The 144,179-nt window shown below is 38.6% G+C and overlaps 1 protein-coding gene across 1 annotated transcript; it reads left to right on the top strand.

The window, feature by feature from the left end:
- The first annotated feature begins 584 nt into the window (after positions 1-584).
- Positions 585-66,348, top strand: ca8 (carbonic anhydrase 8). Its single transcript, XM_003219582.4, has 9 exons — positions 585-876; positions 2,952-3,143; positions 11,915-12,039; positions 40,808-40,903; positions 46,070-46,132; positions 48,096-48,144; positions 50,695-50,807; positions 52,551-52,718; positions 60,351-66,348. Exons 1-8 carry the CDS (start codon positions 801-803, stop codon positions 52,683-52,685), a joined length of 849 nt encoding a protein of 282 aa, XP_003219630.1. The 5' UTR covers positions 585-800; the 3' UTR covers positions 52,686-52,718; positions 60,351-66,348.
- The last annotated feature ends 77,831 nt before the right edge of the window (positions 66,349-144,179 follow it).

Below are 144,179 nucleotides of genomic sequence, written 5' to 3' on the forward strand. Positions count from 1 at the left end.
TCTAAGGGGGCATCCACACTGTAGAATTAATGCAGTTTAACACTATTTTAACTGCCATGGCTCAGTGTTATAGGATTTGTGGTTTGGTGAGGCACCAGCATCTTTGATAGAGAAGGCTAAAGAAGGCTAAATGAAAACTCCCATGATTCGATAGCACCGAGCCATGGCAGTTAAAGTGTTATCCAATTACATTAATTCTACTGTGTAGATGCACCCTGAAAGACAAGAAAGATATCTGAGACACCAAAAAGATCTCCGATGAGTTCACTTAAGTCAGGCAATACTTTAGGACAATCATTGTGATGACTTCACAGCATAGCTTTTGCATTATACTATATTGTTCTTTACATAGCTGGGACAGTTTCTATCATAATGTTATCAACCTAGCCTCAGAGATCACCACACATAGACCTCCCAAGGTGTTTAACTGCTCTCCCACCTCTCTATTTCAGTGCGAAGACATACACATCTCACAACCTATGGAACATTTCTCTCTCTCTGATTTGTGTGTCTCCCATTGCTTTCTGTAAGGGTACATTAGTCATGCCCTCTTCAACCCAAGATGATCTAGAAACGGTATAGAAAAGTGTCAGGATTTCCAGCTTAATCTAGACTGCCTGATTCTGCCATGTGCTTGTCACTAAGTCACAGACTAGTCAGTCTATGAAGTCAGCCTCTAGCTCTGGCTTGCACACACAGGCACACACCCCTCCCTCCGCTGTCTGAGGAGAACAGACTTCCGCGAGACAGTTTCACACAGAGACACCCTGAGTGCCCAAAGGAGCTGGGAGCGCTTGCTCATGGCTGACAGCTACATTGAAGAATCAGAGCCCTTCCCTGAAAAGGGGGAGACTGTGGAATGGGGCTATGAAGAAGGTAAGGAGTCTGGGGGTTTCAGGTTGTGAGCTGAAGTAAGGTGGCATTTTCATCATGTGTGAGTGAGGAAGCTTAACAAGTACATATTGATCCTGAAAACATTTGGATAGTGCTCTCCTGGGATCAGGTGTCATTTCAACAGGCTTTCATGCTTAAAAGCAGAATACTTTTCCCAAAAGGAGACACCATTAGATTAATTTTTACCAGTGAATCTTTTAAGTGGATGATTTCTGCTTAGTTTTAAAGGAGGAGGAGGTAATCCTTCTAACCAAATGATTTGTTTCTACAACAAGCCCCCCCTTTTTTTGGAAAGGCAAAGAAGCAATATAGTTGCCTCTCCTCAAATAAATTCTACAATCCTTCTCTGTGTTTGAAACTCAAACATCGTAACTCTGACAGCAGCTACGGACTATACACAAAGAAGATGGATTACTTTTCTTGTTGTTTTACTATATAGTGAACACAGACTGTGGCAAGTGAAAGGGATTACTAATTCCTTCTCACTTTTGATTACCAAAGCTATATTTAATAAGGTGGGCACATAAACACTTACGGATAGAAAACAGGATGCTTAAGAAGACTGCACTGTTTAAATGAAGTACAGAATTACACTTTTTCGCAGGGTATGATGTGTTTGGTGTAGTACTAGGGAACTAAGAAAACAAAGTTTACAGGTGGTTTTGTGTTGATCCATTGCAAAAGAATACACACACACACACCTATAAATGAAAAGTTGAATTATGGCCAAATTAACCTTCAGAAGATAATGTGCAAGTTCACAAGTATATTAGTATTCTCCTTCTCTTTTTACTTAATGTTGAATAAAAGTATTGTGTGTGGAGCTTCGATATAGAGAAAGAGCATTAGGACCAACCTCCCAAAGCAGCAAGCAAGCTTTGGAGTTTACCAGAGTTCTTCAATTTGAAAGAGAGAATATTTGCTCACACTTGCCAACTACTCTCCTGTTTTCACGTAGCATAATCTCATCTCAATCTGGCATAACATTTCCTTCCCTCCATCTTGGAGTTTGTCACCACTGCATCATGAAAAGAGCAAAGTTTTTCATTTTCCAAAATAGGGCTATGGAGATGATAATGGTAAATCAGCAGGTTAATTGTAAAGGCATGAATAATAACTTGTTTTTATCAGATTGAAGAATTTTGGTGAACAGAAAAAATACTCAGTACTTTCTTGTGTTTCATTTGGTCTAGTGATGGGCTTAGCCATGTTTATCTTTATTAGAATCAGGACATTACACCTTTATGGTTGAGAAGGCATTTTCTCTCCAGGTTAGATTAGTGTTTAGAAATGCTAATTTCTAATAGAGAACTGAAGTCCTTTCATTAAAAATATTCCTTTTCTCTAGTGAAATATCTGGTATGGCCCGAATTGGAAGTGATATCAAAAGTGTGTCTGCATTTAATGTGGATGTTTTACAAAATACAAGTAGCACCTGCTAGTGTATGTGCTTATTAATTGGGGAGCTACAGCAATATTAAAAATGCCCGGGAGAAATAGTAGTTCAATCACTTCCTGTAATCTGGAAAAAATGTTCTTTCAAGTTACTATTTTCATGGGAAGGAAATCCATCACTTGGGACATACAAAAATGCATTTAATGTCACAGCTCATTACATCTGTAATTTGTCTCTGTTCTGTGTTTGGGACATATTAGATGTACAAGGAAAATGTGGACTAATTTCTTGAGTTTTAAGAAATTTGTACCAGTTCAAGAATAATTTAGACTCCCCTATTGACAAAAATATTTTCACTAATTGAATGCAAGGAGGGATGAATTCTCTTTCCTCTGCAGGGATCCTTTGAAACAGCACTATGTTACACTTCAAATGTCATGGCAACATCCTGTGGAATCCTGGGTTTTGTAGTTTCATGAAAAACCTGAATACTCTGACTGAGAGTTCCATGTTATTTTGCCATGGCAGTTAAACATAGCACTATAATTGTGTGATGTGAAAGGGCCCCAGGTTGCCTGGATTGCCCTGAAGCTCAGAAGCTACAATTTAGGAACATCTGAAAATACTGAAATATTTCATTTGTGTTTAATTTTATTTTCAGGAGTAGAGTGGGGATTAATTTTTCCAGATGCTAATGGAGAATATCAATCTCCCATTAATTTGAATTCAAGAGAAGCCAAATACGATCCTTTGCTCCTGGAAGTAAGTTTATCACCAAACTACGTTGTATGCCGTGATTGTGAGGTCATCAATGATGGGCATTCGGTTCAGATCCTCTTAAAGTCTAAATCAGGTATGTGTTCCTACTATTTACTGTTTGGTTTAGGTTATCTCCAGATTTGGCATTCTAAATTAAACTGATGATGAATTGTGAAAATTGTCACATAGGCAGAGCACATAGGCCATCTAGTCCAACCCCCTGCCATGCAGGAATTTGCTCAATAAATCATAAGCATCCAATAAAGTCACAGTTAATATAGATGTCAAGTGTGAAGTTGAGAGAGAGGGGTTTGCTTTGTCCACATAATGGCTAAAGTCTGATTTGAACAAGGAATTGCCTGGCTCAAAGCTCATTGCCTCTCATTGAGCAGAACACACACCTGTATTTCCTTGGACAACTCTCTAAGGACCTCTTCACACAGGGCATCTTTGCCCTGTTTTGCCGCTTTTATATGCAGCAGGGACGGGGCCTGCCGTGCGCCATCACACAACTCCCACATTCCTCCCAAAGTGGAGGCGAATCTCCAAAAGGCCTTTTTTCTCCACTACAGGGAGGAAAATGTAGTTTGGGTTACTCAGATGGAGCTACCCACACTTTCCTCCCCCTTTTGCCATGTGATGGCAGAAAGGGCAGCAGGGCAACATATATTGCTGCCCTTTCTGCCATGTGATGGGGGAGGGAAAGGGTACCAAAGCACCGTCTCCCATCCCCACTGTGTGATGAATGGAGGAGAGAGGGCACATGGGGTGCCACAAGCCACTTCACACGCCTTCCCTTTCATTGGTGATTGTTGGTGCATCCTTAGAAACTTCAGGGTACAGAACTGTAGTCAGATACAAGTTATCAGACCAAAACAAACATTCTCAAAGCTTTCAAGATAGGAGTGATTGCCTTTGATCTTTCAAGCATTACAGAAATGCTACTGTGTGTCTGATTCCTTTCTTATGTTTTCAACATGTTAATTAGGGAAATGCAAGATTAAACTTGGTCCGCAGCCAACGGAATTGTTGTAATTTGTAGTGCTGAAAGAAATTGGCTGCAGAAGATGGGTAACACACTTACTTACTCTCCGGCTTTCATGCATACAACCAACTTCCAAAAATGTTCTGGCTTTATGTTTTTAGACTTTTTGAAGAAGAGAATTGCACAGTTTATTTCTGCATAGTGACATGTGACACTAGTTTTCAGAATTAACAATATGCAGAATGTTTTGTCCTTTACATATTCTTGGCAATTCTTTAAATGCTATGAAGCAGCTGGGGGACAACAAGTAAGCATCACCAATGTATGTGGCCAGCTGGTCAGCAGGAAACATTTGTCAGTGGACCTTGCAGTGGAAACTTGCTTCCTGGAGTTGGGAAGAAAAAATGATGTATTTCTTAATGCTGCTTCATACATAATCCAGAAGCGACTCTTTTGGAAGGAGATAGCCATTTCAAAATCAGTATTAAAAAGGGAAGGAAAAGTGTCAGCCTTGCAGCATATTTCTGACTAACCCATTGATTTTGTCACAAGCTTTTCTGAGTACAGCCCACTTTTTCAGATGTTGTAGCACACAAATGCTTATGATGAAATAAATGGTTTGCTCTTAAAGCTAAGGCAAGAAGCCACTATAACTAGAAATGTAATCCAATAATCTATATATATAAAAGAGTGATGGCATCACGGTGACCCACAAAACAACAAAACTACAGGCTCCCCAACCTCGAAATTTGACAACATAACCCATCATCCATGCCTCTAGGTTGATACAACAAAAAGAAAAGAAAAATAAAGTCCTAATTAGAGAGAGAGGAATAATTGCTTTTATCCAATTGCTGCCAGTTAGAAGGCTAAGCTCCTCCAACTTGGTCTCCTAGCAACCCAATAAAAAATAATAAAAAACACTAAAAAATAATACAATAAAATACTATAATAACTGAAAATAACTAAAAATAATACAAGAAAATAATAAAATATAATAAATAAAAATATAACTTATAATAAAATTAATAAAAAATTGCAAATAACGTCAAATAAAAATTACACAACAATTTTTAACCAATACCACCACCACTTTGCCACAGCAACGCGTGGCCGGGCACAGCTAGTATAAACTATAAAACAGTAATTTCTATATATGCTATTGTCATAGAACATTCAATGTACAGCCAAGTATGAAAAAGATTCAAAATATACTAAATGCTTCAAAAATATGTCTCTAAACCAAAATATAATCAATGTGTTACCAACACACATACAAACATAGAAAGTAGAACTCTATATTCAGAGTTTGTGAGTCCAATGACCACCAGAATTCATATTCCACATGGAGGACTGTATAAATCATTAATTGTGAGTCTATTTTTTCTTTTTTATACTGAAACAGATGAATACAGCTAGTTTGTTGACCATTTCAAAATCAGGGCTTAGCCCCCTGACTCCCTGCCCCAGCTGTGGAATGTGCTAATTATGTCTGTGTGAAGAAAGAAAGCAGCTTGGACTAGAGCCAAGGCAGCCCAAGGAAAGGTCGAGGCTGGGAGATTTCTCAGGAGCCCTAGACATCGGAGAGAAGAGCAGGTGTTGGCTAGAATGGGTTGTAGTCTCTTTCTCTTAATGTCTTATCTATCGATCTCAATACACACATTTTAATTATAAAGGCTACAATCAGGGTTTAAGAAAACAAACAAAAAAGCAAAAGCAAAAATATAATATAACAACATAGAACATTAAACATACTATATTCTATAGGTAAAGGTAAAGGTTTTCCCCTGACATTAAGTCTAGTTATGTCCAACTCTGGGGGTTGGTGTTCATCTCCATTTCTAAGCCGAAGAGCTGGCGTTGTTCTTAGATGTCTTTAAGATAATGTGACCAGCATGACTGCATGGAGCAGTCCCACAGGAGCTGTACCTATTGATCTACTCACATTTGCATGTTTTCAAATGGCTTGGTTGGCAGAAGCTGGGGCTAACAGCAGGAGCTCACCCTGCTCCCCAGATTCAAACTGCTGACCTTTCAGTCAGCAAGTTCAGCAGCTCAGCGGTTTAATCTGCTGTGCCACCGGGGACTTAGGTATATTCTATACCTAAAACTAAACTAAAGAAAGGAGTTATATATCTTTTCTAACTAGCCAGATCACACTTATAGGGAATAAAATAATTCTTTCTCGCCAACAACTATCTTATAAAGGAATTATCCTATTACACCCATATTAAAATCACTCCACTGCCTGCCAATTAATGTCAGGGACAGAAGAGTTGGTACCTACCTTTATTGTACCTAATTTGGGCCTAGTTTCCTTAAAGATTCACTTATACATTCAGGTCTCTCTCCTGGAGAACATTTACTTCAAGCAGCTAGGGCTAAGTTGGCAGCTATTAACCAGAGGACTTTTTCATCAGCTGCCTCCAAATTGTGGAATGACCGGCCAGAAAAGATTTGACAGCTATATACATAGTCTGTATTTAAAATAGCATTAAAAACCAATCTAGATAGTTTTTAAATTATGAATCTCTTAATATATATGCTTTTTAAATTGATGTTGCATTATATAAATTGATTCTGTATTTTGAATTGGTATATGTGCATTTTAACTGTAGCCCTGTCTACACTGCCGTATATTTTAGAATGCAGTTATAATAATAATAATAATAATAATAATAATAATAATAATAATAATAATAATAGAAGTCATTGATATTTGTGGCTACTGCTACAGCAAAATACATTATTAATACAGGCTTAGTTATCAATTTTAAAAACTGTATATCAGCGTTTCACAGCTAAGAATGGTGCACAGTATAATGTAGGTAGAAATATGCGCATTCTGAAGATTATTCTCTATCTGAAATTGTAGCATGATTATAATAATACAGTGAGGGGTTTTATAGAATCTCAAGGACTATCAGAATAGCCTTGGGACATTAGGATCTGATGAATTAAGCTATGGCTAATGGAAAGTTTTGTTGTGATAAATTGTGTATGTATATGTGCCTTCAAGACACTTATCTACATATAATGAGCAAATGAATTGCATAAGATTTTCTTAGGTAAGGAGTAGTCAGAATTTGGTTGCTGTTGCCTTCATTTGAAATATAGCCTACAGTTCCTGGTATTTTCTGGTAGTTCCCCTTCTAAGTACTAGCCAGATCTTGCCAAGGTTAGCTTCCAAAATCATGTAAGATCTGGTTCCTTTATAGTGTTTAGACACTTTGTGTTAGTTCTGTGAATCTTTAAAATCTTCTTTCTTTGCTGGTTTGGTGTTTTGCCCTGAACTATCAAAGAGGAGAAAGTGCTATTAACTGTCTGCTTTAAGAACAATGATTTTACAAAGGAATCAAGGAAAACTAGTATTTTGCCAAGGACAATGAAATATCTCTTCAGTAGAAAGTAACAAGGACTTAAAACTTCAACACTTTCTCTCCCAATTTTTCAAACCAGTTTCCCCATTAAACAAACTGTATTATTAATTAAGGTCCAGAATGAAATGCATGAACCTCTAGAACAGGGGTCCGCAAACTAAGGCCCGTGGGCTGGATGCGGCCCTCCAAGGTCATCTACCTGGCCCCTGTCCTAAACTTTAGATTTAGGATTGACCTAAGCCTGAAATGACTTGAAGACACACAACAGCAACAATCCTAATTTGGGACTATTTCATCATAGTCCGGCCCCCCAACAGCCTGAGGGACCATGAACTCCACTTAAAAAGTTTGAGGACCCCTGCTCTAAAAGCTGAACATAAACATGATATTGAGATATCCCCACCACACACAAATCAGATTTTCATGATTTGCCCCCTTTCTTTCCATTAGATCACCCCTCCCTTTATTTCTAATCAGTATAGCAATTACCAAAGCCAATTTAGATTTTGTTCCTGAACATTTTGTTGGTAACTGCATTACAAAATTTTTAAGTTAGGAAAACTTCAACTTTGTGGAAGTGACTCTATTTCCATGGTGATGAAATACAGTAGTTGGTATGGATAAGGTAGCTTGTCATCCTTTCTGAATCAAATAATAAAGCAGTTAAAAGGATCATAGAGCAGATGATGAGAAAGGTCTGTAGCAGAGGTCCTGGAAGAATTCTATCAATCAGAGTAAACATTACTGAGCTAAAAGGAACTTTTGTTAATCCAAAGATCCTACTTCAGTTGTACATGGGGAAGATGAAGTACAAGCCTTCTACAACTTTTTCTTCATAGTAAACCTGTCCTCTGGTGTAAAGGAAAATCTTAAAATCTAAGATGAAATGTGTTTCTGTTGTTCCACTTGCAACAATTTCCATTACGACCCCCCCACCTTTTCCAGGATATCTTCTAGATCACAAGAGAAGACCTATGGACATTGGAGTACATATGCCTCTTGACATGGTTTGATACACTCTAAAAGCAGAGCTGTTTTTTTGTGTCAGGAACAACTTGAGAAACTCCAAGTCATTCTGGTGTGAGAGAATTGGCTGTCGGCAAGGGGACGCCAGGATGTTTGAAGTTTTACCATCCTGTGGGAGGCTTTTCTTATGTCCTCACATGGGGAGCTGGAGTTGACAAAGGGAGCTCATCCCGCTCTCTTCGGATTCAAACCACTGACCTGTCAGTCAGCAATCCTGCCGGCACAAGGGTTTAATCCATTGTGCCATTGGAGGCTTTAGTAGAGTTTTTAAGAAGGATTCATAAAATGGTATAATGAAGCTATCAATAACTGAATAGTGGAGGAACGATGCTCTGAGACTATTCAGTGAGAGGTGATTTCAACATGTCATCTTTCTTAAAAGTAACTTCATAAGCTGTGCTGCAGAAGTAGAATGGTACAGTGAAAGGGAGAGATGATGTGGCATTAGAGTTGGAGAGAAATATAATTCAGCAACATTGAAGCCCACCCTACCCCCTCCCGACCACATCATACTGACCCCTGGAATCACCACAAATTATAGTGAATCTGTCAAGGCACAGCATGGGGAGTGGGGAACCTGTCCCCCATGCCCACATCCCCTGGCTTCCCTCCTACCTCATCCACGGGGGGGGGGGGGGGAAGAACCAGCCGCCTGGCTTCTCCCCATTAATCTCTATAGTAACACGGGAAGCCTCCAGTGTTGCTGCAGTGGAAAATACAGGACTGCTAATTGTTTGTTTAATGCTTTGACGACATAGACTGGATAACTAATTATTTGAGTCTCACATCTAAACTTGCTAGAAGTTGTCCTTTATCGTATTCTAGGGATTCTAGATGATGTAGTTCTAACCTGAAGATAATAAAATACCCATTACGAATAAAAGAATCCCATAACCCACCTCTACTAAGTGTTCAGACATCTGACAGAGATCTAACAAAAGAATGAGATGATAAATGCCTCTGGAAAAATCAGCCAACTGTCTCTAAACTATTGTGTTTACATTCTCTGTTCTGTCCATTCAGTAGTATATCTCATTACAATCTATTTCACCTGGACCCAGGTCACAATACTGCTTTGATGCAAACCCATGAAAGTACCTATCGTCCATGGGATTGTTAAGCTTCTCTCCACATTTATAATATTGCATTGTTATATGTACCTTGTAGATCAGGTTATATAGTTGTCCTTCACTCAGTATTCGTTCTTGTAGAACATAAAAATATAAGACTGATCCTTCTGGATCAGACCACAGACCTATCTCTTGCAGTATAAACATATCACAGGGCCACATGCTGGAGACTAATGCAACCATACCCTTCACAGCAACTATGGATATTGAGAGGCATCTTGTCTTTGATACTGGATGGAATGTAATAATCATAATGACCTGTAGCCTTTGATAGTCTCTTACTATTGCATATAAGTTATCATTAGGTATATGATTAACTCTTTCATTCTAAATTCTCTGTATTTGAGATTTTTGAATATGTTGCTTTTTAACCTAAGTAATTGTATAATGTGAAAACTAAGGCCACTGAATGAGAAACTTATTTTTATATAGCAACTAGCTGTGCCCAGCCACGCGTTGCTGTGGCATTTTCTGGTGGTGTTGGTGAGAAATTGTTGAGGTAGTGGTGGTATTGAATGTCTGTTGTATGGTAGTCTTTATGTTTAGTATGCACACTGACGTGGATTATATGGCAGTGTGGAGTCAAGATAATCCAGTTCAAAGCAGATAATATAAGATTCTAAATGGGTTATATAGCTGTGTGGAAGGGCCTTGAGTCCACTGCCATATAATCCAGTTAAAATCTGATAATCTGTGGAAGAGGCCTAAGTGAGGCCTAACTGTGCCTGTCCCCTGGGCTGAGTAGGTTGCTAGGAGACCAAGTGGGCGGAACTTAGCCTTGTAACTGGCAGCAATTGGATAAAAACTATTATTCCTCTCCCTGTAATTAGGACTTTATTTTTCTTTTCTTTTTGTTGTATCAACCTAGAGCCGTGGATGATGGGTTGTGTTGTCGAATTTAGAGGTTGGGGGGCCTGTAGTTTTGTTGTTTTGTCCGCTGCCCTGATGCCATCACTCTTTTATATATAAAGATGACTAGCTTACTCAGAAGGATGTTATTGCAGGGTTTCAAGCATATATATCTGTCACATATAATTGATGACAAGCTTTTAGAAAGAGAAACATAGTGGGCACATTTGAGATGAACATTGATGTGCTTTCAAGAAAACAGATACAGCGCAAGTTTTAAGAAATATAAATGTATGAGGACTCCCATAGGGTTCAACAGAGCCATGGTTCTTCTGCCACAAACTAGAAAAAAGGTGACCGGGCAGTGCAAGAGAACTCTGCAAATATATCTATATATACATCTATCTCTATCTATAACTCTGCTAAGCTATATGTCACATGTCAGCAGAATCCTGTTTTCATTTAACCAACTCTGCTTCCATGTGTCATATGGGAGAGGCAGAGTAGCTTTTCTACTTTGAGGTGCCTTTGTGTTGGATAATGTTAAGTAACTAAAACAGGTTATTATGCCCTCTGCAGCAAATTAATTTAGACGAATTCTTAGTTGGATTTTGTTTGTGTTGATTGTTAAATCTAATGAGCCCTTTTCTTGTTTCGCACTACTGCGACCTGTTGCTAAAAAGGTGACTTGGGATGCATTTGCACTGTAGTATTAATGCAGTTTGACACCACTTTAACTACCATGACTCAATGACAGTAATACCATGAAAATTGTAGTTTTTCTTTCCAACATGCTTTTAGCAATTGACTGGAATAGGCAAAGGTGTATTGTCTGCCTTTTATCAGATTTTAGAATGATTTTAATTTTATGGATCAACTGCTATTTAAAATAGCATTTAAAGATTTTACTCATATTTTGCATGTCTTTTAATTGTCTGCAGACCATTGTATTATTTATAAATGTGTATGCCACCTTGAGTCCCAGTGTCATAGCAATAGTAGTAATAGTATTTGTCACAGTATCAGGGTCCCAATGACACTTTTTCATCTAGGAGCAGGCTAGGATAGTTCTTGGCTTGAGACCAAGGAAAGCAAGCCAATGCTATTGAATGGATCAGGGGTTGGCATCTTCCCAAGACTCAGAGGCCACATTTGTATATGTAGAAATTCTTTAGGTAGTAAAAGGACAGGCCTCATCAATAGTTAGTTATGTATAAACTATACCTGGGAGTGATAAAGGAAGTGCAACATTTATCTTTGATTAAGAAAATTTGTCATAAAACAGAACGGAATGGCATATCATTTGCCAAGCTTATTATATGAGGTGTGAAGCCATGGAGCAAATCAACAAAGTTTGTGAATTGTGACTGCATCCCTTTAGCGCCTCACTTTCGCAATAAAAGGAACACTTTCCCTACTGTTAGTTGAGAAAGCCCTCTGTGAATTGTCAGCTATGAATGTCATTGGTTATAATTTGTGTTGTTTTCTCTTGCAGTGTTGGTTGGAGGGCCGTTGCCTCGGGGGCATGAATTTGAACTGCACGATGTTCGATTTCACTGGGGCAGAGAAAATCAGCGCGGCTCAGAACATACTGTTAATTTCAAAGCTTTTCCCATGGAGGTAAGAATGGCCTCACCTTGCATAGCCTTAGGTTTTCTCCTCAAAATATTAAACCACGGCCTGAAAACCTGTTGGTTTCATTTTAACCCAGTGGCTTGTTGATTTATAGTAATACTTAAAGGCTGTCACTTGCACAGGGAATTCATATGTAGAGTATTCTGCCTCTGGTACAAATTCTACTGCATGATGAATTGGTCTTAAAGTTAACCCACAGTACTATTAACTCCAGCATTAATAATATTTTAACAAGATCTCCTATTTCCAGTGTCACCTTGACTAATACCTGGAATAAACAGGCTCTACATTCTTTGCTTGCTTTGCTAAGTAAGGGAAAATCAAGTCAAAATCATCAATGGCTTTTTAAGTATTTAAAAATGAGCACAACCGTATAGATGATTTCCAGTTTTTAGTGAAATGCAGGTTTTAAAAACAGTCCGAGATATTATCAGTTTGCAGCACTACAGTTGTGTCTATCCATCTATTATACTGGCTCATAATATTCAAGTATTTATTCATGGTAGGCAATTATTTTTTATATCATAGTGCATTTTTGTTTGACTTTAAATCTATTTTCATGCTATTTATCTTAATCCCTTTAGAAGCCTGAAAACAAATTTCCTTTCTATTTTAATTCTTTGTAGGGTTTGTTATTAAGCACTGAGCTGCTGTGATAAAGACTTGTTTTCAGTACATTGCCAAAAGACTTTTGGGTCCACTTCAGTCACACAAAATTTGCTTGGCTGCCTCACTAAAAAGAAACCATGAAAAAGTTGCAAATCCGCACAAAACCTTGAGGGTTTAAAAAAAGAAAAGAAAATTAGAACAGGCAGTGTTTTTACATTCCCTGTTCACATAGTCCTCTGTGCTATGATAGAAGAAATGTGGAAGTTATTCTGAAAGTGGACATAAATCAGTATATGAAATCTTACACAAGTATAGATTTAGAACTTCCATACTAGAATGAAAGAAGTTAAGCAGGGTTTTACTTTTTCTGTGTGATTATAGAGTATGATCCCCATTTCTGCAGGGTATACATTCTCAGACTTTGTATGGATATGCACAACCATGAATTATACGAACCCTGTTGAAACGAAGGACTCTTGGCCCAAGAATACCACAGAGACACATGGGAAGAGTTAGAAAATGTGAGATGTGGGTAAATGAAACTAGAGATCAGTCCCACAGATAACGGATCATATTGTGTTGCAACAAATTTGATAGTAGAAGTGAGGCATTTTATTAGGATAGCTCTCTCTGACTTGCTGATATATGTAACTACATTTCCCATCACCCACAGTGCTATGGTTATGGAATAATGGGAGCTGTATTGGTGAGGCACCAGCACTCTTTGGCAGAGAAGACTAAACACCTTGTAAAACTCCAGCTCTCATAGTTCCATGGCATTGAGCCATGGTAGATCAAGTGTAGTCAAACTGTGTTAAATCTACAATGTGGATGCGCCTGAAGTTCATAAAAGTTTTTCTTTGCTCTCTTTAGCCCTAGTGGGCCATATACTGCAGTGAGTCCAAACAATGATTTTAGTCTGTACAACCTCCTGTTTTTTTTAAGCGAGGCAATATTTACTATTTTCCCTGAACATCTGGGAAATGTATCCTCAAGGTTAGGACATTCTGGTTCATGGTCAAGCAGATTACCTAAGTAGAGGTTTTCCAGTGATGCTCTTGAAATAAATTACTAAATTGATTTGATAACATCTCTGCATGAGATAATATCTGAGTTCTTTGCTGTTTTTTGTTGACTAACATTCAGTAAAGACTAGGGAGGAAGAAATCTGTCAGTGTCATTAGAAGTATAGGAACCTTGGAAGTTGCATGATATTGAGTCAGAACTCTGACTGATCTAGCTAAGTAGTGTCAATGTCTGCTCTGATATGCAGCAGTAACCTTACAGAGTTTTGAGAAAAGAATTTCCTAGCCCTCCACAAAAATGATTTGGAATATTCTACATCAAAACATTACTTTTACCACTGAGCATTCTTTGACACTGAAAGAAGCGTAGTTGTCCATTGGTGCAGACCACCTGCATAGTTATGGAAAAGGTTTCATGTTCAATCCCTGGCATCACATTGATATCAGTCCTGATCTTAGAGGGTCCATAATCTCAAGCTGAATTAGCCTGACTCATACCTACAATTCGTTCTATGAGAAAACCTTCTATTTAATGGAAACCTACTTTCTGGAAAATTAGCGAGAATCACATTTCCAGTTTGGACCAAAACTAATACAAAGGGGTGAAACTCATCTTTTCAGGCCACAATCCCCTGATCCTTTCACACCATAGGCAGCTGCTATTTTGCACACACAAACACACATTCCTACAAGGATTAGTGGCGTGCTTTTCATCTCATCCTGCTTGACTCTTATATTGGGCACTGTTGTTGCATGAGAACTGGAGCGCAAATAGTTCACAGCGTGACTTAGATATTGTCAAACACATTCAGTATTTTCCCCATAGCTGATTAGTAGATTGGAAGGTTTGTTTTATAAAATTGAAGTCTTACCTTTAACCCTCCAACAGAGAATAACAAGAAAAAAACAGAGAAAGTGCTTGATATTATCTTTAAATACAAAGGAGAGGCATGAAAGCTCAGTGATTACATTATTATCCAATGCTAAGGTCTGTTGAATATCGGGTTTACTTTGTCTTCTTTTATTTAATTCAAGTGGTGAATTCACAGGGTCTGAAATAGAATTTGGTTTCAGGTAATTTAGCAACAGGAATATTGAATGGTAGAGCTCTTAATTAGTGAAGAACAATGCAGACTACTTGAAAATAAAGCACCCAAGTCCTTTTTGTTGAGCTGCTATAAGCAGCTGCTTTGGATCAAGTTAACAACCTTACCTTTTCCCTTGAAACCTTGATGATGTTCTCACAAAATTCCATGAACAAACTGTGGCTCCACTGCTAAGTTTGGTGGCAGAGTATTTCTCAAGTAGGGGGTGTAAATCTTGTGTCTTCACTGTCTGTTGGATTCCTGAATACTAGTAATTATTGAGGGTTATTATAATTATTTTAGATCCTACCTCTAGAGATTTTTAAACCCAGTCATGCTGTCCATACTGTGTCCAAATTGTGGAGCTGCTCTAGGGCTTCGGCCAAGCTCTGGCATATTCTCTGGCATACAGTAAGCATATCTCGACTTCAGTAAGGCCTTTGACAAGGTCCCCCATGATCTTCTTCCAAACAAACTAGTAATGCTACTGTTAGGTGGATTTTTAATTGGTTTAGTGACCGTACCCAAAGGGTGCTCACCAACTGTTTATTTTCATCCTGGAAAGAAGTGACTAGTGGAGTGCTGCAGAGTTCTCTTCCTGGGTCAGTGCTGTTCAACATATTTATTAGTGACTTGGTTGAGGGTTAGAAGGCATGTTTATCAAGTCTGCAGATGACACCAAATTGGAAGAGAGAAAGACCACCAGCATTGAAGCAATGATCCTGTGCCATCAACTTCACTGTACCGGCCACGTTGTCCGAATGCCCGATCACCATCTCCCAAAGCAGTTACTTTATTCCCAGCTCAAGTACAGAAAATGGAGTGTTGGTAGACAGCAAAAGAGATTTAAAGGTGGGTTAAAATGTGGAATAAACACTGAGAACTGGGAAGCCCTGCTCCTTGAGCATTCTCACTGGAGGTCAGCAGTGACCAACGATGCCATAATAATAATAATAATAAACTTTATTTTTATATCCCGCCCCATCTCCCCGAAGGGACTCAGGACGGCTCACAACAGGGACAAGCCCAAAACAACAACACAACATATTTGACAGAAACTTAAAACATTCTTAAAACATTCCAACGATACACAAAATAAAATAATGGACAATACATTAAAATGCCAAAAATAATGGACAATACATTAAAATTTTGAAGAGGCTTTAATAGAGAGCAAAAGGGAGAAACATGCCAAGAGGAAGACATATCAAGTAAATCCCTGTCTGCACCACCTTCCATCTGGAAATCTATGCCCTCAATGTGACAGACCACGCAGTTCCAGAATAGATCTCCACAGTCACTTATGAACCCAGTGCCAAAACTCCACCCTTGGAAGACAATTAGACTTGGCCACGAGTGATCACCTATGACTTCAGAAGACAAGATCAGAATGCAAAACAGTCTTAACAAATTAGAGAGCTGGGCCAAAATGAACAAAATGAATTTTAACAAGGAGAAATGTAGGATAATAGACTCAGGCATTAAAAATAAAATGTTCAAATACAAGATGGGCAATGCCTGGCTCAACAACAATATATTTGAAAGAGATCTTGGAATCTTAGTAGACCACAAGTTGAAAATGAGCCAACAATGTGATGAAGAAGCTGAAAAAGCCAATGAGATTTTGGGCTGCATCAAAAGGAGTATAGTGTCTAGCAGGCCCGGCCCAACACGGCACGCTGACCACGCCCCCGCGTTGGGCGCCAGCTTCCCAGGGGCGCTATTGAACCCCTGGGAGGCAGGGCCACGCGATGCGGGAGGCGTGGCCAGGTCTGGAAGGAGGAGAGGGGCTGTTGAAGCGGCCTCCCGTCTTCCTCCTCCCCTTCGGGCGGGCGCAAGGGAAGCAGAGCAGGAGGAGGAGGGTGCCACCTGGCTCCTCAGCCGGGGATGGGGAACGCGGAGAGCGGCGGGGATCCCGTTGTGGGCCCCGGCGGAGGCCCGGGGATGCTGCCGCCCCTGCTGCCCCTGGGGAAGGTGCCCATGCCAGACCAGGGAGAGCTGGAGGAGCGCTTTGCCATGGTCCTGGTAAGGGAGAGGGAGAGGCCCCTCCGTGCAGCCCCTTCCTCCGTGCCTCCCTTCCCCACTCCCCGCCCCTCTCTCTCCTCCCCAGCCCTGCATCCCTTTCTTCCCATTTTGTCCCTCTTGGGCTCCTTTTTTCTCACTCTCAGTCACTTCTCCTGCTTGCCCGCTGAGGAAGGGATCTCGGCTGCCCTCCTCCTCGGTCCTCTCTGCCTTTGATCCACGCGAGTTGTTGTTATTGTTGTACTTATGTGCTGCTCTTATCATGGAGTCAAAATGCCTCCCTGCACCACTGGACTGATGCAGTTGGATCATTCACTGCCATGGGATCCTCAATGGATTATTAGCAGCGCTCTTTGGCAGAGAAGGCGGAAAACTACAGCTCCCAGGATTATCCCACAGCATTGAACCAAGTGATGTCAAACTATTGGTGTAGTAAAGGCATGGGCAAATTTTGGCCCTCCAGGTGTTTTGGACTTCATAGAATCATAGAGTTGGAAGAAACCTCATGTTTAAGAAGTTTAAGAACTCCCGCCGCAGCGTGGCTGAGCCAGGGCGCGCGCTGCGGGCGGCGGGGCCACGTCTGGCCCCGCCTCCCTCGCTGCCCGCGCCACAGGAGGCGTGGCCACCCAGCATGGGAGGCGGGGTTAGGGCGTGGGAGGTGGGGCCAGTCCAGCCCATGCCTCCCACGGCGCGGGGAGGGGGCGCAAAAAAACTTTTTGCGTACCCCTTTAAATTTCCTCGGGCCGGTCCTGGTGTCTAGATCGAGGAAAGTCATGGTGCCTTTGTATTTTGCTTTGGTTAGACCTCACTTGGAATACTGTGTTCAATTCTGGGCAACACAGTTCAAAAGAGATATTGACAAGCTGGAATGGTGACTAAAATAATCAAAGATCTGGAAACCATGCCCTACGAGGAGTGGCTTAAAGAGCTGGGTATGTTTAGTCTGCAGGAGAGAAGGTTGAGAGGAGACATGATTGCCATGTAGAAATATTTGAAAGGATGTCACCAGGATGAGGGAACAGGCTTGTTCTCTAGAGCCCTGGAGACTAGGACTCAAAGTAATGTGTTTAAATTACAGGAAAGAAGATTTTACTGAACATTAGGAAGCACATCCTGACCATAAGAGCTGTTCAACAATGGAACTCTCTGCCTTGGAGTGTGGTGGAAGGTCCTTCCTTGGACCGGGCTATGGCGTAGCTGGTTAGTAGCCAGCTGCAATAAATCACTACTGACTGAGAGGTCATGAGTTCGAAGCCTGGGTCAGGGTAAGCTCCTGACCATAAATAGTCCAGCTGCTGTTGACCTATGCAGCCAAAAGACAGTTGCATCTGTCAAGTAGGAATTTAGGTACCGCTTATGCAAGGAGGCTAATTTAACTAATTTACCACGCCATAAAATCTCCAGCAGTATGTGGACAGAGGAGGAAGTTTCCATCAAAGGACTTGGTGTCGCAGTGGATGATGAAGCAGCCGCTCCCCCTGTGGCCGGAATCGAGCATATCCTCACAAAGGCAAAAGCTGGAGTGTTAAATTGCCTCTGTGTGTCTGTCTATATATGTCGTTTGTCCAATGGCATTGAATGTTTGCCATTATATGTGCGTTGTGATCCGCCCTGAGTCCCCTTTGGGGTGAGAAGGGCAGAATATAAATACTGTAAATAAATAAATAAATACTTAAATAAATAAATTTAAGCAGAAGCTGGATGGCCATATGTCACGGGTGCTTTGATAGTGTTCTTCCTGCATGGCAGGGGGTTGGGCTGGATGGCCCATGTGGTCTCTTCTAACTCTGTGATTCTTAGCATGGGCTAAGCCATTTTAAGATTGTTCACCTAGCAATAAAGACTGGAAGTTCCTGGAAGAATGACTTTGCAGTCAGTCTGGGCTTTTGAGTCAGCTTAGACAAGCTCTTAGGGCTTCCTGCACAAACTGCACCCTTTTCTTGGTACCTTTGTTGAAAATAATAGGATATGTTATTTTTTGAAGTTTCACATAGTCATATGAGGTCATATTAGTTCCTTTTCCCATTGTCTATTGGTGAGTAGCAAAAAACAAAAACAAAAACAGGGCTTGAGGGTACCTAAAACGTAATGACACCTTGGTCCTAGATGCATGGGGACGGCTTTATTGGCACACGGGATCAGAAGGTAAATGTGTTTCTTACATAATCACCTGCAGAAAGAGTTGCACCAATACACATTCCACACATACGGTGGAACCATTTAAATGTTAAGGCAGCTGTGTGCTGTCATTAATAAATAGAGTCATTGATAGAGTCCCAGAAGAACTATGGACAGAAGTCCACAACATTGTTCAGGAGGCAGCAACAAAGTACGTCCCAAAGAAAAAGAAAACCAAGAAGGCAAAATGGTTGTCTGCTGAGACACTGGAAGTAGCCCAAGAAAGAAGGAAGGTGAAAGGAAACAGCGATAGGGGGAGATATGCCTGACTAAATGTACAATTCCAGAGGTTAGCCAGGAGAGACAAGGAACTATTTTTAAACAAGCAATGCATGGAAGTGGAAGAAGACAATAGGATAGGAAGGACAAAGAGACCTCTTCCAGAAAAATCAGAAACATCAGAGGCAAATTTCAGGCAAAAATGGGCATGATCAAAAACAAAGATGGCAAGGACCTAACAGAAGCTGAAGAAATCAAGAAAAGGTGGCGGGAATATACAGAAGATCTGTATAGGAGGGATAAAAATATAGAAGATAGCTTTGACGGTGTGGTGAGTGAATTAGAACCAGACATCCTGAGGAGTGAGGTTGAATGGGCCTTAAGAAGCACTGCTAACAACAAGGCAGCAGGAGACGATGGGATCCCAGCTGAACTGTTTAAAATCTTGAAAGATGATGCTGTAAAGGTGATGCATGCCATATGCCAGCAAATATGGAAAACACAAGAATGGCCATCAGATTGGAAAAAATCAATTTACATCCCCATACCAAAAAGGGAAATGCTAAAGAATGTTCAAACTTCTGTACAGTGGCACGTATTTCACATGCCAGTAAGGTTATGCTCAAGATCCTGCAAGGCAGACTTCAGCAATACATGGAGCGAGAGCTGCCAGATGTCCAAGCTGGGTTTAGAAAAGGCAGAGGAACAAGAGACCAAATTGTCAATATCCGCTGGATAATGGAGGAAGCCAGGGAGTTTCAGAAAACATCTACTTCTGCTTTATTGACTAATCTAAAGCCTTCGACTGTGTGGACTATAACAAACTGTGGCATGTGCTTGGTGGTATGGGGATACTAAGTCACCTTGTCTGTCTCCTGAGAAATCTGTATAAAGACCAAGTAGCCACAGTAAGAACAGATCACGGAACAACAGACTGGTTCAAGATTGGGAAAGGAGTATGGCAGGGCTGTATACTATCGCCCTACCTATTAAACTTGTACGCAGAACACATCATGCGACGTGCGGGGCTTGACGAATCCCAGGCTGGAGTTAAAATTTCTGGAAGAAACATTAACAACCTTAGGTATGCAGATGATACCACTCTGATGGCTGAAAGTGAGGAAGAGCTGAGGAGCCTTATCACCAAGGTGAAAGAAGAAAGTGCAAAAGCTGGGCTGCAGTTAAACATCAAGAAAACCAAGATCATGGCAACCAGACCGATTGACAACTGGCAAATAGAGGGAGAAAACATGCAGGCAGTGACAGACTTTATATTTCTAGGTGTGAAGATCACTGCAGATGCAGACTGCAACCAGGAAATCAGAAGACGTCTACTTCTTGGGAGGAGAGCAATGGCCAACCTCAATAAAATACTGAAAAGCAGAGACATCACACTGGCAACGAAGGTCCGCATAGTGAAAGCAATGGTATTCCCCATAGTAACCTATGGCTGCGAGAGCTAGACCATAAGGAAGGCTGAGTGAAGGAAGATAGACGCTTTTGAACTCTGGTGCTGGAGGAAAATCCTGAGAGTGCCTTGGACCGCAAGAAGATCCAACCAGTCCATCCTCCAGGAAATAATGCCCGACTGCTCACTGGAGGGAAGGATATTAGAGGCAAAGCTGAAGTATTTTGGCCACATCATGAGGAGACAGGAAAGCTTGGAGAAGATCATGATGCTGGGGAAAATGGAAGGAAAAAGGAAGAGAGGACGACCAAGGGCGAGATGGATGGATGGTATCCTTGAAGTGACTGGCTCATCCTTGAAGGAACTGGGGGCGGTGAGGCCGACAGGGAGCTCTGGCGTGGACTGGTCCATGAGGTCACGAAGAGTCGAAAACAACTGAACGAGTGAGACGATGACGTTCGTGCTGTCATTAGCAATAAGCAGCTCTTTCCAAGAAAAACCCACTGCGTCCTAATCTCCGGTTGTTTCATGAACAGTGCATGTTCTTTCTGCTGAGAAGGACATTTCATGAACCACTGTGGGGTTTTTTTTTTTTTGCAAGTGCAGGTAATAGTAGTAAGTATGTGAGAAACAAAAAGCTATTATTTGAGATGAATGTGCTAGTGAAAATATAACTTAGGAGTGGGAATCATGCAGCCTTCAGATATTGTGGGACTGCAATTCCCAGCAGATTGTCAATCTGATCTTAATAGTTAATATGATGCTATCAACTATTCAACTGTATCAGTTATTCAAGTATGCTTTCTTCTGTCTTAAGTCTAAAGCTGAAGGAGTTCTTATAATATGTCATCTTAGCTTTTGCCATGTTTTGCTGGGTGGAACTGACAGTTCCTCCTTGTAGTTTCTCATTCACTTTTTGAATTGACTTACAGTAAGATATTAGTATGAGTTCTTGCAATCATTCTTGTCAAATGATAACTCCAGAACTTGGATGGACACATTTCAAAAAAGCAAAAATCTTTTGGTTTGTTTTCTTTATCAGTTTAAATGTAGGCAACAAGAGAAAGGGGAAAGAGCTGTCACTAGAATCCAGCATTAAAACTGGCTAGTCTGTTGAAATGGTATAGACAGCAGTGATCTATGATTCTCACACTGCCTTTCCTTTTTTCTGCCCCCATCTTTCAATGGGATTTAAGATTCCTAAGAAAATGCGAATAAAGGGGTTTGTGTGTAGGAATGAAAAAGAGTTTGTGGAAGAATGAGTCATCTAACCTTCCTTCCTTCCTCTCTCTCTCTTCATCAAATCAGGGCAGCAAGCCTAAGAGAATATGTGAAAGAAGCTATTGAAGAGTGGAGTCTGACATAAAAATATTGCCCCTGTCTTCAAAAAGAGGGGACAATATTCAAAAAGAAATTCTTCAGTGGTAGGCTGTCATTTTACAAGACTGACATTTTATAAGCTTTTGTATCATACAACAGTTCTCAGCATCATTACTTTTATATTAGTTGTGACGCAGTGATGGTCTAAACTTAATAGGAGGTGGAATGGAATGTGGTTTCTCATGAGAAGGCAAGTAATTTTTATTACCTTCTGCTAAGAAGGCGACATGAATCATGTAGTGCTTTACTGAAAATTAACAATGTGATACAACCAAAGTAAATACAGACAATGACTTTTCAAACATCGCTCTCTATGTCCTACTCCTAGAATCAAAAACCCCAGATCTCATATTTTGAACAATAATGATAGGTGGAAGGCATTGTCTTTGGGTTTTATTGCATTAGGCAGCAAATGCACATTGCAACTGGATCATCACTAGTGATGACCCCTATTTTACAATGTCTTACACATCCTGCTGACAGCTTGCCTCCTCTCTATGATTATTCTATCGCTAACTATTAATGCAGGATGTTGAATGTGAATTTTTCACATCTTATTGTCCTGCAGTTTTTACAAACAGGCTCGGCTACATATTATTAACCCACTACCGAGAAGAGAAACCTTCCTGGTAGATCAGCCCAATTCCAAGTAAAGTTTTTACTAGTTGAAAATTTCCATCGGGTGACCTTGGCGAATGCCAAGTTTCTCTCTGAGGTAGCCATGATAAGACAACTTCCTGTATTAGACACTGCTTGAAACTTGCCTTGTAGATATTTCCAGTGTTTTTACCCATGTTCATATGCATCTAGAATTGCACCAGTTTATGAATCTGTTGTGTACTTTTTCTGCTGAGCAATTTGGGTCTTTGGATCGTAATAAAGATTGTCAGTTGTAATTATTAATGCATGAACCCTATCAAGAGTTCCCAAACCCGTAACATTCCTGTCACTTACCTTGGTGTGATGGATATTTTCTTCTATGCTGGCTTGACAATAGTAGGTGACATTGAGAAGTGGGAGTTTCTTCCACTTTCCTTTCTCCCTCACTATACTTAAACTGTCCATTTTCTGTTTATTTTATAGTTAATAGTTGCTTTTCTGTTTTTCAGTTCTGAAAATAAAAATATAATAATACAGAACAGTAATAGTGCAAAAAGGCAGAATTTCAAGGGTATGCAGGAATACAGTTGCGGGATCATGAATTGCTGATTCAGTGCAATAGCAGGAATTAATAAAACTGTGATATCAAAAGTATTTAATAAACTGTACAACTGTAGTGGAATAAAGAGTTCGCCTGATGAAGTCTTTTCTTCATATCTCCACAATTTGGTTGTTTCTCTTTCAAGTCTTCCTCTGCATTTTCTTGTTCAAGAACCACAACCTTTATTTATTTCAAAATTTACCGATAAGGAACATGAAAATTTTCAATGAATGGAAAAAGGAAATAATGAAATTTGTATGGAATGATAAAAAGCCTAGAATTAAATTTGCCATAATGACTGACTCAAAAAAGAGGGGTGGCTTCAGCCTCCCAGATCTGAAATTATATTACGAATCCTGTGTGTTACTGTGGGTCAAAAGATTGGGCAGATCTTATGAATGTTAAAATACTATCACTGGAAGATTTTGATTTGCATAAAGGATGGCATTCGTACTTGTGGTACGGTAGGACCAAATTGGAGAAAAACTTTGGCAACCATTTTATTCGATCACCACTCATTAAAGTCTGGGAGAAATATAAAAGAAACTTATACACTAAAACATCAATGTGGGTCTCCCCTCTGGAGGCAAATCAAAGGAGGTTGTTAGGTTGGATTAAATGGCCAACTTATAAAGATATATTAGTAAAAAGAGATGGAGTATTCCAGATTAAAACACAAGAGGAAATATCACAGCAATTTAGAAATGTATCATGGTTTTAGTTTAGGCAAATCAAGGAATATTTCAATATAGATTTTAAAAAATGGTTTCTCGGAGAAAAAGGAGTTCTGGGACACAGTTTTGTCAATGGAGAGAAAAGTCATAACAAAAATTTATGGGAAGTTGAATGAATGGGCAACAGAAACAGAGGAGATTAAAAGTACAATGATTAGTTGAGCAAGAAACATTGGAAGACCTATTAATTTGAGTGAATGGGAACAAATTTGGAACAAATGATTAAAATATACATATGCAACAGATCTGAAAGAAAATTGGCTTAAGATGCTTCATCGTTGATATATTACGCCCAAAACATTAGGAATAATGTTAATCAAAAATGTTGGAAATGTAAATCACATGAGGGCTCATATTACCACATTTATTTATTTATTTATTTATTTATTTACAGCATTTATATTCTGCCCTTCCCACCCCGAAGGGGACTCAGGGCGGATCACATTGCACACATAAAGGCAAACATTCAGTGTTATAACATAGAACAGAGACAGAGACAAGACGCAGGCACGGGCTGGCCTCGAACTCATGACCTCTTGGTCAGAGTGATTTGTTGCAGCTGGCTTGCTATCCAGCCTGCGCCACAGCCTGTGCCACACATGTGGTGGTCATGCGAAAAAACAGCTGAATTTTGGAAATTAATATATAATGAATGTAAAAAAATACTAAAAAGAGACTTCCCAATGAAATCTGAAATTTATCTTTTAGGCATGTTTAATGTTGACTTTTTTGGGGACTTAAACAAAGATAAGTTATTCACTTTTTTATGACAGCAGCTAGAATGGTGTTTGCCAGACTTTGGAAACAAGACTCAATCCCTACTAAGACATAATGGATAGAGAAAATTATAGAGATAAAAGACATGGACAAACTGACATATATGCTGAAACAGAGTAATGGAAAGGGAATTAAAATGACAGATTGGACAACGTTGGAGAGTTATATAAAGGTGGATGAAAAATAAAATAAATAACAGAATGAAGGTTGGACTTTAGAGAAACAGGAAAATCTTTGCTATGATTTTCTTTTTAATGATACATAAAGGTTAGATAACTATGGAGAAAAGAAAGATGAATGGAAGTCAACAACATTTTTTCTACTTTTATTTTTTTTACTTTTTTTGAGACTTTTCTATAGGGTAGGTAGGCAATGGGGAGCTGGTTATTCTTCTTTCTTGATTTTCTTCACTTTTCTGTATCTTTCTAAAACTTGTTCTCACTCTTTCGCTGTATATTCTCAAAAAAACACAATAAAATTATAAATATATATATAAAAGAACCACAACCTGTAAATCCAGAGTAATTTCGATCATGAACAAATGTTCTAGTCTGGTGTCAGCCAGTATCCTATATTCTGTTTAAAATTACTGTTCTAAAGGAATATTCTCTTTTATTGATGTTAGTATGACATTAATTTTTGTTTAATGCTTAGCATGTTCCCCAGCTAGCTTATTATAAGAAATTATAATAAAATGTTTTTCTTAACCTTGAACTATCATAGGACATACTTTGTTTGCTCCATTGGGGCTAACTGAACAGTTGGATAAGAGGTTGGTTCCTAGGTTGTCAGTGGTCTCCCTCTTTGACTACTTGAAACAGCAAGGGGCTGCATTATAAACTTCAAATTAGACTAGATACTCTTTCCTTCCTTCTTTTCTTTTTTGTACTGTCTTATCTGAGTGTTGATTGCTTCTAGAGTTGCAAGTCAGGACTATCCCAGGGCCTGAGATTTTAGAGTTAAAACCCAAGATCTAGGAATAATTCCTTGTGACAACACAGCAGGCAGGTCCTGATGATGACATTGAACATGATACATTAAGCACCAACCATAATTGCATAGAGTATGCAATTCAAATAAAAAACATCAAATGTAATACACAACTCTTTTCAAGAGAAAAGGGTCACCTTGAGATTTTGTCCTCTTGCCTTGAATGGAGGCCAGACCCTGAAATCTGCGTATATCACACATTTGTGATAGCTAACTATCCCCACATTTATTTTTTAAAAAAACTCTTACTGATTTTTCTTTTATCGCAAGATATTTATTTTGCATACTGGGTATTGTTTTCCCTGAAAGTATATATAGATGATGTAAAGTTTATTCCTTAATTATCTTTTAATTCCCAAGATAGATTTTGTATGCATAATCATCTTCTTTCCAGACTAACAGTAAACCTGATAATGATGATCATGGTGACTTTTCAATAGCCCTGTGGACAGAGATAATAGAATATCAGAACTCTACAAGGTACTTAACTGTTCACGCTACAAGATTTAATTATATTATGTATACATGGAATTTCCATATAATTCAGTATCAATGATTTTCCAGAAACCAGATTTGCCACTATCTTGCCAACAAGTGCATTCCCTAGAACTGCCCTCTTTCTCCTGTTAAGTGCTTTCCAGTTTATAGTCACTTAATAATTTAAGACATACAATCAGTTCTATCTCATTTAGTGACTGCTATGTTTACTGCAAAAAATTATAACTGTTTGAGGCCAGTTTGTTGTATTATTATTTCCCGTTATAAGTTTAGTTATGCATGGTATTTCTGGATGTGTGCTGGCATTCATAACGGGGCATTTTGTTTGTACAGGTAATTGTATGGTACCACTGCATTAGCTGTCATGAATGAGAATTTCTTTTTAAAATGCATTTGGGGAATTCTGGATGCATTTTCTGGCCCAGTGAGAATTCCAATGTGTTGAGTGTTTAGGGAAGAAAGGAGCAACTGCCAGGAGTTTGAGGGTAACACTGGTCCCGCAGCATACCTTGGATGACTGCAGCCCACTTGCCTGACCCTCTAACATTTCACAAAGGAAAACCGTGATGTATGTCTCCAAGCAACATCAGTGTGTAGTTATGAAGTAAATGTTATTAATGAGAAAGAGCTGATAAACTAGAAAAAGCTCCACCAGAGGCTAACGGAAAGGGGAAGACCCCCCCCCCCCCCGCACCTTAGCAACTGAAGAAAGTTGAGGACAAAGGGGAAAAGGAGCAAGAAGAGAAAAAATGTAAATTTTAAAAGTAACTTACCTGCTGGGGGGATGCCTTGTTATGCACCCTTTACAAAGGAATTTCATATAAAGGGAGTTCCTAAGTTACGAATAAGATAGGTTCCTGGATTCTGAGGAACTAATGTGATCTGTCATGTTGCATGAGGATTCATAAGGACATATCCGTATTTACTCAAGTCTAATGCGCATCTCAATTTTCAAAATCCTGAAACCAGAAAAAGTATTTATCATATTGCACAAATCTAATGTGCATCGTAATTTTGTGAAGGTAGTTTAGGAAAAAAAGTGTTTGTGTCAACTTCTATATTAAGCTGGGCCAGTAATTTTAACTTGAGTGCCAATTTTTCCTGTTTTATCTCAGTAAAGTGACTTGAAGACATCATAAGCCGCCCATCACCTGCTCTCAGAAGTCTCAAGGAATGAGATGGGGATTATTTATCTAATGCAAGATGTGGAGACTTTCTCCCTTACACTGAATCTGAATGCCATGTAAGAGAATATTTCAAGACTGACTGTTTAGCTCATTGCTTGATCAGCCCCCAATCTCAGCAGTTTCAGCTAGTGTTGTGCATTCAGGGTAAACCCTGACCTGTTTTGTGTCTCGGCTTTTGGTGTGGGCCCTGATCCGTTTATTGGGAACCTCTAAAAATCGAGAAGGCAGATATCTGTTTTTGCTCTCCAGTTTCGCTGAAAGATTAGTTTTCTATGGGCCCATTATGGGAGGGTTTTCCCAACCAGGCTTTCCAATGTGCACTTTAAGGAGGCTTCTTCTTACCTGCTGCTTCTACTCTAGAGGAGGCACTTGGCTGCAGGACATGGCAGGCACAGGCACTTCTGCATGCCACACACACACACTCCTTTCCAAGGAGAGTGTGTGTGTGGCATGCAGGCCCAGAGCACCCATGCCTGCCAGGGCCTGCAGCTGAGTGCCTCTTACTCTAGAGTGGTTGCAGGTCCTGGGAGGCGTGGGTGCTCCTGCACACTCTTTCCAAGGGGAGTGTGTGTTTGGCATGCAGGAATCACACATGCCAAGGCCTGCAGCCAAGTGCCTCCTACTCTGTGAGGCCAAAAAGCAGGCCAGGAGCCAGGACCTGCTCCTATTTGCTTTTGTGTCAAGCTGATTTCCATAGCAGAAGGGGCCTTCCTGTTCTGTGCTCCTAAAAAAATGAAAGACATGAAAGAAACGAAGAAAATAGGAGAAACGAATTTCGTATACAACTCTAGTAAAAGCTGAGATGAGTTGAGTGCTAAACTGATGTGATATAGGAAACCTGTTTGGAATTTCAATGGAGCATACTGAAAGCAAACAGTGTGCAGCCCTGAACTTATAGTACAGCTTTATTCAATATGCAATCCCCATTAGAAGGGTTTGGGGGATGTGTTTCCCTTTTCAGCATTATCTATTTCTTCATAACTTTGAAATGTATTAAATATTTGTCTGTTGGTAGGTAACCTACTGCACTACTCTTCTGGTTGGCAAACTGTCACCAAATATAGTGTTAGGCAGATTATAGGCAATATAGGGAGTATTGTCCCTCTGCCTCTCTATAAGCCCTTTTATCCTCTGCCTTCATGCATATAGTCAATAATGGAAAGGTGAGTTTCAGGGCTATACCTGCCAGTCACATTTCCTAGCCAGGTTTTCATTGAAAGGGAGATACATGACTGGGGACAGGAAATAATAGCACACAGACACACAGAACTGACTTATATTGACTTGTATGTTCTGTTTAGAGTTGTAAAATGTTTTATTTTTCCAAATTTTGGGAAATAATAATTGATATTTTGTGGAAAATGGAAATGTTACATTAATACCCTTTTGTTTGTATATACAGTACAGCCCCTGTTATCTGAGATAAAGGGGCGGGCTCCATCTCGGATAACTGAATGGCTCGGATAGGGTGAAGTCTTGCAGAGGGACATCCCTGGGCAAGACTTCGCCCCTTGGGAAGCCTCTCGCCATCGCTCCTGTATAGTCAGGAGCGATGGCGAGAGGCTTGCCTGGGCCGAAGTCTCGCCCAGGGACATCCCTGGGTGAGGCCTCGCCCCTTGGGAAGCGCCTCGCCATCACTGCTAGGCAGCAGCGATCATCGGGTGCTTCCTCCTCCCTCTCCCTCTCCTTCTCTCGAACTCAAGAGAAGGAGAGGGAGGGGCCCCCCTGGTGGCTCCTCGGATAACCCAGAGCCTTGGTTAACCGTAGCTCGGTTAACTGGGGCTCTACTGTACCTTCAAACTGCTTGTAAACTTATGATGAACCAATGAATTCCTTAGGCAAGGGATTCTAGAGGTGGTTTTGCCAATTCCTTTCCCTGAAATATATCCTACAGCACCTGTATTTGTATGCAGCTTCTTGTCCAAGTACTAACCAGGTCTGAACCTGCTTAGCTTCTAAGATCAGAGGGATCTCAGACATTTAGAATACTTAAGCCTCTTAGTGCCCTTTACAGTTGGAAAAGCACTCTATTACTTTAGGAACAAAAATTGTGATCTATAAATAATATAATACAAATATACACTGATGCATTGAAGGATGTGTGAAGAGGTGTTTTGAAGGCTTATTTCCACCAGTTGCACTGTCCCTTTACTATTCACATCTTTGGAATTTATCTAAAGAGGCTTTAGAATAGATGCATAGAGTTTTGTCCAATCACTCTACTTCCATAAAGAATCCTCTATCCATGAAAAGTGTTTTCTGAATGAAGAATGCATAAGGCATGGTAACTGGTAGCACTTGAAGCAGCAAGCAGAGCTTGAGAAAACTACTTTTTGGAACTCCAACTCACAGAATCCCCCAGCTAGCATTGTTGTTTTGGGAATTCTACTCACATCCTTCCAAACTCTGCCATTTAGCATAGGCATTATGGAGAGTGAGTGATACTTATTTTCTCAAATATTTACTTGACTTGATTGGATTTCACTTTTAAAACACTTTTTTCACTTCAGCCCTTGTGAACCCGTCTGCCTTGTCATTCTTCTTTTGCTTTGCTATTTGATGCAAAATGTCTTTGTGATATGATGAAGCTGTTTTCATAAGTAGGCCACATACTGATTTGGTGCATTTTAATTTCCTTTGTTTCTTTCTTTTAGACTGTTTATGGGAAACATATATTATTTTAAATCACCCACTTTGAAATTGAAAACCTTAGTATCACCCCTTAGAATGACTCCCCATGAAGATATGGCACTTAATGAGCACATTCACTGTTCTTAGTGGCTCAGTTGCACTCTCTTCATTGACTCAAGTTAAGTTCTCTATTTTGTATTTATGTAGATCCCTGTGGTTATTAGATAGCATTGTTATTTGAGATTGCTTTCAACCTATAGTTTGCTAAAATGATGTTACAAGGTAGTTAGGTGATTTGAGATACAAATGCTGGCATTAAAACCAAAATAAGACAGCACTCCTGTATTTGAGATCTTCTCACATATTCTGTTGAATATGGTCATTGGATCTACTCCTCCTTCTCTCTCCATATTTCATCCATCCATCCGTCCGTCCATCCATCCATCTACAATCTACTGGGAGACATCTGCGATCTACTGGGAAGGCCTTCTCTCGGTCCCACCACCCATTCAAACATGCTTGGTGGGAATAAGGGAGAGGGCCTTTTCGGTGCCTGCTCCCAGGTTGTGGAACTCCCTCCCAAGAGAAACTAGAATAGCTCCATTCCTGCTGGCCTTCCTCAAACAGGTCAAGACCTTCCTCTGCCAACAGGTTTTTGAGGATGGGGAATGGGAGGTGGATGGGATTGGGGGGGGGGATATGGTTTTAAAGGCCATTTTAATGTATTTGCTTTATTTTAATTCTGTTTGTACCACACTGTTATTATTTAATTGTCTTTTAAACTTTTGTACATATGCTTTTTAAAAACTGTTTACGGTGGATAGATGTTAGCCGTCTTAAGTCCGCATGGAGAGAAAGGCGGGATATAAATAAAGATGATGATGATGATGATGATGATGATTATTATTATTATTATTATTATTATTATTATTATTATTATTATTATAATCTATATGTTCTATTCACTCCCTTGGCATTTCTCATCACATCCATTTACTCAAACACCACCAAACAACAATTTTCCTTTTCTTTCTATTCTCTCTCATGAATATACATAAATTTCCATCCATCAAAAACACACACACAAAAAGTACATGTACTCATAGTGATTTTCCAGTCCTGATAGACAGATGTGTCATCAATTCCATTATATGTACCCCAGCCCAGCTAGCAGCTAAGATGTAGACTTCTGAAAGTTTGATTTGCTTGAAAAGTATGACCATATTTAGTGGTGGCAACTTAGGTATCATCTACATAGGCTATAAGGTTTTGGGTAGTTATCGGCAATCTGTAGTCCACAGACAGTCTGTATGCCTACTACATAAACATATCTGAGCCAGCACTTTTAATGGAATTGAAAAATGAAAGCAAGAAAAAATGTAAGAAATTATTACAGCATATAACTGGTTTTACAGTAGTTGACTTCACTTTAGAGGACCTTTACCTGGACTAGTCAGATCAGATTACTTACTCAATTAAGTCCAGATGACCCTAACCTTACATCTCAAAAGCAGTGGCCAATTGAAACGATGAAGGCTATTTTTAAAATATAGCTTTAGGCTAGGATTCAAAGAGAAAGCACAGGATAAACTTAGGATGTATCCTTAGTTTATTCAGGTCAGTATACGACTTTACTGTGAAATATGAGTTGTTGTTATGTGCCTCCATGTTGACGCCAACATATTAACTCAATCAAGATTTATTCAGAGAACGATCAATATTGACTTTTTCCTTTTTCAAAGGTTGAGAGCGCTCAAAGGCACCCAATACCTATCTATGGTTAAGCAGGGATTCAGGCCCATGTCTCCTGGTGTCTTCGGGCCCTTCCACACAGCCATATAACCCAGAATATCAAGACAGATAATCCACAATATCTGCTTTGAACTGGATTATCTTAGTCCACACTGCCATATAATCCATATAATCAGTGTGGATTTTATACAGCTGTGTGGAAGGGGCCTTAGTCCCCAATATACAAGCCACTAGACCACTACTCCATGCACTGTAGTACCACACTCAACATAGTAAAAAAATCACTTGGTTGTAATGCTATCATAGAATCATAGAATTGAAAGACACCTCATGGGCCATCCAGTCCAACCCCCTGCTGAGATATCTTCTGGTATAGTGTAACTCACCAGAAATCACTATTATTATCCAGAAACATTTTTTTTACAGAAGAGAATATAAGGATGCACATCACAAAAACATTACATGGAATGTATATAAAAGAATTTTGTACATCTAGAACTTCATCATCCTGCTTTCTTAATTTTTAAGATGAGCCTTCTTTCCCTTTAAACATAAATTGAGTTCAATGAGGCATAGTCTAAAAAACATAAGCCACACTCAAGTCAGGGATCGAGAAAAGCTGGCAAAACATCTTGAATTTGCTTCTGAAATACTTGAACTCCAAAGACATGTAATGTTTGCCTTAAAGAGTAGCTAGCTAGCAGTAAGACTGTTTGGAGAAGAATTTCCAGTTTTCCTGCTATTCACATGTAATGTTTGCCTGAAGGAGTAGGCTAGCAGTAAGACTGTTTGGAACAGAATTTCCAGTTTCCCTGCTATTCACACAAGTGGCAAACTGAGCATAATCCAGACAAAATTGGTGTTTTTTTTCTTTATTTGTGGATTAAGGGATTGGGATTCAGTTCTATTCAGGACCCCATTTTTACAGAATTATAGGGCAATTATTTCACGTTAACTGCTATGATTCCATCCTACAGGATTTGGGGTGGAGGGAGAAGCATTTGGAATTCTGAATCAGAGTGCCTCAGTGCCCACCAAATTATAAATCTCAGGTTTGCATAGGATGGAAACATGGCATTGTATTGGAACAATGATAGTATAGTTGTATTGTGGGAATGGGACCCTGAAGACAACAGGTTGCAGCTTGGGTGTACTAGAGTTTGCTTTGCACCACCTATAGACCAAAATTTCTATAATAGGCCAGGAGTGTTGAGAACACTTCAAGGTGGTGTGCCAGTTCCACTTATTCATACAGATCCAGCCATGGTATCACATGCCTCAATTATATCCCATTTAGATTACTGTAATGTACTATTGGATCCCCCAGTGACACAGCGGGTTAAACTGCTGAGCTGCTGAACTTGCTGACTGAAAGGTTGGTGGTTTGAATCCGGGGAGCAGAGTGAGCGCCCACTATTAGCCACAACTTCTGCCTACCTAACAGTTCAAAAACATGCAAATGTGAGTAGATCAATAGGTACTGCTTCTGTGGGAACGGCACTCCATGCAATCATACTGGCCACATGATATAGGAAGAGCTGGAGGGAGATGGTTAACTGGGATAGAATATAGGGCCATACATCTCCTTTGCTACAACACTTCCATTGGCTACTGGTCTGTTTCCAAGCACAATTAAAACAGAAACCCTATATAGTTTAGGCCTAGCCTATTTCATATACTATACCCATCATTCTGTTTGTGACATGTACAAACGTGACATGCCATGGAGGAGTTTGGTTTTCTCTTCCATACTTTCTGATAACCAAATCCCCAGTCCCTGGACTCACAAGTTTATCTAGAGTGGACATTCCATGGTTCACAGAGTTGCAAGAGCAGAGAATTATCTGGCTCTGCCGACAGTTGATGTAATCTTTTGAGACTTTGTTGGATCACATGGAAAATGCCAATAATTTTCTCTTTAGAAGGGCTATCAAAACAGAACAATGTGTCCTGGGGATGATGAGTAGGGAGCTGTAGTTGAACACTGCCTGAGTATTTAATACCTTTATATAACTCTGGGCAATGTAGGCTCTCAGCTTGTATCTCCCCATCTGAGTTTTTCTGAGACCCTTTTCTTAGTTTCACCACAAGACACAGATGGTGGTGAAGCAAGACAAGGGACTTGTGCAATCTCCTTATTAGCAAGGCTGAAGCTGATCCTGCCTTACTCTCCTTTTGTTAGCAGGACAAGGTCTTCCAATTTAAACAGTCTTTTGAGAATGGAACATTTTAAGAAGGAGGGCTTTTAACTGGATACTGAACTGTTTTTGTTTTATATACCATGTTATTATTTGTAATTATATGTTTTAGATGGTTTAGAAACATTATTAATCATTGCATTGTATTTAAATATTGATGTTGTGTGAGATTTAACTATATTGCAAATATTTGTTTTAATTTGTAAGCTGTCTTGAGTCATGGCTGGGGGGGAAAGATGAAATAGTTTTATTATATTTTTTCTTAATCATGTGCAAGGAGAAAGGTGGGATATAAATTCAATAAATAATGGCAACAATGATACTTTCCAACTTTCTTTCCCTCCCCCCAATGAACTTTCCTTTCATAGGATGTTCCCACTAGCAGATTCTACAGAAAGGAGCATTAGAGTTTTGAAAGAATAAAGTAATTTGCTTATTGATTGGTTTTTTGTGTTGTGAACTGGCTTGGTTATAATTGAAAATCACTGTATATCCTGATGGCTCCCCTTGTCTAGTTATAATTCCTACTCAGAGCACTACCTAACAAAGTTCTTGCCTTAATTAACTTAAAAAGTAATAATTCATATATGCTAATAATCAGTTCAATTTCTCAAGAACTGGTCTTTGATATAGGCAGAGCTGTACCTTCCATCCATTTCTCAGCTTGATCTGTTTCATAGCATGGGTTATAAATGAAGTTGGGATGTCAGCTTATGTTTGCTTGAGCCTATTTGGAAAAATGAAGGGACAGGAATATGCTCAATAAATTATAAATAGAGTATGCTCCTTGGGCATAGAATGCTAACTGACTCAGGTTGGGGGAATTAAATCAAAACTTGGGAAGGGATGGAACAGACTGAAGGAGATCCTAAATTGGGAACCCTCTGTCCTGTAGCATTTTTTTGCATGTCAAACTTTTCTCTTCCTTCTTATTCAGAAATGCCCTAAGAGGAAATGAGCTGTCTCTTTTTCTTGTGTGCTATACTATGTATAGACTTGTCACAAATGAAATAATGTTCAAGAATGACAGAAGGAAATGAGAAAGGTGGAGTTCTTATTGACCCCTTAGCCCTCAAGAAGGTGTGGTCAGTAAGGCATCAGTGAAAAGAGCAAGAGGGTTACATTTCAATCTGAGGTTTGTATTCCTGGATATCTAGGTTCAAGCTCCTAATAGAGCATAGCACTTCCTGGCTGGATCTCTTGCTATGTGTGTTAGAAACAGAGGTAGAAAGGCCAAACTTTGTGATTAAAGTAATATTTCTGTTCTGTGAACTCATAACCTTAGCAAGTTCTGTAGAAAAATAGTAACTTTCGCAGACAAAAGAAAAGTCTTTTTGCTTGTAAGAGTTTTCCGGCTTTGTATTTTCATTTTACAAAAACTTACTCCCAAAGACTACCAAACTCATCAAAAGACTGAGAGAAGAATCTATCTTCTGAAAGGCTATTTCATTTAGATATAAAAGAAGTTGCTCTGTTAGTCAGGAAAATAAAAGGCACAGTTTCTAACTTTAACATACTCTTTCTAGTCTTGGGCCTTTCAGTAAGATAGGGGCTTCATCTTTTTTTGTCGTCTTCTTACTAAGCAGTGCTTCCCGTCAGAGTTGGTGCTTTACCACACAATAAAGAGTTCATGTATGTGATGACTCATGGGCCATGTAGTCCCGTTCCTAGCACTGTTGTGACAGATGAAGAGGAAAACTTAGGTTTCCCACCGTTTCAGCCAGAATTGGAGCTTTTTCAGCCAGAATTGGAGCCCTTGCACCTGCAGGAGATTTGCCTTCCAGAAGTCTGCCAAACAAGCCTTGAGCCGAAATCTCCCCCATTTTCTCACCGTGATTATTATAAACAACAGAAAGGCACTCAGGAGGCGTCTCGCAGGAGCGCTAGGATCGCTGCCAGGCATTCAGCTGATTAAGCCTGCTTCCCATGAGAAACTTTAGGGAGTCATGCATCTGGACACAGAGAATGGCTTTCGGTTCTGGTTCCCCAGAGAATTGTTCTTTGGCGGGAAAACGAGACCCTATTTAGGTGTTTTGCCCACGTAGGAATCTTGCGGAGTCAATTCGTCAGCTTCGGGAGTAGGTTGTGTGTGGACTACGCTATTCCCGCGTCCAAGCCCTTGTTCCCGTTTCCAGCCTTGCCTTGCTTCCCAGGACCTTGCCTTGCTCCACGGACCTTGCCTTGCTTCCCGGACCTCGCCACGAATTTACCACGGATCCTGTTCTTGCTCCTCGTTTCTTGTTGCCTTGAATTAAGCCTAGTGTTCCAAGAATCAAGTTTACTTCCTAGCCTTGCTTAAGTTTCATGGACTAAAGGACCTTGTCATCTCCCCTCACTTTGCTTGGCAAAGTGAGTGTTTCGGTTACTGGATTACAACTTTGGACCTTAATATTTCATATTGGACATTGTTTCTTTGGACTAATTTTGACCTTTCCTGGAAGGTCTACTTCTGGACTATTTTCTACACTTGTTTTTATTAACTTTATATACTCCTACAATAAAGATATTAGATAGATTCTGGCCTCTGTGTATGGTTATTGGTGCTCTGCAGCCTGGGTCCTGACAATGTAGTACTAACCTGTTGTACACAACGGGTATGATTTCCTCAAGATATGAAGTAGAAGAAACTGGGTTTTTTTAGAGTGCAATGTGCTCAAGTGAATATCCACAAGACAGCACTTCCGTTGTGAGCTAATTGTAAATTGGCAAAGACAACTGATCTACTCCCGGCACAGTTAGCAAGACACTCCCTTCCTCAGGTCCATGCATTTCTATGACCTTCCACTTGAACATGATTCACAATTTGGAAAAATAAATCTAATGCTAGAAAATTACAACTGAGTTTGTGAGAAGATATTCACTTATATAGGAATAATTGCCATTGGAACTGATGGCTCTTATGTCAAATGAATAGGAGCTGAGACATCATATTTCTCCAAACACATACATGTGGAGATCGTGTAAGATTGCCATGTGTGAATTATCCTCCTATAGTTCAAGCTTCGCTTTTTCTTGCTGTAATAGAAGTCGATTCCATATAAGGACATGTAGTAATAATTCGTATATGAAAGCCACATCTTCCTAAATAGAAAATACTCATTTCTGTCCTGCACTTCCTGTGTATTTCTGTGAAAGTGCTAAATGGAGGGCATATTTGGATGCCTATATGATAGAATTGATGCTATTTGGCACCGCTTTAACTGCCATGGCTCAATGCTATGGAATATGGGGAGTTGCCATTTAGAAAGACACCAGAATTATTTGGTAGAGAAGGCTAAAGCCATTATAAACCTGTAATTCCCATGATGACATAGCATTATGTCATGCCAGTTAAAGTGATGTCAAACTGTAAATGCACTCTTTGACATGCTGTGATACAATCAGTCAGAACTGGGATCTTTTGATGTTCAATATTTTATATATTTCTTTTAAGCATACCCTCCCTTTAATGTCTAATTTCTAAAAGTTTTTGGAAGATTCAACTCTCTGTGTGTGTGTGTGTGTGTATACTGTGTGTGTGTGTGTGTGTGTGTGTGTGTATATATATATATATATATATCTGTATCAAACTCTTCCTTATACATACATTTTCTTATAGTCAGGTAACATAATAGTGATATAATTCTGTGTGCATGTTTTTATTCTCTTTTTGGTTACATGAACTATCTTTAAAGTAATGCTTTTAATTATATCCTTTGTTCCATCCCAACATGGCTTGTTTTTGTTTCCAAAATATAGTGTGCACGCCTTTTTTACATGTGTTTAAGATGCATTGCCTTATGGTTTGCTGGCTGTAATAAAGGCATACTGAACATAATGCAAGTAATTGTAGCTCTACCCAAAATGTCGTCTAGTGACTCTGACAAGTGGTCATAGTAAACTGGACTATTGTATCTTGTGGCATTGTTACAGCTCTTTGCAGCAAAGTATATGTTGACATTAACAAGATAACAACAGGAGTGGTATTGAGTATTGTTTTCGCAACAGGGTCATTGCTAGAATCATAACCTTTAGTACAAGGAGTTTCTTTCTGTTGATCTTTGTATTGCAAGCTCTCTTCCTTTGCTTGCATATATTATGCTCTTTGGACATCATGAGTACCCTCTGGTGGAGATTGAGAGAAAAAGCAAGCAATATATAGAGAAATGATGCATCAAGGCACTGTGGCATCAATATGAGCTTGCACTCTATTTGGATAAAGCCATTTCATTTTGTTGCCTTTTCTTTATAAGAGCCTGGAACTGAAATGTCAACGTATTATTTTGTATTTAAATGAATCGTTTAACACAAGAGGCGGCTAGAATTGTGCATGCTTGTGACAAATAACTAAAAAATAGCATGACCAATAACTGAAAGAAAATGAAACGATATAATTTACTTGTTTATATTCCCTTGACACATAACATTCTCTGAATACCAGACTGAGCAACGAGTGCCTTCTGTCTAATTGTGATGTGCTGAATATTAATATTGTTCTTTTCTTTTAAACATAGTTTTTCATACAAAAGGTAAGCATGCAATAATTGTAGCTGAAATTTTCAGAATATACTTAACAAGTTGGAGGAGATGAGAGTGCTTTTGAATTAAGTATTAAAGTTTGAAAGCCTAGATTTCGCTGTTCATTTTTCCTCTTTTGACCTATATTTAATTAAGCCCTTCTGTGACATTATTATATGTGTTAAATTGATAGGCAAACATTTGCTTTAATTCGGAGTAGACATATATGTCTGCTTCACATTTAGGCAATGAACAATGTGGTACTCAAAAGTCCCATTGAGTTGAGAAGGTATATGACTGTAGAACTATATCCCATTGATTTTGATAGGATTTCAAGCAGGAGCAGATTATGTGTGTGTGTGTGTGGGGGGGGGAGCGACCCTTAGCCTAGTTTAATGCAGTTCTCATTTCATGAGACACACACACACACACACACACACATATATATCTTTAATTCCGCTGTTATAGAAACTCCACATTTAGCTCTGGTCTCATTTCCTTTTGATGGATCCTGTCCACCAGCATGTTACCATATAACCCATAACATATTATCCCTACTAGTATTATGATCCAAAACATGAAACGTTTCCCACCCACTGTGGTAGAGCAGGCCTGGAGAGTGTGTAGTATTAAGGAATTGTCCCAGTGGGTATGTCCTGCTCCTTTTACCATTCATTGCCACCCATGCAGCTCATAGACCAACCAGAGGTCATTCCTGCCCCCACCAATTTAACATGAAGTCATTCGACTCACCTCATTCTGCTCATCCCTCTCAGCAGAGGTGGAGGTGCAGATGAGAAAGGAAAGGAAGTGTCTTTGTACATGTCTTTTAAACATCGAAGGCTTTTATGGCCGGAATCACTGAGTTGCTGTGAGTTTTCCAGGCTGTATGGCCATATTCCAGAAGCATTTTCTCCTGACTTTTGCCCACATCTATGACAGGCATCCTCAGAAGTTGTGAGGTTTGTTGGAAACTAGGCAAGTGGAGTTTATATATCTGTGGAAATGTCCAGGGTGGGAGAAAGAACTCTTGTCTGCTAGAGGTAAGTGTGAATGTTGTAACTGGCCACCTTGATTAGCACTGGATGGCTTTGCAGCTTCAAACCTTTGGTACTTCCTGCCTGGGAAAATCCTTTGTTGGGAAGTGTTAGCTGGCCCTGATTGTTTCATGTCTGGAATTCTTCAGTTTTCTTAGTGTTGTTTTCAATGGCTTCTCTGTATAGTCTGACAATGCACCAGTATTTCTGTTCTCAAATAATATACTGTGTCCAGGCTGGTTCATCAAGTGCTCTGCTGTGGTTGACTTCTCTGGTTGAATTAGTCTGCAATGCCTTTCATGTTCCATGATTCATGTTTTGGATGCTGTGTTAATGTTTGCATGACTCAGGACTATGTTGGCATCCATTTAGCACAGTGGTTCTCAACCTGTGGGTCCCCAGGTGTTTTGGACTACAACTCCCAGAAATCCCAGCCAGTTTACCAGCTGTTAGGATTTCGTTGAGTTGAAGGCCAAAACATCTGGGGGCCCAGAGGTTGAGAACCACTGCTCTAGCACCTTTTCTCATGTTCCTGTGTTCCTGCTCTATCATTGCTCTCCCCTGGAGTTATGCTGTTAACATAGTTATGAAATATCAGCAAACATTTCCCCACTATTGCAGCCAACCTAGAGAAGTGTGCGCATGTACTTTATGTGTGTAACAATAGCTTCATTATAACAGAACAGACAAATATTTAAATTACTCATTGTACTGAGGGAAATGGTTTCAGTTAAGTACTTTCTATATATTATGTGTGTGCGTGCACCATCAAGTCACCTATTGATATGATGACCCCATGCATTTCATAGGGGTCTTCTATATGAGTATTAAAACCTGGACTTGTCCAGTGCTATAAGATCTTTATCTAGCAATTTAATTTTTGTTTTCAAATAGGGAAATGAACAGTAATTTTACATCACATGACTGAAGAATCACTTGTGGCTTCTAGAACATGTATTTTCCATTTCTGGTTTTCTGTCTTTGGAGCACTTTCCCCAAGAAAGTAAATCTACTGCTTTTTTAAAGGTATCAGATGAAGGGATTATCCCGGGACTTGGGTTGTTCATTGTACATTTTGGTGCCTGCTTTTATTTATCCACTTCTTTTAATGAGTGATATTTTAATAATTCTTGTTGTCTGACTGTCATTTTTAAAATGGTGGATTTATATATGGCAAAGGAAGATAAAAATGCTGAAAATAAATGAGAACAGATAGTGTTTGGTTGCACAGATCTCTAATGCTCACTTCTTGAGAGATTATTTCCTGAAGAGCATATTTTTCAATAAGTGATGTCCTGTATGTCCTTCTGTTCCTTTTTCTCTAGCTTCATCTAGTCCACTGGAACTCCACAATGTACCACAATATTGATGAAGCAATTGGGAAGAAGAATGGCATAGCCATTATTGCTTTATTTGTACAGGTATGTTTTTCTTGGCTGTGACATTACAATGTATTATGTTGTATAGTGTGTTTGGTATGATTTATTGTGGGTGATAATTATGCTAAATAAATATAAATAAATAGGTCTTTTCATCACAATACTACAACGATGGGAAATGTAATGTTGCAAATGTCTTTCATGCACAGCCATTACAAGACGAGAAGTAGTAGCCATACTGCAGTTACTGTAATAAGAAACCTATGCCTTTAATCTAAATCTTCTTAAATTATAAGGAAAGTTTATATAAGTTGATACAGACACATAACTACTAGGAAAAGAGTGCAGTTTGGAAATGTACACATAGATATACATTTAGATCCCATCTACACTGATCATATAATCCAGCTTCTGAATACATATTATCTGATTTAAACTGGGGCCATAGAGAAGGCAAACTGAGTGTCTAAAGTCTTCCTTAAATATCTACATGGCAGTTTTCATAAGGCAATCTCAATGAAAACGATCTCCCTAGATATGGAGAGATAAGAAGTTTGGCAACAAAGATTTAATGAGGCATCAAGAATGACTTGTGAACTACAGTAGTGGTTCCCAACCTTTTTTTGACCAGTGCCCACTTTGACCAGGGACCACTTGAACAGGGGCCACTCATCAACATGAGTACCAAAAGGGTTACGAGTCAGATTTGGTCAACTTTAGATTCAATTTGGTTATTTGGAGTGCTGATTCAGAAAATTACATTGGATAGACCATATCAGCTCTAGTTTCTGAAACAGAACATATGCCATCCAGTAGTCGCCATCTGCTCGCCCACAGAAAACCATATTTAATCATCTAGAGCTGATGTGGTTTATCCAATACAATGGTCAGCTCTGTGGAATGAAGCGGAAATAAAATTAATTAAATAAACAAAGAAGGTGGTTCGTGGACTGGATTTTTGTTCTCACAGCCCACTGCTGGGCCGCAGCCCACAGGTTGAGAACCACTGAACTAGAGTGTCATTGTGTTGGAATTTAGATCAGGGGTTCTCAAACGGAGTCCTTTTTGAAGGTTTCTCGTGGAGCTCCAATAAATGTTTATATATATATATATGTGTGTGTGTGTGTGTGTGTGTGTGTGTGTGTGTGTGTGTGTGTGTCAGGAATGATCAAACTTTTTGACATTTGACAGACGGGCTAGAACAGTGGCAGATGGATTTAGAATGTTTGTGTGAACTAAATGAAAAAAATGAGTAAATTCCTATACACACTGCACATATCTTTGTAGTACAAATAAACAAAAGAAAGAACAATATAATATTTAAAATGAAGAACAATGTTAACCAAGATAAACTTAACAGTATTTTAGTGGAAGACCCCAGGGGCCATCCAGTCCAACCCCCTTCTGCCATCCAGTAAAAGCACAATCAAAGCAGCCCCGATAAATGGACATACAGCCTTTGTAATAATAACAATAACAGTAATAGGAGTGGTGGGAGGAAAATAGGGTTTTGGAATCAAAGGGGGGAGGGGTCTGCACAGTGGGAGAGAGGGTCTAGGCAGGAAGTAAAAGAGTCTTGTTGGTGAGGGAGGCAGTGGAGAAAGGGTCTGTGCCCCAAGAGGCTGCTGTTTCGGCAGCTCCAAAATTTAATTTCCCAACATTTCTCAGGAGGAGGAGGAAAGAGGAGCAGACAGGAAACAATATAACACTGCAGAGTCGCTCACTATCACTCGCTGAGCCCCAGGGGCTCCATGGAGCACAGTTTGAGAACCCCTGCCATGGATTATCCTTTTAGTTAATGAATTAAGGCACATTCATAAATGAAATGTTTACATACAGCAAAGAAGAGATACTAATTCCTTTGGCAAAATGACCATGGATATAGGCATCAGCAAGGAACAAACCATGCTGTGTGTTTATTTGGCTTTTCTAGCATGGTGATTTGTGCAGTTGGGACATTTGCTGTTAGGGACAAAATTCATAAATCAGTTGTTTCAGAACAACATGTAAAAGCATGTCCATGAATTTATCAGTACACCTTTCCAAGAATAAGTAAGAAAAGGAGACAATGTGCCTTTAGTTTCTTCTATAGGATCAGAACACTGGTCAATTACATAATGTATACATTTGGAGAGTCTCCTTAAGAGGAGTACTGAAAGCCTTGCTTCTGTTTATGTACTGTCTGTCTTTGTCAATTGTATAAGGGCATTGAATGTTTGCCATATATGTACCTGTAATTCGTTCTGAGTCCCCTCGGGGAGACAGAGCAGAATATAAATAAATAAATAAATAAATAAATAAATAAATAAATAGAGAGGTGTCAGTCAAGGGCTGCAGAAATCTGCACTTTAATGTCTTGGACATGGGATGGTGACATATTTTCAGGAGCCCCTTGACTTCTCAGATATTGAAGAGAGCTGTATCTTGCTCACTAAACTCAGAAGTTGCATTATGGGATATTTAAATAACAGATTTAAAAGAAAAAATAATTTTAGAGCAGATTTGAAACACAATTCAAAACATGTTATAACATTGTCTAGTTCAAAAAATCTTGGAACTTGTATTACAAGGGGCTTTCTTTTTAAAATAGTCGATTTAAAAGTGGAAAGATTTTAGAGGATTATTCAGAACACAATGTTATGTTATAGATTGATCCTGAAAGAAAAAATAATCTTTTTGGGAATATTAACAGACCATTCTTACTAATGATCCTTTCATGTGATATTGTGGTAGGTATAAGAGCTTATGTCCATAGACATGGGGAAGATCAAAGCACACAAGAGATAATGACTTGGTTAAAGAAGCTTTAAGATCTTGTACTAATGGAGGAGACTATTTGTAATTTAAATCAGGACAAATGTGAGCAGACTTTTTCATGAGATGGCAGCCCTTTATTGCTTTGTAGAAGGGTATCAATATTCAAAAATGGATGTGAAATTCGAAATTGAGATCTTTTTATTTAAAAAGACATATAAAAAAGACTAATTTAGGTTTTCAGATGTAAATAAACAGTAGTGATGGTGTTGTTTTGTGTTAGGAAAAATATATTATTTTTCTCTTCACTTTGAAATTATTATTTTTTTAAATTATTTAAAATGTGTCAATAACTAATGGAGCAAGTACAGTTCCCAGATCTCAAGACCTGGCCCTGAGACTCTAGTCTTCATAGGTCATCTTTAGATAGGTGAGGGTCCACATTTTCCAGTTTTGGGGATTTCAGTTCCAGGCAAGAGCAAAGGGCTGTGTACAGTGCTCCACTCAGCTAAGAGAGCAACAGTTTAATAGTTTGTAACATGTAATTGATTTGTTGCTGCAACTTGCAAAATCTCTCCAGGGGGGTCTGTGTATTTACTTAGTTCGGTTCTTCCTCCCTCCCAGTCTCAGTTGTGCCAGGATTCACCTTCTGCATCCAGGAAGTAGGCTAGATTACATGTTTCATATCCCATCTCACTGAAGAAGTGCCTACATAGCTCACATATTCTGAAATAGGCCAGAAGTTACTCCTGGGTGTCTGGATGATGTGTGCTCAGGGACTTCTGGATCCTGATGGGAGTAGAACCAGCAAAGAGATTTTATCTCTAGGTACAGCACTTTTTTGGGGGGAGGGGGGGGAGGGTGAACAGCAGGGCTGATTCTGATCAGAACCAAGGCCACTGTTCACATGGGTCAGTGCTGTCATTTCACTTTCCCCACTGCGCAGCTTGGGGAATAGGACATGGCACTTATCTTTGTCATTGTTTGTCACCACAGCAAATATTAGTTCTCTGCTGTCACCAGGTCCTTCTACAAACTCCATAGTTAAAATTGTTTGGAGTATGAAATCATTATAATGAACTTGTGATAAACTCTTTAAATAGTTTGGGAAATAAGAAAGTTTGATTTCAAATGTGTATTGAGAAAGAATTGTTAAAAATATGGAAATACTGTAGCTTTAGTTTTTTTTCTCAGTTCTGTGTCAAGAGCATATTCTCTAATTATTTTGTAAGCTGACCTCCAATTTCAGCAAAGCTAACCTTGGAGTTAATCAGAAAGTTTCACAGGATTGTTAAATAAATCTCATCATTTCTCAATGCAGTTTACTTATGTGATTACTGCATTGCTTGCTATTTTTGTTTTAATTAAAATGTCTCTTCACCACAACCTTAAGCCTGAGGAACTATGATATGTCTATTGGAAGAAAACCAGCTTCAACCAATGGGTTTGATCCAATTTTGGGGTGTCTAGGTGTGTATAACATAATGGAGTCCAGATTTTGATATATATTCTCATTTGTTTGAAAGTTGAGATAATTACCTCAGGCAGTAGATTTGTTTTTGTATTAGGGAAAGACAGTGGGTCGTAATAAAGAACCAATTTATTATTTTGGTACTGTAATATTTTATTCTATGTAGTTTTGGACCCCAGATGTCAGAATTGCTAGGATATTATGCTTCTAGAATTGGGGATGAAGCTGACACCAGTCGTCTCAGGAAGCAAAATATCTTTGACTTCTAGTGGAATTTGTCCAACCAGTTTACTAGGTTTCAGAGTAGTGTAATGGAAATCTGCACCTGTGTTTTCATGAAATATTTAAAACTAGATTTCTTTTCAAGATACTGAATTTCACAGACATTGATCAATCTAGAGGGGAAAAAAATAGAATTGCTTCTGATATATCCAAACAAACATATTCTTAAGAGTTGTGCCCTTGTTTACATTGGTAATAGCTTCGGCTATGATAATCCTAATTATATAAGGTGCTTGTGAGGATAAAATAAATGCTTTTTGAGATGTCTGGAAGAACCGCAGTATATACAGGCAATGTCTAAAATTATTTACTCTCAATTTAATGTACAAAACCACACAGCACAAGAATAGCCAAAGATCCAGACAAAACAATATTTTTCTGTCTGATTTTCAGATATGATGAAATGGCAACCTTGGCGTTTTTACTATGCAGCGATGCCTGAGTTTGACATAAGATAGAGTAATTAATGAAACATTAAGACATAAAGGGGCAATTAACTTCTTCAGCAGCATGATACCCCGGTACTCTCCTACCAGCTGCTTCAATCTTGAACTTCATACAAAAGGTCATACAATTGAGACAAAATGAACACAGCATTGACTTCATTTGTTGACAGTTTTGTCATTGCATAGGTTTTGAGTTAAGAAATGCCATTGGCACTGTATGTCAGTCTTTCTTTATATTTGTGAATTATTTTTCAGATAGGAAAGGAACATTCGGGCTTAAAGACTGTGACTGAAATTTTGCAAGATATCCAGTACAAGGTAAAATATGGTTTAAGGGAAGAAGTATTTGTTTCAAAGAATAATTTGGTCATATATATGATGGTGTATAAATATATTTTAAAATTATAGTGGCTGCTTTGGGCCAGCCCCAGATTCTGTGGAGGTATTTGCATGCTCTGTCTCCAAAGTGCGGCAGAGGTGGGAACAAAGGCCTGACTGTGTCAAACTCAAGCCAAACCTGGTCTGGCCCTGGATGGTCACCCTTACTTTTTCTGTTGTTTGTTGCCAAAACAGCAGCCACAGGACTCAGGAGAACGCCTGGCCATTTCCGGGTGCCTTTGGTGATATCGGCAAATGTGCCCAATCAACCTGGGGAAAGGAGGGAATGACCCCTCTCCTTTACCCAGGTTGTACAGGCACCTTTGCTGATATCAGCAAAGGCACCTGCCATTGGCCAGGGCAACCAGGAACTCTCTGGATATTTTTTGTGCCAGCTGCTGCAGTAATGAATGCCAGGAAAGGTAATAGCCATTCCCTTTTCCCTGCACTATGGATTGCAGGAAAAATGGATGGCAGCAGTAGACCATGTGAACAGCTTGAATGGCCTAACTGATTGCACCAACTTTGAGGTACAAGGCTGCTCCTAAGTTTCAGGGAAGCTCTGAAACATTTCCAACTTTTGCTAATGTGAGTAAAATCAAGTTAACCAGTATTACCTCTTGTTAGGGGCAGGGTGTCCCCTGAATGTTGTGTGGTCATCCAGGACTCACTTCTGGCCCAATTTGGGGTATGTGGCCCATGTAGACATGCTCTGGGAGATGGGATTCAAGTCTAAACTCATAATTCATTTATGTTTTATATAAACTTTATACATGAAGGCAATTTTATACCTTTATACCTATGCTCACACTGATTTTAGACTAGTACAGTGATCCCCAGACTCTAGTCCTCTGGGTGTTTGGAACTTCAGCTCCCAGAAACCTCCAGGTGTTTTGAACTTTAGCTCCCAGAAATCATTGTTTTGACCAGTGGTTAGAGATTTTGTGGTCCAAATTAGGGAAACACTAGACAAGAACATTTTTTCTATATAAATATCCAAAGGTATGCATTTCATGATGTCACCTTATCTGTAGCAACTAAAAACAGCCAGAATCTATTAAAAAAAGGTTCCGAAAAGTGTTTGGGATTTGAGTTGTGTACTAATGAACTAGATTTGTTAACTAATAAAAAACCATGCTAAGGGTTCTGATGGGAAGTTGATTATTTCTGTGGGGAAATTATTAGTAGAAATTCCAAGGAGGAGAATAAATGAATTATTAAGGTTTCAAGCTTTTGAAACCTTGCAATGAAAGTAAAAACAAAGTTTTGCTTTTTATCCTATTTCCGTTTCTTCAGGAGTAAGCCCCACTGAGCCAGAACAACTTACTTTTGAGCAGCATATATTGTCAGTTGTAGAAAATAAGGATAGAAAGATTACTCTCAGGTTTTCTCATCCTAGACAAGAAAGTCTGTCTTCACATATTGAAGCATCCCATTGGAAAAAAGAGATCAACCACTGTGATATTTTTTGCACTATGTTAATTTTCCTTTCCAGACAGTTCATTCAGCATAGAACAAAATAATACCTTTCATAACTTTTGTATAGAACACATTGTTTGCAGCATTAAATATTTTCATAAAAATGTTCACAAAAAATCCTGGAATTTGAAAAAAATGTGCAAAAGCTCTCATGATCTCATTTTCCAAGTAGAAAGCTCCTGAAATTCTTTATTATTGCCTGCAATAACAAAATTAATGAAGATTTATGTCATAACTAGATAAGTTTGATAAGATGGTTTTCTCTGTTGGGATTTTACTTTTTCCTATTCACTCAAGCTGCATGCTTTTTATTTAATGTGGCATATTAGAGTCAGTTTTCCATGAGCCATAAAACCCTTAAATTACTCCTGTTTTGTCTTAAAACAGAAGGCAAAGGCAATTCTTGTTTCTGTCAAATTTACAGGGGAAGTCAAAGACAATACCATGTTTTAATCCCAACTCACTATTACCAGGTAAGTGTTTATTGCTTTGCCACAAAAACTCTATTGCAAAAGGTGTATGTACAGTTAACTTTCATTGCAACCTTCCACTTCTCTATAAATCCTTTGGGAGTATTTCAGTGAAAACAAATAGTTTTAACTTACTGGTGTCCTAGCAAATGTAGCTCTGAAAATGGTGTGTCCCATATAAATAGCATGGTGATGAATGGTCTCTTGCTAGGACAGTACATATTGAGTATCCACTAGGTAACGTCTATAGAAATGAGTCACAGTTTGCTAAACACTGTCTCTAAACTGTAATTCTAATGGAATTCAGGCAACCAGCATATATATTCACCAGCAACTATAAATTGGCACAGGTAAGTTGTATAGTATTTTTACTGTGCAGGATGCTTTTGTAAAACGGATCATGTTTGTTTTGGATAGAAATATGTTTCTGTTATTACCATTGTATGAGGTCTTGCTTTTTGCTCCATGCCTGTATGCTACTTAGCGCAATATGTTTTATTGGGCTAGTAAGTATCCACTCAGTGGTACCAATGAGGACCAAGAAAGAGGGGTTGAGTCCAATGTTTTGTTGCCTTAGGTTTATTTTGCTGTGAAGTTACACTGTGCTACATATTCTCTGCAAAAAGCTGTTTACTGTGGGAACTGGAGAAATGTGTAACCATATTTGCACAAAAAACTATGTTCCTCTAGGGGACAACAACCCCCCCCCCCCCACAAAAGTTTTGTGATTTGTTCCTTTTTGTGTTGTCCCCGTTTCTTCTTCAGCCATAGACTCTGAGGCTTGACTTCAGTTCTCCTGACACACAACTTCATCTTCATTTCTTACTCCTATTTACAGTAGTTACAGGCTCTAAATTTTCTCTTTCCCTATAGTGGAGTTTTCTAACAGATGTTTGCTGAAGAAAGTCTTTTGTTGAGGGTTTCAAATACAGTAGAGTCTCACTTATCCAACACTCACTTATCCAACGTTCTGGATTATCCAACGCATTTTTGTAGTCAATGCTTTCAATACATCATGATATTTTGGTGCTAAATTTGTAAATACAGTAATTACTACATGGCATTACTGTGTATTGAACTACTTTTTCTGTCAAATTTGTTGTATAACATGATGTTCTGGTGCTTAATTTATAAAATCATAACCTAATTTAATGTTTAATAGGCTTTTCCTTAATCTCTCCTTATTATCCAACATATTCACTTATCCAACGTTCTGCCGGCCCGTTTACATTGGATAAGTGAGATTCTACTGTAACAGCTTCCATACATTAACATGGCAATATAATGGTCCTTGCATAGTACTGCCACCAAGTGGCAAGCACAGTGTGGACTTCACGTTTATTCGTGTATTGCTTGGTGAGGGCTGAATAAGTGCTGAACTAGGGGAGGTCTTTGTTGTAATTACACAAGTATACATCAGAAGTGGGGAGTATATTCTGGAAAAAAATCCCATGGCTGATTAGAGCCTTACATGGAAGATGATTCCTGATGCCAGATCAAATAGCAGACTTTAGCACTAATTATTATTATGTATGCTGGAACTCAATTGACAGACCCAGTCTTTTAGACTCGGAACATGCCCATCTGTATTTGATAAGTGTTTTTATGAATGTCTGATGTAATTTAATAATTTCTTAATTGATTCATAATGTATTGTACAATTTTATATATGTGTTTTATTGTAAGGCGCCCTGAGTCCCCTATTGGGTGAGAAGGGCGGGATATAAATATTGTAATAAATAAATAAATAAATAAATAAATAAATAAATAAATGTATTTGGCTCTTCCTGGAAAGATGCTGCACACACTTTTTGATACAGTTCTATAGCCAATAGTGTCATTTATCTGATATTTTCTAAGCTGGGGTATAGTTTGAGGATGAAGTACCTTTATCTGATGTTGTCCTTGGGCTCTAGCTGGAAGATTATTTAGACCAGTGGTTCTCAACCTGGGGTCCCCAGATGTTTTGGCCTTCAACTCCCAGAAATCCTAACAGCTGGTTAACTAGCTGGGATTTCTGAGAGTTGTAGACCAAAACACCTGGGTACCCACAGGTTGAGAACCACTAATTTAGACTAAGAATAGAATACTGGATCATGGCAAGAACTGTAACGTTCCCAGAAATTCCAAGGCCATACATCATCATGGCTTCAGAAATATATGCAATATTTATTTTAATATTAAACCTAAACTTATAACTGTTCCAGCCATATATGATATATTCGAAATGTCAAATGTTTCACTCATAAACATCCCCATAATCAGAACATATTGCAAATTGCTGGGTTCTATGCACACATATCCTTGTTTTTACTGAATGAGATGTCTTAAAAGTCATTTCATTCAATCGAAACAAGAAAGAAAAATCTCATTTCCCTACATTCTCCAAAGTTTTGATCAGAAAAACCAAACTGTTGTTCTTTTATTCCCAAAATTGTTCTTTTTTGTTGCTGAGTCTTCATATCTCTAATCAGTCCCTTCATCTTGAAAGTGGAAATAATTGTACAAAAGTGGCTTTCATTGCTGTTTTCAAAGTAGACTGTCTAATTCCAGATCCACTACTACGAGATTATTGGGTGTATGAAGGCTCCCTCACTGTTCCACCGTGCAGTGAAGGTGTGACGTGGATCTTATTTAGATACCCTTTAACTGTATCCCAACTCCAGGTAAGGGCAGTGCTTATAATGATCTTAGAACATAATTTGCAGTGAAAGGTTATAGCGTGCAAATATTTTACAGGGCATTACATTTGCTTTACCCTGAAGATCTCATTAGATCAGTTGGTACATGGATTTTAAAATAAAGGTTAAATCTTTTGTGTCACTGAGAGCAAAAGAAAGGTCAGAAATGGGATGTGATTGTTACCAGTTATCGCATGCATTACAATATACAGGAAATAAGACAAAAATGTCACTGAACAAAATAGATTTCCAACAATTAAAGAAATAAATATACAACACATACATAAGGCCATCATGTAAAATTTGCTTTTAAGTAATTACAACTACATGTTCGACTAGAGACATGGATGAACTCTGTTCATGTATTCAGTACCCAAGAAAAAGAAAGTGCCAGCTGGTTTCTCCATAGGCCCAGTGGCTGTTTCAATCATGGACTCTGGCTAATGTCTGATTGGGTTTCTGGCCATGTGGAAGGAGACATCCTTTCAAATTGATGGCGATTGAACCTCAGCATAAGAGAGAGGGAGGAATAACTAGTTTATATGCTGTAATTTAGCAAAGCTTGTAAAAATTACTGTAGGAATCTACATTTCCCAGACTCCATGTGAGTGTAACACAACAGTAACATTTTTACATTGTGTGGTTAATCTAGTCAGAGGATTCTTAACAGCCCCTTGATCTGGTCTATATCCATGGGAACTGACAACCTAAGGTTGCTGAGACTCACAGTTTTGACAGTGATAAATTACTCTTGCTACAATCCAGATAAAAGACGGAACCAAAGTATATACATCAGAGAAAGAGATTATGGACCAATTTAGCAAATATTTTGGAAACCTATATAAAACCGATCATATAAATAGAGAAGAAGTTATGCTATACTTAGGGAGACAAAAGATACAAAGACTAACAGATGATCAAAGAGAGATGCTAAACAAGGACATATCACAGAAAGAAATCGATATTGCTATAAGGAAATTAGATCCCAATAAAGCACCGGGCCCAGATGGCCTAACACCAATTTACTATAAAAGATTGAAAGATGATCTCTTAATTTAAGTGGCCATTGTCATCTAATATTTGATCCAAAATGTATATTGAATTTGATGGAAACACAGAACTTTGAATTACATGTCCTCTTCAGATGTAGGGGATTCTAGAAGATGAGGGCTGGTTTATATAGGCATTGGCATCATTTAATTTCTCTACATTTGATTTTGTTGATGTGAGCCTTCAAGTCATTTGTGATTTTATCACAACCCTGAGGTTCATGTAGTTTTCTTGGCAAGATTTGTTCAGGGGGATTTGCATTTGTCTTCTTCTGAGTCTAAGAGAGTGTCATTTGTCCAAGTTCGCCCAGTGGGTTTACATGGTTGACTGGGATTCAAACACTGGTCTCCTGAGTTCTAGTCCAATGCTCAAACCATTGCATTACACTAGTTCTATAAGTAAGCCTTCCTCATGCAACTGACATGAAGGATACTGTCCCATAGACAATAAAGGAACATTCAATTACCAGTCCAGTCAAATATTATAAATGAAATGAAGATGAAACCATCTTGTTCTTTACCTAAAGCAACAAATTGTTAAGAGGGTCTCACCTCCAGCGGCATCAGGTATACATATGTATACATGTGACTTCAAGTTGCCTAGTACTTAGTAAAATTGTTTTCTGACAATAAGAGCATTGGCTAATGTGTTCAAATAATTATTTCCTTGACTTATTAGATAGAAGAGTTTCGAAGACTGAGGACGCATGTTAAAGGGACAGAACTCCTAGACAGCTGTGATGGAATATTAGGAGATAACTTTAGACCAACACAACCACTTAGTGACAGAATCATAAGGGCTGCCTTCCAGTAGCAGAGAAAGATAATGGAAGTAATCATAACCTAGGTAAGTTTTAAAAACTGAATACTGTAAAATGGAAATTCTGTGCTGACTTTAGTTTAATGTGCATAGAGATACAGTGGCTTCTTTGGGGGGGGGGGGGGTTTGCAATGGAAAGCTATGATATTTCAGTTAAAAACTAATATGAGGATTGTATCGAACTCCTGGTCTCAAATGAAATAGTCATTATATCAAAGAAATCAATAGAACTAGAGTAAATCCACTGAATCCAACTGCAAAACTCAATTAAAACAGATTCATTAAGTCAATGAAACTTACATAAGTGTTAATTAACCCAATCTCCATTGATTTACTGAGTCTACTTTAGTTGGGATGAAAGTAGGTTTTATGCTATTATATGTAGATTTGTAGTTTGATGAAGAATGTTTACTTTTATTTCTCGTTTGCCTTAATGAAGGTAATAAGAAATTTGACTTCCTTTAACCTTATTCTTTCAGCAGCTATGAATAAGATTTGACACTATATAGGGGATTAATAACCATATTACATATGTAATTCATTTAAAATACAGCTGCAGTTATGTTGTGTCAAGCACACAAGGAATAAGAGTGTTTGCTCTGTTGCATGGTAATCATTAGGGGTATGCAAAACTTCGTTTGTAATTCATTTGTCATATCTGATTTATAAGATTTATATATATGAAATGGGGGGGGGAGGACCCACGCAAAAACCTAAAAATCAAACACTCATCCAATACTTTTCATTTGAATTCTGTAAACCTTGGAAGCCTCCCAAAGTCAGTTTCATTTTCAGCACAAGCAAGTGAGGCAAAGCCAAAAAGGTTGCCATTCCTGTTTAAAGGAGCTGAGTGAGCTCTGAAGGACACTGAGAGAACACAGAATTCTGTGAAATGTAGTTTGGGAAGGCAATGGCCTCTGTAGCAGAGAATTCAAAAGGCCCTGCCCTAAACTACATTTCCCAGAATTCTGCTCGCATCCCCAATGTCCATCTGTAGCCAGAGTTTCAATTAATTATTGAATCTGCAAAGAGGACTGACTGATACTAGTAAGCAAATCTGTCCTGGATTGGGAGGAAATCCCTGAATATGAAGTTCTGGGGTTTATGTTGTGTTGTGTGTCAAGGAGATAGGTGTGGCTTTTGAAAAAACCTTAAAAAATTCCCAAAAATATGCAAATCATTCTGAAACTTATGTATTGTATAGAAAATTCAAGGATGTAGCTCTTGTAGTTTAAAAAAAATGTTGTTTGTAAAAACTTCAAAATTTTCCCCAAAATCAGTCGATGAGTGAAATATTCTGAAATTTGATAGGCAACAGTGGTAAATTTGTTCTATAATTGTAGAAAGTTTCATGCCAATAGCTCTATCAACAAGGGAGAAAGGAGCCCCTGAATTTTAGCCTCTGGCACAATTACTTAACAAAAAAGTAGTTACTTTGTTATAGTTACAATATGGTCCCTGCCCAATTTTGGAAATACTGTATAAACAATTCCTTTCCCCTCACCTAATTTAGTAATGAATATTGAAACATTTTTTTCATTGATAGCACAGGCCTAGTAATCATACAATATTTACAAAACTGTGTTCAGTTCTGGCCATCATACTTCAAGAAGATAGTTGCCAAATTTGAGATTGTCCATAGAAGATTTCAAATTGGCTAAGGATCTGGAAACTCGGTTCTATATAGAATTATTGAAAGAGCTAGGCAGTTTAGTTTAGAAAAGATAAGATTATGGAGATCTGATCAGAATGACTGTTATGTAGACCCATTGTTTCCTCAGAATGGGCAGGATCAGTACCAATGAGCAGAAACTGCAACTAAGTGGATTTCAGCTGAACCAGACATAAGCAACTTAATGTTCTTCAGATGCTTTTAACTACCCCCATCATACCTAGTAGATATGGTCAGAAATTACATATTATGAGAGTTATATACGATTATCTGGAGGACACCAGGATGCTTACCTGGTGAAACATTTGGAGAAACTTTATTTGGTGAAAGCTGTTTGCTCATAGAAAGAATTGCCTTTGCAGATAGTTATTGCTTATAGATGCCAGTTAACTTATTCTGCACTGACAAAGGAATCAATAGTTGTCTGCCTATTAATTCTATGAGCCTATAGTTAAGCAATTATATAAACAACTATATTCTATAATGTGTGTCATTATCATTTCCATAACAGGTAAAATAGTCCCTGATTTAGTAATTTTATACATTCCATACAACAATTAGCAATATCCAGGACATTATTTTAGTGGGATAGGCATTGTATAGTCGATCATCAAATGCCCGTCTAAACAGAAAAGTCTTTACCAAAAAAAGTAGAGACACAAGAAGACACTCAGTCCATTCCATCATCACTGTTGATCTCATTGCTGCTACCCAGTTTTTACTCTGAGACATAGCATAGGTTCCAAACCATATTTCAGACCAGAGTGTTATTCCAATCTATCTCATTCAGGTGGAACTGGGGGGCATGATAGTGCTTCCCTAAACATATTCACTAGATACTTTGGGATTTATTTATGAATAGCCTCTTGGTTTCCTTTTGTGGGCTGATCTAAAATAGAACAAAGTACTTCCATATAGACCTTCAAACCATTTGTCTTAAGTAGTATCTGGCACTGAGTAGCTCCTCAGTTTTCTCGGTTTTCACAGAAATAGCTGGGTTTTTCAGCTAGTGACTTCATTAATTCATGGATATGAATTAGGGGCCGGGCTGTGGCGCAGCTGTTGAGCAGCTGCCTTAAATCACTCTGACCATGAGGTCATGAGTTCGAGGCCAGCCCGTGGCGGGGTGAGCACCCATCAATTAAAAAATAAATAAAAAATAGCCCCTGCTCGTTGCTGACCTAGCAACCCGAAAGATAGTTGCATCTATCAAGTAGGAGATAAGGTACCACTTATAAAGTGGGGAGGCAAGATTAACTAATTTACGACCTGGAATGAGGAAGTGCCGTCAGTGTGGATGATGAAGCAGCTGCTCCCCCCTGTGGCCAGAATCGAACATCCCCTCAGAAGAACGTTAACTTGCCTCTGCGTGTGTCTCTCAGTCTCTGTTTGATGTGTTTATGGGCATTGAATGTTTGCCCTATGTGTGTTATAATGTGATCCGCCCTGAGTCCCCTTTGGGGTGAGAAGGGCGGAATATAAATACTGTAAATAAGTAAATAAATACATAATGGATATGCCTGATAACCTTGAGCCAACACTTAAGTAAATTAGGCTGATCCAAATCACATGGACCATGACTATTTTTGTATTCTTCATATATTATTTTTGTTCAAAAGATTTGAGATGCATGCATAGTTTTCACCCTTTCCTGTTTATGTACACAAGCAATTCATTATGGTAGGTTAGATGAGTTTACTATAACTGATTCAGTGTCTTTAACAGATGAGTGACAATGTTAATTTAGATTGTCCCAATCCTAATCCAAATGAATAAATACTATATTAAAATGTATCCATGGAATAATATGGCATATAATACTATACATACATAATCAGATGTAAATGAGAGTCACAATTTTATTACAATGATTTAATTGTTTATGTGGAGTGAGGTATTAATATAGATAATTAATGAACAACTAGTTCTTGGGATACATTATCTGAATTTTTTAAATGATGAAAGGCTTACCATTTGCTAAAATATTAGTTTTAAATTGGTATGTAAACATTTAACTTTAAGAAAGATGACATATTTATCATGCACTCAATTCAATGGGTTTACTCCAGCTGGAACTAGAAATTGGATTTGGGCCTATATCATCTCATGCTCAATAAACCTATAACAAATACTCTGAACATATTTTAAAACATTTTATAGTTATATTTTATATATATTTTTTAATACAGCATATGTGTGTTTGCCAGGATAACCTATTTTCATTTAGGTTTTTTCCCCCAAACAAGTAGTCACTTGAACAAATATATAATGTGTAAATTCAATTACAGAGTAATTAGCTACTCAATCACTCTTACATCACACTTGGGACTAGCAAAAAAAAAAGAAAGGAGTTACTGTTCACAAATATACTGAAGATCAGTGTTAATTAGTTTAGTGCTAATTGTGGATGAGAAGGTACGTGCTTGCCCTAAGAAAGATTTTGGCAAATGCTGTTATAACAGCAATGTTTCAGGGTGTTTGCTTTTAACATGAAACTTGCATTCATAGCCCAAATTAATTGACATATTTCTGTTTTCTTAGGGCGTACTTGGCTTTGCATATTTTCTAAGAACTTGGTATCATGCTGTTTCTGAAATCAGCACTAACTTTCTTTGGCAGCATTACCTGGTCAATTGCCTAGCCATGATACAAATAATCCTGTCATTGTATGAAGAATACTATTAAGGGTCCTTTAGTTTCCAACTCCAATAGGGTGATGTCTTCATGGAATGTAGCTTATATTCTGATGAAGGATGCAACTTATATCCATTATAATCATTACCATTGCAGAATCCTCTAGTTCATGATTTGATAATAAATGTTTATGACAGCCACCAGTTTGTCTGAATTAAGCCAAATACCCATGTTGAACAATGCCTTGTGATGCCAACTGTCTGCTGTATGACAGGGCAGAAGATTGAATCCACCACATCTTGGGCATTGATATCTGTTGCTATCAAACCCTCATCAGCCTTTCATCCCCCAAAATAGGGGACATTTTATGCATTTTGGGTCAGTACTTTAGTTAAGTATAGCATGAGTTAATGCCTGAAAGAGGTAATGGGCTGGATGAGGAAAAAACAAATTGAAACCAAATCCAGACAAAACAGAGGTGCTTGCCATCAAAGGTACTAACCTCGGCATGGAAGTGTATCATTCAGTTTTGGATAGGGTTATACTCCCCCTGAAAGATTGTGTTTGCAGCTTGAGAGTACTCGAGGATCCATCTCTTGTAAGGTCATCCCTGGTGGATGCAATGGTCAGGAATATTTACTACCAGCTTCAATTGATACATCAGCTGCGCCCCTTCCTAAAACTGGAGGGTGGTAGTGCTTATGCTGGTAACCTTCTGCAATGCATTTTACATTGGGCTACCTTTGTACCAAGTTTGAAAACTCCAATTAGTTCAAAACCCAGCAGCCAGACTCATTACAAAAACATCTAGGAGTGAGCATATCACCCCTATACTAAAGTCACTCCACTGGTTGCCAATTAGTTTTTGTGCAAAGTACGAAGTGTTGTTTTTGACCTTTAAAGCCCTACATGGTTTGGGCCCAGGCTACCTACAGGATCACTTTCTCCTCCACAATCCTCCCTTTAGGACACTCGGGGGGGGGGGGGACTTTCTTCAATCAGCCAGAACCTGACTGGCAACCATCACCCAGAGGACATTGTCATCGGTTGCCATAAGACTGCGGAATGAATTCCTAGAAGAGAATCAACAGCTAAATGAGCTGTCAGAATTTAGTACACAACTGAAGACCTATCTTTTCTGGCAGGCCAACCCAGTCTATGACTTTTAAATCATGTTCTGTGTTTATCACATTCTGTGTTTATTGTGTTTTAACTTTTGTCTTCAGTATTTTAATATGTGTAGGTTTTAATATATGCTTTTATGGTTGCATTTCAACTATTTTAATATGTGATTTTGTAGATGTGTTTAACTATGTTGTGTCCTGCTTTGAGCCCAAAAAATGATGTTGTTATTGTTGAATGTGTTGACGAAGGTTTTCATGGCCGGATTCACTGGGTTGCTCTGAGTTTGGCCATTCAGCCTGGAAAACTCACAGCAACTCATTATTGTTGTTGCTGTTGTTGCTTTTTCTACTGCTATACAGGGACAGCAAATAGGATTCTCTCCACTCCCCTTGCTGTTGTTATCAAATTGTTTTTCATAAAGATCTAGATAAAAACGTGGGGTCTAGATACGCCCAATATTCCAAACAAGCATTGCAGCATCATTCAGGGAGAAGCAGTGGGACAGTGCAAGTCTGAAAAACTCTTGAATTCCCAGATGCCTCATTGTGAGGATCCTGGACTCTGTAGTCTTTTTGCAATCTTTACTATTCTTTTGGGTATCATGCAGCAGAAATGAATACTTGATTAAGCATATTCTAATAAAGATATTTGAAGCAAATTAAAAAAAAAACATTGGTTCTGAAAGCAAAAATCAAGATAGCACCTGAAAATGCTTTCAAGTTTTTTTTAAAGGAATAATACCCGCATTTCTAAATAGAAAGATAATCAGTTTTAGCTCATTGTGCTTCTGTCCCATCTGGAAGAACTCAAGACTCTAAATAGTTAATTAAATTAATACATTGTTAGATGTCATCTTGATTGGATTAATATGTCATAAACTATTTTTGATGTATACAAGAAGCCTAGAATAAACAGGGAAGAAATGCTATCTTGATAATGTCAAGAAATGTAAAGACTCACTCCTTGAGAACCAGCTTCTCCTGGCTAGCAAAATTACGCACAAAATAAAGGCAAAGCAATGAGCCCCTATAGGAGCAGTACTCATATTATTGTGGAAACTGATTAAAGGAATTTTCAACATGAAGTGTATCAGGTGTTCAAAGAAAAGAGAGGAAAGCAGAATATCTATCTATCTATCTATCTATTGGATTTCTACCCTGCCTTTTTTGCAGACTGGGATACAAGGCACTCCTCTAGGGAAGATAGGACTGAATAAAGTCTTATTATTATTACCATTAGGCAAAACTGAAATTGTATAAACTTGTATCATGTTGGATACCTTTCAGTGTTTATTAATGTCAATTTAACAGCAACAGGAATATCAATAATAAAAAATAATTCAGCTATATTTCCTCATTCCATTTTCATGCAGTTCTATTCAGAAATAAGTCAATCCGAGTTTAAGATTGCAGATAGGTGTGTGAAGGGCAGACACAGTATCTAAGAAGGCCACACATAGTACAGTGTGTATTTGTTATTATGTGATTATATACCAAGCTACAATATTCTTGGCAGTCAAATAATATCAGGAAAGGAAGTGATTAGTAAAACAGACTGATGTAATCTATAGCACCTAATGTTGACATGGCACATTGCCAAGGGTGTCTGGGTGTCTATTTTTTCACCTCTTGGGAGTTATTGCTCATTTCCTTAAGGAGGCATGGGGCCTGCATAGAAGGAAGGAACTGAGGGCTTGGTATTCAGTGGGAACATTGCAGAGCTGGGCTCATGTTTTTGTTAGCTCTTTTCTTTTTTGTCCAGAAGGGAAACTGAGTGGTGTACTTTTAAACAGTGGATCCCTTCAATAACATAGTTGCGGAAATGTCTACAGATCTATATCCCATTGAAAATGTTAGTGCTTCACTTTTCTGTTTTTCTATGAAAGTAGACTTTGGATTTACTCTTGGAAAGAGGACACACAAATTGATGGAAGGTAATAAAAACCCACAGTCCATAGAATGGAGCAATTCTACAAAAATGTCAGGCATAACAGAGAGTTGTACCTACGAGTTCCACCCCATTACCGTTTGTGGATTTTTCTTCTGATTTACGCCACCACGAGAGGGAAGAGTCAGATCCATCATACCATTGGAGAATATATCCTGAAACTTCTACCCCTGCTGTCATGAAACTCCTTTCAGTTTTCACTGTCTCCCTGCCTGGACATAAACAGTCTTTCAGACTCACTGTGGAATTTCAGTAACATAATTGTTCCATTCTCTTTTCAGAAAGCAGAAGACAATGCGCCCACAGTGCCCTTGGATGAGAAATGGAAATGTTTGAGGCTGCTGCTTCAGTTTCCCCACAAAGCCTGCTTTGTCTGCTTCCATCTAATTCAAACTTGATAGACAGCTGTGACAGTTGGTCTGTCCACATGGTCCAGTGAAATTCTGGGAATGAACTTTATATTACAAGAAGAAAACACATTAAAACTTTCAACTTGCTACTCCTAACTTTTTATTGCTTATGACATTCAGGTTTTGCACAGCACTGCTCTGTAGCTGTAGTCAGCTCATAGTATGTTTGGTGAGATGATGATTACTATGAACACACTACACATTAGGTTTACCCAGTTTTTTCCATGGCAACGTTTGAATGCTCTTGTCTTCTTTTTGTCCCTGAAATATTGTAAGTAAAAATGTATAAATTAATGGTGTGTTGTACAATATTAATCATTTACTCACAAATGATAATATATTATTAGAGAAATAATTCTATTCTTTCTCAATAAATTAAAAAGTACTATCTTTGCTGATCTTAAAATAATAATATCTTGAAATATTTTTCTTCACAATAATGAAAAAGGTATTTGGCCAAATTCAACTGATTTCTGTACACTTCTGGTTAAATTTCTGATTTCTGGTTAAATATACTAACTATGAATGGAAGAAAAGTTGTGAGAGTAGCTTATTTTTCTAAGAATAAAGCTTGTTCCAGCAGTGGAGCAACAAGATACAAATTCTAATTTTTTAAATAGCCATTGTAAAGAGGTGTTTCAAAAGTTAAGTCCCATGACTATTACCCATATTTACTTGAGTCTAATGCACCATTGAATCTAATGCACACCTCAATTTTCAAAACCCTAAAACCCAAAATGTATTTACCATATTATGTGCATCTAATGTGCCCCCTAATTTTGGGAAGATAATTTAGTTTAAAAGGGTGAGCATTAGATTCGAGTAAATACCATATATTACATTCAATGGCATAATGGAATGTATGTGTTGACTTATTATTCAGTTACTGTAACTGTGCTCTAGTTGAGACTTGCAACTAGATTTAGGCTAAGACATTAAACATATGTAATATTTAGAACATTAAAACCCTAGAGCAAAACAATATATTTTGTTGAGGCTATGACTGATTAAGAATTTTGGGGGTTTTTTGTGTGAAGAATTTAACAAAAGTTTAGAATGTCTTCATTTATAGAATAGAAAAAAGTGAATTTTAGAAAATTGAGATGTGGAAGTCAAAAAACTGACATACTTCTTTGTTCCTATAAAATACCTGATAGTATTTATATTACATCTGAAAGTGGCCTCCTTTGGCTGGAACCCCTTCAAAGCCAATCCATTTTGACTTGAGTCCTAATCCTGAATAGTCCTGGTTGCATATTCCTAAGGTTCATACTATCATTGGAAATCTTAAAATATAGCTGTAATTTTGTTTTCATTTTGGCCCTGTCAAATGAAAATGATAGAATCATAGAACTGGAAGAGATTACAAGGGCCATCCAGTCTAACCCCTGCAATATGTCAATCAAAGTACTTTGGACAAATGGCCATCGAGCTTTTGCTTGAAAATGTCCGTAGAAAGAAACTTCTCCACACTCCATGGCAACATATTCCACTAGAGAAGCTCTTCCATTTGGAGGGTATCCAAATAAAGGCATGTTTATTGTCTTAGATAAGTCGGTGTTATTATAATATTTATTTTTGCCCCACTTTTTTCTCAGAATTCAGACATAAAGAAACTCACCTTTAAAAAGCAATAGAAGTAAAATGCATAAAAGAAAAATATTACAATGAAATTGAATTTATACAGTATTAAAACAAAAAGTAAAATGCTATATAAATAAATAAGTAGCTATTAAAAACAACTTTACTAGATCAAGGCAAGACACCATAGCATGTCCTTCAAAAAATTCTGTTTTAAAAGTTTGAATAACAAGTTTTTAGCCTGCCACTGGAAGGACAACAGAGCAGGGGCACTTCTGGCCTCCTTGGGCCAGACCGTGCTTGTAATCATGTTGGGACTAAGAGAAGTACCATGATTCTGAAAATTATGACAGACAGCCTTAAATGATAAACCTGAAAAAATTTGGACGCTTCCAGACAGCACCAAAATCCATGAAAAGCAGGTTAAAACCCCCCGCTTTAGCATGGATTCCCTTCCCTACTCCCCCCCCCCCAAATCCTGAGTTTTCCTGTGTGTGTGGCTTCATGCCATCCTGATGGCATACAGCCACTCAAAGCCCCCCAATTTTTCAATAACAATTAAATAAAACATACCTGGTGGCCATAAGTTTGCTCCTCATGCCCTCCTGGTGCAAGGAAATGACGCACCAGGAGATGTGGAAGGGGGCAAGGAGGGATTTTTCTACTTGTCCTCCCTCTCCTAGTGCATCATTTCCTTGTGCCAGAAGGGAACAAGTAGCAAAGTTATGGTAGCCATGTACATTTTATTTAATTTTGGGGGGAAATTTGGGGGTTTGGGGGAGGGGTGTGTGTCTTCTCATTATTTCAGGTTCCAGGAGCCCAAAGAATTGAGATGGCTGTGTGGATTGGGTTCGGGAATCGCGTAATGCAGTCCCTGGGTCCAAGCCACACAGGGTTCAGACCTGGTAAGTCCTGGATCTTACCTCAAGATCTGGATCTTACCAGGTATTTAATTAATTTGGAACAAACCATGAAAACCCTGGTTTGTTCCGAATTACTTCGTTTTTATGCGAGGCATCGTTTGGATGCTTCCAGAAAAACCCAGACAGGTCCCGGGATATAGGCCTGTCTGGATGGGCCCCCTGAAAGAGGAATTTCTAGATATGATAAGAAAAGAATCTCTTCCCTTCTCTTTCCAATTATTTGGGAGTGGGTGGGGGTTGATAGGGAAAAGACACACATACAATTGCTCATAAGTATGGGGTAGGTCAAGGCTTCTTAAATACTGAATTTGGGAGGTATTGAAAATACAATCATCTCATAGTCCTGTTCTTGATTGATTTCACACTTCAACACATGTGTACTTCTCATGTTGCTTTATACATCCTATACCAGTCCACACTGTGCCAGTCTATGAAGGGAGAATAAATTACAAGTTATTATGTAGCTGTTTTTTAAAAAAGGTTTTATTTAAATTAGAATTCACAAAGGATTTTTCTTCACATCCTGCTTCCTGGATGCTAACTGCTAATGGGCCATTTTGAAGTCCTTGCTATCTCTTATTTAAGCTGGACACAAAGGAAGGAGTCAGCTTTCGGACAAAAAACTGTAACCTGCAAAATAGGCCACTTGGCCATCCTAACTTGGATATATATTTGTTAACATAATTAGATTTTGATAAATGTATATTTATCTAAATGTGAATTTATCACAAATCTAGAGGAACATTTGATTTCCCTTTGTCATTGTATGTGGAGGAAAACTGGAGGATTGTTTTATAATAGAATTTTAAATATGCCATTGTAATTGAATCTTGAATGTTACTCAAATATTTTCATTTGCAAGATGTAATATAAAAAATGACTATCAATATGCCAGTAAGTTAGTTTGGTGAATCCTTTCATCTAAATGTGGGTAGAGCGCCTTGTTCAGAAGCTGGGGGACATTGTTCCACATGGCTGAAGCTGGAGCCAATGCGTTCAACACTAATGTTTGAGTAATGATGATCAGTGGTGAAAGGGAAGAGTATATTCGAGTCCTTTCTCTCTCGCAGATGCTCAAATATTGATGCTAAAGAAGTTGAATCAGGGGCCTTTTCTTCACTGCCCAACTTTGAACATTGGAGATTACAATGTTAAGGCAGTACCAGAAACTGTAATAAACACAGGAAAGGAGCACAGGAAAGGGAAATGATAGTTTCTTTAAAAGAGAGACACTACGTCATTTGCTCTGCAATCCATTCTCCATTTCATAGCTAAGATAGTATAGAACAGAACTAGATAAGAAACTTGTTTTATTTGGAGATTAAATATAACTCAGGATCTAGTAGAATCTATAATATTTTTCTGTTTGTGTCCAGTTTCTTGGCCTAAGGGGACAATTTTCAGTTTGGATGTGGGATGGTTATTTTATTGAAATTTAAGATTTCATTCCTAGACAGAGCATGTATGAAGGAGAAGGGTCCATATCTTGAGTAATTTAGAGTAAAGGTCCAGAGTTCTGTGGTAGATTACTTGCTTTGCTTGCAAAAGACTTGACGTTCAATCCTGGGCATCTTTAGGCAGGGATATGGAAAATGTCTGGCTGAAAATACCAAAAATTCCTATGCAGAATATGTACCCACTTCAAAGCTTGGTGTCGCTTGGTAAAGGCAGTTTCCCATGTTAGCTGTATTACAACTTTCTCCATTAATGGTTAGGTGTTAATATGTTAGATGTAATTGAAAAACTCTTGACCACTTCAAAGCCAGCCTTCAGTGGGTTCAAAAGTCCTTCAACACACATGTAGGCAACTCATGGGCTTCCAGGTGTTGGCTTGCAATGCCCATCAGCCCTACCTAGTACAGACAATGGCAAGAGATCATGGGAATTGCAGTCCATCAACATCTAGAGGGCCACTCACTGCTTCTGGGAAGATGAATTTCCAGTTGGAATAGTTATTAAGGCTTCACATAAACAGTCTAAATTTTTATAACTGTTGAAGAATTGGGTTTTGGAGTAGAGAACAGTGCAACTGCCACAAGACAGACACATACAATATAATGTAGATATGCATATCAAGATAGATAAAGATATTCAGCACACAAAAACAATTCAAGTGCATTTTATCATGCTATGCTGCCATTTTTTAAGCTTGGGGATGGTAAGGTAGGTGTTGTCTCCTTGGCAATGGAGACTGCCATTTGAAGAGGAAGACATACATGTGTGCATTGTGGGCATTTATACCGCCCTAGATTCTGTTTTTAATAATCAGCTGATTTTCCCCAGTTCCTGTATTAATACTAATCGTTTGAAGTTTTTTATTTTCTTTGGAACAGCCTAAAGCAAAAACAAGACCTGGAAACTGAGGAATATATTACATGAGAATAGAAAATGTATCCTGGAATATGTTTTTGTTTTGTTTTAAGACAGCAAAATAATTAAAAAAAACCAGCAGATAAAACCAGTAATGAAATGTAGTATGCCAGTTTTTTTACATAATGCTTAATAATAGCCAAGATGTTTCCAATATTCCTGAAGTTAGATTTTTTATTGAAAAATACAATATTTCATTTTTACTCTTTGTCTAATTCTACATGCCAAACTTAAGAGGAGCACACTAATCCATAGAATTCTTATCAACTTCAAGCTTATTTCAATTCTTACTCCACTCTGATTGTAAAGGAGATGAATGACCTGTCTTGTGATCGTTTTAGTTTATACTATTGTTTATACCTCTCCCCCAATAATACAGAATAATAAATATTAAACTATAGAAATATATTTAATTAGATTGGTAACTTTTTTTCACAAATCCTCAACCAGCTACATCAAAATTTGTTGTAATGTAACTGAAGATGATTATATCATAGCATTCATAAGTCAGTTATTTTTCTTTATTGGGTCTTCTGTATCTATCTGAGCATATGTAATAGTTAGCATGATTTTCTTTCATGATTGTCAAAATATATGTGTCAGTGCAAGTGTATTGTTGAAGGAGAGATCTAACAGAGCTAAAAGGACTGATACATTTTCCTTAATAGTTGATATCCAATTTATTAGGTACACGTTTCCTTAAAATGATTGCTGGCTATATCACCAGTGAATGTCTTGAAAATGCAAATAGCTTGGAATATCATGAAAGCTCTCCATAACTGGAGTTGCAAAAAGGAAGCAACAGAAAGTAAAAAACTGGTGAATAGGAATGATGAAAAGAGACTATATTTCAAAGAAGGAACAGTCAAAACTGAATCTTAGATAAGAATACAGAATAATGAATTCTGGTGTAATGTTTAAGCAGTTTGAAATGTTTGAGCTTCGATCCATGTTCAATGTGTATATTTGTAAATAAACTTAAATGCCATAAGGTTTCCAAGTCTTCCTGACATTTACTTTTCTCTAGAATACCATGGGACATAACATAGTGGGGTTCCTCTCTTTGGTGAATTCTAAAGTATTTTTTTCTGTTCATTTACACATGCACACACATATACACACATACGCACACGCATGCCAAGATCCTGCATTGCACTTCTTGCAGATGGTATTGGCTACTGGATTGGAGCAGATTATCTCCTGGCTGCTTTTCATTCCCTCCCCACATCTCCCTGTTTCTATTGAATGGTTGTGGGGAGGAGAGACCAGCCAGGAAACAAATAAGAGGAAATGTTACCTGATGGAGCCATTTGCTACAACTGCAATAGTTGCATATCCAGGTACCACTTCCAGTTCTGCATATATATGTCACTAACAGGATGTTATTAGGTGGCCCCTGCTTTGTTGTCATGTTCTGTTACCACAGCTTATTTTGGAAGTTTGTAAAAGGGCAAGATGGACTAAAATAGACAGGTTCATCCACTCTAGTTGGAACCCTACTAAGCATGATCAGCTTGGGCATAAATGTCTGAAGCAAGGACTACTTTTATGTTTGAGTGTCTCTATTTCATTAACAAACCAAGAGACTCTTGGACATTTGATGTCTATTTATTCTAGTTCAGAAATGGTTTAATATATGTAGAGAAGCCAAGAATCCTTTTCTACATGCAGTAATGCATATCTGTGAAGCTTCTGATGTGATTTTCCCTTGGTGATACAATTCAGAGCTATTAAAACAGTTATGTTGTTTTTCATATGAATTACAGGCTGCCCTCCACATTTTGCTAGAGTTCTGAGCCCAGGACCCTTGCAAAAGTTGAAAAACCATGAATTAAAAATGCTATTTTGTTCTGTGATAGCTTGTTTCCCTAAAAATTGCTAGGTCCTTCAGCATGACATTGTGTTCAGTTTTGGCAGAGTTAAACAGAAGTCATACAGAAGGGCCAAGAAATTCATAGAACATTTTAACCAAATCTGTGAATAATCAAATCCACAAAAGTCAAATCTGCAAATATGGAGGGCTGACTGTGCAGCCTTAAAGTAAGAGGTGTTTGATAGTGAGATACACTGCTCTGGAGTGTGGTGAAGCCTCCTTTTCTGAAGGCTTTAAAAGAGAGGCTGGATGGCTATGTCTCTGAAGTCTCTTGATGGTGTATTCCTGCATGGAAGGGGGTTAAACTGGATGGCTAATGTGGTCTCTTTTGGCTATGATTCTATAAAGCCATGATATTTGAACTGGTATCAAATCACTGAAACTGTTCTGTAGATTCATTTTATTCATGTTATCTATTAACAGCTGTTGATTCCAGGAGAAAATGTCCATTATATTCCTTTTGGAATATTAAACACAGTTGATCAGATCCTTGTTTCATTTCACCTGGAATCTGTGGTTCTTTTATACCTTTGCTTAGCGATCAGAATAAAACTTCACAGATAGGAGACATATAACCAGAAAATATTTTCTTATTGTATTATGTATTTTTGCCACTTATCTTGCCAGAAAATAGTACATATGTAGCAGCCTGTCTCTATTAAATAATGCATTATGAATTTTGATAAACTATGTCATGTTCATTGCATTCCTTTGCAGTGACATCTCTCTTTTTTTTTTTTACTCACCCCTTCCTCCAAATTATTGACTAGATGAGTGGTTATAAAAGAAGAGCATAGAAAGTCTTCTAATCCTTAGCTTATAACAGTAGGTATTAACATTTATACACAGAGACCCTGCAAAGACATATTGGTTTCTCTTCTATTTACAAATGATACTCAGTCATTAAATTCCTGCTGATTTTAATGAGATTCGTGGGACACCATGTGTCCAAACCAATGGGAAGTTTTTTTCATAAATCTGTGAATGGGAGAGAATTTCATCTGGTCCATTTTTTTAAGCAAAGTAACCTATTTTTCATTTTCAGGGCTAATATGTAGGTTGAAAAACAGTTATCTTTAGGCTGAAAATGCCCCCAATAATTCTTTGTAACACAACTCCCAGGTCTAAAATTGAGTATACATTACTTTACTTTTATTTTAATTTTATACTTTATTTATATTCCTCTCTATCTCCCCGAGGGGACTCAGAGTGGATTACAGAACACATATACAGCAAACATTCAATGCCGTTATACAATAAACAACAAAGACAGACAGTACATAGACAGAGGCAAGTCTTCTCTCTTTTTTCATCTCCGGCATCTGGAGGCTGTGCTTGACCCGGCCATGGTGAGGTGCTGTTGTTCCATTTTTCTACGCTAAGGAGCCTGTTGTCCATGGACGGCTTTCCTGATTAAAATGCCAGCATGTCTTCAGGGTGCCTTTTACCTCCCTGCCAAAGCGATACCTATTTATCTACTTACATTGCTCTTTTCAAACTGCTAGGTAAACAGAAGCTGATGGTGGCAAGATTTTCTGTAGCTGGTGGTTTAACCTGCTGTACTAACTGTTGTCATTTTACATTATAGATACAAAATGCATATACTAGAAGAAGTTTTTATAAAATGTTTTGTATTATAGGGAAGTATATACAAAATTCACATATCAGGAAAAACCTTAATCCACACAACACACACACACACACACACTGGTCAAATTAATAAAAAGCTAACCTGACTCAAAAACAGATTGATTTGCCCATATCTATACAATATTAATTATATCAACAGGTTTGCAGAAAGACCAAACTTTCAGAATAGAATTAAACTGAATATGTTATGAGGGATTATGTACAGCCCCTATGCCTTCATTATTGCTCTTCTTGTGTAGACAACAAAAATCTAAGGAGCCAACCTTAACTATTAAGGGTGGGTTTATATACCTACGAAGGTTGTTTTCAGGTTGTCTTTCTTCATACGCAGAGAGTGTTGATGGGAGTAGGACTAGAACACCACCCCTACATGTGTTCAGTTTGACATACAAGCTGTCTGTCTGCCTGGGGCTATAAATGTGTAGAAATAAATACAACTTTATTAAGTTCAGTAATGCTTGAGACATATTCTAGACACATACTTGGCAAAGTGGAATCAACCTTTGCTTTATTCTCTTATGGATATAATCTATAGCACAGAATTTATAATCATCATGTTTATTAAGTGTCCAACAAAGTAGGTGTTGTATAACCAATAAAGAAGAACTCTAGTGGCAGACTTATAGAAGTATATAATTACTCTGAAAGAAGAAGCAAAAGAAGGGGGACTGAATAAAGGAAAGAAAGAAAAGCACTTGAAATAAGAAGAAAAAAGAGAGTGAAGAGCTAACAAAATGAGCTTGGGGACTTCAAAACTGACGAGCAGAAGTTAACAATGCAGAATCAAGTTTTTAAAAAGGTGTATCCAGAGGAAAATGGAAACAATTCTACATACTGGAAAGGAAAAAAGAAAGAAAATGAAGGATCAAGCAAAATGTTAAATTGGGGGAAATTGTAATTTGTATATACGGTACTTTCTGGCAATTCCCAAAGAAATCTAGGTCAACATAATTAGAATCACATCTTAGATAATAAATTTGCACAGATGAAATTACTGCACCTTTATTTTTCTTTGTCATCATACCAAAGTTCAGAATCATCCTACAATATTCAAGTCGGACAAAGGAAACATTTTTTTAGCGGCAGATAATTAATTGCATCATTTGCTACTATACAATATGGTAGCAGCTCTTAATTAAAACCTGTGCTTCTCAATCTGATGTGGAGAACTGGCAATCTTTTTCCTAATTACCTACAACAATTTCTTTTCTTTTCTGGAAATTCATCAGGGACGGACAGCCGGTGGATTATGGACCAGCACCATTCCAAGGGCCATTGCTTTGAGTAAGACCAATTTTGATTAAGAAAAGAAATTAGTAAAACCATCTATCAGTAGATATTCGTCATACTGATTTCCATCTGTTTTCAGATTTGTAGATATTAGCTGCTGCAAATAAGAGGAAAAGGTGATACTTTCATACTCTGATTTTGAGCTCTTTGGAGACATATGGACTGGAGAACACTATGTAGATTAAGTGTTTTTTCAAACTAGTTATAGCAGCATGAGTCCACTTTAACTGCCATGATTCCATCCCATGGAATCCTGAGACATGAAGTTTATTTAGGATTCTCAGTAGAGAGCTCAAGTGCCTGATCAAACTACAAATCCCACAGGATGCAACTACAGCAGTAAAGGTGGAAGCATAGTGCTATAACTATCCAGTATGAAAAGGACATGGATCACCTGAATCTGGAGGACCTCTTTTTATATTCTTATTATGTTTGACAGCAGTCTTCTTAAAAAACTATTCCAAAATGTTAAATGTTTTTTGCTATACAATCAGCCCTCTATATCCATGGGTTCCACACCTGCCGATTTAACCAACTGCAGATTGAAAATTATTTTTAAACAAACAGTGTAGGACATTTCATATCTCACCATTCCATCTGGTGGCCTCATGAGAGGATATTGCAGGGCTGTAGCCAAGGGGGGGGGGGGAGATTAGGGGTTCAACCCCTCCCCCCAATTTTTCAGGTTTAAGAAAAATCCTGGTTTACTTATGAATTTTAACTGGTTAACCAAAATCCACTGAGTGTCAACTGTCTTGAGTGTCCAATGAAGTTTATCGATGGAGCCTGATTTCTAAATTATTTTGTGTTATGGAACTACTCTTCATGATTCGCTAAAAAAAAAGTTTCACCCCCCCCCCCCCCGCAAATTTTTCTGGCTATGGTCCTGGGTGGAAGCTGTTCTGTGATGCTCCTCTGTTGAGATCAAAGAAGTGGCTGAGGCAGATGATAGAGAGAGCAAGACGGGGGAAGAGAAGAATTGGCCGTCAGGGCACTCTGAAGTGTGTTGGAGAGACTGGGGCTATCTTCTACTTGCAGCTGTTGCCTTCAGGGTATATACTGGGGAACAGAGGTAGACTGAATCAGGTCGTGCTTGAGTTCACTCCTCATTGTATACAAATGGATATCCTGATCCTTAAGAAACAGGTGGCGATGGTGGTGGTGGTGGTGATGGTAAGCCTTCCCAGCATTGGCCCAGTAATTGTTGATTTAGAAGGGGGATAAATGACACCCATCCTAATGTACACTCCACTGAATCCATATGAGTGGAATGCCTTTATATAAGGAACTTGAGCAACTTTGGTTTTTGGTATCCACTAGGCATCTTGGAATAAATCCCCATGCATACAGAGAGCTGACTGTACTCACATCAATCTTTTATTAAGATGGATTAACACATAACTGAATTTGAAAAGGAATGCTATAAATATGAAATCATATTAATGATGCTCACATATTTTATTGGTGCTGACATCTTGCATGGATCCATAGTTGTGTTAACCATTTAGGGCTAGGCTATATATAAGATGACAGCTCTAGTGGCTCAAATGAATGATACCATTTTGAAAAAATCCTGACATTTCTTGTGAGAGATGCTATAGAGTCTGAGAAAGCATATAGGACCAACCATGTTCATGTGGGGGAACATACTGTCTTTCACTAAGTAAGACAGCTTGGCCCCATCAATGTTAGGGTGAGTGCAGATGGATAGTATGCTGGATTTGCTAATTTAGCTTTACTGAACCCTTGAAATGCCAGACTCTCAATTTATTTTGTATAGTGGAATGCCACAATTCTCTCATTTGGTGGCCTATGAATGGTATGATCTTAAGGAGTCCACACAGTCCATTCAGACTCCATATATTTGCCAAGTTGACACTATAAAAACTTGCTGAGGCATGAGTGCTCATACTTTTCATAGCAAGTGCCAGAATCTCTTTATAAGAAAATGTTTCTTACATTTTGATAAGTGCAGCTTTGTACCAAACACACACAATATGGTGCCTTTATTATACTGATATTATAAAAACAAGACATGTTTTTACCTAGAGAATCTTCTATGCCAAGGACAAATACATTAAGTTTAATAGCATGCTTAATGTATATTGATTTCAATGGCACATAAGGATGTTTTATCTTTCTCTGAATTCCTTCTATTGTCCTCAGTAGGAGTAAGTGAGCATAACTAGAACTATACTGGCAAAGGTGATTAGTAAATAATATACTCAAAATTTGTCAATAACTCATGTCAGTACAATATATGACCCATGGGTGAGACTATAGTGTAAGTAAATACACTAATAGCTTCAGTTAGGATCTCAAATGTAGCACTGCTTACTTGGCATTTAACTCCACGTTTTAGGCTTGCATTGTATGTTTTAGAATAGAATGCATGCAATGTAAAGAGTCCCATCTCTGTGAATATAATATTTAGGTCTATTTCATCATGGTATTATTTTTGACATTTATTTTGAATATTTTATTCTGGCTTTTAGATTCCTTGAATCTTTCTTTGCCTGCTTTTGTAAAACTTGATTCCTTGAGTGTTTCTCAAACCAGAGGAGCCTCAAACCAGCAGAAGAGGTTGTGATTGAAAATATCTAGAAGACAGGTGAAAATTTATATGGGTCATTTTACAAAGGATGTTTCCATATTTACATATATTGTTCATAGGTATGGTGGTAGGGACAAGAAGTTGTTAAATAAACTGAATGAAAGAGTAAAATTGGGACATATTTACACCTTCAGGAAGATGGCACCAATTGGTTAGTTCTTTGAAATCTGGTTTCAGTGGAGTGCATCCAATTTGTTTTCTTTTAATTCGTTCCTCATCCTTTCCTTGTGCACCTTGATTACGTTCTCATCTTTAAAGCTATATAGAAGGCAGGTGTAACATGGTTCTCTCTACTGAAAATAGCCATACCAGATTTTTGACAACTTAACAAATTTTATATGTTTTTTCATGCACAAAGTAGCAAGAATTCAAGATTTTAAAAATATGAATGTTAGAAAAAGGTTTTTTGTGTCATGAGCAACTTGAGAAAATGCAAGTTGCTTCTGGTGCGACAGAATTGGTTGTGTGCAAGGACGTTGCCCAGGGGATGTTTTACCATCCCATAGAAACCTTCTCTTATGTCCCTACATGGGAAGCTGGAGCTGATAGACAGGAGCTCACCCTCTCCCCGGATTCGAAACACCAGCCTTTTGAGGGCTCCATCACTAGAAAAAGTGAAACTGATGGATTAGAGAGGACAATTTTTTTTGGTGTGTTTATATACCTATGTATGTGTGTGTGTGTGTGTGTGTGTGTATACCACTTTTTGCTCACAAAATGGTCATCAAAGAAATTCATACATCAACATTTAAAACTATTTTGAACAGAAGGGTTTTTCATTATTTCTTGACATGGTGGGTAGAATCTAACCACAAAACTCCTAACTAGCAAAAAAAGTCTAGTACTATTAAATATAACGCTAATAGAATTTCCAAATTCCATTAGATATAACTATCATTAGATAATTTAATTTTTTACAAAATTAGGTCACATCCATTCCAAATACTCCTGCTTCCAGACATGCCTAATTTATTAATATTTGATGTCGCATAATGCTGGCTCTAAAATATATAATTAGTCTGAAGGAAGAAGCAAAAGAGGAAGAACTGAATGACTCCAAAGGAAGAAAACAGTAGGTAGAAAAGAAAATGCTCAAGAGCTAATAAAATGAGCCAGAAGATTTCCAAGGGCAATGAAAGCAGCTTAACAATAGAGAATTAAGAGTTTTGTTTTTGTTTTGTTTTTTAAGGATGCAGATAGAGAAAAAATTGAAACAAGTGCACATGCTGAGGGGGAAAGGGCCCAAAGGAATGAACAACATCATAAATTGAGGAAACTGAAATCAACAGATTAACTAAAGAGGGCATTTATTGATTGATGTATTGATGTACTTATACCACTTTCAGCTCTCAAAATGGCATCAAGGCAATTCATACATTAGCATTAAAAACTATTCTGAAAAGAATAGTTTTCATAAGTCAGGTAGGATGTAACTACAAAATTCCTAACTAGCAAACCAAAAGCACATAAATTTCAAATTCTAGTGGATAGAACTATCATTAGATAATTTAATTTCTAAAAAATCGGAACACACGTATTTCATAGATTCCTGTTTCCAAACATGATTACAAAATTGCTATCTGATGTCATGTTATGCTGGATCTAACATTCTGGAGTTACATTGGACAGCATGCATATAAACCTAAATCTCATTGCTAGTACCAACTAAAGTAGATCTATTGAATCGATTGTTGAATGTAAGTCAATTGTTATGCAAATCCCATTCAACCACTGCAGCAATTCAGGCTGTAGGATCCAGCCCATATTGTACTACTTAAACTGTAAGACAAACACAAGAAGGATCTCACACATTCCGAATCTTGAGTGCCACATCCAAAATGGAATGAATGGCACTTGTTCAAATAATGGGTGTGGTGTCATTTATGGGATTCTAATGGTGACCTGCCTTGAACATTCTTTGGAGCCAGGCATGAAGAAGTTGAACTATTTACAATGTTCACAGCTTGAAAATGTTTTCTTTTGTTTTAATTGTAGAACATTGGAATTGTAATCCACAAAACTTATTTTTCCAAGTTACGGTATATCTGCATCCAAAATAAACAAAAATTGCATGGGGCTAACAGCTTTATGGTTATAAAAGTAAGCTGATGCCATCTTTCATTCTGTAAATAAATTAATTTCTTAAAAGATGCAATGAATCTACAGATTATTTTCATATTTTCACAAAATACTTCAATTTATGCTGAGGTACCTTAGAAGCCAAAGTGGAAATTAGATCATCTTTAAAACCAATGAATGGTACATACAGATATTTGCTTTGGGGTGTCACATTGTTTATCTGAGTTTGATGGGAACCATAATTTTCTCTAAAAGAAATAAACTAGGATTTTTCCTAGTATAAAATGAATGTTGAGAAGAATAAGGTCAGATTCCTTTGTTATTTACTTGAGTTCTCTTAAGAAAAATAGTTATTGACCCATAATAGAGGTTCATTCAATAGCTTGTCAGTCCCATTTCTTTCCGTGTGACATCTTCAACATGATGTACCAGACCCGTAGTGAGACAGTGCCATCAACTGTCCTGAAACTACATAGCAAATAAACACTCAAACCATTCCAATGTGCTGTAGGACTATATAGTTTGTATTCCTTCTGGAGTCTCCTTATTGCATACACACATTCAGACCAATGTCAAAGAGAAAAGAAATGCAAATACACTCACAGCATGAAATAAACAAACTTAGTTTTGATGCAGTTGCTATGTCCTGCTGCTGTTGACACATTCATGAGGCTTGAAATTGAAAGGCTGGAAATGTATGTAATTTGGGCGGTGGGAGGGCAAAAGATATAAGCACAGACCTTTTTCAGAAAAGAAGAAAAGAAAAGGATGTAATTGTTTCTCATTCATTTATCTTAAAGGGTTTTTTGTGTCTATGTTATTTCAGAAGCATTCTCCCAAACATTAGCAGTGGGTTTCCTGGTCAATGTTTGAGTAACACAACTTCATGATATAGCAGTGGTTCTCAACCTGCGGAGCTCCAGGTGTTTTGGCCTGCAATTCCCAGAAATCCCAGCCAGTTTACCAGTTGTTAGGATTTCTGGGAGTTGAAGGCCAAAACATCTGAGGACCCACAGGTTGAGAACTACTGTGATACAGCATCATCCAGATGAGCCCTTTGTGGGAAAGTCAGGGTCACAAGCTGTTTGGAGAAGTCTCATCACTATGCCAAGAAAAGGTTTTCAATAAGCTAAAGGCTTATGTTTCTGCTGCCATATTTCAGCTGAAACACTATGGTCCTCTGAAATTTTTACAATTTTTACTACCAAACCGCAAAGATGTGTTGCCTCTTTTCTTTCTCTTAGCATCTATGGGAATAGATGAAAGAATTCTGCTCCTCTATTAACAGTAAAACAGTTGGCCCAGCTTGAGTTTTACACTGACCATTTATACTTGCTTTGCCAAATGTTGCCAGCAGAGGATGTACAAAGCACATACATTGCTAAACAGATATATAAACAAAAATAAAGCCAGATCTTCTCCCAAAGGTACTATTATTTCTAAAGATTTGAAAAATGTCTGAAACAGTTCATCAAGATGGAATATGCTGGGGAGTGCTATGTGCTAAGTTAATTTACTAATGCATTTATCCCCACAGTTGTCGTTAACCTGAGAGTAAATAAGTATTATTTTAGCTATATTACCGAGATACACTGTATGTTGTACATACAGATTGCAAACAGACTATCCTGAACTATAATTCCTTGAAAAGTTGTGTTCTTCTCCTTTATAGTACAAATCAAGAAGCAATTGCAAATAAAGATGATATCTGATTAAGGAGATAAAGAAAGAGCAACATTTTCCTCTCCCATTCTTCTTTCTCTTGTTTGTTCCTCTTGTGTCTCTTTCCGCCTGGTCCCTTTGTTATTTTTCCCAGTTTTAAAAGTTAGATTGCAACTAGAGGGGTCAAAGTCATTTTTAAAGAGCGATATTCTGTATTGTGATATGTACAATAATCACTTCCTCCTTTAGATTAGTCTCCCAGAATGCACAATTGTGTAAATACATGTAATGTTGAAACCACTTACACAACCAGATTATCTGATTTGAACTGGATTATATGAGTCTACACTGCCAGATAATCTGGAATAAGCAGATATTCTGGGACTAGATCCTGGAATATAAGGCAGTGTAGATTCAGCCTCAGTTTCAGAAGAAGGCAAGCATCTGAACAATTCTTGCCAATGACACCCTATGATAGGTTCACTTTAGGGTCATCATAGGTTGGGAAAAGCTTGAAGGCACACATCAACAATGACAACTTCAGAGTACACCTGTATGTGACTGTGTAGCCTGCATGTCTTTGGTAGCTTTAAAGTGGTATTTGAAATCTGTCAGAGTAAACTTTATTTACAATTTTTTACAAACAAAATTGTCAATGAATACTTTATAGGTAGATTTTGTGTCAAACACCTTATGTTTCATGGTGTTGGTGATTTATTAATAAAATGGCATGTTTTAGGCTGGTACTGTTGTGCTTACTTACTTACTTACTTACTTACTTCCTTAGGCGATCCCTCGTAGCTCGAGGATGATTGTCTTCCATCTCTGGTGTCTTGGGGGTGGGTTCTTAGAGAACTGTTGTGCATAAATATGATGGCAATGTATAATTTTATATTTAATTTTACAAGATGTTTCTTTTAGTGCTCTTTCTTTGCCTCATGAAAACAGCTGATTTAAGACATTTTGCATCTGCAACCACCCACACAGAATGAATGGGGAGCTGACAAAATTTCTTGCAGTATCACCAACAATGACAAGCTGGTGGAGTAGACTCTGAGATCATGTGCTCTTTCACTGATGCCCCTAAAAATAAGTACCATATGAAGTAACTCATTGGGTAGCTTATGTTGCTAGACTTGCTTGCCCATTCCAAACCCAGCTCATAACCACAAGAAAACGTATTCTATCCATTGATGACAGTTATATGGTTAGGAGATCTTTTCTAGGCTTTATCTGAGGATAATAAGTGAAGAGATGCTTGGAGGAGAGGTTTATGGTTCCCCTACTCTATATAGTTGAAAAGATCTTTAGTGGAATCTTTTATGCTTGCTTGCAGTTCAAAAGAAAGAAAGAAAATCTTTCCTACACACTATGCTTTTAATGTAGCAAGCAACTTATTTAATCATGAACCAAATACAATATCTGATTCTTTCCTTATCCTGTGAAGGGAGTATATAGAAACCACTTCTGGCTGTGCAATGTTTGTAGCTGTCATGGTCCAAATTGCACCATATGAGCGATAAGCTGTGGGACAACATTTTAGACATGTCCCTGATAAAGCTGTAAACAGAAGGTATATTTATTACATATTTTAACCAGCTGGAGAACAGACATTGCCTACCATTCGTAGCTGGCTTTTTAATTGCTGTTCTTTCAATCATCCTAAATTAATACTCTGTATTACATATTCAATGCATGGTTTACACTTTCAACAACACATGGTTTTCTGTTGCATATAATCTAAAAGGTTGAAGAGTGTTTTGGTGATTGCTGCCACTCCCATACACAGACTGAATGAAGAGAGGGTGCTTTGCATGATTCTTCTGCTATCACATGCTCCATTTTTGAGAAAACATGGTGCCATCTTTCATTTAGACTGTGTATTTTACAGTACAATGATCCTTGTGGCTGTCTCCTTATTATCTTTCTCTTCTTCCAATGCCAAAAAAGGTGGTTCAGAGTTGCATTCAGCCACATCCAGAAGATTTGGATCTGGTAAGTTTGGAAGCTGCTTTAAAAGGAGCAAATGCAGTGTCTCTGCTCACTTTGCTGAGGAGCTTGTAAAGCAGGAAAAAAGAAGAAAAACAGAATGGGGGAGAATGCAAGTTGTAGAGAAGGTGCAGGGTGTAAATGAATTTGTTTCTCATGACTTTGAAAGGCAGAGAAAATTGAGATGAGCTTAGAACGAAATGAGAGTGCGAAGAAAACAGGGTGAATGTGTGTCCAGCATTGCCAGACACCCCAGATTTTAGGAGACAGTCTTGTATTCAGATAAAATGTCCTGCGTCCCATTACATCCTGGGCCGGGATGTCAATTGTCTCATATTTCCCAATGTGTCAAGCTTTCCAGAAGGTCAAATCAGACACAGACATGTTGAAGGCAAAATCATAGGCTTTATTCTCTATGGCCAAAGAGGATGTCTGCAAAGAAAACACTTGGGAACAATGGTCCAGTAGTCCAAAGCACATAATGGGTGCTTGAAGGAGATGGCCATTTCAATGGGTGATGCTGCTTGGGGCATGGGAGATAGATTGTTCCCACAGGTAGTCCCAATCTTATCAGGAAGATAATAGGAAATGGACCACAGAGCTCTGGTACAAATTCATAGTCTTCTCCATTCATGTCTCCTAGTTCATTGAGTGAGGATAATGGAAATTGGAAGAAGGGGTCAGGGTGTGTCCAGACAGCATTGAAGGGACAATTTATAACAAAAGGCTACTACAGTAGAGTCTCACTTATCCAACATTCGCTTATCCAACGTTCAGGATTATCCAACACATTTTTGTAGTCAATGTTTTCAATACATCATGATATTTTGGTGCTAAATTTGTAAATACAGTAATTACTACATAGCATAACTGAGTATTGAACTACTTTTTCTGTCAAATTTGTTGTATAACATGATGTTTGGGTGCTCAATTTATAAAATCATAACCTAATTTGATGTTTAATAGGCTTTTCCTTAATCTCTCCTTATTATCCAACATATTCGCTTATCCAACATTCTGCCGGCTCGTTTATGTTGTATAAGTGAGACTCTACTGTATAAGGTAAAGGTGCTCACACTTATGTTCAGTAATATATATCTTCTATACATTTCATAATTTGGGGCCCAATTTCTCAATAAGAATAGCACAGCCCAACAAAAAAAATCTTGGTGTCTTAGTTTTTAGGCCTGTTTCTAGAGGTATTTGGGGTGCTGATGCCAAAAATTCCATTGGATAGACCACATCAACTCTAGTTTCTTAGATATAGTTATCAAGATTTTCTATGAGTGAGCAGATCAAGACTGGTAGATGGCATATGTTCTGTATCTCAAAAACTAAAGTATCTCAAAAACTAAAGCTGATAGGAAGGAACTGGTGTTTTTCTTGGAATCAACAGGTCAAATATTCCCACAAACAGGGCTAACATTTGAAGCACCAAAATGTGCATTGGCCAGTGATAATCAATCACTGTAAGAGTAAATTCATAACAATATTAACAGTTCAATAAAGCTTCAGTATATTGGGGCTGCCTTTGAAGACGGCTCGGAAATTACAACTAGTACAGCGTTCGGCAGCCAGGCTTCTAACCAGAGCGAATTACAGGGCGCGTTCAACGCCTCTGTTTAAGGAGCTCCACTGGCTGCCATTTACTTTCCGGGCCCAATTCAAGGTGCAGGTTATCACCTACAAAGCCCTAAACGATTTGGGACCCACCTACCTTAGAGACCGCATCTCCCTCTATGAACCCACACGTTCTCTTCGCTCGTCGGGGGAGGCCCTTCGCTCGCTCCCACCACCCTCACAGTCGCGGTTGGTGGGGATGAGAGAGAGGGCCTTCTCCGTCGTGGCCCCCCGCTTTGGAACTCTCTTCCTAGAGAGATCAGGCAGGCCCCTACCCTCCTCTTCTTCCAGAAGAGCTTAAAAACCTGGCTGTTCCAAAAGGCCTTCGATGTTTAGTTGTTGTTGGATTGATCTATCTGTCCATTCCATAATAGTCCCATTGTTGTTGTTGTCTTGCCATTTTATACCGCACTTTATTGTCCATTCAACTTGAGATTTCCTTTTCTCATTTCGTAACACTCTGCATTTCGCCTGGGATCTACGAATTAGTCTCCTGTTTTTAACACTGTATCCTGCTTGTTGATTTTAATGATTGTTTTTATTGATGTTGATGTTTTTTACTGGGATAATTGTTTTATTGCTTTGTTACTGTTATTTGTTTGTTTTATCGGGCCTGGCCCCATGTAAGCCGCCCCGAGTCCCTTCGGGGAGATGGGGCGGGGTATAAAAATAAAGTTATTATTATTATTATTATTATTATTATTATTATTATTATTATTCAGTAACAATTTATAAAAAAGTAAAACAACAATGCAACAAATCAATAGACATTATATCTAATATGAATAGATATTGACATCAGCCCTATGCCAAAGTAGAACCAATAATTATCTCAATATTGGGAGCACTCACAGCTCAAAAAGGCTACTTCACATTTCATCAGGAACACAATCACATTCATACCAAGGACATTCTTGAAATGTTAACAAATCGTCCTACCTGTCCCAGGACTAAATGGAATGACAGGCTCACCAACTATTTTGTGCTAGCTTCAAATTACCTTTATCTTCAGCACAATCAGTTCATGCATATTTATTTATTTATTTATTTATTTAATGCCATTCCTTTCCCCCTTGTATGGGATCTAAGATGCCTGTGCAAAAGTAATTGATGAATCCACAATTAATTGAGATCAGAACTTGTTTGCATTACAACAGCCAGAGCTCCCAACTGGCATGGCCATTAACTATAGCAGTGGTGGGATTTTGAGTGCTGTGATCCAAAAAAGAAAGCTTTCCAAAATGGTTAAAAGTAATGTAATTGATAATCTGGGGTTTAATGAATCAGGTGTTAGCTGTAATATTTTGTATGAATACATGACTTACTGATCTGCATATGATGTGTAGGTCCCCATGTAGCTCTACAAAAGTCCATGTCATGAAATGTTTGATTTGATATTTCTGTCTTCATCCTATCTTCCTCTCCTTACTGCTGTGATACTTTTTTTTATTTCCTGAGGCTGCTGCCACTCTCAAATTTGTTACACATGGCAGCTTTCAATTATCCTTATAGCAGCCTACTTTTCGTAATGGACATCTCTCTAGCCAATTTCTGAGCTGTAACTTAATCCACAACTTTCCCTATTTGACTAGGACTTTTGAGCTTTTTCAGTGGAAGGCTGACAGAAACTTGTCTTATTATGTGAATCTTCTTAACACATTTCCCAGCTAACTTCGAAATCCAAATGGAAATGTTATGGCAAAACTCCAGGGCATCACGTGGATCTAAGATACTCCGAGGTGTTCCAAAGTATAAAACAATGAACACATCACAGTTCAGTATATAGCTTTCCTGCCCCTAACCAAAAATGTCTATGGTACGCTTTAATAAAAACAGTTCTATTTTGCTCAACCCAGCAAATTTGAAAGTTTAAGTGCTAAGAAGTATTGCTCTTCACGGAGAAACTGTCAAATTTAAAAAATAAAATCTGCAATTGCTACAGCACCTTAAATCTACTGCCTTAGATTTGTGGTCTTAAAATTGCAAACCTAGTAATGTTCTAGCTTTGAAATGGGGTTCATCCTGCTTCTGAAAAAGTCAAGGGTTTCCGCATTGAATTAAATAGGATTTCAGTAAGACCTTTAATGGTGGTTTCATAGGCATTTTCATATGCCAAAACATTCTACTTTCAAAAGGCTGAATATTTCCATCTGTACCCAACTGTCTGCCACATCTCTAGAAAAGAAAAAACTCAGGCATGTCAATAAATGTATCTCATCTTGGGACTTGGTTCTTCAAATTGGAAGCAAGAGGTTTTTTATTGTTGTTTTGCTCTGATCTTTAAAATAAGCATCTCATTTCAAAGTAGTATATACCAGAATATTACTGCATGTCAGTGGATTTCAGAGACGTCTTGGACCCTTGTTGACGGCATGGATGGAAGAATTGTCTCATATAATTCCCCTATTTATCACTCTATTTATATCCCGAACTGGGACTCAAGGAGGTTTACAAAAAGACAGAGAATATAATAAAACACATATAGTTAAAACATACATAATTAAGAATAACACACTATAAAATAACAATAGCATTAAACCCAATTAAAATCTTACTTTAAGAAATCTTAAAACAGTACAGAACTATAATGCCCACCCCTGCTTTGTTGTTTTGTGATGTTGTTAAAATCAGTTTCCTAAAGCTTTCTGGGAAAGAAATGTCTTAACTTGCAGCTGAAAGGAAAACGAAATAGGAGCCATGGGTAACTACCCCAGGAAGGGAGCTCAAAAATGTGAGAGCAGTCACAAGGAAGGCCTTTTCCTGACTTCCCACCAAACATACCTGTGAAGGTGGTGGGATAAAAAGAAGCCCCCCCCCCCCTCGTGAAGATCTTGCAACTCAAGCAAGCTCATATGGAAAGATATGGCACATGTGAGAAGATATAGTTGTGGTGTCGAATAGTCTCAAAGCTGGACCACCCATTGAAGAGCTGAAACTGTTGAGAAGTATGGAATCAATATGTTGTTGAAGTCTTTCATGGGCAGAAACACTGGGTTGTTGTGAGTTTCCCATGTTCCAGAAGCATTCTCTCCTGACATTTCACCCACATCTAGATACAGCCTGGAAAACTCACAACAATTGTATGGAATCAACTTGGTGGACTACAGCTCTCAGTTTCCTGGTGCCACATGCCCCGTATCAGCTGTATCCAGGTGAGGGCAATCAGATGGGGGAAGTTTGAGCATGCATGGTTTGTGCAGCTTCCTCTCATAGATTCTATGCCAACATGGGAGCTCTCTGTGTTGCCCCGTTAGAGGTATGCACCAGCCCTACCCTCCTTCACCCATGGAGTTGTGTCGGCTTTGTTTGATGGGAACTGGCTGGCTCCGCGGGTGACCTGGGCTAAAATTGGTGGCATGCACTGAGTGTAGCCCTTTGCGACATATCAGAGCTAGCGGGCATCCATACTGGATACTAAGACACTGTTGTAACATTAGTTTTAAAAGAAACGGCATTGGTTGTCTGTGACAACTCTAAATGGACATTGCATTTTCCAAATGTACAAGTTTTCTCTGCCACATGACAATGGTTGGTTACAGTGCATAGGCAGTGGGTTTTTAAAAAAAATCTCGCATGGGCTGTTGCAGGGCTGCTAAAGAGTCTTTTCCCCACTTTATCTAATAAATGCATGCATACTTCTGTATATTGTACTTGAAAAATGTGACCCCCCCCCCCCACTGCAATCTCTTCCAGTGCCTTTTCTTGCATTTCACAATATACCCTGAGGATGTTTTTCAACATGGAAGGTTTATCTTGTATTTATAGCAGTTCTACTCCACCCATGATGAAGTTGTTCTTAGGACATTTTACAAATAAAAGTTAAAACCATAAGTATAAAAATAAGATATATAAAAGGTCTTAAGAACTCTAACAGCAGAAAACATAATATAGCAAAGAACATAAAAAACATCAAATGCAATAAGCCTAGAGGGGAGAATGTTGTGAGTTTATTATGCTTTTTTACTGACAAATTACTCAAGTCTGTTTTTTCCTGTTTAAAATACTATTAACCTTTATTGCTGTGATGACTTTGGTAAGTCTCTTCAAGCTTTTATGAATCCAGGTGTCTATAAATAAGGCACAAGGCCTAAACACCCTCAAGACATCTGATTTTGCCTGATAGCTTCAAAGTAGGCAAGGACAGTGTACCATGAGAACCTGATACTTGCCTAGCACTCATTTTGTTGACAAGTTTTCATCATACTACATGTTGTAGATTGATGAAAGAGCAAAAGTTGAATGCAAAAAAATATGAATGCTTACCTGCATAGGAATTATGAAGTCATACATGTAACTATTCAGAAGATACGTGGTGATGCACCTTTTAAAATAAGGTAGCAACCATTCCTCCAGGACTTCATACTGTCAGAGTTTTATATTATTTGGGTCATTTCTTAAGTGAAAATGAATAAGTGTTTGCAGGAATCACGTCCCATCTGTGTTTGACCAGCAGCAGTTAAGACACCTGCTTTAGATTGAGGGCTATTAATAGAGTCTGAGTAAGTCTTGTGTTAGTGTTGTATGCAGTGGTGTTGTAGCAGTGTTGTGTGTAGTGTTGTAGTGTGTGCTGTGATGGTGGCAAAGATGGTATTGCTGCTGAAGAGCTACTGAAGGAGAACTGAAGAGAGGTTTGAAGACGGAGAGTCCAGAAACCACAGAGGTTAAAGCTTGAAGATAAGAAAGCTTTGTTTTGCTGCTGATAAAATCAAAGGACTGTGTTTTGTATGTTTTGTTTATATAAATCTTTCTTTACCAAAGGACAGTTTTGTTTTGGAGTTATTCTCCTTGGACGAGGGTGCAACTTCCGCAGAAGGGGTTGAGAGTTTGGAACCCAATTGGCTAGCTGCGACACATACATAATCTGTCTTTCTCTCTGGAGGCTTTTGTAAACAATGCTAGTGATCCTATCCTTAGGATTAGATTAGGAGGTGATTATGATTTTAGGAGTTAGAGCCAAGAATACTACCATGATATAAAATCTGTTTACTCCTAGTCCATCCTAATTATTTTGATCTATTAGTCTTCCATTTTTTAATTCACTTTCTATTATGATAAAACCATGCCCCTGGGGTGAGCTGTATAGTACCATTACTTTGAACAATTATCACGTTTCTTGAATGTTGAAGTCCAGAAATTCTGGAATTTAGGGGCAGCCACCAAGAAGTCTCTCTTTTGCATCCCAAATGTGCTTTGAGGTCATGTATCTGAGACAAGAGCTTGTCCTGGATTACAGAGCCTGTTTGTCCTCACCCAGTCAATTACTGGTGACAAATACTGGTTTTGGACTGGAACAGCCTACTTGACTTTAGGTGGAAAAGAGTATTATAGCTGGGTGTCATCCTCATATTTATAGAATCATAGAGTTGGAAGAGATCACAAAGGCTATCCAGTCCAACCCACTACCATGCAGGAACACCCAATCAAAGCACTCCTGAGTCCTGATAGATGGCCATTCAGCCTCTATTTAAAAATCTCCAGAGAAGGACACCCCATCACACTCCTAGGCAGCATATCCCACTGTTGAACAGTTCTTACCATCAGGAAGTTCTTCCTAATGTTTCAGTGGAATATCTTTTCCTGCAAATTAAATCGACCGGTCTCTGTTCCTAGTTTCTAAAAAAAAATAGAAAATAAGCTTGCCCCCTCCTCAATGTGACATTCTTTCAAATATTTAAACACTGGCTGTCATGTCCCCTCTCAACTTTCTTTTATCCAAGCTAAAGTAAACATATCTATCTCTCTAAGCCGTTCCTTATAGGGCTTGGCTTCCAGATGTTTGATCATTTTGGTCTCTCTTCTCTGGACATGTTATGGCTTGTCACTAGCTGAACTGCAGTGCCCAGAAGTATTGGGTTTTCTTAAAATCAAAACTAGAGCCAAACTAGGCTGGTTCTTTCATGTGGCTGGTATGAAAGGGGGAAGGGACATCAGGGATGAGTTAAATTCGAAGAAGAGAAGCCTAGGTGTGTTGCTGTGTGTGTGTTTGTGTATGTGGGGGATCTGATTGGTTTTCAGGTGGATAGTAGAACATGCAAGAGTATTCATCCAGTCAATAGAATGGCTAAGCCTGATCACACACAAATCTCCTGAGCATGTTAGACTGAAATGTGCCGAGCCAATATTCACCATGGACAATTTCAGGAGAGACCCAAGATGATAAAATGGGAGGCTGTGGTACAAAGATAGTCCCAATGCATGCAAAACAGTGGTAAAACATTTTGTATGTTAAAAACTAATATAAAATGCCACAACAACAACAACAATGAAAATGAAATATAAAAGGCTAAAACAGTTTGAGCTAAAATTGGATGTCACATAATGGTCCTATAGTGATGTGCCAGCGTCACCACTGTGAAATTTTAAGTTAATTTTGCCTGCAAATCTATAGTTTAAAATGGGCTTCTGGGCATCCAGCCCTTCTGGAGTAAAATAAGAGATCAGAACAGTGTATTTAAATTTCTTCTGCAGTATATTGAGTACTTTCCAAGCACAACTTAAAGCTTATTATGCCCTTTACATTTTCTTATGAAGTTCATTGTTGTCACAGTAATTCTGTCTCACTTTGGATGAAGAATGTATTTCATTTATTTGGGAATTACGAAGGTTTGTGGTACAGTGAAGTGGTTAAATAATTGCCAAGTCACCATAAAGACATGACTCTGTTTAATGTGCACAATCTTAAATCCATTCAGCTACAAGCCAAGCAGAACTAATCAAAATATTGAAGATAGGTCTTCACTGCCAAGCATCTCATCGGCATTTGCCATTCCAGGCATTTACAAGACCAGAATATGAGTTATTTTATAGCAAGGGAATTGGATTTTTTGTGTGTGCGTGTGCATGAAATAAGCCATAGCTTAAATAAAACAAAATAAAAATCTTATAATATAATACTACAGAGTTAGAGGTTTGAATTCTTTTTATTGCAAAAGTTAATACAGCCAAAAGAAAGAACTATTCTAATTCTAGTTGGAAATCGTGGCCATTTCAGCTAAACAGACATGTCTTGAAAAACACATTTTACTAGACAGTTGAATTAACTGGATGATGAAATGTAAAGATTAAAACCACTCATTCAAAATGTTGTAATCACAATTGGATTTTTTTGTACTTTGCATCTGAGCATCTATGAAAGTCCCTCACCTGTTTGGAAAAAATAAGATTTCAAATTATTGAAGAAATATATATATGAAGATCCGGATTCTTTTGGAGAAAAAAATACTTATGGCTATATATAGTTCTCTCTAGAAGCAATCAAAAGCCTCTTCTTGCTATCTGAAGCAATCCCAGGAGGATTCCATTCACCTTCAGCCAAGGAATGCACCATTGCGAATTTTGCAAAGCAGGAATATTAGCAAATGCATCAGGATCTGGAAATACAGCAGGAGGCAATGGAAACCTCTAATCAGCCAATTTGTGGGGAAAAGAAATCAAACAATAGACAGTAATTAAAGTTCCGAATTGTGTGACATGATATAAACCAGGGATTTTTAAACATTTTCCTCCCACAAGCCCTTTCCGCTTGAGAACTTATTACGTGACCCCAGCTATATAGGTATAAAAACCAAACATTTACTCATAATAAATCAGCATTTAAAAGACTTGCTAAACAGACTGATTTTACTTTTATGAAGTACAGCCAAAGCATTTTCTGCAGCGTCCACTATAAACACTGCATGTTGATGCTATCAGATCCATGAATATGTCTAAGACAGACACTAATAGACATTCAGAAAATGTTTACTGTTGCAATTTTTCGTGACCCCAAAATTGAGTTAAGGGGACTGCATTTGAGGTTGGAACCCACAGTTTAAGAAGCATATATACTCACGTATAAGCCAAGGGCAGATTTTGGAACCAAAATAATATAACCTGTGGATAAATGGAGGGTCATTCCACAGAGAGGGAAAAGCACAAATTATTATTATGTTTCTATATATCCTGCATTTTCTCTGCAAAAGGAGATTTCCCCACCCAGCCATTCAAAAAGGCCAGAAGTGGCATCATGGCAGGAACAGGGGCAGTGCTTATTTTAGGTCCTCTTTAGATGGACTAAGTTTTCTCCTTTCACTGCTCAATTCAGAGAAAGAGATAGTTCCTTTTTTGCTATGAGTTAAGGTGAAGTGCTCACATTGACCCATGCATAACTCCCGTTTTTTGGAGTTAATTTTTGATTAAATCTTTTAGATGTATACATAAGTATATAGGATATGTGAAATTACTTTGACAGTATATATGAAATTGTTTTGGACTGCTTTATAGTAGTCAGCTTTCAATAGTCATATCCTTAGGTCTTTGATAAGGCATAGTTGGTGATGGGATAAATTTTTTTATGTCAGGAGCAACTTGAAGAAACTGCAAGTCATTTCTTGTGTGAGAGAAATGGCCATCTGCAAGGACATTACTCAGGGAATGCCTGGATGTTTGATGTTTAACCATCCTGTGGAAGGCTTCTCTCATGTCCCCGCATGGGGAGCTGGAGCTGACAGAGGGAGCTCATTCGCTCTCCTGGGATTCGAACAGTTGACCTGCTGGCCAGCGGTTCTGCTGGCACAAGGGTTTAACCCATTGTGCCACTGGAGTTAATGGGGTTAAGTAAAAATGTCATTGAATATAGCCTAAATCCCAATTCTAGCCCTAATTTGTAGAAGGGCTTGTTAAATCAACAGATGAATGGCAAATCAACACTTGCATAAATCCTATGTATTTGGGGTTTTTGGCCTGACTTTTTTGTTGCAACTGAGATTGTTTTTTATAGCACACAACTGCAATTAATGCTGTACAACAAATGTCTCATAGAAAACTAATTTATGCTAATGGAACATAAATACCATTTCGATATTCTGCCATGTTAAAATGAAGACATAATTTCTACTTCAAAACAGTCTTGTTCTAATGAGTAGCAAACACTTATTTTCTGACCATGAAATATTTTCAAAAGGGAAATAAATGTAGCTGTGGAAAGGAATGAATTTCACAGTACTAAAATCCTTGTATGGAATGACTCATGATCTTGGCAGCAATTTATTTTCATCAGATCTATTTACAATAGATATGGATACATATCATAAATCATTGGTGGTTTTCTTGACTCAACAGTCAGTAATTATAGCTGTGAAACACCATATGATTTTGCCATATATTTGTGATTTTTTTATACTTTACAGTAGAATATCTGAATACGACATTTTGTTGAAATAGGTTGATATAGAAGAAAATTGAAGTAAATAAGTTTAAATAACAGGGCAAATTGGAAATTCATATCTTTCTAGACCACATCACTTAGATCTCCTTTAGCTGAAATAGGAGTGTTGCAAATAAGCAAGATCTATTTTTTAAAACTCTTTTCTAAAGTGTTGCTTGCCACATAAAGTTTTGAAATGTCGGGTAATAAACCATGTACTTTGAGCTGCATAGCATGTGAGTTTGGGCCAATTATTAATGAATCAATAAATAGTTCACCATAGTAGTCATTAATTTATATTCTATTCTTTGTTCTCTTCTTGATTTTGCCTGTGAAATACGAAAAATGTCCCTTATATCACAACATTGCAACATTCTTCACCAATAATTTATATGCTTATACTGAATTAGTGTGGAGTGTTTTTCACAGATATTATTATCATAGGCCAAATGTTGACTGAATGAACACTTGTTCCAGATACATTTTATCAATTATATCAGACCATCCATGTTCAGGCCTCAGGTTCCACCATGGCTTATGACAGGTATAGTCCATAGATCACATGCATCCCATGCATCATGTATCATTTCTGCACTCACCATCATTGCTTAAAGCACCCAGGGTCACTGAAATTGGGGTGCTTGCCATGAACACATAGAAACACCACTCTTCTGGGAATCATTCCTCTGGAAGAGAAGGGAATGGTCACTCTGGTTGCCAGACTTCAAGACTCAGGAGCCCTGCTACTCTTTAGTCAGTCACCATAGTTGGATTAACTTTGACACCAGAAACCTTAGTGGTTGCCACAATATTACAGCAACACTACAACCCTTGTTGACAAGAGGACGTTGTCCACTTACCTTAAGGTAAGTAAAGTGTAAATAAAACAATGTAAGCTACAATAGTATAAGTAAAAACAGTCTACCGGTGCTAGCTACTCTTGAACCTTTTGTCAATGATAGTGTAAATAAAGTAGTATAAGATATAATGTGTAAGTAAAAACTGCGTACCAGTGTTAGTCTCTCTTAAATGCCTCTTGTCAACAATTCTGTGGTGTAAATAAAATAGTGTAAGACAGAATAATATAAGTAAAAGCTGTGTACCAGTGCTAACCACATTTAAACTCTTCTCTCCCTGTAGCTTACTCATATGCATCAATTAAAAGAGGGAAATCATTGTCTGCAATTTTACTAGATTTTGAGCCATAAAACAGATGCATTTCAGTGAGGATTGTCATGGACTACTGGTCTTTACAGTGTGCAATACAATCTAGAATTCAGGATTTCTTTGTGCAGTTGAATAAATAAAAACATATCTGCAAATACGAATTGTAGAAATCCATTTCCACAGATCACAAATTGGAGATAACTTCAAAGTTTTATGTGGTTCCTAGGGAAGATAATTAGTAAGGTGTAGTGATAATTGTACCTATATTAATATGCCTGCGTTATATCTCTTAGAGTTTTTGTAAATATGTATGACTGACCTCTTTCAATGGTCTATTGCATATAATATATGACTGTTGTTGTTGAACAAAATCTGGTGAAACAGAGGGTTCTTTAACAGCGGCATAGTGTCCAGATCATGGGAAACAGCAAAATAATTATTTAAAGGACACCTAGGGACTTTTGTGTAAGTGTGAATTTCAAAGTATCTTTCAAAAGTGCAAAACCTATTTTGAGAGGGAACAAGATACAGCTTGGATAACTCCTTCAACATTTGGACTAATCCCCAAAGCAGATTCACAACCTCACTGACATGGAAACCACAAGCTATAACTGATTGTGCTTTATGTTGATCATCAGACTATATCAATAGCATTTTATCCAGTGTTTGGTGCTAAATTATAACTGAAAAGTAATAGAAAAACTAGCATTTGCCCTGAGAATGGTTAGAGTTGGAATAATAGAATTGGATGAAACCACAAGGGTCATCCAGTCAATCTCCTGCCATGCAAGAACACAGAATCAAAGCACCTCTGGAACAGTAAAAAAAAAAATAGTATTTTTAGTCTGAGAGATAATTAAGGATAAAAACTGGACTTCAAATATCCATGGAATTGTTAAACATGAAGCAGATCAGGGTTGTTGTATGTATTCCGGGCTGTATGGCCATGTTCTAGAAGTATTCTCTCCTGACGTTTCGCCCACAACTATGGCAGGCATCCTCAGAGGTTGTGAGACATGGAGAAACTAGCCAAGGAAGGTTAATATATATCTGTGGAGAGTCCAGGGTGTGAGAAGAGTTCTTTGTCAGTTGGAAGTCAGCGTGAATGTTGCAGTTAATCACCTAAATTAGCATTGGAAAGGTTTGTCTCTTGCCTGGAGGGCAAACAATGAGTGTAAATTGCAAATTTTAGTAGTAAACATGTTTAACCATGGAAGAGACCACTGGTTGATATTCTATAGAGTGAACAAGTACTAAACTTGCATCCAGATCCAGCACCAAAGTCAGGTTGGACTAAAAGTTCTCCAGCTGCAAAAATCAATGATTACGAAGCTTGAATCTATAACTTTGCAAGCCCAAAATTATAATGAAAACTGGCAGGAAAATTAGTATCCCTTTTGTTAGTTGAAGGTAACTAACACCATCTACTAATGAAGCTGTACTTTGGGTTCTGTTTCTTTTAAAGATAAGATGAAAAATATTTATTAAGAGCAGGCTTTTTTCATTCATTGCCCCCACTTCTCTGGAACATTCTTGCCTTAGAAGCTGACACACTTCAATTAACTTCAATTGCCGTGTTTTGGGCGGAAAATGAAGACTTCCATTTTATTGAGTATTTGGAGATAAATACTTAGATTAGCTGGAGTATACTTTTTAAAAAAAACAAAAAACAAACAAAATTGGCTCTATTGATATTTGATTGTTTCCATATTTATTTTCATTTATTATCATAACTCCCATTAGATTAATGTTATTGGTAAGCAAAAAATAGGCAATTGATTCATTTCAATAAAACACTGAATAATTATTTAAGAATGCCTGCAAAGTTGTGGGAATGAAACAGGGAATGGCATGCCTTATTTGGGAAATACACATTGGGGGCCACTCTAAATCAGAGGCATTTAGTGGGATGAAGATAGAGCTTTATTAAATATTCTAGACACTTTCAAACTCAGCACTTGAGCACAGTCAAGGAATGCAATTCTTTAGTAATCATTCTTAAAGGATTTTAGCAATCCCACCCTCCATGCATAAGTGTTCAAAAACTGTGCTGTTTTCACAATTAGAGACTTATTTGATCCAAAATTTGTGTATTTTGCTATGGAGAAATACTACTTTCTGTACAGAAAAATCCTATTTCCTATAGTGAAAAGATGTTGTTGTGGACTGATTAGTGCAAAATTCATATGTGTGTGTGTGTGTCCCTGTGTATATCTTTTATATGTTTAAAAAAAACATACATTTTTCACAGAAGAAAACACAGGAAATATATAATGCATTTTTTACATTTGTAGAAAGTAACGTTTCCAGCAAAATTGCTGTTTCTGTGTTAAAATACTTAAATGCACAGAAAAAGTCCTAAACTTCCATCACCTGTGCTGGCATGCTAGCAGTAGTATGACACCAAGAAGAAGGATTATCATCCTTTCCTCCTCTATCCCTTCTCCTCACTATTCCCAAGGTGCCTGATTTTCTTTTATTATAGATATGCCTCCTCCCACACTTTTATTTTAAGACAGAAAGACAAAAAATACTAAACTATAGTTAAAAATCTTAGTGTTGGTGTGGTGAACTAATTTTTTATTATGGTAATCATTTTCATGCTCTGGTTGGAACAGTATCCCTGCAGCTTTCTCCAGCTTGGATTAAGCACTATATGCCTTTCAGGATACTGTGTAAGACAGCAATAGGATATCTGTAGCCCTCTAGGTTTTGTTAGATTGTTAGTACCCAACTCAACTTAATGATGGACAGGTAAAGGTAAAGGTTTCCCCTGACATTAAGTCCAGTCGTGACCGACTCTGGAGGTTGGTGCTCATCTCCATTTCTAAGTCGAAGAGCCGGCGTTGTCCATAGACACCTCCAAGGTCATGTGGCAGGCATGACTGCATGAGCACCATTACCTTCCCGCCGGAGCGGTACCTATTGATCTACTCACATTTGCATGTTTTCAAACTGCTAGGTTGGCAGGAGCTGGGGCTAACAGCGGGCATTCATTCCGCTCCCGGGATTTGAACCTGGGACCTTTTGGTCCACATATTCAGCAGCTCAGCGCTTTAACACACTGTGGCACCAGGGATAGGAAGTTGCTATCTGACAACTTCTGGTAGGCTGAATATTAACAGTCCTCTTTTATTATTTATTATTTCTCTCTGCTTATTGGAGGGAATTGCTCAGTCTATCTCTGCCCCTGTAGTGGATTGTTCTTCTGATTCTGAGGGAGAAGGAGGACAGGTGGTTGAAGAGGCAGCACTTGGGGATTTGGGGTTAAATGGTGAGGAAGAAGATGAAGGAGATGAAAAAGCGGATATGGCAGAGATCCTTACTTTTTTGGAGTGACGAAAGGAGAAAGAAGGCAGAAGAAGTTCAGCTAGGCTAGCAGAGAAAACACTAAGCAATCAGACCTAGGATCATCTGTGCTGGGAAGTTTAGGGCTATAAATTAGCAGCAAGGTTAGGGGCCAGTGCTGGCTGCAACCTTCTTTCTTTTGAGAGAGTCTGTTACCAGCATTGTGTCCAGTGTGGAATCTCTGAAACCTCCTGTTGTTTGCAGCTCGTAAGCCTGTATATCAAAGACTTTATTTGATGTCTGCTATGAAGACTTTTGTTTTGTATTTGCTAGAAGACTATAATCGAGGTTGTACTTTCTGTTTTCTAAATTACATTATTTTTATTTTGGCTGAAGTAAAGCCTTTTTTATTTGCTTTCACTTGTGTCTAAGGCTGTTTCTGGCATAGAATTTGATAGCCCCCACTCATATAAAGAAAATCTGCAAAAGTTGGAGTTTCCTATAAACAAAAGATCTACAGTTGACCTGTTTCCTTAACTACTCTTTCTTCTGATGTTAAAATGGGCTTTTACCTTGATTTTTCCCACAAGGAGTGGTTCTAGGCAGCTATCAGGCAGGTAGAGAACCTCACCAATCAGATAACTGCCAATCAGATATCTTCACCTCATTCAGGTGATAATTTGATACTGATAGTGGGTGGAAATTGGCCTCTTGACATCAGTTGACTCTATGGTCCTTTCTATACCGCCTCTATATCCCAGATTCTGATCCCAGATTATCTGTTTATCCCAGGATATCTGGCAGTGGGGACTCACTGGGATCAGATCTTGGGATATAGCGCAGTGTGGAAGGGACCTATGATTTCATAGAAGAAGTGTGCCTTTTATTTATGTCTTTAAGCTATCAAACTATTTCAAGTTACATGTATTTTCATCTACTATAACACCAGAAATGAATTTCATTTGCAATTATTGTCACACTGCTACAACTCAGCACACACAATTGTGATGTCTCATGGGCCTCAGAGTTCTGACCCTAGCGCCATCATGGACAATGAAGATGACAACATGGGTTTTTTGCCATCTCCACAGGAGACGGAATCATTCCAGATGCCGGTTGTTGACCATTCTTGCCAAGAGCCCATTAAAATGGACCTTGAACAAGCTTTTCCCAGCGCCTCTCCTCCCTTTGTGAGAAAAGAGTCCTATGCTGCGAGTCGGGGTCAAAAAGAACAAACAAGGAAAAGCATCAGATTAGCAGCCAGGCAGAACATTAATTAGCTAAGTTTCTCTTGGGAATTTGCAGGGAGGAACGCAGCTGCAGGAAGATGTGTTTCATTTCTCTTTCCCTTGGGAAAGGAAGCTCTGGACACCTGCTCTGCAGGAAGATTAAACTTCCTTAAAAGTTCCCCGCACCGAGGAATCCGTGCGGAGTCAACAGATCAGCTTCAGGATTAACTTCGGTTCCAGCCTAGTGTGGACTGCGTTTTAAGTCTGCAACTCCAGTTTCCTTGCCTTGCCTTGTCAAGTTTTCATGAACTATCTCGTCGTGTTTCCAGCCTTGGATCTTGTCTCAAGTATCTAGCCTTGTCTACAGTTCTTGCTTTGGACTTACTTTGAACTTTAGAAATACTTTGGACGTTTCCCCACTCTACTGCTTGGAAGTAGAGTGTGTTTCGGTTTTGGGATTACAACTTTGAACTCTAATATTATATTATATAGTCCAGAAATATATTATTGGACAATATATTTCTGGACTATATTTGACCTTCTCTGAAAGGTCTATTGCTGGACTACATTTTCTACTTGTTTTTCTTCTACTATAATATTTTTTTAATAAAGATATTAGATTGTATTTGGCCTCCGTGTTTGGTTCTTAGTGCTCCGCTGCCTGGGCGTGACAACAATGTAGATTTTCTTGGACCATCTGTGTGCTATCAGTTGGACCTTTCTCCTTAAAAATATATGATCACCACAATCCACAAGAATCCCACTCTCTTACCTTGAGCAGCCAAAATAAAAACATGGAAAGTATCTCCAGTGTCTAGAGATAAAATATGTGTTTATTCCAGAATTCTTATCTAAATCCCTTGTTTCTTACTAGCATTGTTCTTCCTATACAAGAAGTCTCTGAATATGTAAAGGTGGCTTGTTTTGAACAAAAACAAGATAGAAAGGAAGAAATATCTCTGCCAGCTTGCTGGTCAAAATTTGTTCTCTTAATGGGTCTCTTTTGACACTGTAATGGAGCGTAAACATATCATTTTAAAAAGTTCCATATATTCTGCCCATCATAAGCTTCATTAGTGTGAACCGATTACTTGCTTCATGGACATACTAATGGATGAACCACATTTTTTGTGTATTTATTGATAGTGCAATATCGCTAGAATGTGCATAAACAGTCTTTGGTTGTGAAGGAAGCAACTTTGCTTTGGAAGGAACTTTTGGTGTCATTGGACTTATTAACAGCAGTATTGTTTGATTGAGCTCTAGTCTGTGAATAATGGGATCGACATTGAAAAGCATCAATATTGCTGCCATTCCTGGCAGGCACTGGAGTATTATGCACACAGATTGGAGCTGATATCTCATTGTACAGATGCAGGGACCCAGAAAATGTCCAGTTATTGAGACTCTGCAGCAGGAGGACAATGTTCTATTCATGGGCTCTGCAGCACAAGGTCAGAGAATGAAACCTGAACTAAGTGTAAAGTTCAAATTAGTTTTGATGAAGACCTCCCTGCATTGAAGAGTCTGGAAAAAAACACATTATATCCCAGAATTCCCTGCCAAAGACGTGTCCAACTGTCCTGAATATATGTAATGGGATTATTTCAGACAATATATTTGGAGATTCAAGGGTAAAGCTTGTGAAAAGGCAAGAAGAAATTCTTAAAAACATTGATGTAGTTCAATTTCCTGTTTCTAAAACACAATAGAAGCTCTATCAGTCTTAAAAAAATTCCCCACAAGACCACTATTTTAGGAGATACTTTGGAATGGTGATAGAAAGAGGCACGATAATATTTATGCATGGTTGCATTGCTAAAATTATATTTACATGAATTTAAAAGTTGGAAGCTGACAGAGATAATCACCCCCTTAACATTGCTGACACCCTGTGGTCCTTCTTAATAGCTCTTCTTTATGTAACAGCAGCTTGCAGAAACAAATTTAGAAAACTGCTTTTTCATATTATTTTGCAGAAGGTATAAAATATAAACCATGTCATCAGCATTGGTTATCAGGAATAATACTAGACAACTATTTTGTACCATTAGGCTTCTGCAAAATTTTCATATAAATTGAAAATAAACCTATTCTAAACCATTGCTGAAAACATTCTTATTTTGTGGAAAGGCCAGTCCCAGAGCTTTTATAGTTTTGCATAATAATATTATCACATTGTGAAGAAAGTGTGACTTGGATAGACTTTTGTCACTCAGGGGAAAAAAAGAGTGGATTTTCTCAGTATGTGACATATTTGGAGAAAGTAAGGCAGTATGAGGGGGAAAACAGCAAAATGTACATTTCTAAATAGAAAACTGTAGATTCAGTTGACCTTAAAAATAATATAATTTAAATGTTATTAGTGAAAAAACTCAATTTCAATGTTATTAGTGAGGGTAAAAGTGCGGGTTTATTATGGCTGATGTCTGTAGGCAATGCAGCTTCATTTACAGTCTCTGGGGCAAAGCTGCGTTGAACTCTGTTTTCAACAGGTAGCTTTTGAATAATGTTATTGGTAATTGCTTTTTAATACAGAACCTGTTTTGCATTAAGACAGAATGAAGAAACCTCAGTCAGATCTTCAATATACTTTAACAACAGCAACAAAACTCCTCAATAATTGTCTTGACAATGTATTTCACTTGGCTTATAGACTATATATTAACAACCACTTACTTTCTTCTGCCATCCTAAAATAATTCACCTTGTACATTCTTTTTTAAAAAAATGCTGGGCATTTTATCGCATAGATGTTTTATTCTTTCTAATACCTTGTAAAAAGAAGCTCTGCACCTATTTACTCAGACAATTGGCTGCTGTTGGTGAGAGCAGCCATTCCCCATTTGAATGTATGAGATTATTCCTCCAGCACTGCTACTGCTCTGAATATGTGGGTCTATGAGCTTTTCTACAGAAATCAAACATGGCTGACTCAACCAATGCTATAAATATGAATTCTTCAATTACATAAATGTGTCAAAGATCAAGGTAGCATATTCTGATTTATCCTAACTGTGAGAGCTATTCAGCGTGGAACTCTCTGCCCTGGAGTGTGGTGGAGGCTCCTTCTTTGGAGGCCTTTAAGCAGAGGCTGGATGGCCATCTGTCGGGGATGCTTTGAATGCAATTTTCCTGCTTCTTGGCAAGAGGTTGGACTGGATGGCCCCTGAAGTCTCTTCCAACTCTATGATTCCATGATTCTATAATTTATGTTGAGAACTCTATTCAGTTATCATTTCGCCGTCTGACTATATATTCCGTTATGCTTCTCAATCGTTTACAATATAAATGTATTCCAAAATATTATTTTATTATTTATTTGAATATTTAAATAACACTTATATTTGAATATTTATATATCATGGGGAAGGGAAAAGTGGAAAGTCATTGCAGCCATTTTAGTGGAGTTATCTGAGAGCTCGGAGAGGAAGAGGACATCCAATGCTAGGGTTTTATCTATTGGCTGGTTTTTCCATGGTTTCTAGTTGCATAAACCCATTTATTTTGTCTTATCAACCTTAGGGATTTTGTATATCTGAAGGTGGTATGTAGGATGAATGTATAATATTCAGGACATATTGGATCTGTTCCTTTCATAGAAATAGAATGGCTAATTCATTTTCATTCAGTGATAATGGATGCTACAGTCAGTAAGAATCCAATCTATTATTACTTAACAGGAATCAGTGAGAGTGCTACAATTTACTCTGTGGTTAAAGCCTCAAAAAGTTTAATGTCACTGAGGCAAGTCTGATGTACTAGATAAAAATATACTGCCAAAACATTCTCATAAAATTGCAATGATATTTATAATGATGTTAACACATTGGGTTAAACCCATGTCTGCTAGAAGAAAGAAACTTCCTCTCATTCCTGGAGCCTTGCATGCTGTCTAAGCTATGGGAGATCTGATGTGTCTGGATGAAATGTGTGGAAAATGTGGGGGAGAGGGAGACAATTCTTCAGATGGAAGCAATTTCCCCAACAGAATGTCACTATCATATCCAAACCCATTCTAGATGTGAATTAGATAGAAGTCCTTTGGTGGCAATGAATGATGATCTTTCCTTTCTCCACTGTTTCCACTAACATTTCTAATGATGATCCTGTTATTATAGACATAGAAGGAGGTGATGCCAGGATTCACTCTTTTCATCCCCATTTGAGATCAATGGCACAAAATACAATAGTGCCAATGTTAACTATTCTCAATTTTTTCCAGTAAAATGCATAGGAAAATAATTACATTGTGGCAGATTGAGCATCAAAAGGCTGTTGATTGGAACTGGCTAGAGGAAATGTACAACTTCCTTGTTCCAAGAGCCTATTGTCTACTTGCAACCTCATCAGATGGGGCTGAATTCAGTGGCATATGCAGGTTCCCCTTCCCTTTTGCCATGGAGCCCGCCGGTTCCCATCCCACAACACACAGCTACTTCTGGCGGGTCTCCATGGCAAAATGGATGGGGAACCTGCATATGCCATTATGGCAGCAACACAGGAAGCTTCCTGTGTTGCATAGAGATCAATGGGAGGGAAGCTGGGTGGTGGCCCTTCCCCTTGTGAGATGAGGTAAGGGGGATGCTGGGCGATGCGGTTCACACCGCCTACTGCTAGGCACTACCAGATTCTCCACAATATAGCCAGCAGCAAATGGAATGGGGTCCTTGGTCTGTTGCTGGTCACAACTTATGACATATTACTTTTAAAGCCTTTTTCCATTTGGGGTGCTGCTGTCTGAAAGACTCCAGTTGCTTAGTAGGGTAGTGCACGGATTCATTTTTCAAAATGGGCTCCTGCTATTTCCCCTCTTTTGGCCAGCACTAAAGGCATGGGTGCTGCTGACTTTTTTTTCAGGCTGCAACAGATCATGTGGCTGGTGAAAATGGCTGTTTTCCATTTCTTTTGGCTACACATGGAGTGCATAGAGGCAGCTGTGTGCCCGCACTGGTTTCTCTGTGAAGCTGTGAGCCCTGCTGCCTTCCTGAGAGTATCAAAAGAAGAAAGTCGTTCATGTGCTAGCTAGCATCATGTTTGATCTCAGTGCCTTTGCTGCTCTTAGGGTTGCTTCAGTTGCTTTTGAACTCAATTCCAATCTTTTCCTTTGACAATTTAATTCATTTTTCTTAGTTTAATATCTTTAATTCCTTGGGTTTTTTTTTTTACTATTTTGCTAGGAGTGAGTGTGTGTTTGGGGGCTGTGAAAGGGCATTTGGGCATGTTTATTAAATATTGGGGTGATTTACTGAAGAGGGGAATAGCCCTTGATTCCTGATGGGAAGAATTTAATTCCTCCCCAGGTCTGATTGAAGGATATGAAGGGTGATGGTCCCAGAAAAGTGGTTTCTTAAGTCTGATGCTTTAACCTGGGTCTAGATGAAGGATATTAGATGAAAGGAACCCAGAAAAGTGGTTTCTTCAGTCTGATGCCCTAAAAATGATGGAAAGGGGAGCCTTGGAAGTTCCCCCATTGCCACTAGACCGGATCTTCCCGGAGTGAAAATTGATCGTTCCACTGCTGGATCAAAAAACAGAATTTTGCCCACCTGAATTCTGAAGACTTCTGAAAAACGGATCGGGGGGACACCAAAATCTGGACACCAAAAACGGCATGGGGTTTAAATGAATTGCACACCACTAGCAGGAAGCTGACCAGGATTTGAGATCTTCAAAGAAGGCAATTATCTCCATCCCATCCACTTTCCAAGTACATCTGGTGGGAATGTAGGATCTGACCTTTGCAGTAAGTGAACAATTTCCTCATGAAGAGTCCAGACTGACTTCCTACTTGTTGTTCTATTGGCAAATAAAAACTTATTGCTCTGTACTGTTTTTAATTATTTTATGTTTTAAATTTATATATAAATAGAGGTTAACAATAATGTTTTGCATGTTTTTACTTATATATTTTTACTGTATTTGTTGTAATTCTTGTAAGCTGCCTTGTATTCTAACAACAACAACAACATACAGTAGAGTCTCACTTATCCAACACTCGCTTATCCAACGTTCTGGATTATCCAACGCATTTTTGTAGTCAATGTTTTCAATATATCGTGATATTTTGGTGCTAAATTCATAAATACAGTAATTACTACATAGCATTACTGCGTATTGAACTACTTTTTCTGCCAAATTTGTTGTCTAACATGATGTTTTGGTGCTTCATTTGTAAAATCATAACCTAATTTGATGTTTAATAGGCTTTTCCTTAATGCCTCCTTCTTATCCAACATATTCGCTTATCCAACATTCTGCTGGCCCGTTTATGTTGGATAAGTGAGACTCTACTGTATATGTATATGGAAAATGAGTATAAAATGTTATGAAGTGCCTTCAAGTCATCTTAATTTATGGTGATCCCAACAGAAAGTTTTCTTGGAAAGGTTTATTTAGAGGAGCTTTGTTCTTCCCTTCCTCTAAGGCTAAGAGAATGTGACTTGCTCAAGGTCAATCAGTGAGTTTTTAGTGCTGAATGAGGTTTTGAACTCAAGCTTGTTCCAACTCTTAAATCACTACACCCACAGGCTCTCAAGCTATCAGGTTTATTAATCTCTAATTCACAAAGCTGTCATCTGACCTTCCAAGTAGCAAGGTTTTCAGCATAGTAGATCTTTATGTATGCAATGGATGATGCGTGTGAAAAGTTCCAGATTAGTTCTAGACAAGAGTAGTACAATGTTGCCCTTTTCACATTTTAGTTATTGTAGAAAGTCATGTCACAACAGTGTTCATTTGTTTGACTACATTCTTCATTATAGTAAGACAATACAAAACATACATAAACACCACACCTTCACAACTTTATACTTGTCATATAAAGAAGCAAATTCCAATCTCTCAGTATTAGTAAAATAGCAATATTGCCCTGTAAGGAGAGAACCTTTTGTATTGATTTATTATTTCTCACTAGTGTACATCCATTTGATTATGCGCCTTGTTAGCACATCCCCAGTTGATTCAACTTGAGTGCTCCTGACATTTTCACAGTTATTCACATATTCTGCTGAACAGCAGGGGAAATCTTGCTAATGAAGAAATAACAAGTGGAAGATTTGTATAAATATTTAGACGATTGCAGAGAGGTACAGTTACATTTTGTTTTAATACTGGCCATTGAGAAAGCACAATAAAATGACTTGTTGTGTACTCTGAAAAACTGTACTTGTGGTGTTTCTTTTCCTGTGCCACAGGGCACTTTCATTTCCTGATTCTATTATACACTAAGTGGCCACCTGAACCTTCCAATGAACTTGTTCTATTGTGTTTTTCTATTTTTAATCCTGAAAGAGTAAACACATTTCTCATCAGATGTGTTACAGACTGCTATACATTGCAGAGATTTATGAAGGTGCCACTGGGTTATTACAGAGCCATTCATTTATAAATAAGTGTCCATTCTGAAAGGAAGCCAGAAATGATAGTGGCATTTTCCATCATTTCAAAAATCTATATTAAAAAAGATGCCCTTTTTATGGCAGCAACAGCTCTATTGCTGTAATTTGGACTTCATGCTTTTCAATGGCTATATGTTTCCAAACGTAATGCATGATCCAGGTACAAAAATAGATGATGCATTAGATCTTTTAGAACACAGCCTACAAAGTGTAATGCAATGGCTGCTTCAATATTCATTTATAACAACCAGAGTGCAGTCAGCAGGCCTTGCTCACTGGGCATCATTTAGGTTGCAAATAAATAAATATACTATTTTGAATTCCAGGAATTATTTTGCAAACTGTGCTGTGAAATATCTTCTTTGACATGCTTTTCAGAAGCCAATGAACTGACTTTTCTGTGAATGTTCCAACCACTTGGGGAAATGCATATTTTTGAATTGGAGGCTCTGTTTTGTGCCCTAAGAAACATTGGCTTGGCAATTGGTATACTCTCTTGAGAAGCAAGATTGCCATTATGTATGTATAAACACAGGGCAGAATCCTGTTGATGGCTTTTGTTGGCACATTTTAGAATGACACATAGCAGTAAGTGGGATGGCAGAAGAAATCATTCCCTGGAGGGAATACACTCAGTAGAGGAAAAATAGGTTCCCAAACCTATTGTGCCCATAAGAGAAAGTGTGTATGGCTCTAACAAGTCTTTTGTGTCAAGCTGCCCAACCTCAGTTAAAAGGCAAGCGCCTACTGGAAACGTGTAGAACATTTTGGAAGCCATAGGAATCAACAGTATATCATAAAATGTGCATTCGGTCCAGTCAGAGCAATTGAGTTGCAAACAGATTTCAGTATGTGATTTCTTTTATTGAATTGTCAAAAGGAGTTAGGCAAGATATCAGTTTCTGCATCAGCACTGTTTTCTAGACCTGTTCCACACCAATAGTCAGCTTCAGTGCACTTTGAACAACAGAACAGTATTCAACCCAGCATTGATCTGTCCTTGCATTTCTCTCATTGTCACTACAGATGGTTGGCACTGCCACCAGTCTCTTTAACTACCGTCTGTGCACAAATGTTTACATCTATGGATCGGTAGGTTGGGTTTCTGCTTTCAGAAGCCTACCACTAAAATACAGAAGAATTGCACAGACTTTTATCTAAGCACTAGAAACCTTCTTGCTTTAAGATTACCATTTAATGAAAAGCCAAATGTCATCTTTTCAACATATGTTTTGTTCTTCATGTTGCCATGAGTTCAGTGATAGGGTCAGGAAAAAGGCTTGGATGCATCAGTCATCAGATCAGAGTTTCTCATTTTCATTCGAAAATAGTTTGCTAAAATGTCTTGAAGGCCAACTGTTCTTGGCAGTTGATTTCCAAGTTATAAAGAGATAACATCTTGAAAAACTGAATGCCTGAAGTTTTGGGTCTAGTAGAAGTCCAGATTTGTATAAATAAGGTATTCTTCTTTCCTGATTTATTTTAAATGAAAAGTGTCATTTACAAGTTGAACTATCTTGTATACATTAAATACACATTATGGGAAATGCAGCACAGAATAGGTACAGGAATATCTGTTAATCTAAGTGAATTCAAGTCTCCAGTGCCAGTTGAATTACATCCAAGGCAGAAGTAATCTCACAACAAGTGTTAATCATCTTTGAGAATCCTGGAGAACAGGTGGGGTCCCAGCAGACTGGAAGAAGGCAAATGTTGTCCCTATCTTCAAAAAGGGGTATAGTGAGGACCCAAACAAACCATTGGCCAGTCAGCCTGCCATCAATACCAGGAAAGATCCTAGAGTAGATAATTAACTGTAGGAACTAAAAAAGGAATGCCATACTCACAAAAGGGATAGCTATAATACCCCAGAGGACAGGATCAGAATCCAAAATGACCATAAAAAATTAAAGAGTTGGACCAAAACTGACAAAATGAATTTCAACAGAAATATATGCACATATACAAGCTGGATTGAAAAGGGATCTAGGAGGCTTAGTAGACCACAAGGTCTAGGAGGCTTAGTAGACCACAAGATCTAGGAGGCTTAGTCAACAGTGTGACGTGGCAGCTAAAAAAGCCAATGATAGTCTAGGCTTCATCAAAAGGACAACAAAATGATCAAAAGTTTGGAAACAAAGCTGTATGAGGAGCAGCTTCAGGAACTGGCCGTGTTTAGTTTGGAGAAAGAAAGCCTGAAAGGAGACATGAGAGCCATGCTTAAATATTTGAAAGGATGTCACATTGAGGAAGGGACATGTTTGTTTTTAGCTATTCTGGAGACTAGGACGTGAAGCAATTGATTCAAAATGCTGGAAAAAAGTTTCTACCTCAACATTAGGAGGAACTTCCTGCTGGAGGCAAGAGCTGTTTGGCAGTGGAATATGTTGCCTCGGTGTGTGGTGGAGTCTCCTTCTATGGAGGTTTTAAAGCAGAGGCTGAATGACCATTTTTTGGGAGGGCTTTGATTTTGTGTTCTTTGATGGCAGGGGGCTGGACTGGATGCTCTTTGTGGTCTCTTCCAGCTCTATGATTCTGTGATACACTAATGAACTGAACCAAGTGATTCTGACAGAATGAATGCTTCTGTTCATTTTCATTCATATTAGAATTGCAATTTCAAATAATATTATAAGTTAACAGAATATACATGAAAGTATCCTATCAAATATTTTAAATTCATCTGAAACATGTTTAATCTTTTGGTAGCCTATCTCTAATTGTGAATCAGCTCTGAAATGATAAGCATCTCAACTGTAGATTTAAAATGAGACTTCAGTATGTAAATGCGGGTAAAATACTGCATTCAATTTTTAAATGAAATTCATATTAAGCAAAAGTCAGATAAATTACAAAAGGTTTCTTTTCTTTTGCACTTTTAAGAGTTTGGATTTAATTTCTCCTTCAATCGAACAAAGCTGCAATTGATGTTATTATCAACTTTCTGCTAAATATTGATATACAGAGCAATCCTAATTGGAAAATGTGTTGTGTGGAAGGGATTAGGATAATGCAACCAGATTAAAACAACCTAGATATCAGTATTAAAATTAGCATCCTATCTAGAAACCAACTGAACCACCTAGAAACCTACAACCACAAATCTGGTGCTTGAAAATTAAATACTATTAACATCTTGAGAGACTAAAACAATTTTAATTTAATATGTAAAATAGGTGTGGGCAACTTGTGACCTTTGATATGTTGAACTGCATCCCCTTTAGCTCAATTCCCCGCAGACAATAGTGAGGGATCATGGATGTTGGAAAGCATTCTCCACCCCTTCTATATGAGAAGCACATCTTCAAGACTAGCTCAGCTGCTTAAACTGATACTCACTGTTTCCAACAAGCAAGACTTTCCACTGAGGCAGGTTCTCTATTGGCTAGTGAGTCTACTCTAGCCAGAACCTAAAGAAGATTTATGACTGAGTAATAGTGTGATGATGAAGTTTTAAGACCTATGACCAAATTCATGTAGAAGCTAATGTATAACTATTTCTCAAATGACAGAACAAGCACAAGTATCACATTGTGTCAAAGTTTGTCAAAAAGCATATAAGTGGTTCCACATCCTGGAAGTCAGTGGAGTCCAGACACTACCATGAATGACTATAAAGCCTGCTGGGTCTAGTTATGGAGAAGGAACAATCTCAGCTTTACAATTGTATAAGCTGCAACTTCACATTTTATGCTATTACAATATTCTGCTGCTAGCCCAACATCTGCTGTCTAAGATCATGGAGTTTTCTTGGCAAGACTTATTCTGACTGGGCTTGCTTGTCTTCCTCTGAGGATGAGTGTGTGATTTGCCCAAGGTGGCCCAAGTGGGTTTCCCTGGCCAAACAGGGATTTGGAACCTGGGCCTAGGACACTGACCATTTAGGTTGGTGTAGAAATGGATCAACCACATGGGGCTGATCTGTGGTAATTTGGGGCAAGTCAACCTTAACATGGCTGACCCCCGCATTGTCCAAAGTTGGGGGAAAGTCCAAACCTTGCCTCAGGATTCAGGTTTTCCCCTGACTTATAAGCACCACATTGACTTTTATAGAGGATAACTAACTGAAGCATATTGTCTCTGATATTAGAAGTATATATATCAATCATGACTAGTAGCTACTGATAGCTCCTTATCCAGTTCCCCTTTAAGTGTTTCCAACATGGCAGTTATCATGTCAGAACATGATAGCTGCAAACTTATATTTAGTGTGAAATTACCCCAATGATTCTAGCATCAGTTCTACTGCTACAGCTAACCAAATACTAGGATGCATTACAAGGATATGCAATATAGCAATAGTTGAACTTGCTATAGATTCTCATGTCTTTCTCTTTGTGTGTTGGCATGCTGCATGGTTTGCTAACACACAATGAATTCAATTGCAAATTTGCTGTAGCTGCTGTGATCCAACCCTTACATCTCTAAACTGCAACCAGCCAGGTATAAGCTCTATTAGTTTAACTTTCATTACTTGATACTTGCATTAAAAGGACACACTTAATAAGATTAGCCATACAATCTGCAGCTTTAAATTCATCAGGTAGTAAATGCCGAAGACCCCAAGCGATTTAACAGCTCTTACATATGCTCTCATTCGTTTGTGTCCCTTCTGAAGTTGTATAAACAAAGAGCAAAAACATGGTCACATCTGCCTCAAGGCAGGAGCATTTACAGTGCTCTGCAAGTTGGCCCCAGATCAGGGCCGGCCCCACTCATGCGGCAGCTGACGCCGCCGCCTCGGGCGCAGGCCCGGGGGGGGCGCCGTCAGGCTGGGCGGGAGGCGGGGCACCGCCCTGACGGTGCCCCGCCTCCCGCCCAGTGCGCCCTGGCCCGTCTGGCCTGCTAGAAAAGGCCAGACGGGCGAGCGGGAGTAGCGTGGGAGGCGGGGCCAGCTCTGACGCCGCTCCCCCCCCCCCGCCCAGCGTGCCTTGGCCCTGCCTCCCACGCAGCGTGGGAGGCGGGGCCAAGGCACGCTGGGCGGGGGGGGGGGGAGCGGCGTCAGAGCTGGCCCCGCCTCCCACGCTACTCCCGCTCGCCCGTCTGGCCTGCTACACAAGGCCAGACGGGCGAGCGGGGGTAACGTGGGAGGCGGGGCCAGCTCTGACGCCGCCCCCCCCGCCCAGCGTGCCCTGGCCCCGCCTCCCACGTTGCGTGGGAGGCAGGGCCAAGGCACGCTGGGCGGGGGGGGGGGGGGAGCGGCGTCAGAGCTGGCCCCGCCTCCCACGTTACCCCCGCTCGCCCGTCTGGCCTTTTGTAGCAGGCCAGACTCAGCGGAGGTTCCTCCAGGCCGCAATCGCGGCCTGGAGAAACCTCCGCTGAGTCTGGCCTGCTACAAAAGGCCAGACGGGCGAGCGGGGGTAGCGTGGGAGGCGGGGCCAACTCTGGCCCCGCCCCCCCGCCCAGCGTGCCCTGGCCCCGCCTCCCACGCTGCGTGGGAGGCGGGGCCAGGGCACGGGGGGCGGGGCCAACTCTGGCCCCGCCCCCTCACTATTCGCCAGGGGCCAGGGCGAATAGTGAGGGGGCGGGGCCAGAGTTGGCCCCGCCCCCCGTGCCCTGGCCCCGCCTCCCACGCAGCGTGGGAGGCGGGGCCAGAGCACGCTGGGCGGGGCCAGGGCGCCGGTGGCGGGGGCGCTTTTCAGCACCCCCGCTTTACATAAAAAAATATCTCCGGCCGGCCCTGCCCCAGATGTTTTCAGGCATTGGCTCAAAAACTATGGAACACCTGGGATTTATTTAGTTTGTAATGTCCATAAAATTAAACCAATTAAATTAGTTGTAATTTATTGTAGTCGTTTCAGTACACAAAGTTTAAAAAAACACCTGCTGCCTCTTACTGAAGTCAGGGTAATATTTGCTCTTGATTCAGGATTTTATGAGAAGAGGGATTTTGAGTGGTTTCTCTCTGGTCATGGGGCTGTACATTTATTCAGAGACTCAGACTGCACAGAGTGGCTCCTAGACAAACTCGTGGTTGAAAATCTGATTCAGAGAAATGTAGCATAAAAGGTCAATGTGAAGAACTCTGATACATCTCCCTTAAGTTATTTTTTGGCTGCTGGAGTGCCCTCTCCATACTCATTTAGTGACAGGTGGAAAGTGTGGGGTGGAACTGGAGAATTGTCTGTCCATAGCAAAATATGGGACAAAGTAGGGGACAAAGTCAGCATCTACTGAGGCCTCCAGAGAACCCTTGGAGGTGTTAGAGTAGTGGTTCTCAACCTGTGGATCCCCAGGTGTTTTGGCCTACAATTCCCAGAAATCCCAGCCAGTTTACCAGCTGTTAGGATTTCTGGCAGATAATAATAATAATAATAATAATAATAATAATAATAATAATAATAATAATAATAATAATAACTGCAAAAGGCCACCCTACGGGGATCTGCACGCATCATCCAAAAATACATCACACAGTCCTAGACACTTGGGAAGTGTTCAATTTGTGATTTTGTGATATGAAATCCAGCATATCTATCTTGTTTGCTGTGTCATAATAAAATAATAATAATAATTTATTTATATACCATCCTATCTCCCCGAGGGGGCTCAGGGTGGTTTCCAATAAAACAACATACATTACATAGTCAAAAATTGAGAATATTAAAAAATACAACTATACAATTAAAATAGACAATAAATAACAATTACAACCAATCAAGATCAAGAGGACAGGGATCATTGCCCAATATCATAACAATCCGATCAGGGATGAATGAATCTTACATAACATGTTCCAGTACCGTAGGTCGGAGGTATACAGAGTAGTTTACTCAAAAACCTGCTGAAACCACCAGGTCTTCAGATCTTTACAAAAGGTGGATAAGGTAGGGGATAGCCAAATCTCTTTTGGGAGTGCATGAAGGCCAAAACATCTGGGGACCCACAGATTGAGAACTACTTAGAGCATGATGCTATTGTTTAGTATCTAGCAATAGAAACACAGCCAAATACTCTTCTGCCCCCCCCCCCCCCACAATTCACTAGATGGCTAAGAGAGGGGGAAGTAGCAACCAATACGTATATCTTGGGAAGGAGCAGGGAATTTTGATAAGCAAAGGAAGGGAGGAAGACTTACAATGGATTTATGCTATTATAAGTCACTAACAGTTTGCCAGCCTGTAATTGGTGAGTGAGAAAAGGGAGAACCTAGCAGTGGTGGCTAGTGGCCTTCATGTCAATGGGGCTGTGAAATCATTGAGGTTTTAGAGCAGTGGTTCTCAACCTGTGGGTCCCCAGATGTTTTGGCCTGCAACTCGCAGAAATCCTAGCAGCTGCTAAACTGGCTGGGATTTCTGGGAGTTGTGGGCCAAAACACTTGGGGACCCACAGGTTGAGAACCACTGTTTTAGAGGAAAAAAATCGGAGCTATCCAAAGTGCTGGGCCAATTTTGGGGGTGTGATTCTATTCCTTGGGATAGTTTTGAATGAAAGTTGTGAAAAGAGTCCCTTTCTTACTAACACAGAAGCCACCAGCTGCTACTGAAGTCCACTGGGTTTCAATCAGACTCAGAACTGTTTCATTTTGGTTAAATTAAGGCATATTTTATATGTATAAGGCTAAATTGAAAGGGTAGTTCCAACTAGGTTTGATGTGTTGAATCAATAGCATTTACAGATGTATTGATTCACCTCCTAACAATTGATTTTATAGGTCTTCTTCAGCTGGGACTATAAATAATATTCAGGCAATGTCATACTGTATTTATAGGATGTTCCACAAGGACTTGAACACATAATTTCATTTTTCAAAACCGTTTGTTCGTGATGACACCCCTCCTTCTTATTTTTTGAGCCTACGTGGTGTAATTGGTTTGAGCATTTGACTAGGTCTGTTAGACTAGGGTCTTACTGAGATATGGAAATCTTGGGCAAGCCACAATCTCTCAGCCTCAGAAGAAGGCAGTAAGAAATCTCATCCAAATAAATCTTACCAAAGAAACACAATGATCAGGTCTCCATAAATTGGAATAGACTTGAAGACACATAGCAACAGTAATTCTCATTTCATAACTTAGGAGATGAAACCAAGAGATATTTGAAGACCAACTATCATAAGGTTCTGATTGAATACTGATAAAATCTTAATTAAGTTTTTAAATAGTAAAATAGGCCTAACTGATATTTCAGTAAGAAATACATGAAAGCATATTTCTTTCCCTTAGCAATTATGAAACCTTCCTTCAAAATATTGAAGGACTGAATTGTTTAAACCTGTATTCTTAATTTTTGGACATACGCAAATATTATTATATTGTCATCTGATGACAAATGGCAATGGATTCTTGGGGATTTGCTGCATTAGAATAGTAGCACCAACAAAGATGACTTGTCTTAGTATTATGAAAACAATAGTCTGGAGTTAAATTGCACTGCATATGCAGACATAGTTAAGATTATGCTTTTATGAATGCAGTGTCTCCAAATTCATCTAATGATACTTATTGACTGAAGGTATTTTTGGAAAAAAGTTTTCAGGTATTCAGTTTTACCTTATTCAACAGTTACCCTATAAAACATGCCTGAATAACATTTAAGAAATGATATTCCTATTGATTAGGTTATCTGGTTATTATTAATGCCTTTTAAAAACAACATAAAACAGTTATACAATGTGATTTTATCCTAACTGAAGTTTAATATCCAACATTGTATTTGACCAAATAAGAGCCATGTTCTTCCAATCTGAAACACATACAAAGGACTTGTATTCACTGTTGAAAAAATTGTTTTAACCTCATGGGTGCTGCCCTCTTGGCACATGACATTCCTGATAATTTACTTGCAATGAGGTTCTTTGAGATTTAATCCAATTAAAATAACTCTTGCTTTTAAAATAATAATAATAATAATAATAATAATAATAATAATAATAATAATATCCACCTATCCCTGTGACTTGAAGCAGATACAACATCATTAAAACAAGAGATAAAACACTATTAAAAGACATACAACAAAATACACAGAGTTAAAATACAAATTGAAATCCATTGATAAAGTGCAGATTAAAATACACAACTTAAAATTGACTGGGTAGTCCTACCGGAAGAGATGAGTCTTCAATTGTGTCTTTAATTCTGACAGTTGGTGTAGCTGTGGGAGCTCTTCTGGCAGATCATTCCACAGTCTTATACTGCAGATCAACAGAAAATATAGGTTTTTTGGGGTTGTTTTTTTTTAGCCTGACTGGATTTTGGAGAAGATATTAGTGCCGGGCAGAACAGGTGGGTGGAAGATGATCATTCTCCTCAGAAGTGGTGATTTCTCAAGCTGGATGAGGAAACTGGCCCATCTCCTAATAGTGAAGTCACCAGAGGGAAATGTGTAGCCAGCTGAGGAAAACTCAACATAATGTGTGTGATGTGTGTAGCATTAATGGGGTCACTGCAGGGCCAGAAATTGCTGTGCCAAATGTAATAATTCTGTTCAGTGTAGACAAGTTCATGAACAGTCTCAAATCCAACTTGGAAAAACCTTTGGAACTGAAAACATAGTAGAGTTTGCTGCATTAATAACTTAATGTGGTACTGAAATCTGATCAGTGCCCTTATTATTTTTCATGCCATCTTGATTAATAAACAACATCCCTGAGGAAGCAAAGGTTATTTATTTGAGACATGCAGTTAGAGAATATTGATTCTCCTCAAGATACACAGAGATAATAAAAGATTATGTATGGAAATACAGGGCCCTAATATCATAGCCAAACTGCCATAGTCCCTGGGGTGGGGGCTCTTTCATAAGCAATGCAGATGCAGCCACTTGGTATCTTTATTTACAACCTTGTCACATGGCCGCTGGCATTGTTCCACTTCATTGGGGAGTGTGGGGGAATCCAGCATCCCATGCCCTGCATTGCCTGGCTCCAGCTGAGGTTGCTCACATTGGGTAGAGTGCGGAGTGTGTGTGGAGTGTGCTGCTTCCCCCAATGAGTCTAACGGCAACACAGGAAGCCTCCCATGTTGCTGCGATGGCACATGCCAAGGAGCCGAGTCAGAGGCATCTGATGGGAGCTGGCTGGCCTGGTGGATGACCAGGACTAAATTGGTGCATGCCACCGAATTTAGCCCCTTATGAAGAAGTCGTTAAAAGAAAACAATATAGCTTAGTTCCATCCCACAAAAAGCTTTTCCATTCAGTGGCACCATGTGCATAGACCAGGTCATTTAAGATATAATAATGGTATTTAATTTATTATGCCATATGCCAAAGGCTCTCTTTACTAGCATAAGAGGAAAATGCATTATGGGTCTCATGAAGCAAGCAAGCAAGCAAGCAAACAGGCAGGATTTGCTGCCCTGGTAATATTGTTGATGGGCCCAAAGTCTACATTTCAGTCTGGAAAATTCTTGCAAATTACTTTTAATATACTATAGATTTCAATAATATCTAGTTAAGATTTTATGATGACATTTTAGTCTAAAATATGATGTACTGTTACTGCCATGTTTTCATAAAACATTACTGTGGGTGAGATTTTCACATTAACTACAATTGCAGGAATGACTGATGTTCAAATCTAAAGACAATTTCTGTCATTATTAAACTTCATTATAAAATAGCCTACGTGGGTGGAATTGTAGTTTGATGTTTTTGTAATTTGCTCTACCTTTCCCAATGTACTTTTCAGTTATATTAACTGAATCATTTCATCTTATGGATGCAAAGATGAAGGAGAAGAACAAAAACATACCCATTAACTGAGGCAGTGCAAATGTGCATAGTTAATGGAAACCATTTTGACATATTGTATTTGATTCCATGGTGTATCTACTCAAACAATTTCAATGGCATATTAAAACAAAATGCTACATTGTGCTCTTCACTAAGAATGCAAGTAATAGACTTCAAAAATTACCTTTCAACTGAAACTGCTGGAAATGAAGAAATGTTTTACATTATAAAAAGCCAGTGCCAATAAAGAGAAGAAATGGGCTGGAATGAAAATTTGGGATTGACTGTTCTTTTCTTCAAGGAACAAACACAATGTATGCTGGCAAGGTTACTTAAGATATGAACTCTCAAACATCTATTCAGAAGTAATTAATTCACTGATTTTTCTCACAATTAAAGGCTTCATAGTAGGAGACCATATTGAGTAATTTGATAGTGTCTGTTGTCACAGAGCCAAAAGCTAATAGCCTTGAACAGTCTTGATGGTTCGGGGCCGCCATTTCAAATATGTCTCTATTTCTCTCTTTCCACTCTAAATCTAAGGCAAGTATTGTTCTGAAAACATTTTTTTTGCAGTTAGTAGCGATATAATTTCTTTGTTAATAACACTGCATATATAAACATTCAATGCATAAATAATGTTGCTTATTTCTGTTCAATGACTAGTTTCACATTTGACAGTTCATAGAGGTGCCATTCTCCTGCTCCCTTAAAAATACTTTATAACAGTTCCTTTGTAATATAGCACTAGATTCTGCAAGCAGCAACACAGGAATGCAACTGGAAAAACAGAAACCATACATATATGTTTCAGTTAACGGCTAGCTTTGGCATTTAGATGAGATCTGGGCTAGGGGATTTTATTTTAGATTTGCAACTGAGTGTTCATTTGATGGATGGACTGCAACCTTCTCTTGGCTAATCCAGTGCAACAAGAAGTTGAAACTATACTTGCTTGTATTGCTTGTCTGTCTGAATTGCTGAAACAGCCCCTTAGCCCAGGGGTTATCTGTCATGATACTATGATTAATATGCAACCACCAATGAAAAACTAGCTGTAATATCTCTAAATGTGGCCCTGGAGAAACTCCATATAAAAATGATGCTCACAGACTTTTCTTTTACAAGGATGAGAAAGAGGTAAATAAATTGTCATATTTTCTACATCTTGCATGAATCCTAATATAGCATCGCAAGCAAATAAGACAATTCTAATAAAAAATGTATGGCTTGAATAATACAATGGAGTATGTATCCCCAAGGATTCAATTCTAAGATTACTTCTTAGCAAGAATCCTCCATTGGATTCAAGGAGACAGAAACCCTACACAAATTGGCAAATTCTATTATAGCAACCTTTATTTGGTACTCCAGGGCCTCTTCTACACTGCCATATAAAATCCAGATTATCTGCTTTGAAATTGATTATATGACAGTGTAGACTCATCAAATCTAGTTCAAAGCAGATAATGTGGATTATTTGCTTTGATAATCTGGATTATATGGCAGTGTAGAAGAGCCCTGGAAGGGGAGTGAAGACTTTTATTTCCCATTAGTTTCAGTTATGCCATAAAAGCTGAAGTCTTTCATATCTCCTAATTGGAAAGTTAAACTAGAAGGCCATCTCTAAGGGCCCTTCCACACAGCCCTATATCCCAGAATATCAAGGCAGAAAATCCCACATTATCTGAGTGTGAACTCAGATAACCCAGTCCAAAGCTGATATTGTGGGATTTTCTGCCTTGGTATTCTGGGATATAGGGCTGTGTGAAAGGGCCTTAAGATTCTGTGTTCAAGGGATACATGACAATCTGTGGAACCCTTACTAGACTAGGCATAGACAGAACTCTAAACTTTACATCCATGCACATCTGTTCTTTCTTACTTCTACACCTGTTCTATATTCAGTTCCATCATTTTGTTTGTGTGCATGTTTTTCTGGGACCAAATCTAGCACTTTCTGTCCTACATCTATGCATTTTATGCATGTTTCAAATTGTCCACACTGTTTGAACACATTTTCCCTCATGACTTATATATGTTTAAGCAGTATTTTCCGTGAATCTAATATGTGCTTATTTTTTCTATGTAAACTAGAATGCTATCATTGTTTGGATGCTGGAATAGGATGCTAGGAAACCAGGGCCTGCTCATCCATGGAAGCCAACTGGGTGACTTTGGACACGTCATGCCCTTTCAGCCTAAGAGGAAGGCAATTGCAAACCTCCTCTGAGAGCCTTATGGCACTACATTGTTACAGTGCTATATTCCATTTAACTACCACAAAAACATCACATGAAATTCTGGGATTTGCAGTTTAGGGAGACGCACCGTAGTTTTGTGGTCTGAACATTGGACTATGACTCCAGAGACCAGGGTCTGACTGTGGGCACATCACATTCTCTCAACCTTAGAGGAAGATATTGGCAAACCTCTTTCAAATAAATATTGCCAAGAAAACTCTGTGATATGTTCACCTCAGGGTTGTTATTTGTTGTAAATTACTTGAGGCTACACAACAAGAACAACTTTAGAATTCTCTGACCAACACCTCTTGGGCCTCATGAAACTACCAACCCCAGAATCTTCAGCTAAAGTGGAATATAGTACTGTATGGGAAAACCTTTGCCATTGATGTAGAGTGTATTTGCATTACAAAGCTATAACAGTTGGAAGCCATTTCAAATGTCATGGCACTTTCCTACTGAATCCTACTGAATTTAGAATTCTCCACTAAAGGATTGCTTTAGTGTTGTAGAGGAGTGACTAGAGCAATGTTTCTCTGTGTTTCATCTTTCAAATGTTTCGAACTTCAACTCTCCGAATGCCCCACCACAGGAACTGAAGGTCAAAACATCTGGAAGCTGAGGATGTTAAAAACTCTTGAATTAGTGTTCTCTTAGTAGGGAAGACTAAGGCTGCATCTACAATGCCCTATATTCCAGGATCTGATCCCAGATTATCTGCTTTGAAGTGGATTATTTTAAATTTGTGTGATTAACTCAAACCAGAACAAGAATAAAGTACAGTAACAAAAATGACCAGACAACTAAAAAATGTCAAAAGAGAAGAAGCTGGCAAAACTATATCCACAAAGATTAGAAAGTTCAAAATAATCATGCTATTTAAATACTATAGGGGGCTTTTTATGCAAATCTATCTAATACTTACAGTTTTGAAAACCTATGTTTCTTTAATTCATGCCCTAGAATCACCCAGGCAATATAGCTAATACTACCTATAGACCTCATCAGAAAGCCCAGGCAAAGTGTTCCACTTCACTGGTCTTCTGTGAGGAAAGAGGGAGCAACTGGGTGAATCTGTCACCCTGCACACAGCTCCCTCTCACTAACGCTTTCCCCAACACATGGGGAAAGCATTGCCCTTGTGTGGAGGTCCCATGCTGGCTCCATTGGAGTCAGCACATCATGGGAAGCCTCCTGTGTTGGGGTAGAAGTGTCTGGCAATGCTTTAATCCCGGTTGTGGGCAGGGCCTCCACTGGATGTCACACAATGTCGTGTGATGTCCAGCATTGGTCTCCATTTCTCAGATGAGATGAAAACACCCTAGAACACTAAAATCATCCTGTCTGATGAGGTAGTAAGACATAATGAAGATATGTGATTCTTCATTTCTAAATGTTCAAATTTGCTAAGCAAATTTACACAGATTAAAATACTTGATACTTGATATTTGAAAGTGTACATCTCTCTATATAAATCTGTGCAAGGTCTGTGCCTATGGCTGGGCCCTCATCTGTGCTTCATTCATGGAAGCAAGGCCGGGCTGTGGCGCAGGCTGGATAGCAAGCCAGCTGCAACAAATCACTCTGACCAAAAGGTCATGAGTTCGAGGCCAGCCCGTGCCTGCGTCTTGTCTCTGTCTCTGTTCTATGTTATGCCATTGAATGTTTGCCTTTATGTGTGCAATGTGATCCGCCCTGAGTCCCCTTCGGGGTGAGAAGGGCAGAATATAAATGCTGTAAATAAATATGTACATGTGAATGGGCCTTGTCTATTTGGCTTCCTCATTGGGGAATATCCTCCATTTAGAGACCTGATTGATAGTTTCCTTGGGAGAATGCAGTCAGAACAAGAAACCATTGGTCTATCTAAGTATTATTTGCAGCAAGTGTCCCTAAATATGGTATTACAGAATGTCTGCTTTGTACCTTTTCCTATCTCACAATTAAATTTCTCAGTTCTGCTCCCATTTTCTGCACTCAGTACTGAATGTTTGAAGTTATTAATGTCATTTACAGAATTTTCTTGGTCTGAGACACACAAGCAGTGCTCCATTGTTAGCAAACAGTGTTGCACAAATATTCCCCCCTTATCCCAGCTATACTTGGGCACCTAATTCCTTTCCCTTTTAATTCTTGATTTCACTTCTCTCCCTTTCTGGTCCTCTTTTCCCTCACCCTTTCCTTTGTGCTTCCTAGCTACATATTTATTTATTTTATTTATTTGCAATATTTATTTGTGGTATTTATATCTTACCCTTCTATCTTCCTCATCATCTTTCTCCTCTCCCCACTGCAATTTCTGCTTATGCTTACCTTTGGGAAAACCATAATAAATTCATGTGGTCACCAAAAATCATCAGAAGCTTAAAGGCATGAGCACACACAGCAATGAATTAGTCAGTTGGACTTGGAGTTTGGATATCCAGATTTATGTCCCCACTGAGCCATAAAACTCAGTGGGAGTGGGAGAGTTGTTGTAAAGATAACCAGGGAAGAAAAGAACCATGTACACTACCTTTAATCCACCAGAGGAAAGCATGGATATAATTGAAAATGATAGAAATCTCATCACTGTAGCTGTTCCTAAGTTTTGGACACTGTGGGATCAACTATAGCAACTGTATCAGTTTAAGTCTACAAGCAGGAAGGAAGGAAAGAAATATGGGGAAAGACTTTATTAAATACACAGGGTTGCATTTGAAAATTGCAACTGGTTTAAAGAATCATAGATTCCATTAGCATTCCATTGGTGGTTTTCCATTCTGGCTGTCTTCTTGTTCAATGTGATTGTTTGGTTAAAAAGTGATGGGATTGAAAGACCATGGTGATCAGCATAAAATTATGAAAGAAGTAATGGGATGGGTCATCAACAACCAATCATCTATTTTAAGATTTACCCCTGTATAAATATAATAATGTTAGTATACAGTGCTCTTTGCTTTTAAATTTAGTCTTAAGTGACTTTTAAAAAAGAGAGAACATAAGTGATAGTTTCATCTAAAATAATACAACAGTGGCTCATGGATTTTTGGTTAATATCAACTGAATGTTGCTAGACATTAACTAATGTATAGTAACTTTTGCAATAGAAAACAGTAAATGACATTTTAAAAAAATAATTCTGTCATTTAAAATAGAAAGAATGAGAAAAACTCTGAAGAAATAATAATATTTGTTAGGTCGTTATAGTCTATTGTGATATCTGAGTTCAGAAGGCTGAAAAAACTCAATTTAACAGTCAAACATCATTAGAAACTGAGATTCCTGATCAGAAGTGATCTTGATTTCTTATACTTCAATGTTTCCATGGTTTCAATGAAGGAAAAATATTCTCAGGTCCCAAATGAAGTTACATGTCACAGGGCTGAAAGGATAATTTCTGCCTAAATACATTTTTGATGAAGCTGTTAGTGACCTAGAACAGAGGTAAAAAAAAATGCCATCTTTAGATTTGTAGGATAATGAGTGGCCTTTGGTTGCTAAAAGAAATATAAACATTAATGCTGTCTCTAGAGGAAAGAATTAAAATAAATCAATTAACCTTTTGATATTGTGGACAAATGCTCTGTTGGAACCATCAGACTATTAGAGTGTAACTCATAGTTTTAGCAATAATTGGAAAAACAATGAACAATGCCTTGCAGATGTTAAACTTGAAGTGGAAAATACACACACACCCAACACCATTCTGTTTGATTCTTTAGACAAATCTGAACATTCAGATCTTAATTATGCAAATAGAGCCTGGTTACATTAGTTCAATTTAGTCTAGGGATGGCTCACAGCACCACAACAATTTTCTCAAGCATCCTTCTTTCAACAATGAGAGTACAAGTTCATTTCAAAACAGTAATAGGTTGGCATTCTGTTGAGTAGTTACAAGAGCATAAACTGTCTTATAACTGCAGGGACTTCACATGTATGGCTGTTAGTGATGTAAGATGATCCACCTACAAAAAAACCCCTTACCTTTTCACCTTGGCAGTGCCTAACAAAGGTTTCCTAGGACACTGCAGATTGGGGTTCTGGCAAATGACATCTGAAATGCTTTACTGGTTGTGTGGCACCTTGACACAAGCACCTGTAGCAAGACCTAAGGATGGCTAGTCTTGATGTACCCTATGACCAAAAGAATGCTCCAGATGTCATTTCCCAACATTCCCATATGCAGTGTTTTGGAAATGGTACTGGCAGGCTGTAAAAGTTGATGTTGCATGGTGGCATTGTCATATATAACTGTAATAATAGAGATCTGTCATCATAAGTATGTCTGACAATGCACAATGTTAGCTATAATAACTTGGGAAGATTATCTTGCTGCAGTTAAGTTTCGGTGACCACCATTTACAAGTTATGGTTTTGTTGGCAAAATGTCATACATACTATTCCAGCTATATAATGTTTCTCTACATACTCCTCTTAGGACCACTTCACATGGCTGACGCGGGCTGTGCCATTGTGCCGGCAGTCACAGTCGAAAGGGTAAGCATGTGGGTTACCTTGTGGCACTCTGTGCACTATTCCCCCATCACAAGGTAGGGACGGGATGGGATGGGACACATTGACACCCTGTCCCCACCATATGGGAGAAAGGGTGACAACGCACAGCAACACACATTGCCGGGGCCCCCTTTCTCCCATCATATGGGGAAAATGGGAGGAAAGTATTACGCGAAAAATACTTTCCTACCTGTGGTGGAGGAGCTTACCCCATCCAGGCCTGTAGCTGGGGGGGGGGGTTAGGGGTTCAACCCTCCCCCCGAAAGTTAAAAAAAACCTGGTTTACTCATGAATTTTAACTGGTTAACCAAATCCCCATGCTAGGTCTATGAGATGCAAAAAATTTAGAGTCCCTCCAGGCACTATCTCAAGCAGATATTGACAGGTCTGAACCCGGGGGGCGGGTGGGTCAGGGGTTCAACCCCCCCCCCCAAATATTCAAAACTCCTCCCGAATTTTTTTTCTGGCTACGGCCCTGACCCTATCCAAGCCATGGATGAAAGCGGCAAAACAGGGCTATTTTGCCCCATGTGAAGAGGTCCTTAGACTAGACCCTAATACAATTATTTCCTAATCTAGGCTAAATTAGTTGATTTTAGTTCCCACTGAAATAATGAGTTACAAACAGAGCTTACTATTAAGAGGAACAAATATGACAAGCTAAACATAATTGTGATGATGTGTAGGATGGCGCTCTCAGACCAGTGGAACTGTGGGAGGCTGGAGTTACAAGGTAAAGCAGAATTATGACTGTGAAACAATGGATTAGCATAGCATTTTTCAACCTGGGGGTCAAGACCCCTGGGGGGGGGTCGTGAGGGAGTGTCAGAGAGGTCGCCAAAGACCATCAGAAAATACATATTTCTGATGGTCTTAGGAACCATCCAGATCCATTTTTGTTTGGGTTCACAGTGCTCTCCAGATGTAGGTTAACTACATTTCTCCCAAATCACTGTCTATTCCTCCCAAATCCCTCCAGTATTTTCTGTTGGTCGTGGGGGGCCTGTGTGGGAAGTTTGGCCCAATTTTATTGTTGGTGGGGTTCAAGGGGCTCTTTGATTGTAGGGGAATTATAAATCACAGAAACTACAACTCCCAAATGTCAAGGTCTATTTTCTCCAAACTCCACCAATGTTCACATTGGGCATATTGAGTATTCGTGGCAAGTTTGGTCCAGATCCATAATTGTTTGATTCCACAGTGCTCTCTGGATGTAGGTGAACTACAACTGCAAAACACAAGATCAATGCCCACCAAACCCTTCCAGTATTTTCTGGAAGGGTTTGTCATGGGAGTTCTGTGTGCCAAGTTTGGTTCAATTCCATTAGAATACTCTTTGATTGTAGGTTGACTATAAATCCCAGCAATTACTACTCCCAATGACAAAATCACCCCGCCCCCCAACTCTCTTCTTCTTCATTCACACAGTCGTTTCCAACTCTTCGTGACCTCATGGACCAGTCCACGCCAGAGCTCCCTGTCGGCCGTCACCGCCCCCAGTTCCGCCCCCAACTCTACCAGTATTCAAATTTGGGTATATCAGGTACTTGTGCCAAATTTGGTCCAGTGAATGAAAATACATTCTGCATATCAGATATTTACATTACGATTCCTAATAGTAGCAAAATTACAGTTCTGAAGTAGCAACAAAAATATTTTTATGGTTGGAAGTCACCACAACATGAGGAACTGGATTAAGGGGTTGTGTCATTAGGAAGGTTGAGAGCCACTGGATTAGCAGATCATCCCAGTTTCACTAATGCAAAGTGGTTTAGTGAGAGTAAATAGTGAGAGTAATCATCCCAGTTTGTTGGCACTATCTTTGATAGTGCAATAGCAGCTTCAGGGGATAAGGTTCTTGTTTGGGAGTAAGACTGACTAAACAATGGATGCTGCATGCACACATACACAAAGACACAGGAGGGAACTATTCAGATACGTGACATCATCTGAACACTGCGGAAATGCTAAGCGTCATTAAGTGAACAAAGTAGAAGCAGAAACTGCTTTATTTCTTTTTGCACGTTTCATGTTCAGCACAGGAACAATGTTGCACTAAGCGTATTGCAACCGAAGCAGGAAAGGAAGGTTTTCCATTGAATGAAGGGTTTGCTGAATGTGAGTGTAATGGCTTATTTAAAAGAAGCGTTCATACAATTTAAGTGAAGAGCCGTTACAGTGAAGTGCTTATTTTCTTACAGGTTTAGAATGTTTGTGAAGCACCACAAAGTACAAAATAGGGCTCTCAATTTGGTTGATTATCTTGGAACTTTGGGTATTTTTTTTTTAAAAAGTATATAAATGTGTAAGTACTATTCATTTGTGTGGGGAGGGGTTTGAAGATATTAGAATGCTGTAAAATTCCCTTTTCATTTCAGCCTGTTGTAAATAAACTGAACCTTTACAGTAGGTTTTTGTCAAGCTCCCAGAAAGACAATTTTATTTTATAGCACATCCTAGACTGACAGCCAGAAACTGTTCTGCACCACCTCAGTACAAACAAAATTAGCTTCTCACAATATTTTTGCAGATGTTAAAGGTCATTAATAGAATGAAACCAGATGACTAAAGCAATACATTTGGAATGATTGGGTTTTATTTTTCTGCCTAGTTTAAAGACACAGAGTCTCCTTTTCATGAGTACTTGGCTGCATTTCAATTTTTAGGGGGAGGGGGAGTCATTTAATGGTTTCCAAAACCATAAAAGTAAAAGTGTTAGTATATGTATTTTTTGGCTTATATAGTTGAGCACGTGTATGTGTAACAGTTCAGGATTGTTAGAGGGATTAATATAATATTAACAGTTCAGACAACACACACTGTTAACAATTGGCCAATCTCTGGGTTTTGACTAAGGTCAACTTTTTGTCAATGATCCATATCTAGAATATCACTAGCTGTGGACGTAGAGGAGAGAATCCTATTAAAAATATGGCATTTCTAACACACAATCAGATCCATTGTTATGTGGACTTGAGACTTTCAGAAGAATTTCTAAACCACTGTCTGCCTAAATCATTGTCACATGTTTTATCTATGTTTGTTAATACAATCTGAAGAACAAGCATTTGCCCTGATCTAGTGCTTTTTAGTGAATGTGAGTTCATGGATGCACATACAGGTCTTTTTCATTTATTTTTTCTGAGACTACAGCTCTGTCTCCAGAAAGGAGGGTGTTTGATTTTTACATTTAAGTGAACTGGGATGTCAGATCACATGAGAATAGAAGGCAGCTGCATTTTCAGCATTATTATTTACAGGTAGAACCTGCCATACAGTACTGCTGTTTGGCGTTCCTGCCAGTTATCCATATCTTCTTCCAGGATAGTTCTGTTTCCCCTCTGACACTTCCCCTCCCTTCCCCTTCTCAACACCTGGATAGCATTTCATTGTTGTATGTGCTGGTCGGTATTGTGCCCTTGAGGGATTTTTTTTTCCTTGGGTTCTTTTTGGAACTTCTGTGAGCTTTCTAAAAATTCCATATTTTATTTAGATAGCCATTTTTAGGCTTCATGAAGAGTAACAATGAGAGAACTGAGAAAAGGATACCTGCAAGAAATGGAGAAGTGTAGATTGCATCTGTTCAGGATTATGATGGCTACTTTGTATCATTCCTCTGCCCCAACCATTGGCCAGCACAGCGGTGGAAATCATATAGCCCTCCACCAGACAAGTAGATAGCATCTCCCAATATTCCTCAGAACTGGTTCAGCTGGCTAGAACTATGCGAACACATTCCATGCATACTGAGCATGTTTATTCTGCAATTGACAGTTTTCATAGAGCCCCCCCCACCTTGGATTTCTCCCCATTCTCAGCTTTACATATTTGCAGACTTTGTCATTCATCACTATCTGTTGTACAGAGGTACTGGTACTTCCATTCTATAAAAAAGAACATATTAGCATTATAAAATGGAGGCTTTCATCACCCAATCACTAGATTGCTCCTGCAGAATTCCGGGAAATGTAGTTTAGGGTGGGGCCTTGGAAATTATCAATTAGAGAGGTTCTGGCTTCCCTAAACTACGTTTCACAGAATTCTTCAGGAGTAAACCAGGCAATAGGGAGGCGAAAGCCCCATTCTATAACAATAATGTGATCTTGTCTTTCATGTTGTATGATGATAACAAGTTATGAACCACCTTTTTTCAAGAAGCTCACAGTGGCAAATGTTGTTCTTCTGCTACAGCATCCTTTCATCCTCGTAATACTCTTGTGAAGTCAGTGAGGCTGCAAAATGCTGGTAAATCCAAGACAGCTCCCAGGGGGCATCCCAATTTAGCACAGTGGTTCTCAACTTGGGGTCTCCGGATGTTTTTGGCCTACAACTCCCAGAAATCCCAGCCAGTTTACCAGCTGTTAGAGTTTCTGGGAGTTGCAGGCCAAAAACATCTGGAGACCCCAGGTTGAGAACCACTGGTTTAGCATAATCTTAGCAAGTTTCCCCAATCTTATTCCAGCAACAGACATTATATCATACCAGATCTATTTCCTGTTATGCCTCAAACCCAGAACTTGGAAAATTACTTTCTGAACAGCATCTCCCCAGTTTCCCAACCAATATAGCAACTGCCTCCCAGGACAAATATATTTTCCAACAATTCTGCATGAAATAGTTATAATGTTCCTACTTTAAAGGAGAACTACTCAAGCATTAGGCAACCTTGATTTGAGGATGGACATAAAAACAAAGAATAACTATACTGGGGAGTTAGAAAGTTATAAAACCCTCAGATTCTTAATTAGGAACTACTAGATGTTGTACTCATTAGGAAAGCTACTTAAAGGAATAGAATAAGAAAGGTGTGTTAGGGTTAAAAATGTAGCAATTGTACATATTTTACAACTATTCTTCCTTTCGCATACCTCTCTTATGTGTAGATTGACAAAATAGGGTCTTGGCTGAAATTTGACCAAACAGTATCTAATTGATAAATGTTCTTATACAAACATATTGGAATCTGAAAAGCAAAAAATACAATAATATTAATCTGCAGGATAATTAAATAAAAGATGATCTCCACAAGGATATGTGGTCCACACAATTTTTTTGCAATAAGTTATTATGAAAATAGCTAACTAAATTTGTACAATTTCTGCAAACTTTTCCAAGAGTCATTTATTTTGCATGATTGCTTCCATTAATTATAGAGGATGTGAAGTGTTATAAAGGGCCCTGAAACCTCAGAATATGCCTCCTGGTAATCCTAACTTCATGTGAGAGCTAAGATTGTATGGGAAAAAAGGATTTCCCAATGATTGTTAATACACCTTCAAGCAAATCCTGTCATAGATAGTCGCATGGAGACCTTGGAAAAGGACCAGTCAGATTTAATGTAATTGTTTCCAATGTATCTGGCAACTGAATACTACATAAAAAGATAATTTTGTTGATAAGAAAGTAGTACCTGTAGAAGGAGGTTGCATTCCACCTACATTTTTAATATGTAATGCTATGTTGCACTTACTGACTTCATGGATGGAATATGATGACAACAGACATCTAAAACTGAACAAGGACTTAAAGGTGCATCTGCAGCCATGAGATGGAGAAAAATGAAGTCCAAAGGATAAAGACTAGTGAAATAGGAGAAATGAAATCAAACTGCAGAAGATCTACAGCAAGAAGGTAGACTGTGAGAGGGATAAAAACAGCCCACAGAGAGCCATAAATAAGTATTATAATGGGATGGCTCTATTTTCTCAAAAGAAATAATGCCAGACTTCCCTGTTATATATTGTCTAAGTACAACAACTGGAGAAAATTATTCCGGTAATACTGAGATATTTTTACACTCAAGTGTGACTTACTAGATAGGACAGGTTTTTTGTAGGGAAGAAACACTAGTCTCTAATTATCCAGATCAGTAGATATTAAAATTGGGGAAAAGGAAAGACTCTTGGAGTAATGGAAAGCACTTTCCTTTTTTGCATTGCTTTTTCTTTGCATTTATCAGGGAGGTATGTATACACTTTAAATTGTGAGTAGTTCTGACAAACGTCTGGGATTCTCTGCAGATTTTACAATAGATGGAAAAACCATGGCAAGATGGATTCACTCCAAAGACCGGCAGACAAGCAAGTCCAATAGGTTGTCTTCACCGGTTGAAAAATATCCATACTCTCACCTGTTCTGAGGATGTAGGGACACACAATGCACACGCATTTTAAAAATGAAAGTGCTTCTTTTAGGTTTAATGCATTTTTTGAAAAGCCACTTTTTTCTCTACAGATTCCAGGGAAAGAAAACAAAAAATTCTTTTGTTAGATGTGTCAATCTGGATTGGTATAGTATTGTGTGTAGGTGGGGGTGACAGATTGTTGAGTCGCATGTGTCATTTTTTAAAATGTTCAGTGCCACTTGCTGGGGTAAATCTTAGTTGACTCCATCGATTGTTTCATTTATAATAAAGAGAACAAAGGGTGTCCAGCTAACCCTGTTATAAGATCAACAGTGTGGGGACGAAAAAGAAAAAGTTTTTCCTGGCAGAGCCCTGATGGTGAAGTCGCTTGCTCTGAAAACAGAACAAGGCATCCAGTCATGCAATCAACACTAAGGGGTTCGACCGGGCCAACACTTCACCACTGATCACATGGCAGGGCACCTGGTTTTGACTTCCAGGCAAGCAACTCCTAATGTGGGAGTCTGCTGAGGAGATGATTCCTTGGATAGGCAGTGGGAAGATTAATGAGGAGGGAAGGCATACCACAGGAGCAAAGGGTAGATGCCCAGAAAAAAAAAAACTAGTTTCTTCTCCCAGGGCAATGGGGATGGGGTTGAGAAGTTGCTTTTCCTGCCCTTCCTTCTCCATATTTCTTTTTTCTTTCTCTGTCTCCTCTCAGCTGGCCCTGGTCATGAACCCATCTTGCTCCACTTCTTTTACAAAATCTTTCTGCATGAGCCTGGAAAAGTAATTTTAAAATTAACGTAATCCTAAGGAATAGCGCTATTGTAAGTTATCACCACTTTGCTTTCGCTGCATTTTCTCCTTCATTGTAATCTAGGCTTTCAAAAGTGTGCTATTGATAGCTTTTTAACATAACATTGGTATAATGAAGGGAAGAAAAGCTTTGGGGGAGGGAATCGTGGCAAAGTGGTTTACAATAACACTTGTAATGGAGGGGAAGAAGGCATGGGAAAGACAGATCATGGCAAAGGGGTTTAAAAATTCACCTGCTTTCCCCCAAAGGGGATGAGGTCCACAGTAATCTAACCTTTTGATATTGAAGTCTTCTCCGATTTTCAAAAAAAGTAATGTGGAATGGGTAGGGACTGTACTCACTCATGTGATGGTTCAGAACATGGGACAGAATGGGAGAACATAAAGCGTCTGATGGTATTTGTAAAAAAAAGAAAGATGTTTAATGTGTTGTCGAAGGCTACCATACCTCACACCCTCTGAGGATGCCTGCCATAGATGTGGGCGAAACGTCAGGAAAGAATACTTCTGGAACATGGCCACACAGCCCGAAAGACATACAACAACCAAAATGATGTTTGTTTAATGGAAGGGTAAGATACGCTTGCTAAGAAGATGACTTTCACTTTTTACAATGCATCTGATGAAGTCCTAAGTCTTACCTCATTTGATAGACTTTTTTAAAAAAATTGAATGCCATACTTAAAGCAATTGTGGACTAATTCACACTACAGAAATATAGTGGACTAGCAATATCTATGTGGGCTCGGTTCCAGAACTTGCTACAGCTACTAAAAATGCAGACCATCATGCCAGCGTGTTCATGTTCCTGCCACCATCATTTCCCCCTATGAGGCACAACAATCACGGTCTTTGGAAACTGCAGATTCCACAAATCCAGAGGAACCTATGTCTAGTGCTATATTTATAGTTTACATGACATGACTCATGCATCCCTAGAGCTTGTAGTCTGGTGAGGCACTGGAACTCTGGGACTGAGGATTCTAAATGCCCCACCCTAAACTGCAAATCCCGGGATGTCATAAAATGTTATTATGACAATTAAACTGGAATATAACACTATAACTGTGTGATGTGACTGGACGCTGTGAGTGATGCATAAAGTATCATACTTGGTGACATCAGAAGGTGTTGTCCTTAGGTCTCAGATTCTGAAACTAAAAACTCAGGGTCTCAAATAGCCCTGACCCATTTAATATGTAGAATCAGGCCACTTCTACACAGCCATATACAATCCAGATTATCTGCTTTGAACTAGATTATATGGCAGTGTAGATTGATATAATCCAAAGCAGATAATGTGGATTATCTGCTTCGATAATCTGGATTATATGGCAGTGTAGAAGGGGCCTCAGTGAGCTGGCTAGCGGCACAGGTAATCCTGGGAAAAAGGAAAGCAAATAAGAAAAGTATTGGCATTTCCTCAAACAGCATTCCTCAGCAGTTTAAACAAAGCATCTGACAGATGTCTTACACTTTTTAAATTAAATATTATGTTAGTGTTATTTTTATGGCATGATAAATATGTATTAAAATAAGTTTACCAGTTGTCAATTATAATTCATTTTTTGTCTTTGATTCTCAGTATGTTAATTTATATCCCAAATGATAGATATTTTTGTTCTTCACAAACAAATAGCTGCTAATATGTATATCATGGATTTATGAACAGGACTCCACTAATGAATTGTGAAATAAAGAAATAGCTAGATGTAAACAGATGGAATATACCTCATTTCCACAAATAATTTTCTGCATACTATTTTGTGAGGGATATGCCAATTATTATTTTGTTAATGTCAGGATTATTTAGCTTTTGAAAGAGATTAGAGCAAACCCATAGAGCAAATATAGTAGAAAGAGAATGTTTACACATCATAATGAGTTCCAATTAAGGAACATGCAGATAATTGAGATAATTCAGAGTTAAAACTATGCTAATAATCCAGCAATTACAAGGAAAAGTGCATTATGTGTGATTGGAAACTTAATTGAATACAAGGTGTGAATTACTCCAGGACTTATTGAATCTGAACTAAGAAGCAAGTGCTATTTTTGTGCATGCATAGGATAGACTCCTCGAAGGCCAAGAGGTGCAAGTTGTTCCCATTAAAGTGGTTATTTCTGCTAACATAATTTTGGCTTTGTGTGACCAAGAAACTGTGGAACAGAATGGAGGTCAAACAGAAACATGCTGCAAGATTGGCTTGCGGATGTTCTAGTCCCACAGCAGCTAGTCTCTTGAAATGTATTTTCAGATGAAATTGGACATGGATCTAGACATTGCCCTAAAGAATTCTTCTCTTGCCCCTCTCTCCCCTAATCTAAAATACATGTCGCTACTGTATACTTCACTGACATCTTGGGGTTGGGATCTGGCTTTCTTTTTCCATGATCTTTAAGGTACATTTTCGTAGTAAATATACGGTAAGTATATTATAAGTAACCATAATAGTGGATCTCAGAGGTATGCCTCCCACCCACACTGTAAAATTCTAGCAATTTGATATCACTTTTAGTGCCATAGATCCATAATATTTATTTATTTATTTATTTATTTATTTATTTATTTAGTGACCCACCTCCATCTCCCATAGGGACTTGGGGAGGCTTATAAGGATGCCATGACATATAAGATACAATACAACAACGTATCCATCCTTCGGAATCCAGGAATTTGTAGTCTGTTGTGGCGCCAGAGACCTTTAACAGAGATGGGTAAGTATCTCAAAAAACTACAACCCCAGGATTCTATGTCGTGGTATGCAAAGATACTATATGTGTGGTAACTGGAAAATCAAATGCAGGGAGCCAATTGTCTGAGTTTGCAAGGACCTGGGAATTGGTTTTGTAACTGTTGCTATCCTGCTACTGGAAAACCAGTTCGAACAGGTTTCTCTCTCTGTGTGAGAGTCTTCTGAGTACTTGCTGGAAAGAAGATGGCTCTGTACTAAGTGAGGCCTGACTATTTCTGAGCCCTGATTTTCTGCTGATCTTCACTGAATCAGATTCATGGACAAAGAATGGATTGCCTATAACTGCTGATTTCTGTACGCAATCAGAGGGACTATTGTAAATACCATTGTTCTGTTGATTTCTAGGATTTAGTAAAAGTTCCCGTGTTACTTCGTTCTGCAAAGCTGAGTGGTGCATCATTCTGCAGGTCACGGGCATATGTAAGAGCTTCCATCTCTCATCCACAATCCACCACATTCTATAGCATGGAATCAGGGCAGTTAATGTGGTGTCAAACTGCTATAATTCTGCCATATAAATGCAGCCCACAGTGTGGTTTGTGGTTCTGTGTCTGTCTGGTTAGTGAGATGCAATATTCTTGTCTGTTTGTATTAGAAAGGAAGATCCCATTAATGCCAATGAAATTCCAGGACTAATAGTTGGCATGTGTGCTTGTGTAGTTTTGACTGGGACCACAACTACACTGTTTTGACTGGGGCCTCATCTACACTGCTATATAATGCAGTTCAATGCAATTAAGCTGCATTCTGAAACTGCATTATATAGCAGTGTAGATGGGACTCACACATCAAATAAGGTATGATTTGCATTTGCTAAATTAATGTTCGATTTGGTTTTTGCACTTCTTTGGATTTTACTATAGCCTTTAGCTCAGAAGGCATATCTTTTGTCGACTCTGAGCTTATGGTTTAAGTGGTTATTGTTTCAATGAACGATTTTATATTTTATTGTTAGCATTTTAATGTGTTCTTAATGTAATGAATCATTGGAGATATCATTGGATTTGAGCAATGATATATAAGTAAATTGATTTAATAACAACAAAATAAAAATAATGGAGAAATATATATTACTGCGTAAAACATGCAAAAATTACACATTTTCATGCAGAAATGGGTCAGAATGGACTTACAAAAGAAGAAATAAATCCTTATAGAGCAAAAGTAGACTAACATCCCCTGGAAATGGGGGAAATCCCCCATCTTATCTGCCATGCTGGCTGTGACCTCTAGACCCCCCCATATATGGCAAACCCAAGGATTCCATAGGATGTAACTATAGCAATTAAAGTGGAATCATGACACTATAATTGTCTATTGTGAAAAAACCACAGGATTAATTCCTGTATGCACTGGAACAAAGGCTCACATATCTTTCCAACACTGAAGCAAAACGTTTACTCTGAATTCTATGTTGAATATTTGTTGCCGTATACAACACATGACTTTCAGTGTAACTTGCCCAATAATATATGCCACAAAAACAGACTGCTAACAGCTTTACAGTGGCAACGTTTTCATTTGATCCTCATATGAATCCCTTAAAATTACCGGCAAAGCAGCTGGAATCACCATCTGAGCAGTTCTTCATTTGCATTCAAAGGATTTATCCACTTAAGAACCTGGAAGAAGTCAAAAAGTAAAGGGGGAGAACTTAATAAAGAAAACTCAGAAGCAGTTTCAGTTGTAGTACTTCATACTGTGCCTAGCAGTAAACTGCTAATAGCATTAGTAGAAATGTATGTTGTAGTAGAGTTCTCTTTTTGTTTGTTTGTTTTATATCTCACCTTTCTCCCACCATGGGATCCAAGATGGCATACAACATTTCAAAAATCACAATATACCGCATTTCTTTAATTGTACGATACCATCAATTGAAAGATGCACCCTATTTTCAGTACCACTACCAACAGAACTACATAAGATACAAGATGCACCTCATTTTAAAAAAAAGTTTATATAGAGAAAAAAGTGTGTGTTAACTGAAGAAATATAGGAATTTCTAAAATCTAATTTTGCCCTGCAAATATCCGCAAATAGGCAAAATTGATAACAACCAGCTTGTCAATGTTGGGCCCACCTCCCACTTTAAAAACCACCACTGGGAAAAGTTACTCATACAATTCTTAGAATCTCATATCTACAAGGCCAGTGCCAATACTAGGTAGGGATATTAGGAGCTCCAGTCCAAAAAAAATAAAAAATAAGCCAAGCTCTGATTTTATTGCATACAGTGCTGAATAAAATTCACTCCTAAACAGTGGCTATATTCAGTGAGATATCTATGTACATATACATAATACAACCATAAAGTGTAAATACATACACTGTACATGTTGGTTAATGTTTGGGAGAAGCTAATGAAATGTGTCAGTGCATCTGGAAACAGCAGACAGCAAAACAGAGTGCTTCCACACTTCCTTTATAGGATTTATGAAAGGCCTTAAGCAACATGCTAACAATCTGCTGAGATCCCCCACATCTTATGTTTCATCATACATTGTAGTTTATACAATTGAAGACAACAGATCTGGTCCTTGCTAACTGATCCTTTCTCAAAGTGAGCAAGCTCAGTATTTAGCAAGGATTTAGCTGGAAATATTGGCTGGAGATAATTCCACAGCTGTAGATGCAAAAACAACTCCAATCTCAGCCTGAGACAATTGGAGAAGAAGTGGATTCTCAAATTGCTGCATGAGGGGCAGAGGTGGTGAATAATTCCTTATTGATATTCGCTCATTCTCCAGGGAACATTTGTCACACAAAGATGGTTGCGTCTAAAAATACCTTAGGTCTCAGCTTTGATATGTGTACACCCATTCTATGTTCAGAATCCCAAACTTTGCAAAGCACTGATCTTAGCATATTCCAGCAAGTCATCCCAAAAAGAAACATTGCAAAGCTGTGATGGAAACCTTTACAGATGCATCTGTTGGCATTAACAACACATTGGCATTAACAATACAACTATGTGGATGAAGAGTCCATGACAAATGAATCAGTGGCATTTACAATATTGTGGTGCAGCTGATCAAACACATTAGCAAGCATCCTGTTGGTGAATTGCGATGTCATAAGTTAGGCCTACACAATTGCCTTTCACTTTTTTAGTGCTTGTTGAGATCAGAATTTTCTACCAACTTTCCAACAGCAATCTCTTTTCCTGAAGCCAAGTCTTTTTCAAATGGAGCCCCTCAAACTTGGCAATTTCTTGGTTGAATTGGGGAGCAACAAGCAAACATCTCACCGTCTTCCTGTAGTTGGACATAGAACAATAATATAATTTGCATAGGCTTCAAACGACCCTTCCAGCTCCCTGTTGATACCTGTCTCTTTGGCCCCTTCTACACAGCTGTATAAAGTCCACCTTGCATTGAATTATATAGCAGTGTGGACTTTGATAATCCAGTTCAAAGCAGATGTTGTGGATTACCTGCCTTTATTTATTTATTTATTTACATAACTTTTACCCCGCCCTTCTCACCCGTAGGGACTCAGGGCAGCCTTGATATTCTGGGTTATATGGCTGTATGGAAGGGCCCTTTGAAAGTTTCTAAAGGACAATAACTTGTTTGCTGCTCACCCCACTGTCCACTAACTAGAAAATGTCTTGGTTTGGGGGGCTACAGCCCAAAAAAGCTAGGTGAGTAGCTACATCTCCTGAGGCATGATCATGGCCATTGTGATCTGGAGATCAAACGAGGAAAATTAATTTTAAGGGGAAAACCAAAACAGAAACAGCACTCATTTAGTTACTTTGTCAAAATAAATGTTTTATTCATAACTCAATTAATATTTAAAATTAGGAACTACAATCCTGCTGCTGGCATTATACTTGTGCATGTCTTTCTATGGTTTGCCACCATCCATTTCATATAATTATCCCTTGACCATACTAGCTCCTCCCTGCACTCCCCATTGACCAATTAGTGGGCAAATGTGCATAGAAGTGACCATGCACCATCCAGCTGTTTTTCTATAACCAGATGCATTAAGATGATGAAATCCTTGTGGTTACTGAAAACCCTTTGGGCTGCTGGTAGGCAGCAGGAGAAGTAGAGGGGCAAAACCTACAACTGGTAGAACTTTTTATTCCACTACTAGCATATGGGATCTCAGCAGTATTGTTTGGCATGCTTATGAAATTTAAAAATATACTAATTTACACAAGGAAAACTGCATATATCTTATACTGAATATAAAAAAGTTTCTATGTATGTCCATATGGCAATGAATTGCTGCCTATATGTAAGCTGCCCACTTCACTGCTGAAACAGCTCTACTCACTACCTATTTGTTTCCAGTCCCAATTCAAGGTGGATCTCTCAAGTAGAGTATTGGTAAGACAGAAGCTGAACAGCAACCAATGCCATGTGTGTGATGTGTATGCTAGACCCATGTTCACAATCAAATACATGATATCATGGAGGACAGGGAGGGAAGAGAAAACATCAGATAGATTAATGTTGCAGCCATGAGTGGATATGTGTGTGTATGTGGGTGTAATATGCCCACTCCTAGATGTTCTTGTAACCAGTCTGGCTACCGTATTTTGAACCAGCTGGAGTTTCTGAACTTGGTAAAAAGGTAGCCCAACATAGTGCATATTGCAGAAATCTAACCTTGAGGTTACCAGTGCATGTATTACAATTCTAACCCAGCATGTGAGAGTGAAGTGAAGTCACAGTCAAGGAAAGCTATCTTTTGAACTAAAATTCCTGTAATTCCCAAAACAGCATGAGCATAACACAGGTATTATATATTCTGGTGTAGGGTGGAGCAGTGGTTTTATCTAACATCTTGACAACTCCCTGATTTACTGATGTGTGAGGACACAGAGAGTAGGATTCATGTGCACATTTTCATCCTTGTATACCAGTTTAGGTCAACATCTGTCATTTGCAGTATTCATTTTGGGCTGATTCTTCATCTAAAGAAGCGGTGACTGGAGCATAAAGCTCTCACATTGTTTTTATCTTTACTTGAACCTGCTCTCTCTTGTCCACTACCTTTTGCTTCAGTGGATGTGTTTTTCTCTGTAAAAATCTCTTGTTGTCTTGCAGTGGAGACACAGAGCTTTGAATGGCAGGGAAAGCTATGGAAGTATGGGATATTGTTGTTGATGTTTTGTCATGTGCTTTAGTTCAGCTCCTACTTATGACAACCCTATTTTAGAGTGTTGTTGGTTGTCTTTATTCAGGAAAGATATTTGCAATTACTGTTCTTTGAGCTTGAGAGGGTGTGACTTGTCCAAGGTCACCCAATGGACTTCCAAGGCTGATGGAGATTCAAAACCTGGTCTTCCAGAATCCCAGGCCAACATTCAAACCACTTCAACACACCGGTTCTGTGGAATGGTGTATTTGACCAATATAAATAATGCTAACTTTGGCTATGAGACTTTGCTCTTGGAGTCGGCAGTTGTGGTGATACTTCAACTCCAGTTTAAGCACCTTACATGCTGGCACAGCAGTTCTTGGGAGAGAACAGTAATTACTTAAATAAATCACAAGAGAAAAAGAGACAGTTTTTAACTCGCCAATGTGCTTTTCCCTTGTATTCACATTTGTGCAATGAAAACAAAAAGCAATACTCAAGTATTCCCACTAAGTAGCATTTGAGGAATACAACTGTTAATGAATGCTACCAATAAAAAGGCTTATTTGCTCACTCTGTAAATGAACAGTATTCTAGTCCTCTGGGATTAGGAATAAAATAAAAGCAAATACAATGTATGTATGCATGCTACAAGATAGACCATCTTGCCAAATGTCATCCTGCCAAAAAAACAAGTTAGCACTACAACATCAGAGTGATCAAGTTGTCAGTTTGTATGAAATGGAGCTTCATGCAAAAGCTTCATGTTCTGAAATAAGTCTGTAGCAATTACAAAGAACTGAATCAGAGTGCTGTCGTTTCACATTTCTAAATGTTAATGATTTAACTCTGAGAATATGAAGAGGGGGTTATTTACCGTAACTTGAAAAAAAAAAACCAGATTTCTACATACCATTTATATAACCTATGATCAAGAGACCCAAATGGTTTCCTGTACCCCATGTCAGATGAACTGAAATGCACAAGGTAATTGACAATACTACCTCTGCGAAGATCAAAGATATATGGTAGTATCAGTGTGTGGCAATTCAATTTGATACAGTTAGATTGCTAGGCAGAACAGATCATTAATTTTTTTATTGGCCAAGTTATGTATTTTCCTATGCTGAAAACACCTGCACACATACACACTCACACTGGATTATTTGATAACTCTATCTTCCTGAACATCACATGGACTGGAAATGATGCTGATAGAATTTCTTTTGACATTTCCATGTCATGATGACTACATGAAATCTTCACTAGAAGCTAAAAATAAAAGCCTCAATCCAGCTAAAGTGAGTTATTTAAATTTAATTTAAATACCATTACTCCAAAAGGGACTTAAATATTTACAAAATGTGGTTAGTTAATGTCAAAATGTTCACTGGGTCCAGAGAAAATAGTTTAAAATATTGGCTAGTATTCAGTACTGCAATTAGGGATTCATAACCTAGAATTACAGATCTATTACTGTTTTCTATTCAGTAAGATTATGTAGTTTTACAGTAAAACTATGTAAATGCCACCCAGGCCCACTTTAAGAGCAAGCAACCAGATTTGGCAAAAGAGATCCATTAAGCTTCCAAATGGGGTGTAAGGAGCACACTGTTTCCACATTCTCTGCCAGTGACCAAGATTATGGACGTTATCATTGATAGCATATATACTGACTAATAGCATATCTCTTCAATCATGCAATTGTGGTAATTCGCCCACTTGTGATCCCATGATCGTACTTCTACATACTCTCAAAACCCTTCTTTTCTGTACTACTGCTGTCCCAATTTTGTTTAATGTTAGAGTAATTACATACTTCGATCTCTTTTTTTAAAAGAAAAGGTAAATATAACTGCAACATATAGAATAAAAGGAAAATGACCAGCTTGGAAATAGCCAAGGAGAAGAATCTTTCCCACTGATGTCACTTTATTCCCAACATACTGGCAGAGAAACTGCAGGAACCCCTTTGCACCATGGTAGGTGATGGTAACATTGTGGGATTAGGAGCTATTGATGCATTTTACCTGTCAATAGGGAAGGGTGGGGGGATCACAGGTATGTAGCAGACTAGCAGTGGGATCCACATAGCGTCATGTGATTGGGACCATCACCTTTAATGCATTGCCAGTTTCTGTCTTCCTTGTGCAATAAAACCGCACAGCAATCAGAATCAGGCCCCTTAACATAAGTCCTTCTTGTACCCTCCCTTCCTGGTGAAGGGGTGGAAATGTCATAGTCCTTGCTCCCAGATAGGAACCTAAACTGACCTCAAGTGGAGCAATGTTGTAAACAAGCAGCCACAGTAAGAACAGATCACAGAACAATGGACTGGTTCAAGATTGGGAAAGGAGTACGGCAGGGCTGCATACTTTCACCCTACCTAGTCAACTTGTACGCAGAACACATCATGCGACGTGCGAGATTTGACGATTCCAAGGCCGGAGTTAAAGTTGCTGGAAGAAACATTAACAACCTTAGGTATGCAGATGATACCACTCTGATGGTCGAAAGTGAGGAGGAGCTGAGGAGCCTTATCACCAAGGTGAAAGAAGAAAGTGCAAAAGTTGGATTGCAGTTAAACGTCAAGAAAACCAAGATCATGGCAACTACACCTATTGATAACTGGCAAATAGAAGAAGAAAACATGGAGGCAGTGACAGACTTTATATTTCTAGGTGCGAAGATCACTGCAGATGCAGACTGCAGCCAGGAAATCAGAAGACTTTTCCTTCTTGGGAGGAGAGCAATGGCCAATCTTGATAAAATAGTGAAGAGCAGAGACATCACACTGGCAACGAAGGTCCGCATAGTCAAAGCAATGGTATTCCCCATAGTAACTTATGGTTGTGAGAGCTGGACCATAAGGAAGGCTGATAGATGCCTTTGAACTTTGGTGCTGGAGGAAAATCCTGAGAGTGCCTTGGACCGCAAGAAGATCCAACCAATCCATCATCCAGGAAATAATGCCCAGCTGCTCACTGGAGGGAAGGATATTAGAGGCAAAGTTGAAGTATTTTGGCCACATCGTGAAAAGACAGGAAAGCTTGGAGAAGAGAGTGATGCTGGGGAAAATGGAAGGAAAAAGGAAGAGAGGCCGACCAAGGGCGAGATGGATGGACAAAATTCTTGAAGTGACTGGCTTGAAGGAACTGGGGGCGGCGATGGTCGACAGGAAGCTCTGGCGTGGACTGGTCCACGAGGTCACGAAGAATTGGAAACGACTATGCGATTGAGCAGCAGCGGCAATGTTGTAAACTATTATTAGTATTGTCACTATACAATGATCTTGGCTTCCCTTGGCATCTTTACACGGAAACCATGCCAAGTGTTCATTTCTTAAGAAGGAAAAGTGTTAAATCTTGACTTTTCAAAACACACTGTAAAACTGAATGAAGATCCAGTGTGGTTTTGCCAGGCAACTTTTCTTGGAAATGCTCAGTTTGATGGATCTGTCACACACACAAAAATGACACCTTTTCAAAACACTGCATTTTATTTTCAGCAAACAAAGAAGTACAAGGTTACAGCTCTATAATCTGGTATTAAACTAGAGCATCAAGCCCACAGAGTGTAAGAAAGCACTACTGGGAGATGTCTACAACTGATCTCCCTGCCTTGTGAGGCTTAAGATTACATAAACACATTCTCTTTCATTTAACCTCCTCAAAGCCTGTCTCTTTGAATCAGAACTCATGTTGGCCACTCCAAATTATTGCGACACAATTTATCTACAATAGACTGCTCCAAAAGATTACTGACAAATTATAAGCAATTTCAACTGCCTGTAAATGTTTCCTGTGGATCATTTTGACTGACCTTGAGATCAACCTTAAGCAATCTAGATATTTGTCTTTTCATATATTTCCCTAGTGGATATGAATATCAGTTGTATTAAAAATGATGGATGGTGGCAATTTCCTATTAATTGCTATAAAAAACTTTTCACACTTTTGATGTTGACCACCAATAAAAAAAATGACTGCATTTCAGGTGAATGTTTTGTCTGGCAGACTTAGTGTAAACAAGGTCTGAATGATCCTTTTGAATAGTTGTGGAGTAGGAGAAGCAGCCTTTGGCAATTGTCCTAGAATTACAAATAGTTTGAAAAAGCAATGAAATCACCTATTCAGCAGAAGCCATTGCCACAGACATTAGGAGCAAAAATAAATCCTTTCTTTTGTCTCCAATAGGCAAGTCTCTATAGATCCCTATTAAGGATGGGTTCTGAAGATTTTAAAGCATGGTATTCTGGACTTTTGGTAAATAGAATGATATAATTGTGTTTGAGAAATACAAATTAAAATAAAGAATATTTAAAAATGTGAGAATGGCCTGTTGCATTTTGAAGAAGCCAATATCACCATATGACAGAGTACTGGATTGATGGATATTCTTCCTCAACACACGTGAACTGTTCCAAAAATTAATTGACTCATTGGACACAACATATGCATGGCTATGTATTCATTGTGCACTCTATTCTGCACAATAAATACAAATTTAATATATATTTCTCAGGAGCTTGTTCGCGGAGCATGATTATAGCTCTGTAATTCTACTTTAACTACCATTGTAACATCCTACAAAATTCTGGAGTTTATAGTGAGGTAATGCACTTGGGCTCATTGGCTGAGAATTCTAAATGTCTCTTCTCTGAGGTATAAATCATAGGATTCAATAGGATATTACCATGGCAGTTAAAATGGAAGTACAAAGTGTTGGTTTTGATCTTTAAAGTCCTACATGGTTTGGGCCCAGGTTACCTACAGGATTGTCTTCTCCTGTACAATCCACCACTTAGGACACATAGGTTCTCTGAGGGCCATCTACTCCAGCCGGCCAGAACCCGACCAGCAATTGTCACCCAGAGGACCTTCTCATCAGCCACCCCAAGATTGTGGAATGACCTGCCGGAAAAGCTCTGAAAGCTAAATGAGCTGTCAGAATAAAAACACCGCTGAAGACCTATCTCGGGTCTACCCAGTCTGTTTTAACAATGACTTTTAAATCACATTTTATGTTTAACTTTTGTCTCATGTATTTTAAAATGTGTATGTTTCAACATATGCTTTTATATTTTGATTTTAACTATGTTTTAACATGTGATTTTATAGATATATTTAACTGTGTTGTGTCCCACATCAAGCAGGGAAGGCAGGTAATAAATGAATTATTATTATTATTATTATTATTATTATTATTATTATTATTATTATTAAAGTGTAGTTTAGAAAGCCCTCCGATCTCTAGATCTCTTTTGTACTGTGAAGGAATCAGGAACCTTTTTCTTCACAGTTCACATGAGCTACAGTCATGGATTTGTGATGGGACCTCATCACAAATCCATGGGGTCCTGGTGGGGGGGGGCATGGATAATCTGTCACTCCATACCTCGCATCACAGGGACTCCATCACATAGGGGGAATCACTGCCACACGGCTTCCCCCATTGTCCTGAAGGCAACACAGGAAGCCTCTCATGTTGCAGTGGCATGTGTCGCTTTCTCTCCCCTTTTCAGATGGAACCTGGCCGGAAGTAAGTGTGCGTCATGTAATGGGCTCTGTTGGGAAAGAGGAGAGCACGTGGTGTATGACAGGAAAAGGAGCCATCTGATGAGATAGAACAGTGATTCCCAAAGTGGGCACTACCGCCCCCTGGTCTGCTCTGCAGCAATCCAGGGGAGCGGTGATGGCCACAGGTACATATTTATTTCTGTTTAATTACTATTACATTTTTTTTTAAAAAATAATTTCCAGGGTGCTGAGTAATATTTTTTCTGAAAAGGGGGCGGTAGGCCAAATAAGTTTGGGAATCACTGAGATAGAAGGACCTCATTCGCATGTGACCACATTTGCATATGAACCAATATATACACCATTTCCTGTAAGGCAATAGTTTACATCTTGAATCTTAATTTATAATCTTATTTGCTTGATAAACAAAAGAGCCATGACCTAAATGCTGTATCCGCTGGCCCATGGTACATTCTTCTTACTGCAGCCATCTATACCACTAGATGCTCTGGAATGTTTTCAAGCACTTTGAGATAGGTGTTAGGGATGCAAGAAGAAAAACCTTAAGTCTTGAAAACTGGAATAAACTGAGTATTATCATGCAGAATGAACAAATTTAATCTACGCTTAATATTTTTCCCTCTTGGGTTTGATTTATAGTGCATTTATTATTTCAGAGGTTAATGACTGATAATGTTCCAAAGCCCCTCAAGAATTGTGTGCAGTTTTATGCAGCTAATCATAATCACTATTAAAGAAACGTAGCCATTTCTTCTCACTCAATTTCTCTTTTTTTCTTGCTATTTCATAAAAGACTTTAAGCCTGAAGGCATAGTATGTGAATTTGAATGTTGAGGCAGAAAGGTCTAACAGGTAGGCCTAGAGCAGTGATAATGAACCTATGGCACGTGTGACAGAAGGGACATGCAGCACTTTCTCTCTTGTCCACTCACTTCCCTGCTTGCCTGCCCCCTTACACCATATTGGGAGGGATAGCTAATACTCCAGAGAACAGGATCAGGATTCAAAATGACTTTAACAGATTAGAGAGCTGGGACAAAACTAACAAAATGAATTTCAACAAGGAGAAATGTAGGATACTACACTTAGGCAGAAAAAATGTAACACAGAGATACAGGATGGATGATGCCTGGCTAAACAACAGTCCATGTGAAAAAAATATTTGAGTCTTAGTAGACAACAAGTTGAACACGGGCCAACAATGTGGTGCAGCAGCTTTAAAAAGCCAATGGGGTTTTGGGCGGCAAAAGGAGAATAGTGTCTAAATCAAGGGAAGTCCTGGTGCCACTCTATTCTGCTCACCTGGAATACTGTGTCCAATTCTGAGCACCACAATTCAAGAGAGATATTGACAAGCTGGAATATGTCCAAAGGAGGGCATTTAAAATAATCAAAGGTATGATGAACGGCTTAAAGAACTGGGGATATTTAGCCTGCAGATGAGAAGGTTGAGTGGAGACATGATAGCCATGTTTAAATATTTGAAAGGATGTCATAAGGAAGATGGAGCAAGCTTGCCTTCTGCTGTCTTGGAGATTAGAACTTAGAGCAATAGATTCAAATTACAGGAAAGGAGATTCCACCTGAACATTAGGAAGAACTTCTTGACTGTAAGAGTTGTTCAACTCTCTGTGGAACTCTCTGCCTTAAATTGTGACAGAATCTCTATCTTTGGAGCATTTTAAACAGAGGCTGAATGGCCACTTGTCAGGGGTACTTTGTGCTTTTCCTGCATGGCAGGGGGTTGGATTGGGTGGCCCATGTGTTCTCTTCTAACTCTATGATTCTATGATTCTAATGATAAGTGAGAACCACAGTCGGGTGATCCAGGAATTTCACACACATACAGCAAAGGGAAGGCAATTAATTTAATATGGTCAGTGAAGCATTTAAGAATACATCATCCACAAGAGTGTATATTTCAGGATTGACTAGTGTTAATTAATGAAAGTCTCCCTATAGCCTGCAGTAACACATTGAGTCATTGGATAACACTGAGAGATTAGGTGGCAGGTGTGTATTTCCTCAAAAGAAAGAGCTTGAAGGTTTCATCCATAAGTTTCAGCTGATTTTGGGTGGTGTACCAGAGTCAGTGTGGTGTAATGGTTTGTGGACTGGACAATGATTCTAGAGAGCAGAATATGAACCCCCATTTGGTTATGAAACCCTCTGGCTAAACTTGAATAACTCATACTCTCTTGGCCTCAGAGGAAGACAACAGCAAAATTCCTCTGAGTAACTGTCTTCAAGAAAGCCTGCCTTAGGATTGCCATAGGTTGGGAAAAAACTTGAAGGCACAAAACAACAGCAACCATGCTATTTCAGGTTATTTAAACTTTATGGTTTCTTTATTTCTGAAAAAAAAACCAGGTTCTATTTCTGTATACGTTTCTGGTTAATGCTGCCTGTGCCCAACTTTGGTTTAACATATTTATATATGTTTGCATGTATACATTGAAGAGGAAGATGACACTTCCTGCTTTCTGATAAGGTGTGTGTGTGAGAGAGAGGGGTGGGTGGGATTGAGTGTTAGCATATGACTCTGAACCATCAAGGTTAGGATCCCCACTCAACCCTGGTAATCCACTGGGCAAATAACACTGTGTCTTCCAGGACCTCATAGGAAAGACCAGATGAAGCATCCTGCTTTGCTTGACATTGAGACAAAAAGTGAGGGGTAGTAGGACGAATTAGTAGCCCTGTGCGCAGCTCTGTCTTGGTGATGCTTTCTCCATTAGACATGGGGAGTGTCGCCATTCTTCAGAGGACCCATGCTGGCTCTATTGGAGCCAGCACAACACGAGCAGGCTCCCATGTTGTGCAGGATGCCTCTGACAATGCTTCCACCCTGGTTGAAGGCAGGGCCTCCACCAGAAGTCACATGACATCAAGTGATGTCCAGCATGGGGCTTTGTCATCGAGACAGGGTGAAAGCATCCTACCCTGTTTCCCCGAAAATAAGACATCCCCGAAAAATAAGACCTATTAGAAGTTTTGCTGAATTGCTAAATATAAGGCCTCCCCTGAAAGTAAGACCTAGCAAAGGTTTTGTTCGGAAGCATCTCCAGCGCCTGCCAAACGAAACACCACAGCATGCAGGATTGGTAAATGTCCATACCAGTTGTACATGAAAATAATGGTAGTAACAGGAAATTTTTGATAGCATTCACAGTTTGTCTGGTTATGTTGGTTTGTGATGACAACTACTGTACAGTATATAATAAATGTTCATTTTTTGTTCAACAATAAATGTGAATTCTTCTTCATGGAAAAATAAGACATCCCCTGAAAATAAGACCTAGCACATCTTTGAGAGCAAAAATTAATATAAGACACTGTCTTATTTTCGGGGAAACACGGTAGGACACCAAATTTACCCTGTCTGATGAGGCCCTAAATAACATGATTTAGAGGTACACAACAACAGATATGTGTTGAGGATGGGTGAGGGGTTAGGAGAATCAAAAAAGGCTTAATGAATAGAAGGAGTAGGCAAGAAGGAAAACGGTGATAAAGTAAAAGAGATGAAGATATAGTTGCCTTATGCTCTATTGGCTGAGTTTTAATTTAATTATATCCTCCTGGTGCCTGTTTACATTAGCTTTCCTGGACCCCCAGATGACATGAAAAGAAGAGTAAATGGGTGTTTGTATTATTGAGTTCTTAGTATTTTGCTGTCAAGACTCACTGAGATTTGCACTTTGGTGAAGTACTTTGACCTTACTAAGGTACCATGGGAAGATAGGACTAGAAGATTTAGCCAGTTTAATTGTGTAATAAAGGCAGCAAGTAGGGTATCCTGAAACCACTATGCAGGGACTGGATTAGAGTTAATTAGACGTTCTCTAGAACAGTTATTTCAAGTGGTGTTTCCTGGGCTGATGCTGATCTCTGAGCCATCATCTGCCAGTCCCTGGAGAGTTTCCAGGAAGGAAATAAACAATTGTAGCCAATAAGCACAAATATGCTACTAGCCCCAAGAGCATCCAATCCTCCACATCAAGTGGAATGAGAAACATTAA

This window comes from Anolis carolinensis, chromosome 4, assembly GCF_035594765.1.
Source record: "Anolis carolinensis isolate JA03-04 chromosome 4, rAnoCar3.1.pri, whole genome shotgun sequence".
In the NCBI taxonomy this organism is placed as follows: Eukaryota; Metazoa; Chordata; class Lepidosauria; order Squamata; family Dactyloidae; genus Anolis; species Anolis carolinensis.

Coding starts and splice junctions, on each gene's coding strand:
- ca8 (XM_003219582.4), top strand. CDS start 801: ATGGCTGACAGCTACATTGAAGAATCAGAGCCCTTCCCTGAAAAGGGG. Junction 12,040..40,807: donor TCAAAGCTTTTCCCATGGAG/GTAAGAATGGCC, acceptor CTTTTTCTCTAG/CTTCATCTAGTCCACTGGAA. Junction 46,133..48,095: donor TGCAAGATATCCAGTACAAG/GTAAAATATGGT, acceptor TCAAATTTACAG/GGGAAGTCAAAGACAATACC.